Here is a 144,179-nt window from a genome sequence, read left to right as displayed (position 1 = left end):
TACAGGGGTCTCCATGGATCTGTTGGCCATTCGTGTACCTCATAGAGGAGGTCTAGACAAATTGTTTCACTGGCTTTAAATTGGTTAAGCTTTTGTTGGTGTTTGTTCCTTTGTATGTCTTGGATGTGAGTTCTTCTTCAGGCACATGAACGTGCTAGTATTTTCTTCTTCTAACCATCTTGCCTTGCTCTGCTTGATGGTGTCTCTGAAGCATGCTGGCTCATGGTGATAGAGCTGTGAGTCTTTATTATCCTAACAAAATGTTTTGCCTGATTCAGTCCCAACAACCTGGGTCCTGGCTATATGTCTGCACTTGGCCTCATCAAACTCAGCAGGCATGCTCTTAACCACCAAGACATCTCTCCTGCCTCTTCCTTCTGCTTCCAGTAGAGGGCACCAATCCTCATTTTGAAGCAATTATGTGATGTCCAGGAATCGAACTTCTGATCTTTGGAAGAGCAGGCAATGCTCTTAACCACTGAGCCATCTCTCCGACCCGTTTTTCAACTTCTTTAACTAAACCAGGTTTACTCAATGTGGTGTGTGGATCACATCTGCCTTCCCCTAACATTTGGAGTACAGGGGTCTCCATGGACCTATTGGCTGTTCATGTACCTGATAGAGGAGGTCAAGATAAATTGTTTCTCTGGCTTTAAATTGGTTAACATTTTGCTGGTGTTTGTAGTCCTTTGATTGTCTTGGATGTGAGTTCTCTTTAAGGCACATGAACATGCCAGTGTTTTCTTCTTCTAGCCATCTTGCCTTACTTTCCTTAGTGTTGGCTCTGAAGCACGATGTCTCATGGTGATACAGCTGTGAGTCTTTAACATCCTAAAAAAACGTTTGCCTAATTCAGTCACAATAACGTGGGCCCTGGCCTTTGCCCTGACTCTATGTCTGCACTTGGCCTCATCAAACTCTGCAGCCAATGCTCTTAAGCACTGAGCCATCTCTCCTGCCTCTTCCTTCTGTTGCCAGTAGATGGCACCAAATCTCATTTTGAGAGCAAAACTGTGGTTGCCAGGAATCGAACTTCTGACCTTTAGAAGGGCAGCGAGGTTTCTTAACCACTGAGCTATATCGCGACCGCTTCTTTCTGCATGCAAAAGAGGGCACAAAATCTCAGTGCAGATGGTTGTGAGCCATTATGTCGTTGCTTGAAATTGGATACAGGAGGAAGAAAGAGCACAAATGCTCTTAAACACTGAGCCATCTCTCCAACCCGTTTTTCTACTTCTTTACCTAAACCAGATGTACTCAATGATGTGTGGATCACATCTGCATTTTCCTAACATTTGAACTACAGGGGTCTCCATGGATCTGTTGGCCATTCGTGTACCTCATAGAGGAGGTCTAGACAAATTGTTTCACTGGCTTTAAATTGGTTAAGCTTTTGTTGGTGTTTGTTCCTTTGTATGTCTTGGATGTGAGTTCTTCTTCAGGCACATGAACGTGCTAGTATTTTCTTCTTCTAACCATCCTGCCTTACCCTGCTTGGTGGTGTCTCTGAAGCATGCTGGCTCATGGTGATAGAGCTGTGAGTCTTTATTATTTTAACAAAATGTTTTGCCTGATTCAGTCCCAACAACCTGGGTCCTGGCTGTATGTCTGCACTTGGCCTCATCAAACTCAGCAGGCATGCTCTTAACCACCAAGACATCTCTCCTGCCTCTTCCTTCTGCTTCCAGTAGAGGTCACCAAACCTCATTTTGAAGCAATTATGTGATGTCCAGGAATCGAACTTCTGATCTTTGGAAGGGCAGGCAATGCTCTTAACCACTGAGCCATCTCTCCGACCCGTTTTTCAACTTCTTTAACTAAACCAGGTTTACTCAATGTGGTGTGTGGATCACATCTGCATTCCCCTAACATTTGGAGTACAGGGGTCTCCATGGACCTATTGGCTGTTCATGTACCTGATAGAGGAGGTCAGGATAAATTGTTTCTCTGGCTTCAAATTGGTTAACATTTTGCTGGTGTTTGTAGTCCTTTGATTGTCTTGGATGTGAGTTCTCTTTAAGGCACATGAACATGCCAGTGTTTTCTTCTTCTAGACATCTTGCCTTACTCTCCTTAGTGTTGTCTCTGAAGCACGATGTCTCATGGTGATAGAGCTGTGAGTCTTTAACATCCTAAAAAAACGTTTGCCCAATTCAGTCACAATAACGTGGGCCCTGTCCTCTGGCCTGACTCTATGTCTGCACTTGGCCTCATCAAACTCAGCAGGCAATGCTCTTAAGCACTGAGCCATCTCTCCTGCCTCTTCCTTCTGTTGCCAGAGGATGGCACCAAATCTCATTTTGAGAGCAAAACTGTGGTTGCCAGGAATCGAACTTCTGACCTTTAGAAGGGCAGCGAGGATTCTTAACCACTGAGCTATCTCTCGAGCGCTTCTTTCTGCATGCAAAAGAGGGCACAAGACCTCAGTGCAGATGGTTGTGAGCCATTATGTGGTTGCTTGAAATTGGATACAGGAGGAAGAAAGAGCACGAAATGCTCTTAAACACTGAGCCATCTCTCCAACCCGTTTTTCTACTTCTTTACCTAAACCAGATGTACTCAATGATGTGTGGATCACATCTGCATTTTCCTAACATTTGAACTACAGGGGTCTCCATGGATCTGTTGGCCATTCATGTACCTCATAGAGGAGGTGTAGACAAATTGTTTCACTGGCTTTAAATTGGTTAAGCTTTTGTTGGTGTTTGTTCCTTTGTATGTCTTGGATGTGAGTTCTTCTTCAGGCACATGAACGTGCTAGTATTTTCTTCTTCTAACCATCTTGCCTTGCTCTGCTTGGTGGTGTCTCTGAAGCATGCTGGCTCATGGTGATAGAGCTGTGAGTCTTTATTATCCTAACAAAATGTTTTGCCTGATTCAGTCCCAACAACCTGGGTCCTGCCTGTATGTCTGCACTTGGCCTCATCAAACTCAGCAGGCATGCTCTTAACCACCAAGACATCTCTCCTGCCTCTTCCTTCTGCTTCCAGTAGAGGGCACCAAACCTCATTTTGAAGCAATTATGTGATGTCCAGGAATCGGACTTCTGATCTTTGGAAGAGCAGGCAATGCTCTTAACCACTGAGCCATCTCTCCGACCCGTTTTTCAACTTCTTTAACTAAACCAGGTTTACTCAATGTGGTGTGTGGATCACATCTGCATTCCCCTAACATGTGGAGTACAGGTTTGTCCATGGACCTATTGGCTGTTCATGTACCTGATAGAGGAGGTCAGGATAAATTGTTTCTCTGGCTTCAAATTGGTTAACATTTTGCTGGTGTTTGTAGTCCTTTGATTGTCTTGGATGTGAGTTCTCTTTAAGGCACATGAACATGCCAGTGTTTTCTTCTTCTAGCCATCTTGCCTTACTCTCCTTAGTGTTGTCTCTGAAGCACGATGTCTCATGGTGATAGAGCTGTGAGTCTTTAACATCCTAAAAAAACGTTTGCCCAATTCAGTCACAATAACGTGGGCCCTGTCCTCTGGCCTGACTCTATGTCTGCACTTGGTCTCATCAAACTCAGCAGGCAATGCTCTTAAGCACTGAGCCATCTCTCCTGCCTCTTCCTTCTGTTGCCAGAGGATGGCACCAAATCTCATTTTGAGAGCAAAACTGTGGTTGCCAGGAATCGAACTTCTGACCTTTAGAAGGGCAGCGAGGATTCTTAACCACTGAGCTATCTCTCGAGCGCTTCTTTCTGCATGCAAAAGAGGGCACAAGACCTCAGTGCAGATGGTTGTGAGCCATTATGTGGTTGCTTGAAATTGGATACAGGAGGAAGAAAGAGCACGAAATGCTCTTAAACACTGAGCCATCTCTCCAACCCGTTTTTCTACTTCTTTACCTAAACCAGATGTACTCAATGATGTGTGGATCACATCTGCATTTTCCTAACATTTGAACTACAGGGGTCTCCATGGATCTGTTGGACATTCGTGTACCTCATAGAGGAGGTGTAGACAAATTGTTTCACTGGCTTTAAATTGGTTAAGCTTTTGTTGGTGTTTGTTCCTTTGTATGTCTTGGATGTGAGTTCTTCTTCAGGCACATGAACGTGCTAGTATTTTCTTCTTCTAACCATCTTGCCTTGCTCTGCTTGGTGGTGTCTCTGAAGCATGCTGGCTCATGGTGATAGAGCTGTGAGTCTTTATTATCCTAACAAAATGTTTTGCCTGATTCAGTCCCAACAACCTGGGTCCTGGCTGTATGTCTGCACTTTGCCTCATCAAACTCAGCAGGCATGCTCTTAACCACCAAGACATCTCTCCTGCCTCTTCCTTCTGCTTCCAGTAGAGGGCACCAAACCTCATTTTGAAGCAATTATGTGATGTCCAGGAATCGGACTTCTGATCTTTGGAAGAGCAGGCAATGCTCTTAACCACTGAGCCATCTCTCCGACCCGTTTTTCAACTTCTTTAACTAAACCAGGTTTACTCAATGTGGTGTGTGGATCACATCTGCATTCCCCTAACATGTGGAGTACAGGTTTGTCCATGGACCTATTGGCTGTTCATGTACCTGATAGAGGAGGTCAGGATAAATTGTTTCTCTGGCTTTAAATTGGTTAACAATTTGCTGGTGTTTGTAGTCCTTTGATTGTCTTGTATGTGAGTTCTCTTTAAGGCACATGAACATGCCAGTGTTTTCTTCTTCTAGCCATCTTGCCTTACTCTCCTTAGTGTTGTCTCTGAAGCACGATGTCTCATGTTGATAGAGCTGTGAGTCTTTAACATCCTAAAAAAACGTTTGTCCACTTAGGTCACAATAACGTGGGCCCTGTCCTCTGGCCTGACTCTATGTCTGCACTTGGCCTCATCAAACTCAGCAGCCAATGCTCTTAAGCACTGAGCGATCTCTCCTGCCTCTTCCTTCTGTTGCCAGTAGATGGCACCAAATCTCATTTTGAGAGCAAAACTGTGGTTGCCAGGAATCGAACTTCTGACCTTTAGAAGGACAGCGAGGATTCTTAACCACTGAGCTATCTCTCGAGCGCTTCTTTCTGCATGCAAAAGAGGGCACAAGACCTCAGTGCAGATGGTTGTGAGCCATTATGTGGTTGCTTGAAATTGGATACAGGAGGAAGAAAGAGCACGACATGCTCTTAAACACTGAGCCATCTCTCCAACCCGTTTTTCTACTTCTTTACCTAAACCAGATGTACTCAATGATGTGTGGATCACATCTGCATTTTCCTAACATTTGAAGTACAGGGGTCTCCATGGATCTGTTGGCCATTCGTGTACCTCATAGAGGAGGTGTAGACAAATTGTTTCACTGGCTTTAAATTGGTTAAGCTTTTGTTGGTGTTTGTTCCTTTGTATGTCTTGGATGTGAGTTCTTCTTCAGGCACATGAACGTGCTAGTATTTTCTTCTTCTAACCATCTTGCCTTGCTCTGCTTGATGGTGTCTCTGAAGCATGCTGGCTCATGGTGATAGAGCTGTGAGTCTTTATTATCCTAACAAAATGTTTTGCCTGATTCAGTCCCAACAACCTGGGTCCTGGCTATATGTCTGCACTTGGCCTCATCAAACTCAGCAGGCATGCTCTTAACCACCAAGACATCTCTCCTGCCTCTTCCTTCTGCTTCCAGTAGAGGGCACCAAACCTCATTTTGAAGCAATTATGTGATGTCCAGGAATCGAACTTCTGATCTTTGGAAGAGCAGGCAATGCTCTTAACCACTGAGCCAACTCTCCGACCCGTTTTTCAACTTCTTTAACTAAACCAGGTTTACTCAATGTGGTGTGTGGATCACATCTGCATTCCCCTCACATGTGGAGTACAGGTTTGTCCATGGACCTATTGGCTGTTCATGTACCTGATAGAGGAGGTCAGGATAAATTGTTTCTCTGGCTTTAAATTGGTTAACAATTTGCTGGTGTTTGTAGTCCTTTGATTGTCTTGTATGTGAGTTCTCTTTAAGGCACATGAACATGCCAGTGTTTTCTTCTTCTAGCCATCTTGCCTTACTCTCCTTAGTGTTGTTTCTGAAGCACGATGTCTCATGTTGATAGAGCTGTGAGTCTTTAACATCCTAAAAAAACGTTTGTCCAATTAGGTCACAATATCGTGGGCCCTGTCCTCTGGCCTGACTCTATGTCTGCACTTGGCCTCATCAAACTCAGCAGCCAATGCTCTTAAGCACTGAGCGATCTCTCCTGCCTCTTCCTTCTGTTGCCAGTAGATGGCACCAAATCTCATTTTGAGAGCAAAACTGTGGTTGCCAGGAATCGAACTTCTGACCTTAGAAGGGCAGCGAGGATTCTTAACCACTGAGCTATCTCTCGAGCGCTTCTTTCTGCATGCAAAAGAGGGCACAAGACCTCAGTGCAGATGGTTGTGAGCCATTATGTGGTTGCTTGAAATTGGATACAGGAGGAAGAAAGAGCACGACATGCTCTTAAACACTGAGCCATCTCTCCAACCCGTTTTTCTACTTCTTTACCTAAACCAGATGTACTCAATGATGTGTGGATCACATCTGCATTTTCCTAACATTTGAAGTACAGGGGTCTCCATGGATCTGTTGGCCATTCGTGTACCTCATAGAGGAGGTCTAGACAAATTGTTTCACTGGCTTTAAATTGGTTAAGCTTTTGTTGGTGTTTGTTCCTTTGTATGTCTTGGATGTGAGTTCTTCTTCAGGCACATGAACGTGCTAGTATTTTCTTCTTCTAACCATCTTGCCTTGCTCTGCTTGATGGTGTCTCTGAAGCATGCTGGCTCATGGTGATAGAGCTGTGAGTCTTTATTATCCTAACAAAATGTTTTGCCTGATTCAGTCCCAACAACCTGGGTCCTGGCTATATGTCTGCACTTGGCCTCATCAAACTCAGCAGGCATGCTCTTAACCACCAAGACATCTCTCCTGCCTCTTCCTTCTGCTTCCAGTAGAGGGCACCAAACCTCATTTTGAAGCAATTATGTGATGTCCAGGAATCGAACTTCTGATCTTTGGAAGAGCAGGCAATGCTCTTAACCACTGAGCCAACTCTCCGACCCGTTTTTAAACTTCTTTAACTAAACCAGGTTTACTCAATGTGGTGTGTGGATCACATCTGCATTCCCCTCACATGTGGAGTACAGGTTTGTCCATGGACCTATTGGCTGTTCATGTACCTGATAGAGGAGGTCAGGATAAATTGTTTCTCTGGCTTTAAATTGGTTAACAATTTGCTGGTGTTTGTAGTCCTTTGATTGTCTTGTATGTGAGTTATCTTTAAGGCACATGAACATGCCAGTGTTTTCTTCTTCTAGCCATCTTGCCTTACTCTCCTTAGTGTTGTCTCTGAAGCACGATGTCTCATGTTGATAGAGCTGTGAGTCTTTAACATCCTAAAAAAACGTTTGTCCAATTAGGTCACAATAACGTGGGCCCTGTCCTCTGGCCTGACTCTATGTCTGCACTTGGCCTCATCAAACTCAGCAGCCAATGCTCTTAAGCACTGAGCCATCTCTCCTGCCTCTTCCTTCTGTTGCCAGTAGATGGCACCAAATCTCATTTTGAGAGCAAAACTGTGGTTGCCAGGAATCGAACTTCTGACCTTTAGAAGGACAGCGAGGATTCTTAACCACTGAGCTATCTCTCGAGCGCTTCTTTCTGCATGCAAAAGAGGGCACAAGACCTCAGTGCAGATGGTTGTGAGCCATTATGTGGTTGCTTGAAATTGGATACAGGAGGAAGAAAGAGCACGACATGCTCTTAAACACTGAGCCATCTCTCCAACCCGTTTTTCTACTTCTTTACCTAAACCAGATGTACTCAATGATGTGTGGATCACATCTGCATTTTCCTAACATTTGAAGTACAGGGGTCTCCATGGATCTGTTGGCCATTCGTGTACCTCATAGAGGAGGTCTAGACAAATTGTTTCACTGGCTTTAAATTGGTTAAGCTTTTGTTGGTGTTTGTTCCTTTGTATGTCTTGGATGTGAGTTCTTCTTCAGGCACATGAACGTGCTAGTATTTTCTTCTTCTAATCATCTTGCCTTGCTCTGCTTGATGGTGTCTCTGAAGCATGCTGGCTCATGGTGATAGAGCTGTGAGTCTTTATTATCCTAACAAAATGTTTTGCCTGATTCAGTCCCAACAACCTGGGTCCTGGCTATATGTCTGCACTTGGCCTCATCAAACTCAGCAGGCATGCTCTTAACCACCAAGACATCTCTCCTGCCTCTTCCTTCTGCTTCCAGTAGAGGGCACCAAACCTCATTTTGAAGCAATTATGTGATGTCCAGGAATCGAACTTCTGATCTTTAGAAGAGCAGGCAATGCTCTTAACCACTGAGCCAACTCTCCGACCCGTTTTTCAACTTCTTTAACTAAACCAGGTTTACTCAATGTGGTGTGTGGATCACATCTGCATTCCCCTCACATGTGGAGTACAGGTTTGTCCATGGACCTATTGGCTGTTCATGTACCTGATAGAGGAGGTCAGGATAAATTGTTTCTCTGGCTTTAAATTGGTTAACAATTTGCTGGTGTTTGTAGTCCTTTGATTGTCTTGTATGTGAGTTCTCTTTAAGGCACATGAACATGCCAGTGTTTTCTTCTTCTAGCCATCTTGCCTTACTCTCCTTAGTGTTGTTTCTGAAGCATGATGTCTCATGTTGATAGAGCTGTGAGTCTTTAACATCCTAAAAAAACGTTTGTCCAATTAGGTCACAATAACGTGGGCCCTGTCCTCTGGCCTGACTCTATGTCTGCACTTGGCCTCATCAAACTCAGCAGCCAATGCTCTTAAGCACTGAGCGATCTCTCCTGCCTCTTCCTTCTGTTGCCAGTAGATGGCACCAAATCTCATTTTGAGAGCAAAACTGTGGTTGCCAGGAATCGAACTTCTGACCTTTAGAAGGGCAGCGAGGATTCTTAACCACTGAGCTATCTCTCGAGCGCTTCTTTCTGCATGCAAAAGAGGGCACAAGACCTCAGTGCAGATGGTTGTGAGCCATTATGTGGTTGCTTGAAATTGGATACAGGAGGAAGAAAGAGCACGAAATGCTCTTAAACACTGAGCCATCTCTCCAACCCGTTTTTCTACTTCTTTACCTAAACCAGATGTACTCAATGATGTGTGGATCACATCTGCATTTTCCTAACATTTGAAGTACAGGGGTCTCCATGGATCTGTTGGCCATTCGTGTACCTCATAGAGGAGGTGTAGACAAATTGTTTCACTGGCTTTAAATTGGTTAAGCTTTTGTTGGTGTTTGTTCCTTTGCATGTCTTGGATGTGAGTTCTTCTTCAGGCACATGAACGTGCTAGTATTTTCTTCTTCTAACCATCTTGCCTTGCTCTGCTTGGTGGTGTCTCTGAAGCATGCTGGCTCATGGTGATAGAGCTGTGAGTCTTTATTATCCTAACAAAATGTTTTGCCTGATTCAGTCCCAACAACCTGGGTCCTGGCTGTATGTCTGCACTTTGCCTCATCAAACTCAGCAGGCATGCTCTTAACCAACAAGACATCTCTCCTGCCTCTTCCTTCTGCTTCCAGTAGAGGGCACCAAACCTCATTTTGAAGCAATTATGTGATGTCCAGGAATCGGACTTCTGATCTTTGGAAGAGCAGGCAATGCTCTTAACCACTGAGCCATCTCTCCGACCCGTTTTTCAACTTCTTTAACTAAACCAGGTTTACTCAATGTGGTGTGTGGATCACATCTGCATTCCCCTAACATGTGGAGTACAGGTTTGTCCATGGACCTATTGGCTGTTCATGTACCTGATAGAGGAGGTCAGGATAAATTGTTTCTCTGGCTTTAAATTGGTTAACAATTTGCTGGTGTTTGTAGTCCTTTGATTGTCTTGTATGTGAGTTCTCTTTAAGGCACATGAACATGCCAGTGTTTTCTTCTTCTAGCCATCTTGCCTTACTCTCCTTAGTGTTGTCTCTGAAGCACGATGTCTCATGTTGATAGAGCTGTGAGTCTTTAACATCCTAAAAAAACATTTGTCCAATTAGGTCACAATAACGTGGGCCCTGTCCTCTGGCCTGACTCTATGTCTGCACTTGGCCTCATCAAACTCAGCAGCCAATGCTCTTAAGCACTGAGCGATCTCTCCTGCCTCTTCCTTCTGTTGCCAGTAGATGGCACCAAATCTCATTTTGAGAGCAAAACTGTGGTTGCCAGGAATCGAACTTCTGACCTTTAGAAGGACAGCGAGGATTCTTAACCACTGAGCTATCTCTCGAGCGCTTCTTTCTGCATGCAAAAGAGGGCACAAGACCTCAGTGCAGATGGTTGTGAGCCATTATGTGGTTGCTTGAAATTGGATACAGGAGGAAGAAAGAGCACGACATGCTCTTAAACACTGAGCCATCTCTCCAACCCGTTTTTCTACTTCTTTACCTAAACCAGATGTACTCAATGATGTGTGGATCACATCTGCATTTTCCTAACATTTGAAGTACAGGGGTCTCCATGGATCTGTTGGCCATTCGTGTACCTCATAGAGGAGGTCTAGACAAATTGTTTCACTGGCTTTAAATTGGTTAAGCTTTTGTTGGTGTTTGTTCCTTTGTATGTCTTGGATGTGAGTTCTTCTTCAGGCACATGAACGTGCTAGTATTTTCTTCTTCTAACCATCTTGCCTTGCTCTGCTTGGTGGTGTCTCTGAAGCATGCTGGCTCATGGTGATAGAGCTGTGAGTCTTTATTATCCTAACAAAATGTTTTGCCTGATTCAGTCCCAACAACCTGGGTCCTGGCTGTATGTCTGCACTTGCCCTCATCAAACTCAGCAGGCATGCTCTTAACCACGAAGACATCTCTCCTGCCTCTTCCTTCTGCTTCCAGTAGAGGGCACCAAACCTCATTTGAAGCAATTATATGATGTCCAGGAATCGAAATTCTGATCTTTGGAAGAGCAGGCAATGCTCTTAACCACTGAGCCATCTCTCCGACCCGTTTTTCAACTTCTTTAACTGAACCAGGTTTACTCAATGTGGTGTGTGGATCACATCTGCATTCCCCTAACATGTGGAGTACAGGTTTGTCCATGGACCTATTGGCTGTTCATGTACCTGATAGAGGAGGTCAGGATAAATTGTTTCTCTGGCTTTAAATTGGTTAACATTTTGCTGGTGTTCGTAGTCCTTTTATTGTCTTGGATGTGAGTTCTCCTTAAGGCACATGAACATGCCAGTGTTTTCTTCTTCTAGCCATCTTGCCTTACTCTCCTTAGTGTTGTCTCTGAAGCACGATGTCTCATGTTGATAGAGCTGTGAGTCTTTAACATCCTAAAAAAACTTTTGTCCAAATCAGTCACAATAACGTGGGCCCTGTCCTCTGGCCTGACTCTATGTCTGCACTTGGCCTCATCAAACTCAGCAGGCAATGCTCTTAAGCACTGAGCCATCTCTCCTGCCTCTTGCTTCTGTTGCCAGTAGATGGCACGAAATCTCATTTTGAGAGCAAAACTGTGGTTGCCAGCAATCGAACTTCTGACCTTTAGAAGGGCAGCCTGGATTCTTAACCACTGAGCTATCTCTCGAGCACTTCTTTCTGCATGCAAAAGAGGGCACAAGACCTCAGTGCAGATGGTTGTGAGCCATTATGTCGTTGCTTGAAATTGGATACAGGAGGAAGAAAGAGCACGAAATGCTCTTAAACACTGAGCCATCTCTCCAACCCGTTTTTCTACTTCTTTACCTAAACCAGACGTACTCAATAATGTGTGGATCACATCTGCATTTTCCTAATATTTGAAGTACAGGGGTCTCCATGAATCTGTTGGCCATTCGTGTACCTCATAGAGGAGGTCTAGACAAATTGTTTCACTGGCTTTAAATTGGTTAAGCTTTTGTTGGTGTTTGTTCCTTTGTATGTCTTGGATGTGAGTTCTTCTTCAGGCACATGAACGTGCTAGTATTTTCTTCTTCTAACCATCCTGCCTTACTCTGCTTGGTGGTGTCTCTGAAGCATGCTGGCTCATGGTGATAGAGCTGTGAGTCTTTATTATTTTAACAAAATGTTTTGCCTGATTCAGTCCCAACAACATGGGCCCTGGCTGTATGTCTGTAATTGGCCTCATCAAAGTCAGCAGGCATGCTCTTAACCACCAAGACATCTCTCCTGCCTCTTCCTTCTGCTTCCAGTAGAGGGCACCAATCCTCATTTTGAAGCAATTATGTGATGTCCAGGAATCGAACTTCTGATCTTTGGAAGAGCAGGCAATGCTCTTAACCACTGAGCCATCTCTCCGACCCGTTTTTCAACTTCTTTAACTAAACCAGGTTTACTCAATGTGGTGTGTGGATCACATCTGCATTCCCCTAACATTTGGAGTACAGGGGTCTCCATGGACCTATTGGCTGTTCATGTACCTGATAGAGGAGGTCAGGATAAATTGTTTCTCTGGCTTTAAATTGGTTAACATTTTGCTGGTGTTTGTAGTCCTTTGATTGTCTTGTATGTGAGTTCTCTTTAAGGCACATGAACATGCCAGTGTTTTCTTCTTCTAGCCATCTTGCCTTACTCTCCTTAGTGTTGTCTCTGAAGCACGATTTCTCATGGTGATAGAGCTGTGAGTCTTTAACATCCTAAAAAAACGTTTGTCAAATTCAGTCACAATAACGTGGGCCCGGTCCTCTGGCCTGACTCTATGTCTGCACTTGGCCTCATCAAACTCAGCAGGCAATGCTCTTAAGCACTGAGCCATCTCTCCTGCCTCTTCCTTCTGTTGCCAGTAGATGGCACCAAATCTCATTTTGAGAGCAAAACTGTGGTTGCCATGAATCGAACAACTGACCTTTAGAAGGGCAGCGAGGTTTCTTAACCACTGAGCTATCTCTCGAGCGCTTCTTTCTGCATGCAAAAGAGGGCACAAGACCTCAGTGCAGATGGTTGTGAGACATTATGTGGTTGCTTGAAATTGGATACAGGAGGAAGAAAGAGCACGAAATGCTCTTAAACACTGAGCCATCTCTCCAACCCGTTTTTCTACTTCTTTACCTAAACCAGAGGTACTCAATGATGTGTGGATCACATCTGCATTTTCCTAATATTTGAAGTACAGGAGTCTCCATGAATCTGTTGGCCATTCGTGTACCTCATAGAGGAGGTGTAGACAAATTGTTTCACTGGCTTTAAATTGGTTAAGCTTTTGTTGGTGTTTGTTCCTTTGTATGTCTTGGATGTGAGTTCTTCTTCAGGCACATGAACGTGCTAGTATTTTCTTCTTCTAACCATCCTGCCTTACTCTGCTTGGTTTTGTCTCTGAAGCATCCTGGCTCATGGTGATAGAGCTGTGAGTCTTTATTATTTTAACAAAATATTTTGCCTGATTCAGTCCCAACAACCTGGGCCCTGGCTGTATGTCTGTAATTGGCCTCATCAAACTCAGCAGGCATGCTCTTAACCACCAAGACATCTCTCCTGCCTCTTCCTTCTGCTTCCAGTAGAGGGCACCAAACCTCATTTTGAAGCAATTATGTGATGTCCAGGAATCGAACTTCTGATCTTTCGAAGAGTAGGCAATGCTCTTAACCACTGAGCCATCTCTCCGACCCGTTTTTCAACTTCTTTAACTAAACCAGGTTTACTCAATGTGGTGTGTGGATCACATCTGCATTCCCCTAACATGTGGAGTAAAGGTTTGTCCATGAACCTATTGGCTGTTCATGTACCTGATAGAGGAGGTCAGGATAAATTGTTTCTCTGGCTTTAAATTGGTTAACATTTTGCTGGTGTTTGTAGTCCTTTGATTGTCTTGTATGTGAGTTCTCTTTAAGGCACATGAACATGCCAGTGTTTTCTTCTTCTAGCCATCTTGCCTTACTCTGCTTAGTGTTGTCTCTGAAGCACGATGTCTCTTGGTGATAGAGCTGTGAGTCTTTAACATCCTAAAAAAACGTTTGCCCAATTCAGTCACAATAACGTGGGCCCTGGCCTTTGCCCTGACTCTATGTCTGCACTTGGCCTCATCAAACTCAGCAGCCAATGCTCTTAAGCACTGAGCCATCTCTCCTGCCTCTTCCTTCTGTTGCCAGTAGATGGCACCAAATCTCATTTTGAGAGCAAAACTGTGGTTGCCAGGAATCGAACTTCTGACCTTTAGAAGGGCAGCCAGGATTCTTAACCACTGAGCTATCTCTCGAGCGCTTCTTTCTGCATGCAAAAGAGGGCACAAGACCTCAGTGCAGATGGTTGTGAGCCATTATGTGGTTGCTTGAAATTGGATACAGGAGGAAGAAAGAGCACGACATGCTCTTAAACACTGAGCCATCTCTCCAACCCGTTTTTCTACTTCTTTACCTAAACCAGATGTACTCAATGATGTGTGGATCACATCTGCATTTTCCTAACATTTGAAGTACAGGGGTCTCCATGGATCTGTTGGCCATTCGTGTACCTCATAGAGGAGGTCTAGACAAATTGTTTCACTGGCTTTAAATTGGTTAAGCTTTTGTTGGTGTTTGTTCCTTTGTATGTCTTGGATGTGAGTTCTTCTTCAGGCACATGAACGTGCTAGTATTTTCTTCTTCTAACCATCTTGCCTTGCTCTGCTTGGTGGTGTCTCTGAAGCATGCTGGCTCATGGTGATAGAGCTGTGAGTTTTTATTATCCTAACAAAATGTTTTGCCTGATTCAGTCCCAACAACCTGGGCCTGGCTGTATGTCTGCACTTGGCCTCATCAAACTCAGCAGGCATGCTCTTAACCACCAAGACATCTCTCCTGCCTCTTCCTTCTGCTTCCAGTAGAGGGCACCAAACCTCATTTTGAAGCAATTATGTGATGTCCAGGAATCGAACTTCTGATCTTTGGAAGAGCAAGAATTGCTCTTAACCACTGAGCCATCTCTCCGACCCGTTTTTCAACTTCTTTAACTAAACCAGGTTTACTCAATGTGGTGTGTGGATCACATCTGCCTTCCCCTAACATTTGGAGTACAGGGTTCTCCATGGACCTATTGGCTGTTCATGTACCTGATATAGGAGGTCAGGATAAATTGTTTCTCTGGCTTTATATTGGTTAACATTTTGCTGGTGTTTGTAGTCCTTTGATTGTCTTGGATGTGAGTTCTCTTTAAGGCACATGAACATGCCAGTGTTTTCTTCTTCTAGCCATCTTGCGTTACTCTGCTTAGTGTTGTCTCTGAAGCACGATGTCTCATGGTGATAGAGCTGTGAGTCTTTAACATCCTAAAAAAACGTTTGCCCAATTCAGTCACAATAACGTGGGCCCTGGCCTTTGGCCTGACTCTATGTCTGCACTTGGCCTCATCAAACTCAGCAGCCAATGCTCTTAAGCACTGAGCCATCTCTCCTGCCTCTTCCTTCTGTTGCCAGTAGATGGAACCAAATCTCATTTTGAGAGCAAAACTGTGGTTGCCAGGAATCGAACTTCTGACCTTTAGGAGGGCAGCCAGGATTCTTAACCACTGAGCTATCTCTCGAGCGCTTCTTTCTGCATGCAAAAGAGGGCACAAGACCTCAGTGCAGATGGTTGTGAGCCATTATGTGGTTGCTTGAAATTGGATACAGGAGGAAGAAAGAGCACGAAATGCTCTTAAACACTGAGCCATCTCTCCAACCCGTTTTTCTACTTCTTTGCCTAAACCAGATGTACTCAATGATGTGTGGATCACATCTGCATTTTCCTAACATTTGAACTACAGGGGTCTCCATGGATCTGTCGGTCATTCGTGTACCTCATAGAGGAGGTCTAGACAAATTGTTTCACTGGCTTTAAATTGGTTAAGCTTTTGTTGGTGTTTGTTCCTTTGTATGTCTTGGATGTGAGTTCTTCTTCAGGCACATGAACGTGCTAGTATTTTCTTCTTCTAACCATCCTGCCTTACCCTGCTTGGTGGTGTCTCTGAAGCATGCTGGCTCATGGTGATAGAGCTGTGAGTCTTTATTATTTTAACAAAATGTTTTGCCTGATTCAGTCCCAACAACCTGGGTCCTGGCTGTATGTCTGCACTTGGCCTCATCAAACTCAGCAGGCATGCTCTTAACCACCAAGACATCTCTCCTGCCTCTTCCTTCTGCTTCCAGTAGAGGGCACCAAACCTCATTTTGAAGCAATTATGTGATGTCCAGGAATCGAACTTCTGATCTTTGGAAGAGCAGGCAATGCTCTTAACCACTGAGTCATCTCTCCGACCCGTTTTTCAACTTCTTTAACTAAACCAGGTTTACTCCATGTGGTGTGTGGATCACATCTGCATTCCCCTAACATTTGGAGTACAGGGATCTCCATGGACCTATTGGCTGTTCATGTACCTGATAGAGGAGGTCAGGATAAATTGTTTCTCTGGCTTCAAATTGGTTAACATTTTGCTGGTGTTTGTAGTCCTTTGATTGTCTTGGATGTGAGTTCTCTTTAAGGCACATGAACATGCCAGTGTTTTCTTCTTCTAGACATCTTGCCTTACTCTCCTTAGTGTTGTCTCTGAAGGACGATGCCTCATGGTGATAGAGCTGTGAGTCTATAACATCCTAAAAAAACGTTTGCCCAATTCAGTCACAATAACGTGGGCCCTGGCCTTTGCCCTGACTCTATGTCTGCACTTGGCCTCATCAAACTCAGCAGCCAATGCTCTTAAGCACTGAGGCACCTCTCCTGCCTCTTCCTTCTGTTGCCAGTAGATGGCACCAAATCTCATTTTGAGAGCAAAACTGTGGTTGCCAGGAATCGAACTTCTGACCTTTAGAAGGGCAGCCAGGATTCTTAACCACTGAGCTATCTCTCGAGCGCTTCTTTCTGCATGCAAAAGAGGGCACAAGACCTCAGTGCAGATGGTTGTGAGCCATTATGTGGTTGCTTGAAATTGGATACAGGAGGAAGAAAGAGCACGAAATGCTCTTAAACACTGAGCCATCTCTCCAACCCGTTTTTCTACTTCTTTACCTAAACCAGATGTACTCAATGATGTGTGGATCACATCTGCATTTTCCTAACATTTGAACTACAGGGGTCTCCATGGATCTGTTGGCCATTCGTGTACCTCATAGAGGAGGTGTAGACAAATTGTTTCACTGGCTTTAAATTGGTTAAGCTTTTGTTGGTGTTTGTTCCTTTGTATGTCTTGGATGTGAGTTCTTCTTCAGGCACATGAACGTGCTAGTATTTTCTTCTTCTAACCATCTTGCCTTGCTCTGCTTGGTGGTGTCTCTGAAGCATGCTGGCTCATGGTGATAGAGCTGTGAGTCTTTATTATCCTAACAAAATGTTTTGCCTGATTCAGTCCCAACAACCTGGGTCCTGGCTGTATTTCTGCACTTGGCCTCATCAAAGTCAGCAGGCATGCTCTTAACCACCAAGACATCTCTCCTGCCTCTTCCTTCTGCTTCCAGTAGAGGGCACCAAACCTCATTTTGAAGCAATTATGTGATGTCCAGGAATTGGACTTCTGATCTTTGGAAGAGCAGGCAATGCTCTTAACCACTGAGCCATCTCTCCGACCCGTTTTTCAACTTCTTTAACTAAACCAGGTTTACTCAATGTGGTGTGTGGATCACATCTGCATTCCCCTAACATTTGGAGTACAGGGGTCTCCATGGACCTATTGGCTGTTCATGTACCTGATAGAGGAGGTCAGGATAAATTGTTTCTCTGGCTTTAAATTGGTTAACATTTTGCTGGTGTTTGTAGTCCTTTGATTGTCTTGGATGTGAGTTCCCTTTAAGGCACATGAACATGCCAGTGTTTTCTTCTTCTAGCCATCTTGCCTTACTCTCCCTAGTGTTGTCTCTGAAGCACGATGTCTCATGGTGATAGAGCTGTGAGTCTTTAACATCCTAAAAAAACGTTTGCCCAATTCCGTCACAATAACGTGGGCCCTGGCCTTTGCCCTGACTCTATGTCTGCACTTGGCCTCATCAAACTCAGCAGCCAATGCTCTTAAGCACTGAGCCATCTCTCCTGCCTCTTCCTTCTGTTGCCAGTAGATGGCACCAAATCTCATTTTGAGAGCAAAACTGTGGTTGCCAGGAATCGAACTTCTGACCTTTAGGAGGGCAGCCAGGATTCTTAACCACTGAGCTATCTCTCGAGCGCTTCTTTCTGCATGCAAAAGAGGGCACAAGACCTCAGTGCAGATGGTTGTGAGCCATTATGTGGTTGCTTGAAATTGGATACAGGAGGAAGAAAGAGCACGAAATGCTCTTAAACACTGAGCCATCTCTCCAACCCGTTTTTCTACTTCTTTACCTAAACCAGATGTACTCAATTATGTGTGGATCACATCTGCATTTTCCTAACATTTGAACTACAGGGGTCTCCATGGATCTGTTGGCCATTCGTGTACCTCATAGAGGAGGTGTAGACAAATTGTTTCACTGGCTTTAAATTGGTTAAGCTTTTGTTGGTGTTTATTCCTTTGTATGTCTTGGATGTGAGTTCTTCTTCAGGCACATGAACGTGCTAGTATTTTTTTCTTCTAACCATCTTGCCTTGCTCTGCTTGGTGGTGTCTCTGAAGCATGCTGGCTCATGGTGATAGAGCTGTGAGTCTTTATTATCCTAACAAAATGTTTTGCCTGATTCAGTCCCAACAACCTGGGTCCTGGCTGTATGCCTGCACTTGGCCTCATCAAACTCAGCAGGCATGCTCTTAACCACCAAGACATCTCTCCTGCCTCTTCCTTCTGCTTTCAGTAGAGGGAACCAAACCTCATTTTGAAGCAATTATGTGATGTCCAGGAATCGACCTTCTGATCTTTGGAAGAGCAGGCAATGCTCTTAACCACTGAGCCATCTCTCCGACCCGTTTTTCAACTTCTTTAACTAAACCAGGTTTACTCAATGTGGTGTGTGGATCACATCTGCATTCCCCTAACATGTGGAGTACAGGTTTGTCCATGGACCTATTGGCTGTTCATGTACCTGATAGAGGAGGTCAGGATAAATTGTTTCTCTGGCTTTAAATTGGTTAACAATTTGCTGGTGTTTGTAGTCCTTTGATTGTCTTGGATGTGAGTTCTCTTTAAGGCACATGAACATGCCAGTGTTTTCTTCTTCTAGCCATCTTTCCTTACTCTCCTTAGTGTTGTCTCTGAAGCACGATGTCTCATGTTGATAGAGCTGTGAGTCTTTAACATCCTAAAAAAACGTTTGTCCAATTAGGTCACAATAACGTGGGCCCTGTCCTCTGGCCTGACTCTATGTCTGCACTTGGCCTCATCAAACTCAGCAGCCAATGCTCTTAAGCACTGAGCGATCTCTCCTGCCTCTTCTTTCTGTTGCCAGTAGATGGCACCAAATCTCATTTTGAGAGCAAAACTGTGGTTGCCAGCAATCGAACTTCTGACCTTTAGAAGGGCAGCCAGGATTCTTAACCACTGAGCTATCTCTCGAGCGCTTCTTTCTGCATGCAAAAGAGGGCACAAGACCTCAGTGCAGATGGTTGTGAGCCATTATGTGGTTGCTTGAAATTGGATACAGGAGGAAGAAAGAGCACGAAATGCTCTTAAACACTGAGCCATCTCTCCAACCCGTTTTTCTACTTCTTTACCTAAACCAGATGTACTCAATGATGTGTGGATCACATCTGCATTTTCCTAACATTTGAACCACAGGGGTCTCCATGGATCTGTTGGCCATTCGTGTACCTCATAGAGGAGGTGTAGACAAATTGTTTCACTGGCTTTAAATTGGTTAAGCTTTTGTTGGTGTTTGTTCCTTTGTATATCTTGGATGTGAGTTCTTCTTCAGGCACATGGACGTGCTAGTATTTTCTTCTTCTAACCATCTTGCCTTGCTCTGCTTGGTGGTGTCTCTGAAGCATGCTGGCTCATGGTGATAGAGCTGTGAGTCTTTATTATCCTAACAAAATGTTTTGCCTGATTCAGTCCCAACAACCTGGGTCCTGGCTGTATGTCTGCACTTGGCCTCATCAAACTCAGCAGGCATGCTCTTAACCACCAAGACATCTCTCCTGCCTCTTCCTTCTGCTTCCAGTAGAGGGCACCAAACCTCATTTTGAAGCAATTATGTGATGTCCAGGAATCGACCTTCTGATCTTTGGAAGAGCAGGCAATGCTCTTAACCACTGAGCCATCTCTCCGACCCGTTTTTCAACTTCTTTAACTAAACCAGGTTTACTCAATGTGGTGTGTGGATCACATCTGCATTCCCCTAACATGTGGAGTACAGGTTTGTCCATGGACCTATTGGCTGTTCATGTACCTGATAGAAGAGGTCAGGATAAATTGTTTCTCTGGCTTTAAATTGGTTAACAATTTGCTGGTGTTTGTAGTCCTTTGATTGTCTTGTATGTGAGTTCTCTTTAAGGCACATGAACATGCCAGTGTTTTCTTCTTCTAGCCATCTTGCCTTACTCTCCTTAGTGTTGTCTCTGAAGCACGATGTCTCATGTTGATAGAGCTGTGAGTCTTTAACATCCTAAAAAAACGTTTGTCCAATTAGGTCACAATAACGTGGGCCCTGTCCTCTGGCCTGACTCTATGTCTGCACTTGGCCTCATCAAACTCAGCAGCCAATGCTCTTAAGCACTGAGCGATCTCTCCTGCCTGTTCCTTCTGTTGCCAGTAGATGGCACCAAATCTCATTTTGAGAGCAAAACTGTGGTTGCCAGGAATCGAACTTCTGACCTTTAGTAGGGCAGCGAGGATTCTTAACCACTGAGCTATCTCTCGAGCGCTTCTTTCTGCATGCAAAAGAGGGCACAAGACCTCAGTGCAGATGGTTGTGAGCCATTATGTGGTTGCTTGAAATTGGATACAGGAGGAAGAAAGAGCACGAAATGCTCTTAAACACTGAGCCATCTCTCCAACCCGTTTTTCTACTTCTTTACCTAAACCAGATGTACTCAATGATGTGTGGATCACATCTGCATTTTCCTAACATTTGAAGTACAGGGGTCTCCATGGATCTGTTGGCCATTCGTGTACCTCATATAGGAGGTGTAGCCAAATTGTTTCACTGGCTTTAAATTGGTTAAGCTTTTGTTGGTGTTTGTTCCTTTGTATATCTTGGATGTGAGTTCTTCTTCAGGCACATGGACGTGCTAGTATTTTCTTCTTCTAACCATCTTGCCTTGCTCTGCTTGGTGGTGTCTCTGAAGCATGCTGGCTCATGGTGATAGAGCTGTGAGTCTTTATTATCCTAACAAAATGTTTTGCCTGATTCAGTCCCAACAACCTGGGTCCTGGCTGTATGTCTGCACTTGGCCTCATCAAACTCAGCAGGCATGCTCTTAACCACCAAGACATCTCTCCTGCCTCTTCCTTCTGCTTCCAGTAGAGGGCACCAAACCTCATTTTGAAGCAATTATGTGATGTCCAGGAATCGACCTTCTGATCTTTGGAAGAGCAGGCAATGCTCTTAACCACTGAGCCATCTCTCCGACCCGTTTTTCAACTTCTTTAACTAAACCAGGTTTACTCAATGTGGTGTGTGGATCACATCTGCATTCCCCTAACATGTGGAGTACAGGTTTGTCCATGGACCTATTGGCTGTTCATGTACCTGATAGAGGAGGTCAGGATAAATTGTTTCTCTGGCTTTAAATTGGTTAACAATTTGCTGGTGTTTGTAGTCCTTTGATTGTCTTCTATGTGAGTTCTCTTTAAGGCACATTAACATGCCAGTGTTTTCTTCTTCTAGCCATCTTGCCTTACTCTCCTTAGTGTTGTCTCTGAAGCACGATGTCTCATGTTGATAGAGCTGTGAGTCTTTAACATCCTAAAAAAACGTTTGTCCAATTAGGTCACAATAACGTGGGCCCTGTCCTCTGGCCTGACTCTATGTCTGCACTTGGCCTCATCAAACTCAGCAGCCAATGCTCTTAAGCACTGAGCGATCTCTCCTGCCTCTTCCTTCTGTTGCCAGTAGATGGCACCAAATCTCATTTTGAGAGCAAAACTGTGGTTGCCAGCAATCGAACTTCTGACCTTTAGAAGGGCAGCCAGGATTCTTAACCACTGAGCTATCTCTCGAGCGCTTTTTTCCGCATGCAAAAGAGGGCACAAGACCTCAGTGCAGATGGTTGTGAGCCATTATGTGGTTGCTTGAAATTGGATACAGGAGGAAGAAAGAGCACGAAATGCTCTTAAACACTGAGCCATCTCTCCAACCCGTTTTTCTACTTCTTTACCTAAACCAGATGTACTCAATGATGTGTGGATCACATCTGCATTTTCCTAACATTTGAAGTACAGGGGTCTCCATGAATCTGTTGGCCATTCGTGTACCTCATAGAGGATGTCTAGACAAATTGTTTCAAATGGCTTTAAATTGGTTAAGCTTTTGTTGGTGTTTGTTCCTTTGTATGTCTTGGATGTGAGTTCTTCTTCAGGCACATGAACGTGCTAGTATTTTCTTCTTCTAACCATCCTGCCCTACTCTGCTTGGTGGTGTCTCTGAAGCATGCTGGCTCATGGTGATAGAGCTGTGAGTCTTTATTATTTTAACAAAATGTTTTGCCTGATTCAGTCCCAACAACCTGGGCCCTGGCTGTATGTCTGTAATTGGCCTCATCAAACTCAGCAGGCATGCTCTTAACCACCAAGACATCTCTCCTGCCTCTTCCTTCTGCTTCCAGTAGAGGGCACCAAACCTCATTTTGAAGCAATTATGTGATGTCCAGGAATCGAACTTCTGATCTTTGGAAGAGCAGGCAATGCTCTTAACCACTGAGCCATCTCTCCGACCCGTTTTTCAACTTCTTTAACTAAACCAGGTTTACTCAATGTGGTGTGTGGATCACATCTGCATTCCCCTAACATTTGGAGTACAGGGGTCTCCATGGACCTATTGGCTGTTCATGTACCTGATAGAGGAGGTCAGGATAAATTGTTTCTCTGGCTTTAAATTGGTTAACATTTTGCTGGTGTTTGTAGTCCTTTGATTGTCTTGTATGTGAGTTCTCTTTAAGGCACATGAACATGCCAGTGTTTTCTTCTTCTAGCCATCTTGCCTTACTCTCCTTGGTGTTGTCTCTGAAGCACGATTTCTCATGGTGATAGAGCTGTGAGTCTTTAACATCCTAAAAATACGTTTGTCAAATTCAGTCACAATAACGTGGGCCCTGTCCTCTGGCCTGACTCTATGTCTGCACTTGGCCTCATCAAACTCAGCAGGCAATGCTCTTAAGCACTGAGCCATCTCTCCTGCCTCTTCCTTCTGTTGCCAGTAGATGGCACCAAATCTCATTTTGAGAGCAAAACTGTGGTTGCCAGGAATCGAACTTCTGACCTTTAGAAGGGCAGCCAGGATTCTTAACCACTGAGCTATCTCTCGAGCGCTTCTTTCTGCATGCAAAAGAGGGCACAAGACCTCAGTGCAGATGGTTGTGAGCCATTATGTGGTTGCTTGAAATTGGATACAGGAGGAAGAAAGAGCACGAAATGCTCTTAAACACTGAGCCATCTCTCCAACCCGTTTTTCTACTTCTTTACCTAAACCAGAGGTACTCAATGATGTGTGGATCACATCTGCATTTTCCTAATATTTGAAGTACAGGAGTCTCCATGAATCTGTTGGCCATTCGTGTACCTCATAGAGGAGGTGTAGACAAATTGTTTCACTGGCTTTAAATTGGTTAAGCTTTTGTTGGTGTTTGTTCCTTTGTATGTCTTGGATGTGAGTTCTTCTTCAGGCACATGAACGTGCTAGTATTTTCTTCTTCTAACCATCCTGCCTTACTCTGCTTGGTGGTGTCTCTGAAGCATCCTGGCTCATGGTGATAGAGCTGTGAGTCTTTATTATTTTAACAAAATGTTTTGCCTGATTCAGTCCCAACAACCTGGGCCCTGGCTGTATGTCTGTAATTGGCCTCATCAAACTCAGCAGGCATGCTCTTAACCACCAAGACATCTCTCCTGCCTCTTCCTTCTGCTTCCAGTAGAGGGCACCAAACCTCATTTTGAAGCAATTATGTTATGTCCAGGAATCGAACTTCTGATCTTTCGAAGAGTAGGCAATGCTCTTAACCACTGAGCCATCTCTCCGACCCGTTTTTCAACTTCTTTAACTAAACCAGGTTTACTCAATGTGGTGTGTGGATCACATCTGCATTCCCCTAACATGTGGAGTAAAGGTTTGTCCATGAACCTATTGGCTGTTCATGTACCTGATAGAGGAGGTCAGGATAAATTGTTTCTCTGGCTTTAAATTGGTTAACAATTTGCTGGTGTTTGTAGTCCTTTGATTGTCTTGTATGTGAGTTCTCTTTAAGGCACATGAACATGCCAGTGTTTTCTTCTTCTAGCCATCTTGCCTTACTCTCCTTAGTGTTGTCTCTGAAGCACGATGTCTCATGTTGATAGAGCTGTGAGTCTTTAACATCCTAAAAAAACGTTTGTCCAATTAGGTCACAATAACGTGGGCCCTGTCCTCTGGCCTGACTCTATGTCTGCACTTGGCCTCATCAAACTCAGCAGGCAATGCTCTTAAGCACTGAGCCATCTCTCCTGCCTCTTCCTTCTGTTGCCAGTAGATGGCACCAAATCTCATTTTGAGAGCAAAACTGTGGTTGCCAGGAATCGAACTTCTGACCTTTAGAAGGGCAGCGAGGATTCTTAACCACTGAGCTATCTCTCGAGCGCTTCTTTCTGCATGCAAAAGAGGGCACAAGACCTCAGTGCAGATGGTTGTGAGCCATTATGTGGTTGCTTGAAATTGGATACAGGAGGAAGAAAGAGCACGAAATGCTCTTAAACACTGAGCCATCTCTCCAACCCGTTTTTCTACTTCTTTACCTAAACCAGATGTACTCAATGATGTGTGGATCACATCTGCATTTTCCTAACATTTGAAGTACAGGGGTCTCCATGGATCTGTTGGCCATTCGTGTACCTCATAGAGGAGGTCTAGACAAATTGTTTCACTGGCTTTAAATTGGTTAAGCTTTTGTTGGTGTTTGTTCCTTTGTATGTCTTGGATGTGAGTTCTTCTTCAGGCACATGAACGTGCTAGTATTTTCTTCTTCTAACCATCTTGCCTTGCTCTGCTTGGTGGTGTCTCTGAAGCATGCTGGCTCATGGTGATAGAGCTGTGAGTCTTTATTATCCTAACAAAATGTTTTGCCTGATTCAGTCCCAACAACCTGGGTCCTGGCTGTATGTCTGCACTTGGCCTCATCAAACTCAGCAGGCATGCTCTTAACCACCAAGACATCTCTCCTGCCTCTTCCTTCTGCTTCCAGTAGAGGGCACCAAACCTCATTTTGAAGCAATTATGTGATGTCCAGGAATCGACCTTCTGATCTTTGGAAGAGCAGGCAATGCTCTTAACCACTGAGCCATCTCTCCGACCCGTTTTTCAACTTCTTTAACTAAACCAGGTTTACTCAATGTGGTGTGTGGATCACATCTGCATTCCCCTAACATGTGGAGTACAGGTTTGTCCATGGACCTATTGGCTGTTCATGTACCTGATAGAGGAGGTCACGATAAATTGTTTCTCTGGCTTTAAATTGGTTAACATTTTGCTGGTGTTTGTAGTCCTTTGATTGTCTTGGATGTGAGTTCTCTTTAAGGCACATGAACATGCCAGTGTTTTCTTCTTCTAGCCATCTTGCCTTACTCTCCTTAGTGTTGTCTCTGAAGCACGATTTCTCATGGTGATAGAGCTGTGAGTCTTTAACATCCTAAAAAAACGTTTGTCAAATTCAGTCACAATAACGTGGGCCCTGTCCTCTGGCCTGAATCTATGTCTGCACTTGGCCTCATCAAACTCAGCAGGCAATGCTCTTAAGCACTGAGCCATCTCTCCTGCCTCTTCCTTCTGTTGCCAGTAGATGGCACCAAATCTCATTTTGAGAGCAAAACTGTGGTTGCCAGGAATCGAACTTCTGACCTTTAGAAGGGCAGCCAGGATTCTTAACCACTGAGCTATCTCTCGAGCGCTTCTTTCTGCATGCAAAAGAGGGCACAAGACCGCAGTGCAGATGGTTGTGAGCCATTATGTGGTTGCTTGAAATTGGATACAGGAGGAAGAAAGAGCACGAAATGCTCTTAAACACTGAGCCATCTCTCCAACCCGTTTTTCTACTTCTTTACCTAAACCAGAGGTACTCAATGATGTGTGGATCACATCTGCATTTTGCTAATATTTGAAGTACAGGAGTCTCCATGAATCTGTTGGCCATTCGTGTACCTCATAGAGGAGGTGTAGACAAATTGTTTCACTGGCTTTAAATTGGTTAAGCTTTTGTTGGTGTTTGTTCCTTTGTATGTCTTGGATGTGAGTTCTTCTTCAGGCACATGAACGTGCTAGTATTTTCTTCTTCTAACCATCCTGCCTTCCTCTGCTTGGTGGTGTCTCTGAAGCATCCTGGCTCATGGTGATAGAGCTGTGAGTCTTTATTATTTTAACAAAATGTTTTGCCTGAATCAGTCCCAACAACCTGGGCCCTGGCTGTATGTCTGTAATTGGCCTCATCAAACTCAGCAGGCATGCTCTTAACCACCAAGACATCTCTCCTGCCTCTTCCTTCTGCTTCCAGTAGAGGGCACCAAACCTCATTTTGAAGCAATTATGTGATGTCCAGGAATCGAACTTCTGATCTTTCGAAGAGTAGGCAATGCTCTTAACCACTGAGCCATCTCTCCGACCCGTTTTTCAACTTCTTTAACTAAACCAGGTTTACTCAATGTGGTGTGTGGATCACATCTGCATTCCCCTAACATGTGGAGTAAAGGTTTGTCCATGAACCTATTGGCTGTTTATGTACCTGATAGAGGAGGTCAGGATAAATTGTTTCTCTGGCTTTAAATTGGTTAACATTTTGCTGGTGTTTGTAGTCCTTTGATTGTCTTGTATGTGAGTTCTCTTTAAGGCACATGAACATGCCAGTGTTTTCTTCTTCTAGCCATCTTGCCTTACTCTGCTTAGTGTTGTCTCTGAAGCACGATGTCTCTTGGTGATAGAGCTGTGAGTCTTTAACATCCTAAAAAAACGTTTGCCCAATTCAGTCACAGTAACGTGGGCCCTGGCCTTTGCCCTGACTCTATGTCTGCACTTGGCCTCATCAAACTCAGCAGCCAATGCTCTTAAGCACTGAGCCATCTCTCCTGCCTCTTCCTTCTGTTGCCAGTAGATGGCACCAAATCTAATTTTGAGAGCAAAACTGTGGTTGCCAGGAATCGAACTTCTGACATTTAGAAGGGCAGCCAGGATTCTTAACCACTGAGCTATCTCTCGAGCGCTTCTTTCTGCATGCAAAAGAGGGCACAAGACCTCAGTGCAGATGGTTGTGAGCCATTATGTGGTTGCTTGAAATTGGATACAGAAGGAAGAAAGAGCACGAAATGCTCTTAAACACTGAGCCATCTCTCCAACCCGTTTTTCTACTTCTTTACCTAAACCAGATGTACTCAATGATGTGTGGATCACATCTGAATTTTAATAACATTTGAAGTACAGGGGTCTCCATGGATCTGTTGGCCATTCGTGTACCTCATAGAGGAGGTCTAGACAAATTGTTTCACTGGCTTTAAATTGGTTAAGCTTTTGTTGGTGTTTGTTCCTTTGTATGTCTTGGATGTGAGTTCTTCTTCAGGCACATGAACGTGCTAGTATTTTCTTCTTCTAACCATCTTGCCTTGCTCTGCTTGGTGGTGTCTCTGAAGCATGCTGGCTCATGGTGATAGAGCTGTGAGTCTTTATTATCCTAACAAAATATTTTGCCTGATTCAGTCCCAACAACCTGAGCCTGGCTGTATGTCTGCACTTGGCCTCATCAAACTCAGCAGGCATGCTCTTAACCACCAAGACATCTCTCCTGCCTCTTCCTTCTGCTTCCAGTAGAGGGCACCAAACCTCATTTTGAAGCAATTATGTGATGTCCAGGAATCGAACTTCTGATCTTTGGAAGAGCAGGCAATGCTCTTAACCACTGAGCCATCTCTCCGACCCGTTTTTCAACTTCTTTAACTAAACCAGGTTTACTCAATGTGGTGTGTGGATCACATCTGCATTCCCCTAACATGTGGAGTACAGGTTTGTCCAGGGAACTATTGGCTGTTCATGTACCTGATAGAGGAGGTCAGGATAAATTGTTTCTCTGGCTTTAAATTGGTTAACAATTTGCTGGTGTTTGTAGTCCTTTGATTGTCTTGTATGTGAGTTCTCTTTAAGGCACATGAACATGCCAGTGTTTTCTTCTTCTAGCCATCTTGCCTTACTCTCCTTAGTGTTGTCTCTGAAGCACGATGTCTCATGTTGATAGAGCTGTGAGTCTTTAACATCCTAAAAAAACGTTTGTCCAATTAGGTCACAATAACGTGGGCCCTGTCCTCTGGCCTGACTCTATGTCTGCACTTGGCCTCATCAAACTCAGCAGCCAATGCTCTTAAGCACTGAGCGATCTCTCCTGCCTCTTCCTTCTGTTGCCAGTAGATGGCACCAAATCTAATTTTGAGAGCAAAACTGTGGTTGCCAGGAATCGAACTTCTGACCTTTAGAAGGGCAGCGAGGATTCTTAACCACTGAGCTATCTCTCGAGCGCTTCTTTCTGCATGCAAAAGAGGGCACAAGACCTCAGTGCAGATGGTTGTGAGCCATTATGTGGTTGCTTGAAATTGGATACAGGAGGAAGAAAGAGCACGAAATGCTCTTAAACACTGAGCCATCTCTCCAACCCGTTTTTCTACTTCTTTACCTAAACCAGATGTACTCAATGATGTGTGGATCACATCGGCATTTTCCTAACATTTGAAGTACAGGGGTCTCCATGGATCTGTTGGCCATTCGTGTACCTCATAGAGGAGGTCTAGACAAATTGTTTCACTGGCTTTAAATTGGTTAAGCTTTTGTTGGTGTTTGTTCCTTTGTATGTCTTGGATGTGAGTTCTTCTTCAGGCACATGAACGTGCTAGTATTTTCTTCTTCTAACCATCTTGCCTTGCTCTGCTTGGTGGTGTCTCTGAAGCATGCTGGCTCATGGTGATAGAGCTGTGAGTCTTTATTATCCTAACAAAATGTTTTGCCTGATTCAGTCCCAACAACCTGGGTCCTGGCTGTATGTCTGCACTTGGCCTCATCAAACTCAGCAGGCATGCTCTTAACCACCAAGACATCTCTCCTGCCTCTTCCTTCTGCTTCCAGTAGAGGGCACCAAACCTCATTTTGAAGCAATTATGTGATGTCCAGGAATCGACCTTCTGATCTTTGGAAGAGCAGGCAATGCTCTTAACCACTGAGCCATCTCTCCGACCCGTTTTTCAACTTCTTTAACTAAACCAGGTTTACTCAATGTGGTGTGTGGATCACATCTGCATTCCCCTAACATGTGGAGTACAGGTTTGTCCATGGACCTATTGGCTGTTCATGTACCTGATAGAGGAGGTCACGATAAATTGTTTCTCTGGCTTTAAATTGGTTAACATTTTGCTGGTGTTTGTAGTCCTTTGATTGTCTTGGATGTGAGTTCTCTTTAAGGCACATGAACATGCCAGTGTTTTCTTCTTCTAGCCATCTTGCCTTACTCTCCTTAGTGTTGTCTCTGAAGCACGATTTCTCATGGTGATAGAGCTGTGAGTCTTTAACATCCTAAAAAAACGTTTGTCAAATTCAGTCACAATAACGTGGGCCCTGTCCTCTGGCCTGAATCTATGTCTGCACTTGGCCTCATCAAACTCAGCAGCCAATGCTCTTAAGCACTGAGCCATCTCTCCTGCCTCTTCCTTCTGTTGCCAGTAGATGGCACCAAATCTAATTTTGAGAGCAAAACTGTGGTTGCCAGGAATCGAACTTCTGACATTTAGAAGGGCAGCCAGGATTCTTAACCACTGAGCTATCTCTCGAGCGCTTCTTTCTGCATGCAAAAGAGGGCACAAGACCTCAGTGCAGATGGTTGTGAGCCATTATGTGGTTGCTTGAAATTGGATACAGGAGGAAGAAAGAGCACGAAATGCTCTTAAACACTGAGCCATCTCTCCAACCCGTTTTTCTACTTCTTTACCTAAACCAGAGGTACTCAATGATGTGTGGATCACATCTGCATTTTGCTAATATTTGAAGTACAGGAGTCTCCATGAATCTGTTGGCCATTCGTGTACCTCATAGAGGAGGTGTAGACAAATTGTTTCACTGGCTTTAAATTGGTTAAGCTTTTGTTGGTGTTTGTTCCTTTGTATGTCTTGGATGTGAGTTCTTCTTCAGGCACATGAACGTGCTAGTATTTTCTTCTTCTAACCATCCTGCCTTCCTCTGCTTGGTGGTGTCTCTGAAGCATCCTGGCTCATGGTGATAGAGCTGTGAGTCTTTATTATTTTAACAAAATGTTTTGCCTGAATCAGTCCCAACAACCTGGGCCCTGGCTGTATGTCTGTAATTGGCCTCATCAAACTCAGCAGGCATGCTCTTAACCACCAAGACATCTCTCCTGCCTCTTCCTTCTGCTTCCAGTAGAGGGCACCAAACCTCATTTTGAAGCAATTATGTGATGTCCAGGAATCGAACTTCTGATCTTTCGAAGAGTAGGCAATGCTCTTAACCACTGAGCCATCTCTCCGACCCGTTTTTCAACTTCTTTAACTAAACCAGGTTTACTCAATGTGGTGTGTGGATCACATCTGCATTCCCCTAACATGTGGAGTAAAGGTTTGTCCATGAACCTATTGGCTGTTTATGTACCTGATAGAGGAGGTCAGGATAAATTGTTTCTCTGGCTTTAAATTGGTTAACATTTTGCTGGTGTTTGTAGTCCTTTGATTGTCTTGTATGTGAGTTCTCTTTAAGGCACATGAACATGCCAGTGTTTTCTTCTTCTAGCCATCTTGCCTTACTCTGCTTAGTGTTGTCTCTGAAGCACGATGTCTCTTGGTGATAGAGCTGTGAGTCTTTAACATCCTAAAAAAACGTTTGCCCAATTCAGTCACAGTAACGTGGGCCCTGGCCTTTGCCCTGACTCTATGTCTGCACTTGGCCTCATCAAACTCAGCAGCCAATGCTCTTAAGCACTGAGCCATCTCTCCTGCCTCTTCCTTCTGTTGCCAGTAGATGGCACCAAATCTAATTTTGAGAGCAAAACTGTGGTTGCCAGGAATCGAACTTCTGACATTTAGAAGGGCAGCCAGGATTCTTAACCACTGAGCTATCTCTCGAGCGCTTCTTTCTGCATGCAAAAGAGGGCACAAGACCTCAGTGCAGATGGTTGTGAGCCATTATGTGGTTGCTTGAAATTGGATACAGAAGGAAGAAAGAGCACGAAATGCTCTTAAACACTGAGCCATCTCTCCAACCCGTTTTTCTACTTCTTTACCTAAACCAGATGTACTCAATGATGTGTGGATCACATCTGAATTTTAATAACATTTGAAGTACAGGGGTCTCCATGGATCTGTTGGCCATTCGTGTACCTCATAGAGGAGGTCTAGACAAATTGTTTCACTGGCTTTAAATTGGTTAAGCTTTTGTTGGTGTTTGTTCCTTTGTATGTCTTGGATGTGAGTTCTTCTTCAGGCACATGAACGTGCTAGTATTTTCTTCTTCTAACCATCTTGCCTTGCTCTGCTTGGTGGTGTCTCTGAAGCATGCTGGCTCATGGTGATAGAGCTGTGAGTCTTTATTATCCTAACAAAATATTTTGCCTGATTCAGTCCCAACAACCTGAGCCTGGCTGTATGTCTGCACTTGGCCTCATCAAACTCAGCAGGCATGCTCTTAACCACCAAGACATCTCTCCTGCCTCTTCCTTCTGCTTCCAGTAGAGGGCACCAAACCTCATTTTGAAGCAATTATGTGATGTCCAGGAATCGAACTTCTGATCTTTGGAAGAGCAGGCAATGCTCTTAACCACTGAGCCATCTCTCCGACCCGTTTTTCAACTTCTTTAACTAAACCAGGTTTACTCAATGTGGTGTGTGGATCACATCTGCATTCCCCTAACATGTGGAGTACAGGTTTGTCCAGGGAACTATTGGCTGTTCATGTACCTGATAGAGGAGGTCAGGATAAATTGTTTCTCTGGCTTTAAATTGGTTAACAATTTGCTGGTGTTTGTAGTCCTTTGATTGTCTTGTATGTGAGTTCTCTTTAAGGCACATGAACATGCCAGTGTTTTCTTCTTCTAGCCATCTTGCCTTACTCTCCTTAGTGTTGTCTCTGAAGCACGATGTCTCATGTTGATAGAGCTGTGAGTCTTTAACATCCTAAAAAAACGTTTGTCCAATTAGGTCACAATAACGTGGGCCCTGTCCTCTGGCCTGACTCTATGTCTGCACTTGGCCTCATCAAACTCAGCAGCCAATGCTCTTAAGCACTGAGCGATCTCTCCTGCCTCTTCCTTCTGTTGCCAGTAGATGGCACCAAATCTAATTTTGAGAGCAAAACTGTGGTTGCCAGGAATCGAACTTCTGACCTTTAGAAGGGCAGCGAGGATTCTTAACCACTGAGCTATCTCTCGAGCGCTTCTTTCTGCATGCAAAAGAGGGCACAAGACCTCAGTGCAGATGGTTGTGAGCCATTATGTGGTTGCTTGAAATTGGATACAGGAGGAAGAAAGAGCACGAAATGCTCTTAAACACTGAGCCATCTCTCCAACCCGTTTTTCTACTTCTTTACCTAAACCAGATGTACTCAATGATGTGTGGATCACATCGGCATTTTCCTAACATTTGAAGTACAGGGGTCTCCATGGATCTGTTGGCCATTCGTGTACCTCATAGAGGAGGTCTAGACAAATTGTTTCACTGGCTTTAAATTGGTTAAGCTTTTGTTGGTGTTTGTTCCTTTGTATGTCTTGGATGTGAGTTCTTCTTCAGGCACATGAACGTGCTAGTATTTTCTTCTTCTAACCATCTTGCCTTGCTCTGCTTGGTGGTGTCTCTGAAGCATGCTGGCTCATGGTGATAGAGCTGTGAGTCTTTATTATCCTAACAAAATGTTTTGCCTGATTCAGTCCCAACAACCTGGGTCCTGGCTGTATGTCTGCACTTGGCCTCATCAAACTCAGCAGGCATGCTCTTAACCACCAAGACATCTCTCCTGCCTCTTCCTTCTGCTTCCAGTAGAGGGCACCAAACCTCATTTTGAAGCAATTATGTGATGTCCAGGAATCGACCTTCTGATCTTTGGAAGAGCAGGCAATGCTCTTAACCACTGAGCCATCTCTCCGACCCGTTTTTCAACTTCTTTAACTAAACCAGGTTTACTCAATGTGGTGTGTGGATCACATCTGCATTCCCCTAACATGTGGAGTACAGGTTTGTCCATGGACCTATTGGCTGTTCATGTACCTGATAGAGGAGGTCACGATAAATTGTTTCTCTGGCTTTAAATTGGTTAACATTTTGCTGGTGTTTGTAGTCCTTTGATTGTCTTGGATGTGAGTTCTCTTTAAGGCACATGAACATGCCAGTGTTTTCTTCTTCTAGCCATCTTGCCTTACTCTCCTTAGTGTTGTCTCTGAAGCACGATTTCTCATGGTGATAGAGCTGTGAGTCTTTAACATCCTAAAAAAACGTTTGTCAAATTCAGTCACAATAACGTGGGCCCTGTCCTCTGGCCTGAATCTATGTCTGCACTTGGCCTCATCAAACTCAGCAGGCAATGCTCTTAAGCACTGAGCCATCTCTCCTGCCTCTTCCTTCTGTTGCCAGTAGATGGCACCAAATCTCATTTTGAGAGCAAAACTGTGGTTGCCAGGAATCGAACTTCTGACCTTTAGAAGGGCAGCCAGGATTCTTAACCACTGAGCTATCTCTCGAGCGCTTCTTTCTGCATGCAAAAGAGGGCACAAGACCGCAGTGCAGATGGTTGTGAGCCATTATGTGGTTGCTTGAAATTGGATACAGGAGGAAGAAAGAGCACGAAATGCTCTTAAACACTGAGCCATCTCTCCAACCCGTTTTTCTACTTCTTTACCTAAACCAGAGGTACTCAATGATGTGTGGATCACATCTGCATTTTCCTAACATTTGAAGTACAGGGGTCTCCATGGATCTGTTGGCCATTCGTGTACCTCATAGAGGAGGTCTAGACAAATTGTTTCACTGGCTTTAAATTGGTTAAGCTTTTGTTGGTGTTTGTTGCTTTGTATGTCTTGGATGTGAGTTCTTCAGGCACATGAACGTGCTAGTATTTTCTTCTTCTAACCATCCTGCCTTACTCTGCTTGGTGGTGTCTCTGAAGCATGCTGGCTCATGGTGATAGAGCTGTGAGTCTTTATTATTTTAACAAAATGTTTTGCCTGATTCAGTCCCAACAACCTGGGCCCTGGCTGTATGTCTGTAATTGGCCTCATCAAACTCAGCAGGCATGCTCTTAACCACCAAGACATCTCTCCTGCCTCTTCATTCTGCTTCCAGTAGAGGGCACCAAACCTCATTTTGAAGCAATTATGTGATGTCCAGGAATCGAACTTCTGATCTTTGGAAGAGCAGGCAATGCTCTTAACCACTGAGCCATCTCTCCGACCCGTTTTTCAACTTCTTTAACTAAACCAGGTTTACTCAATGTGGTGTGTGGATCACATCTGCATTCCCCTAACATTTGGAGTACAGCGGTCTCCATGGACCTATTGGCTGTTCATGTACCTGATAGAGGAGGTCAGGATAAATTGTTTCTCTGGCTTTAAATTGGTTAACATTTTGCTGGTGTTTGTAGTCCTTTGATTGTCTTGGATGTGAGTTCTCTTTAAGGCACATGAACATGCCAGTGTTTTCTTCTTCTAGCCATCTTGCCTTACTCTCCTTAGTGTTGTCTCTGAAGCACGATTTCTCATGGTGATAGAGCTGTGAGTCTTTAACATCCTAAAAAAACGTTTGTCAAATTCAGTCACAATAACGTGGGCCCTGTCCTCTGGCCTGAATCTATGTCTGCACTTGGCCTCATCAAACTCAGCAGGCAATGCTCTTAAGCACTGAGCCATCTCTCCTGCCTCTTCCTTCTGTTGCCAGTAGATGGCACCAAATCTCATTTTGAGAGCAAAACTGTGGTTGCCAGGAATCGAACTTCTGACCTTTAGAAGGGCAGCCAGGATTCTTAACCACTGAGCTATCTCTCGAGCGCTTCTTTCTGCATGCAAAAGAGGGCACAAGACCGCAGTGCAGATGGTTGTGAGCCATTATGTGGTTGCTTGAAATTGGATACAGGAGGAAGAAAGAGCATGAAATGCTCTTAAACACTGAGCCATCTCTCCAACCCGTTTTTCTACTTCTTTACCTAAACCAGAGGTACTCAATGATGTGTGGATCACATCTGCATTTTCCTAATATTTGAAGTACAGGAGTCTCCATGAATCTGTTGGCCATTCGTGTACCTCATAGAGGAGGTGTAGACAAATTATTTCACTGGCTTTAAATTGGTTAAGCTTTTGTTGGTGTTTGTTCCTTTGTATGTCTTGGATGTGAGTTCTTCTTCAGGCACATGAACGTGCTTGTATTTTCTTCTTCTAACCATCCTGCCTTACTCTGCTTGGTGGTGTCTCTGAAGCATCCTGGCTCATGGTGATAGAGCTGTGAGTCTTTATTACTTTAACAAAATGTTTTGCCTGAATCAGTCCCAACAACCTGGGCCCTGGCTGTATGTCTGTAATTGGCCTCATCAAACTCAGCAGGCATGCTCTTAACCACCAAGACATCTCTCCTGCCTCTTCCTTCTGCTTCCAGTAGAGGGCACCAAACCTCATTTTGAAGCAATTATGTGATGTCCAGGAATCGAACTTCTGATCTTTGGAAGAGCAGGCAATGCTCTTAACCACTGAGCCATCTCTCCCACCCGTTTTTCAACTTCTTTAACTAAACCAGGTTTACTCAATGTGGTGTGTGGATCACATCTGCATTCCCCTAACATGTGGAGTACAGGTTTGTCCATGGACCTATTGGCTGTTCATGTACCTGATAGAGGAGGTCAGGATAAATTGTTTCTCTGGCTTTAAATTGGTTAACAATTTGCTGGTGTTTGTAGTCCTTTGATTGTCTTGTATGTGAGTTCTCTTTAAGGCACATGAACATGCCAGTGTTTTCTTCTTCTAGCCATCTTGCCTTACTCTCCTTAGTGTTGTCTCTGAAGCACGATGTCTCATGTTGATAGAGCTGTGAGTCTTTAACATCCTAAAAAAACGTTTGTCCAATTAGGTCACAATAACGTGGGCCCTGTCCTCTGGCCTGACTCTATGTCTGCACTTGGCCTCATCAAACTCAGCAGCCAATGCTCTTAAGCACTGAGCGATCTCTCCTGCCTCTTCCTTCTGTTGCCAGTAGATGGCACCAAATCTAATTTTGAGAGCAAAACTGTGGTTGCCAGGAATCGAACTTCTGACCTTTAGAAGGGCAGCGAGGATTCTTAACCACTGAGCTATCTCTCGAGCGCTTCTTTCTGCATGCAAAAGAGGGCACAAGACCTCAGTGCAGATGGTTGTGAGCCATTATGTGGTTGCTTGAAATTGGATACAGGAGGAAGAAAGAGCACGAAATGCTCTTAAACACTGAGCCATCTCTCCAACCCGTTTTTCTACTTCTTTACCTAAACCAGATGTACTCAATGATGTGTGGATCACATCGGCATTTTCCTAACATTTGAAGTACAGGGGTCTCCATGGATCTGTTGGCCATTCGTGTACCTCATAGAGGAGGTCTAGACAAATTGTTTCACTGGCTTTAAATTGGTTAAGCTTTTGTTGGTGTTTGTTCCTTTGTATGTCTTGGATGTGAGTTCTTCTTCAGGCACATGAACGTGCTAGTATTTTCTTCTTCTAACCATCTTGCCTTGCTCTGCTTGGTGGTGTCTCTGAAGCATGCTGGCTCATGGTGATAGAGCTGTGAGTCTTTATTATCCTAACAAAATGTTTTGCCTGATTCAGTCCCAACAACCTGGGTCCTGGCTGTATGTCTGCACTTGGCCTCATCAAACTCAGCAGGCATGCTCTTAACCACCAAGACATCTCTCCTGCCTCTTCCTTCTGCTTCCAGTAGAGGGCACCAAACCTCATTTTGAAGCAATTATGTGATGTCCAGGAATCGACCTTCTGATCTTTGGAAGAGCAGGCAATGCTCTTAACCACTGAGCCATCTCTCCGACCCGTTTTTCAACTTCTTTAACTAAACCAGGTTTACTCAATGTGGTGTGTGGATCACATCTGCATTCCCCTAACATGTGGAGTACAGGTTTGTCCATGGACCTATTGGCTGTTCATGTACCTGATAGAGGAGGTCACGATAAATTGTTTCTCTGGCTTTAAATTGGTTAACATTTTGCTGGTGTTTGTAGTCCTTTGATTGTCTTGGATGTGAGTTCTCTTTAAGGCACATGAACATGCCAGTGTTTTCTTCTTCTAGCCATCTTGCCTTACTCTCCTTAGTGTTGTCTCTGAAGCACGATTTCTCATGGTGATAGAGCTGTGAGTCTTTAACATCCTAAAAAAACGTTTGTCAAATTCAGTCACAATAACGTGGGCCCTGTCCTCTGGCCTGAATCTATGTCTGCACTTGGCCTCATCAAACTCAGCAGGCAATGCTCTTAAGCACTGAGCCATCTCTCCTGCCTCTTCCTTCTGTTGCCAGTAGATGGCACCAAATCTCATTTTGAGAGCAAAACTGTGGTTGCCAGGAATCGAACTTCTGACCTTTAGAAGGGCAGCCAGGATTCTTAACCACTGAGCTATCTCTCGAGCGCTTCTTTCTGCATGCAAAAGAGGGCACAAGACCGCAGTGCAGATGGTTGTGAGCCATTATGTGGTTGCTTGAAATTGGATACAGGAGGAAGAAAGAGCACGAAATGCTCTTAAACACTGAGCCATCTCTCCAACCCGTTTTTCTACTTCTTTACCTAAACCAGAGGTACTCAATGATGTGTGGATCACATCTGCATTTTCCTAACATTTGAAGTACAGGGGTCTCCATGGATCTGTTGGCCATTCGTGTACCTCATAGAGGAGGTCTAGACAAATTGTTTCACTGGCTTTAAATTGGTTAAGCTTTTGTTGGTGTTTGTTGCTTTGTATGTCTTGGATGTGAGTTCTTCAGGCACATGAACGTGCTAGTATTTTCTTCTTCTAACCATCCTGCCTTACTCTGCTTGGTGGTGTCTCTGAAGCATGCTGGCTCATGGTGATAGAGCTGTGAGTCTTTATTATTTTAACAAAATGTTTTGCCTGATTCAGTCCCAACAACCTGGGCCCTGGCTGTATGTCTGTAATTGGCCTCATCAAACTCAGCAGGCATGCTCTTAACCACCAAGACATCTCTCCTGCCTCTTCATTCTGCTTCCAGTAGAGGGCACCAAACCTCATTTTGAAGCAATTATGTGATGTCCAGGAATCGAACTTCTGATCTTTGGAAGAGCAGGCAATGCTCTTAACCACTGAGCCATCTCTCCGACCCGTTTTTCAACTTCTTTAACTAAACCAGGTTTACTCAATGTGGTGTGTGGATCACATCTGCATTCCCCTAACATTTGGAGTACAGCGGTCTCCATGGACCTATTGGCTGTTCATGTACCTGATAGAGGAGGTCAGGATAAATTGTTTCTCTGGCTTTAAATTGGTTAACATTTTGCTGGTGTTTGTAGTCCTTTGATTGTCTTGGATGTGAGTTCTCTTTAAGGCACATGAACATGCCAGTGTTTTCTTCTTCTAGCCATCTTGCCTTACTCTCCTTAGTGTTGTCTCTGAAGCACGATTTCTCATGGTGATAGAGCTGTGAGTCTTTAACATCCTAAAAAAACGTTTGTCAAATTCAGTCACAATAACGTGGGCCCTGTCCTCTGGCCTGAATCTATGTCTGCACTTGGCCTCATCAAACTCAGCAGGCAATGCTCTTAAGCACTGAGCCATCTCTCCTGCCTCTTCCTTCTGTTGCCAGTAGATGGCACCAAATCTCATTTTGAGAGCAAAACTGTGGTTGCCAGGAATCGAACTTCTGACCTTTAGAAGGGCAGCCAGGATTCTTAACCACTGAGCTATCTCTCGAGCGCTTCTTTCTGCATGCAAAAGAGGGCACAAGACCGCAGTGCAGATGGTTGTGAGCCATTATGTGGTTGCTTGAAATTGGATACAGGAGGAAGAAAGAGCATGAAATGCTCTTAAACACTGAGCCATCTCTCCAACCCGTTTTTCTACTTCTTTACCTAAACCAGAGGTACTCAATGATGTGTGGATCACATCTGCATTTTCCTAATATTTGAAGTACAGGAGTCTCCATGAATCTGTTGGCCATTCGTGTACCTCATAGAGGAGGTGTAGACAAATTGTTTCACTGGCTTTAAATTGGTTAAGCTTTTGTTGGTGTTTGTTCCTTTGTATGTCTTGGATGTGAGTTCTTCTTCAGGCACATGAACGTGCTTGTATTTTCTTCTTCTAACCATCCTGCCTTACTCTGCTTGGTGGTGTCTCTGAAGCATCCTGGCTCATGGTGATAGAGCTGTGAGTCTTTATTATTTTAACAAAATGTTTTGCCTGAATCAGTCCCAACAACCTGGGCCCTGGCTGTATGTCTGTAATTGGCCTCATCAAACTCAGCAGGCATGCTCTTAACCACCAAGACATCTCTCCTGCCTCTTCCTTCTGCTTCCAGTAGAGGGCACCAAACCTCATTTTGAAGCAATTATGTGATGTCCAGGAATCGAACTTCTGATCTTTGGAAGAGCAGGCAATGCTCTTAACCACTGAGCCATCTCTCCCACCCGTTTTTCAACTTCTTTAACTAAACCAGGTTTACTCAATGTGGTGTGTGGATCACATCTGCATTCCCCTAACATGTGGAGTACAGGTTTGACCATGGACCTATTGGCTGTTCATGTACCTGATAGAGGAGGTCAGGATAAATTGTTTCTCTGGCTTTAAATTGGTTAACAATTTGCTGGTGTTTGTAGTCCTTTGATTGTCTTGTATGTGAGTTCTCTTTAAGGCACATGAACATGCCAGTGTTTTCTTCTTCTAGCCATCTTGCCTTACTCTCCTTAGTGTTGTCTCTGAAGCACGATGTCTCATGTTGATAGAGCTGTGAGTCTTTAACATCCTAAAAAAACGTTTGTCCAATTAGGTCACAATAACGTGGGCCCTGTCCTCTGGCCTGACTCTATGTCTGCACTTGGCCTCATCAAACTCAGCAGCCAATGCTCTTAAGCACTGAGCGATCTCTCCTGCCTCTTCCTTCTGTTGCCAGTAGATGGCACCAAATCTAATTTTGAGAGCAAAACTGTGGTTGCCAGGAATCGAACTTCTGACCTTTAGAAGGGCAGCGAGGATTCTTAACCACTGAGCTATCTCTCGAGCGCTTCTTTCTGCATGCAAAAGAGGGCACAAGACCTCAGTGCAGATGGTTGTGAGCCATTATGTGGTTGCTTGAAATTGGATACAGGAGGAAGAAAGAGCACGAAATGCTCTTAAACACTGAGCCATCTCTCCAACCCGTTATTCTACTTCTTTACCTAAACCAGATGTACTCAATGATGTGTGGATCACATCGGCATTTTCCTAACATTTGAAGTACAGGGGTCTCCATGGATCTGTTGGCCATTCGTGTACCTCATAGAGGAGGTGTAGACAAATTGTTTCACTGGCTTTAAATTGGTTAAGCTTTTGTTGGTGTTTGTTCCTTTGTATGTCTTGGATGTGAGTTCTTCTTCAGGCACATGAACGTGCTAGTATTTTCTTCTTCTAACCATCCTGCCTTACTCTGCTTGGTGGTGTCTCTGAAGCATCCTGGCTCATGGTGATAGAGCTGTGAGTCTTTATTATTTTAACAAAATGTTTTGCCTGAATCAGTCCCAACAACCTGGGCCCTGGCTGTATGTCTGTAATTGGCCTCATCAAACTCAGCAGGCATGCTCTTAACCACCAAGACATCTCTCCTGCCTCTTCCTTCTGCTTCCAGTAGAGGGCACCAAACCTCATTTTGAAGCAATTATGTGATGTCCAGGAATCGAACTTCTGATCTTTGGAAGAGCAGGCAATGCTCTTAACCACTGAGCCATCTCTCCGACCCGTTTTTCAACTTCTTTAACTAAACCAGGTTTACTCAATGTGGTGTGTGGATCACATCTGCATTCCCCTAACATGTGGAGTACAGGTTTGTCCATGGACCTATTGGCTGTTCATGTACCTGATAGAGGAGGTCAGGATAAATTGTTTCTCTGGCTTTAAATTGGTTAACAATTTGCTGGTGTTTGTAGTCCTTTGATTGTCTTGTATGTGAGTTCTCTTTAAGGCACATGAACATGCCAGTGTTTTCTTCTTCTAGCCATCTTGCCTTACTCTCCTTAGTGTTGTCTCTGAAGCACGATGTCTCATGTTGATAGAGCTGTGAGTCTTTAACATCCTAAAAAAACGTTTGTCCAATTAGGTCACAATAACGTGGGCCCTGTCCTCTGGCCTGACTCTATGTCTGCACTTGGCCTCATCAAACTCAGCAGCCAATGCTCTTAAGCACTGAGCGATCTCTCCTGCCTCTTCCTTCTGTTGCCAGTAGATGGCACCAAATCTCATTTTGAGAGCAAAACTGTGGTTGCCAGGAATCGAACTTCTGACCTTTAGAAGGGAAGCGAGGATTCTTAACCACTGAGCTATCTCTCGAGCGCTTCTTTCTGCATGCAAAAGAGGGCAGAAGACCTCAGTGCAGATGGTTGTGAGCCATTATGTGGTTGCTTGAAATTGGATACAGGAGGAAGAAAGAGCACGAAATGCTCTTAAACACTGAGCCATCTCTCCAATCCGTTTTTCTACTTCTTTACCTAAACCAGAGGTACTCAATGATGTGTGGATCACATCTGCATTTTCCTAACATTTGAAGTACAGGGGTCTCCATGGATCTGTTGGCCATTCGTGTACCTCATAGAGGAGGTCTAGACAAATTGTTTCACTGGCTTTAAATTGGTTAAGCTTTTGTTGGTGTTTGTTGCTTTGTATGTCTTGGATGTGAGTTCTTCAGGCACATGAACGTGCTAGTATTTTCTTCTTCTAACCATCCTGCCTTACTCTGCTTGGTGGTGTCTCTGAAGCATGCTGGCTCATGGTGATAGAGCTGTGAGTCTTTATTATTTTAACAAAATGTTTTGCCTGATTCAGTCCCAACAACCTGGGCCCTGGCTGTATGTCTGTAATTGGCCTCATCAAACTCAGCAGGCATGCTCTTAACCACCAAGACATCTCTCCTGCCTCTTCCTTCTGCTTCCAGTAGAGGGCACCAAACCTCATTTTGAAGCAATTATGTGATGTCCAGGAATCGAACTTCTGATCTTTGGAAGAGCAGGCAATGCTCTTAACCACTGAGCCATCTCTCCGACCCGTTTTTCAACTTCTTTAACTAAACCAGGTTTACTCAATGTGGTGTGTGGATCACATCTGCATTCCCCTAACATTTGGAGTACAGCGGTCTCCATGGACCTATTGGCTGTTCATGTACCTGATAGAGGAGGTCACGATAAATTGTTTCTCTGGCTTTAAATTGGTTAACATTTTGCTGGTGTTTGTAGTCCTTTGATTGTCTTGGATGTGAGTTCTCTTTAAGGCACATGAACATGCCAGTGTTTTCTTCTTCTAGCCATCTTGCCTTACTCTCCTTAGTGTTGTCTCTGAAGCACGATTTCTCATGGTGATAGAGCTGTGAGTCTTTAACATCCTAAAAAAACGTTTGTCAAATTCAGTCACAATAACGTGGGCCCTGTCCTCTGGCCTGAATCTATGTCTGCACTTGGCCTCATCAAACTCAGCAGGCAATGCTCTTAAGCACTGAGCCATCTCTCCTGCCTCTTCCTTCTGTTGCCAGTAGATGGCACCAAATCTCATTTTGAGAGCAAAACTGTGGTTGCCAGGAATCGAACTTCTGACCTTTAGAAGGGCAGCCAGGATTCTTAACCACTGAGCTATCTCTCGAGCGCTTCTTTCTGCATGCAAAAGAGGGCACAAGACCGCAGTGCAGATGGTTGTGAGCCATTATGTGGTTGCTTGAAATTGGATACAGGAGGAAGAAAGAGCACGAAATGCTCTTAAACACTGAGCCATCTCTCCAACCCGTTTTTCTACTTCTTTACCTAAACCAGAGGTACTCAATGATGTGTGGATCACATCTGCATTTTCCTAATATTTGAAGTACAGGAGTCTCCATGAATCTGTTGGCCATTCGTGTACCTCATAGAGGAGGTGTAGACAAATTGTTTCACTGGCTTTAAATTGGTTAAGCTTTTGTTGGTGTTTGTTCCTTTGTATGTCTTGGATGTGAGTTCTTCTTCAGGCACATGAACGTGCTAGTATTTTCTTCTTCTAACCATCCTGCCTTCCTCTGCTTGGTGGTGTCTCTGAAGCATCCTGGCTCATGGTGATAGAGCTGTGAGTCTTTATTATTTTAACAAAATGTTTTGCCTGAATCAGTCCCAACAACCTGGGCCCTGGCTGTATGTCTGTAATTGGCCTCATCAAACTCAGCAGGCATGCTCTTAACCACCAAGACATCTCTCCTGCCTCTTCCTTCTGCTTCCAGTAGAGGGCACCAAACCTCATTTTGAAGCAATTATGTGATGTCCAGGAATCGAACTTCTGATCTTTCGAAGAGTAGGCAATGCTCTTAACCAATGAGCCATCTCTCCGACCCGTTTTTCAACTTCTTTAACTAAACCAGGTTTACTCAATGTGGTGTGTGGATCACATCTGCATTCCCCTAACATGTGGAGTAAAGGTTTGTCCATGAACCTATTGGCTGTTTATGTACCTGATAGAGGAGGTCAGGATAAATTGTTTCTCTGGCTTTAAATTGGTTAACATTTTGCTGGTGTTTGTAGTCCTTTGATTGTCTTGTATGTGAGTTCTCTTTAAGGCACATGAACATGCCAGTGTTTTCTTCTTCTAGCCATCTTGCCTTACTCTGCTTAGTGTTGTCTCTGAAGCACGATGTCTCTTGGTGATAGAGCTGTGAGTCTTTAACATCCTAAAAAAACGTTTGCCCAATTCAGTCACAGTAACGTGGGCCCTGGCCTTTGCCCTGACTCTATGTCTGCACTTGGCCTCATCAAACTCAGCAGGCATGCTCTTAACCACCAAGACATCTCTCCTGCCTCTTCCTTCTGCTTCCAGTAGAGGGCACCAAACCTCATTTTGAAGCAATTATGTGATGTCCAGGAATCGAACTTCTGATCTTTGGAAGAGCAGGCAATGCTCTTAACCACTGAGCCATCTCTCCGACCCGTTTTTCAACTTCTTTAACTAAACCAGGTGTACTCAATGTGGTGTGTGGATCACATCTGCATTCCCCTAACATGTGGAGTACAGGTTTGTCCAGGGAACTATTGGCTGTTCATGTACCTGATAGAGGAGGTCAGGATAAATTGTTTCTCTGGCTTTAAATTGGTTAACAATTTGCTGGTGTTTGTAGTCCTTTGATTGTCTTGTATGTGAGTTCTCTTTAAGGCACATGAACATGCCAGTGTTTTCTTCTTCTAGCCATCTTGCCTTACTCTCCTTAGTGTTGTCTCTGAAGCACGATGTCTCATGTTGATAGAGCTGTGAGTCTTTAACATCCTAAAAAAACGTTTGTCCAATTAGGTCACAATAACGTGGGCCCTGTCCTCTGGCCTGACTCTATGTCTGCACTTGGCCTCATCAAACTCAGCAGCCAATGCTCTTAAGCACTGAGCGATCTCTCCTGCCTCTTCCTTCTGTTGCCAGTAGATGGCACCAAATCTAATTTTGAGAGCAAAACTGTGGTTGCCAGGAATCGAACTTCTGACCTTTAGAAGGGCAGCGAGGATTCTTAACCACTGAGCTATCTCTCGAGCGCTTCTTTCTGCATGCAAACGAGGGCACAAGACCTCAGTGCAGATGGTTGTGAGCCATTATGTGGTTGCTTGAAATTGGATACAGGAGGAAGAAAGAGCACGAAATGCTCTTAAACACTGAGCCATCTCTCCAACCCGTTTTTCTACTTCTTTACCTAAACCAGATGTACTCAATGATGTGTGGATCACATCGGCATTTTCCTAACATTTGAAGTACAGGGGTCTCCATGGATCTGTTGGCCATTCGTGTACCTCATAGAGGAGGTCTAGACAAATTGTTTCACTGGCTTTAAATTGGTTAAGCTTTTGTTGGTGTTTGTTCCTTTGTATGTCTTGGATGTGAGTTCTTCTTCAGGCACATGAACGTGCTAGTATTTTCTTCTTCTAACCATCTTGCCTTGCTCTGCTTGGTGGTGTCTCTGAAGCATGCTGGCTCATGGTGATAGAGCTGTGAGTCTTTATTATCCTAACAAAATGTTTTGCCTGATTCAGTCCCAACAACCTGGGTCCTGGCTGTATGTCTGCACTTGCCCTCATCAAACTCAGCAGGCATGCTCTTAACCACGAAGACATCTCTCCTGCCTCTTCCTTCTGCTTCCAGTAGAGGGCATCAAACCTCATTTGAGGCAATTATATGATGTCCAGGAATCGAAATTCTGATCTTTGGAAGAGCAGGCAATGCTCTTAACCACTGAGCCATCTCTCCGACCCGTTTTTCAACTTCTTTAACTGAACCAGGTTTACTCATTGTGGTGTGTGGATCACATCTGCATTCCCCTAACATGTGGAGTACAGGTTTGTCCATGGACCTATTGGCTGTTCATGTACCTGATAGAGGAGGTCAGGATAAATTGTTTCTCTGGCTTTAAATTGGTTAACATTTTGCTGGTGTTTGTAGTCCTTTTATTGTCTTGTATGTGAGTTCTCCTTAAGGCACATGAACATGCCAGTGTTTTCTTCTTCTAGCCATCTTGCCTTACTCTTCTTAGTGTTGTCTCTGAAGCACGATGTCTCATGTTGATAGAGCTGTGAGTCTTTAACATCCTAAAAAAACTTTTGTCCAATTCAGTCACAATAACGTGGGCCCTGTCCTCTGGCCTGACTCTATGTCTGCACTTGGCCTCATCAAACTCAGCAGGCAATACTCTTAAGCACTGAGCCATCTCTCCTGCCTCTTGCTTCTGTTGCCAGTAGATGGCACGAAATCTCATTTTGAGAGCAAAACTGTGGTTGCCAGGAATCGAACTTCTGACCTTTAGAAGGGCAGCCAGGATTCTTAACCACTGAGCTATCTCTCGAGCACTTCTTTCTGCATGCAAAAGAGGGAACAAGACCTCAGTGCAGATGGTTGTGAGCCATTATGTCGTTGCTTGAAATTGGATACAGGAGGAAGAAAGAGCACGAAATGCTCTTAAACACTGAGCCATCTCTCCAACCCGTTTTTCTACTTCTTTACCTAAACCAGAGGTACTCAATAATGTGTGGATCACATCTGCATTTTCCTAATATTTGAAGTACAGGGGTCTCCATGAATCTGTTGGCCATTCGTGTACCTCATAGAGGAGGTCTAGACAAATTGTTTCACTGGCTTTAAATTGGTTAAGCTTTTGTTGGTGTTTGTTCCTTTGTATGTTTGGATGTGAGTTCTTCTTCAGGCACATGAACGTGCTAGTATTTTCTTCTTCTAACCATCCTGCCTTACTCTGCTTGGTGGTGTCTCTGAAGCATGCTGGCTCATGGTGATAGAGCTGTGAGTCTTTATTATTTTAACAAAATGTTTTGCCTGATTCAGTCCCAACAACCTGGGCCCTGGCTGTATGTCTGTAATTGGCCTCATCAAACTCAGCAGGCATGCTCTTAACCACCAAGACATCTCTCCTGCCTCTTCCTTCTGCTTCCATAGAGGGCACCAAACCTCATTTTGAAGCAATTATATGATGTCCAGGAATCGAAATTCTGATCTTTGGAAGAGCAGGCAATGCTCTTAACCACTGAGCCATCTCTCCGACCCGTTTTTCAACTTCTTTAACTGAACCAGGTTTACTCAATGTGGTGTGTGGATCACATCTGCATTCCCCTAATATTTGGAGTACAGGGGTCTCCATGGACCTATTGGCTGTTCATGTACCTGATTGAGGAGGTCAGGATAAATTGTTTCTCTGGCTTTAAATTGGTTAACATTTTGCTGGTGTTTGTAGTCCTTTGATTGTCTTGGATGTGAGTTCTCTTTAAGGCACATGAACATGCCAGTGTTTTCTTCTTCTAGCCATCTTGCCTTACTCTCCTTAGTGTTGTCTCTGAAGCACGATGTCTCATGGTGATAGTGCTGTGAGTCTTTAACATCCTAAAAAAACGTTTGCCTAATTCAGTCACAATAACGTGGGCCCTGGCCTTTGCCCTAACTCTATGTCTGCACTTGGCCTCATCAAACTCAGCAGCCAATGCTCTTAAGCACTGAGCCATCTCTCCTGCCTCTTCCTTCTGTTGCCAGTAGATGGCACCAAATCTCATTTTGAGAGCAAAACTGTGGTTGCCAGGAATCGAACTTCTGACCTTTAGAAGGGCAGCCAGGATTCTTAACCACTGAGCTATCTCTCGAGCGCTTCTTTCTGCATGCAAAAGAGGGCACAAGACCTCAGTGCAGATGGTTGTGAGCCATTATGTGGTTGCTTGAAATTGGATACAGGAGGAAGAAAGAGCACGAAATGCTCTTAAACACTGAGCCATCTCTCCAACCCGTTTTTCTACTTCTTTACCTAAACCAGATGTACTCAATGATGTGTGGATCACATCTGAATTTTAATAACATTTGAAGTACAGGGGTCTCCATGGATCTGTTGGCCATTCGTGTACGTCATAGAGGAGGTCTAGACAAATTGTTTCACTGGCTTTAAATTGGTTAAGCTTTTGTTGGTGTTTGTTCCTTTGTATGTCTTGGATGTGAGTTCTTCTTCAGGCACATGAATATGCTAGTATTTTCTTCTTCTAACCATCTTGCCTTGCTCTGCTTGGTGGTGTCTCTGAAGCATGCTGGCTCATGGTGATAGAGCTGTGAGTCTTTATTATCCTAACAAAATGTTTTGCCTGATTCAGTCCCAACAACCTGGGCCCTGGCTGTATGTCTGCACTTGGCCTCATCAAACTCAGCAGGCATGCTCTTAACCACCAAGACATCTCTCCTGCCTCTTCCTTCTGCTTCCAGTAGAGGGCACCAAACCTCATTTTGAAGCAATTATGTGATGTCCAGGAATCGAACTTCTGATCTTTGGAAGAGCAGGCAATGCTCTTAACCACTGAGCCAACTCTCCGACCCGTTTTTCAACTTCTTTAACTAAACCAGGTTTTCTCAATGTGGTGTGTGGATCACATCTGCATTCCCCTAACATTTAGAGTACAGGGGTCTCCATGGACCTATTGGCTGTTCATGTACCTGATAGAGGAGGTCACGATAAATTGTTTCTCTGGCTTTAAATTGGTTAACATTTTGCTGGTGTTTGTAGTCCTTTGATTGTCTTGGATGTGAGTTCTCTTTAAGACACATGAACATGCCAGTGTTTTCTTCTTCTAGCCATCTTGCCTTACTCTCCTTAGTGTTGTCTCTGAAGCACGATGTCTCATGGTGATAGAGCTGTGAGTCTTTAACCTCCTAAAAAAACGTTTGCCCAATTCAGTCATAATAACGTGGGCCCTGGCCTTTGCCCTGACTCTATGTCTGCACTTGGCCTCATCAAACTCAGCAGCCAATGCTCTTAAGCACTGTGCCATCTCTCCTGCCTCTTCCTTCTGTTGCCAGTAGATGGCACCAAATCTCATTTTGAGAGCAAAACTCTGGTTGCCAGGAATCGAACTTCTGACCTTTAGAAGGGCAGCGAGGATTCTTAACCACTGAGCTATCTCTCGAGCGCTTCTTTCTGCATGCAAAAGAGGGCACAAGACCTCAGTGCAGATGGTTGTGAGCCATTATGTGGTTGCTTGAAATTGGATACAGGAGGAAGAAAGAGCACGAAATGCTCTTAAACACTGAGCCATCTCTCCAACCCGTTTTTCTACTTCTTTACCAAAACCAGATGTACTCAATGATGTGTGGATCACATCTGAATTTTAATAACATTTGAAGTACAGGGGTCTCCATGGATCTGTTGGCCATTCGTGTACCTCATAGAGGAGGTCTAGACAAATTGTTTCACTGGCTTTAAATTGGTTAAGCTTTTGTTGGTGTTTGTTCCTTTGTATGTCTTGGATGTGAGTTCTTCTTCAGGCACATGAATAAGCTAGTATTTTCTTCTTCTAAACATCTTGCCTTGCTCTGCTTGGTGGTGTCTCTGAAGCATGCTGGCTCATGGTGATAGAGCTGTGAGTCTTTATTATCCTAACAAAATGTTTTGCCTGATTCAGTCCCAACAACCTGGGTCCTGGCTGTATGTCTGAACTTGGCCTCATCAAACTCAGCAGGCATGCTCTTAACCACCAAGACAACTCTCCTGCCTCTTCCTTCTGCTTCCAGTAGAGGGCACCAAACCTCATTTTGAAGCAATTATGTGATGTCCAGGAATCAAACTTCTGATCTTTGGAAGAGCAGGCAATGCTCTTAACCACTGAGCCATCTCTCCGACCCGTTTTTCAACTTCTTTAACTAAACCAGGTTTACTCAATGTGGTGTGTGGATCACATCTGCATTCCCCTAACATGTGGAGTACAGGTTTGTCCATGGACCTATTGGCTGTTCATGTACCTGATAGAGGAGGTCAGGATAAATTGATTCTCTGGCTTTAAATTGGTTAACATTTTGCTGGTGTTTGTAGTCCTTTGATTGTCTTGTATGTGAGTTCTCTTTAAGGCACATGAACGTGCCAGTGTTTTCTTCTTCTAGCCATCTTGCCTTACTCTCCTTAGTGTTGTCTCTGAAGCACGATGTCTCATGGTGATAGAGCTGTGAGTCTTTAACATCCTAAAAAAACGTTTGCCCAATTCAGTCACAATAACGTGGGCCCTGGCCTTTGCCCTGACTCTATGTCTGCACTTGGCCTCATCCAACTCTGCAGGCAATGCTCTTAAGCACTGAGCCATCTCTCCTGCCTCTTCCTTCTGTTGCCAGTAGATGGCACAAAATCTCATTTTGAGAGGAAAACTGTGGTTGCCAGGAATCGAACTTCTGACCTTTAGAAGGGCAGCCAGGATTCTTAACCACTGAGCTATCTCTCGAGCGCTTCTTTCTGCATGCAAAAGAGGGCACAATACCTCAGTGCAGATGGTTGTGAGCCATTATGTGGTTGCTTGAAATTGGATACAGGAGGAAGAAAGAGCACGAAATGCTCTTAAACACTGAGCCATCTCTCCAACCCGTTTTTCTACTTCTTTACCTAAACCAGATGTACTCAATGATGTGTGGATCACATCTGCATTTTCCTAACATTTGAAGTACATGGGTCTCCATGGATCTGTTGGCCATTCGTGTACGTCATAGAGGAGGTCTAGACAAATTGTTTCACTGGCTTTAAATTGGTTAAGCTTTTGTTGGTGTTTGTTCCTTTGTATGTCTTGGATGTGAGTTCTTCTTCAGGCACATGAATATGCTAGTATTTTCTTCTTCTAACCATCTTGCCTTGCTCTGCTTGGTGGTGTCTCTGAAGCATGCTGGCTCATGGTGATAGAGCTGTGAGTCTTTATTATCCTAACAAAATGTTTTGCCTGATTCAGTCCCAACAACCTGGGTCCTGGCTGTATGTCTGCACTTGGCCTCATCAAACTCAGCAGGCATGCTCTTAACCACCAAGACATCTCTCCTGCCTCTTCCTTCTGCTTCCAGTAGAGTGCACCAAACCTCATTTTGAAGCAATTATGTGATGTCCAGGAATCGAACTTCTGATCTTGGAACAGCAGGCAATGCTCTTAACCACTGAGCCAACTCTCCGACCCGTTTTTCAACTTCTTTAACTAAACCAGGTTTACTCAATGTGGTGTGTGGATCACATCTGCATTCCCCTAACATTTGGAGTACAGAGGTCTCCATGGACCTATTGGCTGTTCATGTACCTGATAGAGGAGGTCAGGATAAATTGTTTCTCTGGCTTTAAATTGGTTAACATTTTGCTGGTGTTTGTAGTCCTTTGATTGTCTTGGATGTGAGTTCTCTTTAAGGCACATGAACATGCCAGTGTTTTCTTCTTCTAGCCATCTTGCCTTACTCTCCTTAGTGTTGTCTCTGAAGCACGATGTCTCATGGTGATAGAGCTGTGAGTCTTTAACCTCCTAAAAAAACGTTTGCCCAATTCAGTCACAATAACGTGGGCCCTGGCCTTTGCCCTGACTCTATGTCTGCACTTGGCCTCATCAAACTCAGCAGCCAATGCTCTTAAGCACTGAGCCATCTCTCCTGCCTCTTCCTTCTGTTGCCAGTAGATGGCACCAAATCTCATTTTGAGAGCAAAACTGTGGTTGCCAGGAATCGAACTTCTGACCTTTAGAAGGGCAGCGAGGATTCTTAACCACTGAGCTATCTCTCGAGCGCTTCTTTCTGCATGCAAAAGAGGGCACAAGACCTCAGTGCAGATGGTTGTGAGCCATTATGTGGTTGCTTGAAATTGGATACAGGAGGAAGAAAGAGCACGAAATGCTCTTAAACACTGAGCCATCTCTCCAACCCGTTTTTCTACTTCTTTACCTAAACCAGATGTACTCAATGATGTGTGGATCACATCTGAATTTTAATAACATTTGAAGTACAGGGGTCTCCATGGATCTGTTGGCCAATTCGTGTACGTCATAGAGGAGGTCTAGACAAATTGTTTCACTGGCTTTAAATTGGTTAAGCTTTTGTTGGTGTTTGTTCCTTTGTATGTCTTGGATGTGAGTTCTTCTTCAGGCACATGAATAAGCTAGTATTTTCTTCTTCTAACCATCTTGCCTTGCTCTGCTTGGTGGTGTCTCTGAAGCATGCTGGCTCATGGTGATAGAGCTGTGAGTCTTTATTATCCTAACAAAATGTTTTGCCTGATTCAGTCCCAACAACCTGGGTCCTGGCTGTATGTCTGCACTTGGCCTTATCAAACTCAGCAGTCATGCTCTTAACCACCAAGACATCTCTCCTGCCTCTTCCTTCTGCTTCCAGTAGAGGGCACCAAACCTCATTTTGAAGCAATTATGTGATGTCCAGGAATCGACCTTCTGATCTTTGGAAGAGCAGGCAATGCTCTTAACCACTGAGCCATCTCTCCGAGCCGTTTTTCAACTTCTTTAACTAAACCAGGTTTACTCAATGTGGTGTGTGGATCACATCTGCATTCCCCTAACATGTGGAGTACAGGTTTGTCCATGGACCTATTGGCTGTTCATGTACCTGATAGAGGAGGTCAGGATAAATTGTTTCTCTGGCTTTAAATTGGTTAACATTTTGCTGGTGTTTGTAGTCCTTTTATTGTTTGTATGTGAGTTCTCTTTAAGGCACATGAACATGCCAGTGTTTTCTTCTTCTAGCCATCTTGCCTTACTCTCCTTAGTGTTGTCTCTGAAGCACGATGTCTCATGGTGATAGAGCTGTGAGTCTTTAACATCCTAAAAAAACGTTTGCCTAATTCAGTCACAATAACGTGGGAGCTGGCCTTTGCCCTGACTCTATGTCTGCACTTGGCCTCATCAAACTCAGCAGCCAATGCTCTTAAGCACTGAGCCATCTCTCCTGCCTCTTCCTTCTGTTGCCAGTAGATGGCACCAAATCTCATTTTGAGGGCAAAACTGTGGTTGCCAGGAATCGAACTTCTGACCTTTAGAAGGGCAGCCAGGATTGCTTAACCACTGAGCTATCTCTCGAGCACTTCTTTCTGCATGCAAAAGAGGGCACAAGACCTCAGTGCAGATGGTTGTGAGCCATTATGTGGTTGCTTGAAATTGGATACAGGAGGAAGAAAGAGCATGAAATGCTCTTAAACACTGAGCCATCTCTCCAACCCGGTTTTCTACTTCTTTACCTAAACCAGATGTACTCAATGATGTGTGGATCACATCTGCATTTTCCTAACATTTGAAGGATAGGGGTCTCCATGGATCTGTTGGCCATTCGTGTACCTCAGAGAGGAGGTCTAGACAAATTGTTTCACTGGCTTTAAATTGGTTAAGCTTTTGTTGGTGTTTGTTCCTTTGTATGTCTTGGATGTGAGTTCTTCTTCAGGCACAGGAACGTGCTAATATTTTCTTCTTCTAACCATCTTGCCTTACTCTGCTTGGTGGTGTCTCTGAAGCATGCTGATCATGGTGATAGAGCTGTGAGTCTTTATTATCCTAACAAAATATTTTGCCTGATTCAGTCCGTAAAACCTGGGCCCTGGCTGTATGTCTGCACTTGGCCTCATCAAACTCGGAAGGCATGCTCTTAACCACGAAGACATCTCTCCTGCCCCCTCCTTCTGCTTCCAGTAGAGGGCACCAAACCTCATTTTGAAGCAATTATGTGATGTCCAGGAATCGGACTTCTGATCTTTGGAAGAGCAGGCAATGCTCTTAACCGCTATGCCAACTCTCCGACCAGTTTTTCAACTTCATTAACTAAACCAGGTTTACAAAATGTGGTGTGTGGATCACATCTGCATTCCCCTAACATGTGGAGTACAGGGTTCTCCCTGGATTATTGGCTGTTCATGGACCTCATAGAGGATGTCAGGATAAATTGTTTCTCTGGCTTTAAATTGGTTAACATTTTGATGGTGTTTGTAGTCATTTGATTGTCTTGGATGTGAGTTCTCTTTAAGGCACATGAACATGCCAGTGTTTTCTTTTTCTAGCCATCTTGCCTGACTCTCCTTAGTGTTGTCTATGAAGCACGATGTCTCATGGTGATTGAGTTCTGAGTCTTTAACATCCTGCAAAAACCTTTGCATAATTCAGTCACAATAACGTGGGCCCTGGCCTTTGCCCTGACTCTATGTCTGCACTTGGCCTCATCAAACACAACAGACAATGCTCTTAAGCACTGAGCCATCTCTCCTACGTCTTCCTTCTGTTGCCAGTAGATGGCACCAAATTTCATTTTGAAGCAATTATGTGGTGTTCAGGAATCGGACTTCTGATCTTTGGAAGAGCAGGCAATGCTATTAACCACTGTGCCATCTCTCCGACCCGTTTTTCAACTTCTTTAACTAAACCAGGTTTACTCAATGTGGTGTGTGGATCACATCTGCATTCCCCTAACATGTGGAGTACAGAGGTCTCCATGGACCTATTGGCTGTTCATGTACCTCATAGAGGAAGTCAGGATAAATTGTTTCTCTGGCTTTAAATTGGTTAACATTTTGCTGGTGTTTGTAGTCCTTTGATTGTCTTGGATGTGAGTTCTCTTTAAGGCACATGAACATGCCAGTGTTTTCTTCTTTTAGCCATCTTGCCTTACTCTCCTTAGTGTTGTCTCTGAAGCACGATATCTCATGGTGATAGAGCTGTGAGTCTTTAACATCCTAAAAAAACGTTTGCCTAATTCAGTCACAATAACGTGGGCCCTGGCCTTTGCCCTGACTCTATGTCTGCACTTGGCCTCATCAAACTCAGCAGCCAATGCTCTTAAGCACTGAGCCATCTCTCCTGCCTCTTCCTTCTGTTGCCAGTAGATGGCACCAAATCTCATTTTGAGAGCAAAACTGTGGTTGCCAGGAATCGAACTTCTGACCTTTAGAAGGGCAGCCAGGATTCTTAACCACTGAGCTATCTCTCGAGCGCATCTTTCTGCATGCGAAAGAGGGCACAAGACCTCAGTGCAGATGGTTGTGAGCCATTATGTGGTTGCTTGAAATTGGATACAGGAGGAAGAAAGAGCACGAAATGCTCTTAAACACTGAGCCATCTCTCCAACCCGTTTTTCTACTTCTTTACCTAAACCAGATGTACTCAATGATGTGTGGATCACATCTGCATTTTCCTAACATTTGCACTACAGGGGTCTCCATGGATGTGTTGGCCATTCGTGTACGTCATAGAGGAGGTCTAGACAAATTGTTTCACTGGCTTTAAATTGGTTAAGCTTTTGTTGGTGTTTGTTCCTTTGTATGTCTTGGATGTGAGTTCTTCTTCAGGCACAGGAACGTGCTAGTATTTTCTTCTTCTAACCATCTTGCCTTGCTCTGCTTGGTGGTGTCTCTGAATCATGCTGGCTCATGGTGATAGAGCTGTGAGTCTTTATTATCCTAACAAAATGTTTTGCCTGATTCAGTCCCAACAACCTGGGTCCTGGCTGTATGTCTGCACTTGGCCTCATCAAACTCAGCAGGCATGCTCTTAACCACCAAGACATCTCTCCTGCCTCTTCCTTCTGCTTCCAGTGAGGGCACCAAACCTCATTTTGAAGCAATTATGTGATGTCCAGGAATCGAACTTCTGATCTTTGGAAGAGCAGGCAATGCTCATAACCACTGAGCCATCTCTCCGACCCGTTTTTCAACTTCTTTAACTAAACCAGGTTTACTCAATGTGGTGTGTGGATCACATCTGCATTCCCCTAACATGTGGAGTACAGGTTTGTCCATGGACCTATTGGGTGTTCATGTACCTGATTGAGGAGGTCAGGATAAATTGTTTCTCTGGCTTTAAATTGGTTAACATTGTGCTGGTGTTTGTAGTCCTTTGATTGTCTTGGATGTGAGTTCTCTTTAAGGCACATGAACATGCCAGTGTTTTCTTCTTCTAGCCATCTTGCCTTACTCTCCTTAGTGTTGTCTCTGAAGCACGATGTCTCATGGTGATAGAGCTGTGAGTCTTTAACATCCTAAAAAAACGTTTGCCTAATTCTGTCACAATAACGTGGGAGCTGGCCTTTGCCCTGACTCTATGTCTGCACTTGGCCTCATCAAACTCAGCAGCCAATGCTCTTAAGCACTGATCCATCTCTCCTGCCTCTTCCTTCTGTTGCCAGTAGATGGCACCAAATCTCATTTTGAGAGCAAAACTGTGGTTGCCAGGAATCGAACTTCTGACCTTTAGAAGGGCAGCCAGGATTCTTACCCACTGAGCTATCTCTCGAGCGCTTCTTTCTGCATGCAAAAGAGGGCACAAGACCTCAGTGCAGATGGTTGTGAGCCATTATGTGGTTGCTTGAAATTGGATACAGGAGGAAGAAAGAGCACGAAATGCTCTTAAACACTGAGCCATCTCTCCAACCCGTTTTTCTACTTCTTTACCTAAACCAGATGTACTCAATGATGTGTGGATCACATCTGCATTTTCCTAACATTTGAAGGTTAGGGGTCTCCATGGATCTGTGGGCCATTCGTGTACCTCAGAGAGGAGGTCTAGACAAATTGTTTCACTGGCTTTAAATTGGTTAAGCTTTTGTTGGTGTTTGTTCCTTTGTATGTCTTGGATGTGAGTTTTTCTTGAGGCACAGGAACGTGCTAATATTTTCTTCTTCTAACCATCTTGCCTTACTCTGCTTGGTGGTTTCTCTGAAGCATGCTGGCTCATGGTGATAGATCTGTGAGTCTTTATTATCCTAACAAAATGTTTTGCCTGATTCACTCCGAAAAACCTGGGCCCTGGCTGTATCTGCACTTGGCCTCATCAAACTCAGAAGGAATGCTCTTAACCACCAAGACATCTCTCCTGCCCCCTCCTTCTGCTTCCAGTAGAGGGCACCAAACCTCATTTTGAAGCAATTATGTGATGTCCAGGAATCGGACTTCTGATCTTTGGAAGAGCAGGCAATGCTCTTAACCGCTATGCCAACTCTCCGACCAGTTTTTCAACTTCATTAACTAAACCAGGTTTACAAAATGTGGTGTGTGGATCACATCTGCATTCCCCTAACATGTGGAGTACAGGGTTCTCCCTGGATTATTGGCTGTTCATGGACCTCATAGAGGATGTCAGGATAAATTGTTTCTCTGGCTTTAAATTGGTTAACATTTTGATGGTGTTTGTAGTCATTTGATTGTCTTGGATGTGAGTTCTCTTTAAGGCACATGAACATGCCAGTGTTTTCTTTTTCTAGCCATCTTGCCTGACTCTCCTTAGTGTTGTCTCTGAAGCACGATGTCTCATGGTGATTGAGTTCTGAGTCTTTAACATCCTACAAAAACCTTTGCATAATTCAGTCACAATAACGTGGGCCCTGGCCTTTGCCCTGACTCTATGTCTGGACTTGGCCTCATCAAACACAGCAGACAATGCTCTTAAGCACTGAGCCATCTCTCCTACGTCTTCCTTCTGTTGCCAGTAGATGGCACCAAATTTCATTTTGAAGCAATTATGTGGTGTTCAGGAATCGGACTTCTGATCTTTGGAAGAGCAGGCAATGCTCTTAACCACTGTGCCATCTCTCCGACCCGTTTTTCAACTTCTTTAACTAAACCAGGTTTACTCAATGTGGTGTGTGGATCACATCTGCATTCCCCTAACATGTGGAGTACAGAGGTCTCCATGGACCTATTGGCTGTTCATGTACCTCATAGAGGAAGTCAGGATAAATTGTTTCTCTGGCTTTAAATTGGTTAACATTTTGCTGGTGTTTGTAGTCCTTTGATTGTCTTGGATGTGAGTTCTCTTTAAGGCACATGAACATGCCAGTGTTTTCTTCTTCTAGCCATCTTGCCTTACTCTCCTTAGTGTTGTCTCTGAAGCACGATATCTCATGGTGATAGAGCTGTGAGTCTTTAACATCCTAAAAAAACGTTTGCCTAATTCAGTCACAATAACGTGGGCCCTGGCCTTTGCCCTGACTCTATGTCTGCACTTGGCCTCATCAAACTCAGCAGCCAATGCTCTTAAGCACTGAGCCATCTCTCCTGCCTCTTCCTTCTGTTGCCAGTAGATGGCACCAAATCTCATTTTGAGAGCAAAACTGTGGTTGCCAGGAATCGAACTTCTGACCTTTAGAAGGGCAGCCAGGATTCTTAACCACTGAGCTATCTCTCGAGCGCATCTTTCTGCATGCAAAAGAGGGCACAAGACCTCAGTGCAGATGGTTGTGAGCCATTATGTGGTTGCTTGAAATTGGATAAAGGAGGAAGAAAGAGCACGAAATGCTCTTAAACACTGAGCCATCTCTCCAACCCGTTTTTCTACTTCTTTACCTAAACCAGATGTACTCAATGATGTGTGGATCACATCTGCATTTTCCTAACATTTGAAGTACAGGGGTCTCCATGGATGTGTTGGCCATTCGTGTACGTCATAGAGGAGGTCTAGACAAATTGTTTCACTGGCTTTAAATTGGTTAAGCTTTTGTTGGTGTTTGTTCCTTTGTATGTCTTGGATGTGAGTTCTTCTTCAGGCACAGGAACGTGCTAATATTTTCTTCTTCTAACCATCTTGCCTTACTCTGCTTGGTGGTGTCTCTGAAGCATGCTGGCTCATGGTGATAGAGCTGTGAGTCTTTATTATCCTAACAAAATGTTTTGCCTGATTCAGTCCGAAAAACCTGGGCCCTGGCTGTATGTCTGCACTTGGCCTCATCAAACTCAGAAGGCATGCTCTTAACCACCAAGACAACTCTCCTGCCCCCTCCTTCTGTTTCCAGTAGAGGGCACCAAACCTCATTGTGAAGCAATTATGTGATGTCCAGAAATCGGACTTCTGATCTTTGGAAGAGCAGGCAATGCTCTTAACCGCTATGCCAACTCTCCGACCAGTTTTTCAACTTCATTAACTAAACCAGGTTTACAAAATGTGGTGTGTGGATCACATCTGCATTCCCCTAACATGTGGAGTACAGGGTTCTCCCTGGATTATTGGCTGTTCATGTACCTCATAGAGGATGTCAGGATAAATTGTTTCTCTGGCTTTAAATTGGTTAACATTTTGATGGTGTTTGTAGTCATTTGATTGTCTTGGATGTGAGTTCTCTTTAAGGCACATGAACATGCCAGTGTTTTCTTTTTCTAGCCATCTTGCCTGACTCTCCTTAGTGTTGTCTCTGAAGCACGATGTCTCATGGTGATTGAGTTCTGAGTCTTTAACATCCTACAAAAACCTTTGCATAATTCAGTCACAATAACGTGGGCTCTGGCCTTTGCCCTGACTCTATGTCTGCACTTGGCCTCATCAAACACAGCAGACAATGCTCTTAAGCACTGAGCCATCTCTCCTACGTCTTCCTTCTGTTGCCAGTAGATGGCACCAAATTTCATTTTGAAGCAATTATGTGGTGTTCAGGAATCGGACTTCTGATCTTTGGAAGAGCAGGCAATGCTCTTAACCACTGTGCCATCTCTCCGACCCGTTTTTCAACTTCTTTAACTAAACCAGGTTTACTCAATGTGGTGTGTGGATCACATCTGCATTCCCCTAACATGTGGAGTACAGAGGTCTCCATGGACCTATTGGCTGTTCATGTACCTCATAGAGGAAGTCATGATAAATTGTTTCTCTGGCTTTAAATTGGTTAACATTTTGCTGGTGTTTGTAGTCCTTTGATTGTCTTTGATGTAAGTTCTCTTTAAGGCACATGAACATGCCAGTGTTTTCTTCTTCTAGCCATCTTGCCTTACTCTCCTTAGTGTTGTCTCTGAAGCACGATGTCTCATGGTGATAGAGCTGTGAGTCTTTAACATCCTAAAAAAACGTTTGCCCAATTCAGTCACAATAACGTGGGCCCTGGCCTTTGCCCTGACTCTATGTCTGCACTTGGCCTCATCAAACTCAGCAGCCAATGCTCTTAAGCACTGAGCCATCTCTCCTGCCTCTTCCTTCTGTTGCCAGTAGATGGCACCAAATCTCATTTTGAGAGCAAAACTGTGGTTGCCAGGAATCGAACTTCTGACCTTTAGAAGGGCAGCCAGGATTCTTAACCACTGAGCTATCTCTCGAGCGCATCTTTCTGCATGCAAAAGAGGGCACAAGACCTCAGTGCAGATGGTTGTGAGCCATTATGTGGTTGCTTGAAATTGGATACAGGAGGAAGAAAGAGCACGAAATGCTCTTAAACACTGAGCCATCTCTCCAACCCGTTTTTCTACTTCTTTACCTAAACCAGATGTACTCAATGATGTGTGGATCACATCTGCATTTTCCTAACATTTGAACTACAGGGGTCTCCATGGATGTGTTGGCCATTCGTGTACGTCATAGAGGAGGTCTAGACAAATTGTTTCACTGGCTTTAAATTGGTTAAGCTTTTGTTGGTGTTTGTTCCTTTGTATGTCTTGGATGTGAGTTCTTCTTCAGGCACATGAACGTGCTAGTATTTTCTTCTTCTAACCATCTTGCCTTGCTCTGCTTGGTGGTGTCTCTGAAGCATGCTGGCTCATGGTGATAGAGCTGTGAGTCTTTATTATCCTAACAAAATGTTTTGCCTGATTCAGTCCCAACAACCTGGGTCCTGGCTGTATGTCTGCACTTGGCCTCATCAAACTCAGCAGGCATGCTCTTAACCACCAAGACATCTCTCCTGCCTCTTCCTTCTGCTTCCAGTGAGGGCACCAAACCTCATTTTGAAGCAATTATGTGATGTCCAGGAATAGAACTTCTGATCTTTGGAAGAGCAGGCAATGCTCTTAACTACTGAGCCATCTCTCTGACCAGTTTTTCAACTTCTTTAACTATACCAGGTTTACTCAATGTGGTGTGTGGATCACATCTGCATTCCCCTAACATGTGGAGTACAGGGGTCTCCATGGACCCATTGGCTGTTCATGTACCTGATAGAGGAGGTCAGGATAAATTGTTTCTCTGGCTTTAAATTGGTTAACATTTTGCTGGTGTTTGTAGTCCTTTGATTGTCTTGGATGTGAGTTCTCTTTAAGACACATGAACATGCCAGTGTTTTCTTCTTCTAGCCATCTTGCCTTACTCTCCTTAGTGTTGTCTCTGAAGCACGATGTCTCATGGTGATAGAGCTGTGAGTCTTTAACATCCTAAAAAAACGTTTGCCCAATTCAGTCACAATAACGTGGGCCCTGGCCTTTGCCCTGACTCTATGTCTGCACTTGGCCTCATCAAACTCAGCAGCCAATGCTCTTAAGCACTGAGCCATCTCTCCTGCCTCTTCCTTCTGTTGCCAGTTGATGGCACCAAATCTCATTTTGAGAGCAAAACTGTGGTTGCCAGGAATCGAACTTCTGACCTTTAGAAGGGCAGCCAGGATTCTTAACCACTGAGCTATCTCTCGAGCCCTTCTTTCTGCATGCAAAAGAGGGCACAAGACCTCAGTGCAGATGGTTGTGAGCCATTATGTGGTTGTTTGAAATTGGATACAGGAGGAAGAAAGAGCACGAAATGCTCTTAAACACTGAGCCATCTCTCCAACCCGTTTTTCTACTTCTTTACCTAAACCAGATGTACTCAATGATGTGTGGATCACATCTGCATTTTCCTAACATTTGAACTACAGGGGTATCCATGGATCTGTTGGCCATTCGTGTACCTCATATAGGAGGTGTAGACAAATTGTTTCACTGGCTTTAAATTGGTTAAGCTTTTGTTGGTGTTTGTTCCTTTGTATGTCTTGGATGTGAGTTCTTCTTCAGGCACATGAACGTGCTAGTATTTTCTTCTTCTAACCATCCTGCCTTACTCTGCTTGGTGTTGTCTCTGAAGCATGCTGGCTCATGGTGATAGACCTGTGAGTCTTTATTATCCTAACAAAATGTTTTGCCTGATTCAGTCCCAACAACCTGGGTCCTGGCTGTATGTCTGCACTTGGCCTCATCAAACTCAGCAGGCATGCTCTTAACCACCAAGACATCTCTCCTGCCTCTTCCTTCTGCTTCCAGTAGAGGGTACCAAACCTCATTTTGAAGCAATTATGTGATGTCCAGGAATCGAACTTCTGATCTTTGGAAGAGCAGGCAATGCTCTTAACCACGGAGGCATCTCTCCGACCCGTTTTTCAACTTCTTTAACTAAACCAGGTTTACTCAATGTGGTGTGTGGATCACATCTGCATTCCCCTAACATGTGGAGTACATGTTTTCCATGGACCTATTGGCTGTTCATGTACCTGATAGAGGAGGTCAGGATAAATTGTTTCTCCGGCTTTAAATTGGTTAACATTTTGCTGGTGTTTGTAGTCCTTTGATTGTCTTGGATGTGAGTTCTCTTTAAGGCACATGAACATGCCAGTGTTTTCTTCTTCTAGCCATCTTGCCTTACTCTCCTTAGTGTTGTCTCTGAAGCACGATGTCTCATGGTGATAGAGCTGTGAGTCTTTAACATCCTTAAAAATGGTTTGCCCAATTCAGTCACAATAACGTGGGCCCTGGCCTTTGCCCTGACTCTATGTCTGCACTTGGCCTCATCAAACTCAGCAGCCAATGCTCTTAAGCACTGAGCCATCTCTCCTGCCTCTTCCTTCTGTTGCCAGTAGATGGCACCAAATCTCATTTTGAGAGCAAAACTGTGGTTGCCAGGAATCGAACTTCTGACCTTTAGAAGGGCAGCCAGGATTCTTAACCACTGAGCTATCTCTCGAGCCCTTCTTTCTGCATGCAAAAGAGGGCACAAGACCTCAGTGCAGATGGTTGTGAGCCATTATGTGGTTGTTTGAAATTGGATACAGGAGGAAGAAAGAGCACGAAATGCTCTTAAACACTGAGCCATCTCTCCAACCCGTTTTTCTACTTCTTTACCTAAACCAGATGTACTCAATGATGTGTGGATCACATCTGCATTTTCCTAACATTTGAACTACAGGGGTATCCATGGATCTGTTGGCCGTTCGTGTACCTCATATAGGAGGTGTAGACAAATTGTTTCACTGGCTTTAAATTGGTTAAGCTTTTGTTGGTGTTTGTTCCTTTGTATGTCTTGGATGTGAGTTCTTCTTCAGGCACATGAACGTGCTAGTATTTTCTTCTTCTAACCATCCTGCCTTACTCTGCTTGGTGGTGTCTCTGAAGCATGCTGGCTCATGGTGATAGACCTGTGAGTCTTTATTATCCTAACAAAATGTTTTGCCTGATTCAGTCCCAACAACCTGGGTCCTGGCTGTATGTCTGCACTTGGCCTCATCAAACTCAGCAGGCATGCTCTTAACCACCAAGACATCTCTCCTGCCTCTTCCTTCTGCTTCCAGTAGAGGGTACCAAACCTCATTTTGAAGCAATTATGTGATGTCCAGGAATCGAACTTCTGATCTTTGGAAGAGCAGGCAATGCTCTTAACCACGGAGGCATCTCTCCGACCCGTTTTTCAACTTCTTTAACTAAACCAGGTTTACTCAATGTGGTGTGTGGATCACATCTGCATTCCCCTAACATGTGGAGTACATGTTTTCCATGGACCTATTGGCTGTTCATGTACCTGATAGAGGAGGTCAGGATAAATTGTTTCTCCGGCTTTAAATTGGTTAACATTTTGCTGGTGTTTGTAGTCCTTTGATTGTCTTGGATGTGAGTTCTCTTTAAGGCACATGAACATGCCAGTGTTTTCTTCTTCTAGCCATCTTGCCTTACTCTCCTTAGTGTTGTCTCTGAAGCACGATGTCTCATGGTGATAGAGTTGTGAGTCTTTAACATCCTAAAAAAACGTTTGCCTAATTCAGTCAAAATAACGTGGGCCCTTGCCTTTGCCCTGACTCTCTGTCTGCACTTGGCATCATCAAACTCAGCAGGCAATGCTCTTCAGCACTGAGCCATCTCTCCTGCCTCTTCCTTCTGTTGCCAGTAGATGGCACCAAATCTCATTTTGAGAGCAAAACTGTGGTTGCCAGGAATCGAACTTCTGACCTTTAGAAGGGCAGCCAGAATTCTTAACCACTGAGCTATCTCTCGAGCGCTTTTTTCTGCATCCAAAAGAGGGTACAAGAAGTCAGTGCAGAATGTTGTGAGCCATTATGTGGTTGCTTTCAATTGGATACCGGAGGATGAGAGACCACGAAATGCTCTTAAACACTGAGCCATCTCTCCAACCCGTTCTTCTACTTCTTTACCTAAGCCAGATTTACTCAATGATGTGTGGATCACATCTGCATTTTCCTAACATTTGAAGTGCAGGGGTCTCCATGGATCTGTTTGGCCATTCGTGTACCTCATAGAGGAGGTCAAAACAAATTGTTTACTGGCTTTAAATTGCTTAAGATTTTGTTGGTGTTTGTTCCTTTGTATGTCTTGGATGTGAGTTCTTCTTCAGGCACATGAACATGCTAGTATATCCTTCTTCTAACCATCTTGCCTTGCTCTGCTTGGTGGTGTCTCTGAAGCATGCTGGCTCATGGTGATAGAGCTGTGAGTCTTTATTATCCTAAGAAAATGTTTTGCCTGATTCAGTCCCAACAACTTGGGCCCTGGCTGTATGTCTGCAATTGGCCTCATCAAACTCAGCAGGCATGCTCTTAACCACCAAGACATCTCACCTGCCTCTTCCTTCTGATTCCAGTAGAGGGCACCAAACCTCATTTTGAAGCAATTATGTGATGTCTAGGAATCGAACTTCTGATCTTTGGAAGAGCAGGCAATGCTCTTAACCACGGAACCATCTCTCCAATCTGTTTTTCAACTTCATTAACTAAACCAGGTTTACTCAATGTGGTGTGTGGATCACATCTGCATTCCGCTAACATGTGGAGTACAGGGGTCTCCATGGTCCTATTGGCTGTTGTTGTACCTCATAGAGGATGTCAGGATAAATTGTTTCTCTGGCTTTAAATTGTTTAACATTTTGATTGTGTTTGTAGTGCTTGATTGTCTTGGATGTGAGTTCTTTTAAAGGCAGATGAACATGCCAGTGTTTTCTTCTTCTTGCCATCTTGCCTTACTCTCCTTAGTGTTGTCTCTGAAGCACGTTGTCTCATGGTGATAGAGCTGTGAGTCTTTAACATCCTAAAAAAACGTTTGCCTAATTCAGTCACAATAACGTGGGCCCTGGCCTTTGCCCTGACTCTATGTCTGCACTTGGCCTCATCAAACTCAGCAGCCAATGCTCTTAAGTCCTGAGCCATCTTTCCTGTCTCTTCCTTTTGTTGGCAGTAGATGGCACCAAATCTCATTTTGAGAGCAAAACTGTGGTTGCCAGGAATCGAACTTCTGACCTTTAGAAGGGCAGCCAGGATTCTTAACCACTGAGCTATCTCTCGAGCGCTTCTATCTGCATGCAAAAGAGGGCAAAAGACCTCAGTGCAGATGGTTGTGAGCCATTATGTGGTTGCTTGAAATTGGATACAGGAGGAAGAAAGAGCACGAAATGCTCTAAAACACTGAGCCATCTCTCGAACCCGTTTTTCTACTTCTTTACCTAAACCAGATGTACTCAATGATGTGTGGATCACATCTGCATTTTCCTAACATTTGAAGTACAGGGGTCTCCATGGATCTGTTGGCCATTCGTGTACGTCATAGAGGAGGTCTAGACAAATTGTTTCACTGGCTTTAAATTGGTTAAGCTTTTGTTGGTGTTTGTTCCTTTGTATGTCTTGTATGTGAGTTCTTCTTCAGGCACATGAACTTGCGAGTATTTTCTTCTTGTAACCATCCTGCCTTACTCTGCTTGGTGGTGTCTCTGAAGCATGCTGGCTCATGGTGATAGAGCTGTGAGTCTTTATTATCCTAACAAAATATTTTGCCTGATTCAGTCCCAACAACCTGGGCCCTGGCCTCATCAAACTCAGCAGGCATGCTCTTAACCACCAAGACATCTCTCCTGCCTCTTCCTTCTGCTTCCAGTAGAGGGCACCAAACCTCATTTTGCAGCAATTATGTGATGTCCAGGAATCGAACTTCTGATCTTTGGAAGAGCAGGCAATGCTCTTAACCACTGAGCCATCTCTCCGACCCGTTTTTCAACTTCTTTAACTAAACCAGGTATACTCAATGTGGTGTGTGGATCACATCTGCATTCCCCTAACATGTGGAGTACAGGGGTCTCCATGGACCTATTGGCTGTTCATGTACCTGATAGAGGAGGTCAGGATAAATTGTTTCTCTGGCTTTATATTGGTTAACATTTTGCTGGTGTTTGTAGTCCTTTGATTGTCTTGGATGTGAGTTCTCTTTAAGGCACATGAACATGCCAGTGTTTTCTTCTTCTAGCCATCTTGCCTTACTCTCCTTAGTGTTGTCTCTGAAGCACGATGTCTCATGGTGATAGAGCTGTGAGTCTTTAACATCCTAAAAAAACGTTTGCCCAATTCAGTCACAATAACGTGGGCCCTGGCCTTTGCCCTGACTCTATGTCTGCACTTGGCCTCATCAAACTCAGCAGCCAATGCTCTTAAGCACTGATCCATCTCTCCTGCCTCTTCCTTCTGTTGCCAGTAGATGGCACCAAATCTCATTTTGAGAGCAAAACTGTGGTTGCCAGGAATCGAACTTCTGACCTTTAGAAGGGCAGCCAGGATTCTTAACCACTGAGCTATCTCTCGAGCGCTTCTTTCTGCATGCAAAAGAGGGCACAAGACCTCAGTGCAGATGGTTGTGAGCCATTATGTGGTTGCTTGAAATTGGATAAAGGAGGATGAAAGAGCACGAAATGCTCTTAAACACGGACACATCACCCAACCCGTTTTTCTACTTCTTTACCTAAACCAGATTTACTCAATGATGTGTGGATCACATCTGCAAATTCCTAACATTTGAAGTACAGGGGTATCCATGGATCTGTTGGCCATTCGTGTACCTCATAGAGGAGGTGTAGACAAATTGTTTCACTGGCTTTAAATTGGTTAAGCTTTTGTTGGTGTTTGTTCCTTTGTATGTCTTGGATGTGAGTTCTTCTTCAGGCACATGAACATGCGAGTATTTTCTTCTTGTAACCATCCTGCCTTACTCTGCTTGGTGGTGTCTCTGAAGCATGCTGGCTCATGGTGATAGAGCTGTGAGTCTTTATTATCCTAACAAAATGTTTTGCCTGATTCAGTCCCAACAACCTGGGCCCTGGCTTTATGTCTGCACTTGGCCTCATCAAACTCAGCAGGCATGCTCTTAACCACCAAGACATCTCTCCTGCCTCTTCCTTCTGCTTCCAGTAGAGGTCACCAAACCTCATTTTCAAGCAATTATGTGATGTCCAGGAATCGAACTTCTGATCTTTGGAAGAGCAGGCAATGCTCTTAACCACTGAGCCATCTCTCCGACCCGTTTTTCAACTTCTTTTACATAACCACGTATACTCAATGTGGTGTGTGGATCACATCTGCATTCCCCTATCATGTGGAGTACAGGGGTCTCCATGGACCTATTGGCTGTTCATGTACCTGATAGAGGAGGTCAGGATAAACTGTTTCTCTGGCTTTAAATTGGTTAACATTTTGCTGGTGTTTGTAGTCCTTTGATTGTCTTGGATGTGAGTTCTCTTTAAGGCACATGAACATGCCAGTGTTTTCTTCTTCTAGCCATCTTGCCTTACTCTCCTTAGTGTTGTCTCTGAAGCACGATGTCTCATGGTGATAGAGTTGTGAGTCTTTAACATCCTAAAAACACGTTTGCCTAATTCAGTCAAAATAACGTGGGCCCTGGCCTTTGCCCTGACTCTCTGTCTGCACTTGGCATCATCAAACTCAGCAGGCAATGCTCTTAAGCACTGAGCCATCTCTCCTGCCTATTCCTTCTCTTGCCAGTAGATGGCACCAAATCTCATTTTGAGAGCAAAACTGTGGTTGCCAGGAATCGAACTTCTGACCTTTAGAAGGGCAGCCAGAATTCTTAACCACTGAGCTATCTCTCGAGCGCTTTTTTCTGCATCCAAAAGAGGTCACAAGAAGTCAGTACAGAATGTTGTGAGCCATTATGTGGTTGCTTGCAATTGGATACCGGAGGATGAAAGAACACGAAATGCTCTTAAACACTGAGCCATCTCTCCAACCCGTTTTTCTACTTCTTTACCTAAGCCAGATGTACTCAATGATGTGTGGATCACATCTGCATTTTCCTAACATTTGAAGTACAGGGGTCTCCATGGATCTGTTGGCCATTCGTGTACCTCATAGAGGAGGTCAAAACAAATTGTTTCACTGGCTTTAAATTGGTTAAGCTTTTGTTGGTGTTTGTTCCTTTGTATGTCTTGGATGTGAGTTCTTCTTCAGGCACATGAACGTGCCAGTATTTCTTCTTCTAACCATCCTGCCTTACTCTGCTTGGTGGTGTCTCTGAAGCATGCTGGCTCATGGTGATAGAGCTGTGAGTCTTTATTATCCTAAGAAAATGTTTTGCCTGATTCAGTCCCAACAACCTGGGCCCTGGCTGTATGTCTGCACTTGGCCTCATCAAACTCAGCAGGCATGCTCTTAACCACCAAGACATCTCACCTGCCTCTTCTTTCTGCTTCCAGTAGAGGGCACCAAACCTCATTTTGAAGCAATTATGTGATGTCTAGGAATCGAACTTCTGATCTTTGGAAGAGCAGGCAATGCTCTTAACCATGGAACCATCTCTCCAATCTGTTTTTCAACTTCTTTAACTAAACCAGGTTTACTCAATGTGGTGTGTGGATCACATCTGCATTCCCCTAACATGTGGAGTACAGGGGTCTCCATGGACCTATTGGCTGTTCATGTACCTCATAGAGGATGTCAGGATAAATTGTTTCTCTGGCTTTAAATTGTTTAACATTTCGATTGTGTTTGTAGTGCTTGATTGTCTTGGATGTGAGTTCTTTTTAAGGCACATGAACATGCCAGTGTTTTCTTCTTCTAGCCATCTTGCCTTACTCTCCTTAGTGTTGTCTCTGAAGCACGATGTCTCATGGTGATAGAGCTGTGAGTCATTAACATCCTAAAAAAACGTTTGCCTAATTCAGTCACAATAACGTGGGCCCTGGCCTTTGCCCTGACTCTATGTCTGCACTTGGCCTCATCAAACTCAGCAGGCAATGCTCTTAAGTCCTGAGCCATCTCTCCTGCCTCTTCCTTTTGTTGGCAGTAGATGGCACCAAATCTCATTTTGAGAGCAAAACTGTGGTTGCCAGGAATCGAACTTCTGACCTTTTGAAGGGCAGCCAGGATTCTTAACCACTGAGCTATCTCTCGAGCGCTTCTTTCTGCATGCAAAAGAGGGCACAAGACCTCAGTGCAGATGGTTGTGAGCCATTATGTGGTTGCTTGAAATTGGATACAGGAGGAAGGTAGACTACGAAATGCTCTAAAACACTGAGCCATCTCTCCAACCCGTTTTTCTACTTCTTTACCTAAACCAGATGTACTCAATGATGTGTGGATCACATCTGCATTTTCCTAACATTTGAAGTACAGGGGTCTCCATGGATCTGTTGGCCATTCGTGTACCTCATAGAGGATGTCTATACAAATTGTTTCACTGGCTTTAAATTGGTTAATATTTTGTTGGTGTTTGTTCCTTTGTATGTCTTGGATGTGAGTTCTTCTTCAGGCACATGAACATGCTAGTATTTTCTTTTCTAACCATCATGCCTTACTCTGCTTTGTGGTGTCTCTGAAACATGCTGGCTCATGGTGATAGAGCTGTGAGTCTTTATTACTCTAACAAAATGTTTTGCCTGATTCAGTCCCAACAACCTGGACCCTGGCTGTATGTCTGCAATTGGCCTCATCAAATGTTGAAATAAGTGCGGTGGGGCTGCATCCCCGCCACCCGGCTGCCCACATGGCTAGCTTATGCCCCTAAATAATTACATGGAAACTGTATTCTTTTAAGCACTGCCTGGCCCATTAGTTCCGGCTTCTTATTGGCTAGCTCTTACATATTGATCTAACCCATTCCTAATATTCTGTGTAGTACCACGAGCTGGCTTACCAGGAAAGATCTTAACCTGCGTCTGCCTGGAGTGGGAGAATCCTGGCGACTCCTTTACTCGGCTTCTTTCTCCCAGGATTCTATCTGTTTACTCCACCCACCTAATTTTCTGTCCTATTAAAGGGGCCAAGGCAGTTTCTTCATTACTTAACCAATGAAACAACAGATAGAAAGATGACCCACCTCCATCATTTCCCCTTTTTCTGTTTAAACAAAAAGAACGGCTTTCACATTAAGATAGTAAGATTACATATAACAAAACAGTTATCAAGCAAGAATTATAGTTACAATATTTATATCTATTTTATCTTTTATCATAACTAAGGAAAACTATAACTATAACTAACCATTCTTCAACTCCATCAAAGACTCCAGAAGGATATAATATTACCTAAGTAAACAAGAAATAAGAAACTTCAAACTTTAGAAATGACAGAGACATCTCGCTGCCTGGACAGTCACCCAAAGTTCTTTTGTCCCGTTGGGGCATCCATCTTCGGCCTACAGGCCCATAGTATCCATCTTCGGCCTACAGGCCCATAGTATCCAGCAGACACATTTTCATGAAGCAGGAAATTCCAAAGACAGTTCAGTCATTTTCTGTTGTGTCCTGCAGAATGTCTCGCAGACACTTTCATGAGTCAGGAACCCCGAAAGATCATCTCACCTTTAGGCAAGTTCAGCAGTCCTCTTTCTGCGGGTTCTCTGTGTCCAGTTTATGCAACAGTCCAGGCAAGAGCAGTTTCTTGCCCAAATGGCTATCAAACTCCATAAGGAGCCTCTTCGGTGCCCATCTTCCCCTTGAAGTAGATTGATGCTGCCAGGAGCAGATGTGTCTCATTATCATGAAAAGCCCTAAGTTATTAAAATATTAAATGCCATATTCTGCAGTCTTTGAAAGATATGAAGAATGCCTATCTAGCTGAAATATATCTATGCACATCTAGAAAATCTAACTAACATGACTAAAAGCTTGACAATTATCGATGATTATCCATTAACAACCTATATACATTACATTTTTAAATGAACTATACAGTCACAATACCTTAATCAAGATTAGAAATATGCATATACATATAACAAAATTGACCTTCAAATCCACACCAAAGCAAATTATTCATATCTATATCATATCCCCCTTTAAATGTAAAAGAACATTTATAAACAATTTTGGGAACATGGGCGCAGTTTTTTCTCTCCAAACTGCTTCCTGCTGAATGGGGGCGCTGTTATTCAGATCTTTCATGGTGTAACCTGTGTGTCAGGGTCATCTCGGTTGGCAGTTGAGTGAAGTAATTTTCTGAAGGTGTTCACAGCAACCTTTCAGGAGGGCGTGGTCTATCATACCATATTGGGATAGACGCAATCCACAGAGTCTCATCCTCTGTGAAAACAAAAGAAGACCTTCTCCAAAGCATCATATCCTTAGACCCATATTCTGAAATCATAATACCCTTATGTCCATTCTGGTTTAGCTTGGCAGCCCATATAATGAAATGTCTCTCTGTACTTAGCTCCTTTACAGTCAAAATTTTAAAGAAAACACAATAATACAAAGTATCCAGACTCTCTGTGAATTTTCCATTTTTACGTGGCTTATTTTTCTTTATTTCTTTTAATCTATAACTATCTGTACTCTGTCTCTTTAAAGACTTTACCCTTTTTTTAAGACATTAACTTTATTCTTTATATATATATTTTTCTCTCTCTCAAGCCTACGTACATTCATCCAACAGTGTCTGAATCAGTTCTATTGTGAATCTGTAATTTTTTTACTATCCAGGAGCATTTTTTAAAATGTTAAGCGCTTCTTAAAAACGTAAGTTGCAACATTTAGAGGTATTATGGTACTGCCTGTGTCCTGCCCAGTCTAAACCTTAACTGCGCTGTTATTATGGTAATTATGGTAGTTCCTGCCTGAGACCAGCAGAGTTCCTCATGGCAGAGCTGAGCTGCTCCTGCATCAGAACCATTTGGTGCCCCTGAGTCACACACAGTTCCAGGCACACAGCAGTCCACATTGCCATCAAGCAAGCCGTAGCACTTTACTCCAAATGCTCCATTCAAAAGCTCTGTCTCCTGCAGGAGCCAGACAGAGATCATAATGGCGGCACAGCCCAGAAAGCCGGAATTTTAAAACAGCCAGTTTTTTCCTGTTGCTGAGTCAGGACAATTTCTTTGCCGGACGCAACCGACAAACAGCAAAAAGCTGTCTTAAATTCTCTCTGTGTCCTTTTTATGCCCTCTCAGGTTTTACGTGGAGTTCATTAGCGCGTTGGGTGCCACTCTGTTGAAATAAGAGCGGCTGGGCTGCATACCCGCCACCCGGCTGCCCACATGGCTAGCTTATGCCCCAAAATAATTACATGGAAACTGTATTCTTTTAAACAATGCCTGGCCCATTAGTTCCGGCCTCTTATTGGCTAGCTCTTACATATTGATCTAACCCATTCCTAATATTCTGTGTAGTACCACGAGCTGGCTTACCAGGAAAGATCTTAACCTGTGTCTGTCTGGAGTGGGAGAATCATGGTGACTCCTTTACTCGGATTCTTTCTCCCAGAATTCTGTCTGTTTACACGACCCACCTAATTTGCTGTCCTATAAAAGGGGCCAAGGCAGTTTCTTTATTACTTAACCAATGAAACAAGAGATAGAAAGATGACCCACCTCCATCAATCAAACTCAGCAGGTATGCTCTTAACCACCAAGACATCTCTCCTGCCTCTTCCTTCTGCTTCCAGTAGAGGGCACCAATCCTCATTTTGAAGCAATTATGTGATGTCCAGGAATCGAACTTCTGATCTTTGGAAGAGCAGGCAATGCTCTTAACCACTGAGCCATCTCTCCGACCCGTTTTTCAAATTTTTAACTAAACCAGGTGTACTCAATGTGGTGTGTGGATCACATCTGCATTCCCCTAACATGTGGAGTACAGGGGTCTCCATGGACCTATTGGCTGTTCATGTACCTGATAGAGGAGGTCAGGATAAATTGTTTCTCTGGCTTTAAATTGGTTAACATTTTGCTGGTGTTTGTAGTCCTTTGATTGTCTTGGATGTGAGTTCACTTTAAGGCATATGAACATGCCAGTGTTTTCTTCTTCTAGCCATCTTGCCTTACTCTCCTTAGTGTTGTCTCTGAAACACGATGTCTCATGGTGATAGAGCTGTGAGTCTTTAACATCCTAAAAAAACGTTTGCCCAATTCAGTCACAATAACGTGGGCCCTGGCCTTTGCCCTGACTCTATGTCTGCACTTGGCCTCATCAAACTCAGCAGCCAATGCTCTTAAACAATGAGCCATCTCTCCTGCCTCTTCCTTCTGTTGCCAGTACATGGCAACAAATCTCACTTTGAGAGCAAAACTGTGGTTGCCAGGAATCGAACTTCTGACCTTTAGAAGGGCAGCCAGGATTCTTAACCACTGAGCTATCTCTCGAGCGCTTCTTTCTGCATGCAAAAGAGGGCACAAGACCTCAGTGCAGATGGTTGTGAGCCATTATGTGGTTGCTCGAAATTGGATACAGGAGGAAGAAAGAGCACGAAATGCTCTTAAACACTGAGCCATCTCTCCAACCCGTTTTTCTACTTCTTTACCTAAACCAGATGTACTCAATGATGTGTGGATCACATCTGCATTTTCCTAACATTTGAAGTACAGGGGTCTCCATGGATCTGATGGCCATTCGTGTACCTCTTAGAGGAGGTCAAGACAAATTGTTTCACTGGCTTTAAATTGGTTAAGCTTTTGTTGGTGTTTGTTCCTTTGTATGTCTTGGATGTGAGTTCTTCTTCAGGCACATGAACATGCTAGTATTTTCTCTTCTAACCATCCTGCCTTACTCTGATTGGTGATGTCTCTGAAGCATGCTGGCTCATGGTGATAGAGCTGTGAGTCTTTATATCCTAACAAAATGTTTTGCCTGATTCAGTCCCAAAAACCTGTGCCCTGGCTGTATGTCTGCACTTGGCCTCATCAAACTCAGCAGGCATGCTCTTAACCACCAAGACATCTCTCCTGACTCTTCCTTCTGCTTCCAGTAGAGGGCACCAAACCTCATTTTGAAGCAATTATGTGATGTCCAGGAATAGAACTTCTGATCTTTGGAAGAGCAGGCAATGCTCTTAAGCACTGAGCCATCTCTCCGACCCGTTTTTCAACTTCTTTAACTAAACCAGGTTTACTCAATGTGGTGTGTGGATCACATCTGCATTCCCCTAACATGTGGAGTACAGGGATCTCCATGGACCTATTGGCTGTTCATGTACCTGATTGAGGAGGTCAGGATAAATTGTTTATCTGGCTTTAAATTGGTTAACATTTTGCTGGTGTTTGTAGTCCTTTGATTGTCTTGGATGTGAGTTCTCTTTAAGGCACATGAGCATGCCAGTGTTTTCTTCTTCTAGCCATCTTGCCTTACTCTCCTTAGTGTTGTCTCTGAAGCACGATGTCTCATGGTGATAGAGCTGTGAGTCTTTAACATTTTAAAAAAACATTTGCCTAATTCAGTCACAATAAGGTGGGCCCTGGCCTTTGCCCTGACTCTATGTCTGCACTTGGCCTCATCAAACTCAGCAGGCAATGCTCTTAAGCACTAGCCATCTCTCCTGCCTCTTCCTTCTGTTGCCAGTAGATGGCACCAAATCTCATTTTGAGAGCAAAACTGTGGTTGCCAGGAATCGAACTTCTGACCTTTAGAAGGGCAGCCAGGATTCTTAACCACTGAGCTATCTCTCGAGCGCTTCTTTCTGCATGCAAAAGAGGGCACAAGACGAGAGTGCAGATGGTTGTGAGCCATTATGTGGTTGCTTGAAATTGGATACAGGAGGAAGAAAGAGCACGAAATGCTCTTAAACACTGAGCCATCTCTGCCACCCGTTTTTCTACTTCTTTACCTAAACCAGATGTACTAAATGATGTGTGGATCACATCTGCATTTTCCTAACATTTGAAGTACAGGGGTCTCCATGGATCTGTTGGCCATTCGTGTACCTCATAGAGGACGTCTACACAAATTGTTTCACTAGCTTTAAATTTGTTAAGCTTTTGTTGGTGTTTGTTCCTTTGTATGTCTTGGATGTGAGTTCTTCTTCAGGCACATGAACATGCTAGTATTTTCTTCTTCTAACCATCCTGCATTACTCTGCTTGGTGGTGTCTCTGAAGCATGCTGGCTCATGGTGACAGAGCTGTGAGTCTTTATTATCCTAACAAAATGTTTTGCCTGATTCAGTCCCAACAACCTGGGCCCTGGCCTCATCAAACTCAGCAGGCATGCTCTTAACCACCAAGACATCTCTCCTGCCTCTTCCTTCTGCTTCCAGTAGAGGGCACCAAACCTCATTTTGGAGCAATATGTGATGTCCAGGAATCGAACTTCTGATCTTTGGAAGAGCAGGCAATGCTCTTAACCACTGAGACATCTCTCCGACCCGTTTTTCAACTTCTTTAACTAAACCAGGTTTACTCAATGTGGTGTGTGGATCACATCTGCATTCCCCTAACATGTGGAGTACAGGGGTCTCCATGGACCTATTGGCTGTTCATGTACCTGATAGAGGAGGTCAGGATAAGTTGTTTCTCTGGCTTTAAATTGGTTAACATTTTGCTGGTGTTTGTAGTCCTTTGATTGTCTTGGATGTGAGTTCTCTTTAAGGCACATGAACATGCCAGTGTTTTCTTCTTCTAGCCATCTTGCCTGACTCCCTTAGTGTTGTCTCTGAAGCACGATGTCTCATGGTGATAGAGCTGTGAGTCTTTAACATCCTAAAAAAACGTTTGCCCAATTCAGTCACAATAACGTGGGCCCTGGCCTTTGCCCTGACTCTATGTCTGCACTTGGCATCATCAAACACAGCAGGCAATGCTCTTAAGCACTGATCCATCTCTCTTGCCTCTTCCTTCTGTTGCCAGTAGATGGCACCAAATCTCATTTTGAGAGCAAAACTGTGGTTGCCAGGAATCGAACTTCTGACCTTTAGAAGGGCAGCCAGGATTCTTAACCACTGAGCTATCTCTCGAGCGCTTCTTTCTGCATGCAAAAGAGGGCACAAGACCTCAGTGCAGATGGTTGTGAGCCATTATGTGGTTGCTTGAAATTGGATACAGGAGGATGAAAGAGCACGAAATGCTCTTAAACACCGACACATCACTCCAACCCGTTATTCTACTTCTTTACCTAAACCAGATATACACAAATATGTGTGGATCACATCTGCATTTTCCTAACATTTGAAGTTCAGGGGTATCCATGGATCTGTTGGCCATTCTTGTACCTCATAGAGGAGGTCTAGACAAATTGTTTCACTGGCTTTAAATTGGTTAAGCTTTTGTTGGTGTTTGTTCCTTTCTATGACTTGGATGTGAGTTCTTCTTCAGGCACATGAACATGCTAGTATTTTTTTCTTCTAACCATCTTGCCTTGCTCTGCTTTGTGGTCTCTCTGAAGCATGCTGGCTCATGGTGATAGAGCTGTGAGTCTTTATTATCCTAAGAAAATATTTTGCCTGATTCAGGCCCAACAACCTGGGTCCTGGCTGTATATCTGCACTTGGCCTCATCAAACTCAGCAGGCATGCTCTTAACCACCAAGACATCTCTCCTGCCTCTTCCTTCTGCTTCCAGTAGAGGGCACCAAACCTCATTTTGGAGCAATTATGTGATGTCCAGGAATCGAACTTCTGATCTTTGGAAGAGCAGGCAATGCTCTTAACCACTGAGCCATCTCTCCGACCCGTTTTTCAACTTCTTTAACTAAACCAGGTTTACTCAATGTGGTGTGTGGATCACATCTGCATTCCCCTAACATGTGGAGTACAGGGGTCTCCATGGACCTATTGGCTGTTCATGTACCTGATAGAGGAGGTCAGGATAAGTTGTTTCTCTGGCTTTAAATTGGTTAACATTTTGCTGGTGTTTGTAGTCCTTTGATTGTCTTGGATGTGAGTTCTCTTTAAGGCCCATGAACATGCCAGTGTTTTCTTCTTCTAGCCATCTTGCCTGACTCTCCTTAGTGTTGTCTCTGAAGCACGATGTCTCATGGTGATAGAGCTGTGAGTCTTTAACATCCTAAAAAAACGTTTGCCCAATTCAGTCACAATAACGTGGGCCCTGGACTTTGCCCTGACTCTATGTCTGCACTTGGCCTCATCAAACACAGCAGGCAATGCTCTTAAGCACTGATCCATCTCTCCTGCCTCTTCCTTCTGTTGCCAGTAGATGGCACCAAATCTCATTTTGAGAGCAAAACTGTGGTTGCCAGGAATCGAACTTCTGACCTTTAGAAGGGCAGCCAGGATTCTTAACCACTGAGCTATCTCTCGAGCGCTTCTTTCTGCATCCAAAAGAGGGCACAAGACCTCAGTGCAGATGGTTGTGAGCCATTATGTGGTTGCTTGAAATTGGATACAGGAGGATGAAAGAGCACGAAATGCTCTTAAACACCGACACATCACTCCAACCCGTTATTCTACTTCTTTACCTAAACCAGATATACACAAATATGTGTGGATCACATCTGCATTTTCCTAACATTTGAAGTTCAGGGGTATCCATGGATCTGTTGGCCATTCGTGTACCTCATAGAGGAGGTCTAGACAAATTGTTTCACTGGCTTTAAATTGGTTAAGCTTTTGTTGGTGTTTGTTCCTTTCTATGACTTGGATGTGAGTTCTTCTTCAGGCACATGAACATGCTAGTATTTTTTTCTTCTAACCATCTTGCCTTGCTCTGCTTTGTGGTCTCTCTGAAGCATGCTGGCTCATGGTGATAGAGCTGTGAGTCTTTATTACTCTAACAAAATGTTTTGCCTGATTCAGTCCCAACAACCTGGACCCTGGCTGTATGTCTGCAATTGGCCTCATCAAATGTTGAAATAAGAGCGGTGGGGCTGCATCCCCGCCACCCGGCTGCCCACATGGCTAGCTTATGCCCCTAAATAATTACATGGAAACTGTATTCTTTTAAGCACTGCCTGGCCCATTAGTTCCGGCTTCTTATTGGCTAGCTCTTACATATTGATCTAACCCATTCCTAATATTCTGTGTAGTACCACGAGCTGGCTTACCAGGAAAGATCTTAACCTGCGTCTGCCTGGAGTGGGAGAATCCTGGCGACTCCTTTACTCGGCTTCTTTCTCCCAGGATTCTATCTGTTTACTCCACCCACCTAATTTTCTGTCCTATTAAAGGGGCCAAGGCAGTTTCTTCATTACTTAACCAATGAAACAACAGATAGAAAGATGACCCACCTCCATCATTTCCCCTTTTTCTGTTTAAACAAAAAGAACGGCTTTCACATTAAGATAGTAAGATTACATATAACAAAACAGTTATCAAGCAAGAATTATAGTTACAATATTTATATCTATTTTATCTTTTATCATAACTAAGGAAAACTATAACTATAACTAACCATTCTTCAACTCCATCAAAGACTCCAGAAGGATATAATATTACCTAAGTAAACAAGAAATAAGAAACTTCAAACTTTAGAAATGACAGAGACATCTCGCTGCCTGGACAGTCACCCAAAGTTCTTTTGTCCCGTTGGGGCATCCATCTTCGGCCTACAGGCCCATAGTATCCATCTTCGGCCTACAGGCCCATAGTATCCAGCAGACACATTTTCATGAAGCAGGAAATTCCAAAGACAGTTCAGTCATTTTCTGTTGTGTCCTGCAGAATGTCTCGCAGACACTTTCATGAGTCAGGAACCCCGAAAGATCATCTCACCTTTAGGCAAGTTCAGCAGTCCTCTTTCTGCGGGTTCTCTGTGTCCAGTTTATGCAACAGTCCAGGCAAGAGCAGTTTCTTGCCCAAATGGCTATCAAACTCCATAAGGAGCCTCTTCGGTGCCCATCTTCCCCTTGAAGTAGATTGATGCTGCCAGGAGCAGATGTGTCTCATTATCATGAAAAGCCCTAAGTTATTAAAATATTAAATGCCATATTCTGCAGTCTTTGAAAGATATGAAGAATGCCTATCTAGCTGAAATATATCTATGCACATCTAGAAAATCTAACTAACATGACTAAAAGCTTGACAATTATCGATGATTATCCATTAACAACCTATATACATTACATTTTTAAATGAACTATACAGTCACAATACCTTAATCAAGATTAGAAATATGCATATACATATAACAAAATTGACCTTCAAATCCACACCAAAGCAAATTATTCATATCTATATCATATCCCCCTTTAAATGTAAAAGAACATTTATAAACAATTTTGGGAACATGGGCGCAGTTTTTTCTCTCCAAACTGCTTCCTGCTGAATGGGGGCGCTGTTATTCAGATCTTTCATGGTGTAACCTGTGTGTCAGGGTCATCTCGGTTGGCAGTTGAGTGAAGTAATTTTCTGAAGGTGTTCACAGCAACCTTTCAGGAGGGCGTGGTCTATCATACCATATTGGGATAGACGCAATCCACAGAGTCTCATCCTCTGTGAAAACAAAAGAAGACCTTCTCCAAAGCATCATATCCTTAGACCCATATTCTGAAATCATAATACCCTTATGTCCATTCTGGTTTAGCTTGGCAGCCCATATAATGAAATGTCTCTCTGTACTTAGCTCCTTTACAGTCAAAATTTTAAAGAAAACACAATAATACAAAGTATCCAGACTCTCTGTGAATTTTCCATTTTTACGTGGCTTATTTTTCTTTATTTCTTTTAATCTATAACTATCTGTACTCTGTCTCTTTAAAGACTTTACCCTTTTTTTAAGACATTAACTTTATTCTTTATATATATATTTTTCTCTCTCTCAAGCCTACGTACATTCATCCAACAGTGTCTGAATCAGTTCTATTGTGAATCTGTAATTTTTTTACTATCCAGGAGCATTTTTTAAAATGTTAAGCGCTTCTTAAAAACGTAAGTTGCAACATTTAGAGGTATTATGGTACTGCCTGTGTCCTGCCCAGTCTAAACCTTAACTGCGCTGTTATTATGGTAATTATGGTAGTTCCTGCCTGAGACCAGCAGAGTTCCTCATGGCAGAGCTGAGCTGCTCCTGCATCAGAACCATTTGGTGCCCCTGAGTCACACACAGTTCCAGGCACACAGCAGTCCACATTGCCATCAAGCAAGCCGTAGCACTTTACTCCAAATGCTCCATTCAAAAGCTCTGTCTCCTGCAGGAGCCAGACAGAGATCATAATGGCGGCACAGCCCAGAAAGCCGGAATTTTAAAACAGCCAGTTTTTTCCTGTTGCTGAGTCAGGACAATTTCTTTGCCGGACGCAACCGACAAACAGCAAAAAGCTGTCTTAAATTCTCTCTGTGTCCTTTTTATGCCCTCTCAGGTTTTACGTGGAGTTCATTAGCACGTTGGGTGCCACTCTGTTGAAATAAGAGCGACTGGGCTGCATACCCGCCACCCGACTGCCCACATGGCTAGCTTATGCCCCTAAATAATTCCATGGAAACTGTATTCTTTTAAACAATGCCTGGCCCATTAGTTCCGGCCTCTTATTGGCTAGCTCTTACATATTGATCTAACCCATTCCTAATATTCTGTGTAGTACCACGAGCTGGCTTACCAGGAAAGATCTTAACCTGTGTCTGTCTGGAGTGGGAGAATCATGGTGACTCCTTTACTCGGATTCTTTCTCCCAGAATTCTGTCTGTTTACACGACCCACCTAATTTGCTGTCCTATAAAAGGGGCCAAGGCAGTTTCTTTATTACTTAACCAATGAAACAAGAGATAGAAAGATGACCCACCTCCATCAATCAAACTCAGCAGGTATGCTCTTAACCACCAAGACATCTCTCCTGCCTCTTCCTTCTGCTTCCAGTAGAGGGCACCAATCCTCATTTTGAAGCAATTATGTGATGTCCAGGAATCGAACTTCTGATCTTTGGAAGAGCAGGCAATGCTCTTAACCACTGAGCCATCTCTCCGACCCGTTTTTCAAATTTTTAACTAAACCAGGTGTACTCAATGTGGTGTGTGGATCACATCTGCATTCCCCTAACATGTGGAGTACAGGGGTCTCCATGGACCTATTGGCTGTTCATGTACCTGATAGAGGAGGTCAGGATAAATTGTTTCTCTGGCTTTAAATTGGTTAACATTTTGCTGGTGTTTGTAGTCCTTTGATTGTCTTGGATGTGAGTTCACTTTAAGGCATATGAACATGCCAGTGTTTTCTTCTTCTAGCCATCTTGCCTTACTCTCCTTAGTGTTGTCTCTGAAACACGATGTCTCATGGTGATAGAGCTGTGAGTCTTTAACATCCTAAAAAAACGTTTGCCCAATTCAGTCACAATAACGTGGGCCCTGGCCTTTGCCCTGACTCTATGTCTGCACTTGGCCTCATCAAACTCAGCAGCCAATGCTCTTAAACAATGAGCCATCTCTCCTGCCTCTTCCTTCTGTTGCCAGTACATGGCACCAAATCTCACTTTGAGAGCAAAACTGTGGTTGCCAGGAATCGAACTTCTGACCTTTAGAAGGGCAGCCAGGATTCTTAACCACTGAGCTATCTCTCGAGCGCTTCTTTCTGCATGCAAAAGAGGGCACAAGACCTCAGTGCAGATGGTTGTGAGCCATTATGTGGTTGCTCGAAATTGGATACAGGAGGAAGAAAGAGCACGAAATGCTCTTAAACACTGAGCCATCTCTCCAACCCGTTTTTCTACTTCTTTACCTAAACCAGATGTACTCAATGATGTGTGGATCACATCTGCATTTTCCTAACATTTGAAGTACAGGGGTCTCCATGGATCTGATGGCCATTCGTGTACCTCTTAGAGGAGGTCAAGACAAATTGTTTCACTGGCTTTAAATTGGTTAAGCTTTTGTTGGTGTTTGTTCCTTTGTATGTCTTGGATATGAGTTCTTCTTCAGGCACATGAACATGCTAGTATTTTCTCTTCTAACCATCCTGCCTTACTCTGATTGGTGATGTCTCTGAAGCATGCTGGCTCATGGTGATAGAGCTGTGAGTCTTTATATCCTAACAAAATGTTTTGCCTGATTCAGTCCCAAAAACCTGTGCCCTGGCTGTATGTCTGCACTTGGCCTCATCAAACTCAGCAGGCATGCTCTTAACCACCAAGACATCTCTCCTGACTCTTCCTTCTGCTTCCAGTAGAGGGCACCAAACCTCATTTTGAAGCAATTATGTGATGTCCAGGAATCGAACTTCTGATCTTTGGAAGAGCAGGCAATGCTCTTAAGCACTGAGCCATCTCTCCGACCCGTTTTTCAACTTCTTTAACTAAACCAGGTTTACTCAATGTGGTGTGTGGATCACATCTGCATTCCCCTAACATGTGGAGTACAGGGGTCTCCATGGACCTATTGGCTGTTCATGTACCTGATTGAGGAGGTCAGGATAAATTGTTTCTCTGGCTTTAAATTGGTTAACATTTTGCTGGTGTTTGTAGTCCTTTGATTGTCTTGGATGTGAGTTCTCTTTAAGGCACATGAGCATGCCAGTGTTTTCTTCTTCTAGCCATCTTGCCTTACTCTCCTTAGTGTTGTCTCTGAAGCACGATGTCTCATGGTGATAGAGCTGTGAGTCTTTAACATTTTAAAAAAACATTTGCCTAATTCAGTCACAATAAGGTGGGCCCTGGCCTTTGCCCTGACTCTATGTCTGCACTTGGCCTCATCAAACTCAGCAAGCAATGCTCTTAAGCACTAGCCATCTCTCCTGCCTCTTCCTTCTGTTGCCAGTAGATGGCACCAAATCTCATTTTGAGAGCAAAACTGTGGTTGCCAGGAATCGAACTTCTGACCTTTAGAAGGGCAGCCAGGATTCTTAACCACTGAGCTATCTCTCGAGCGCTTCTTTCTGCATGCAAAAGAGGGCACAAGACGAGAGTGCAGATGGTTGTGAGCCATTATGTGGTTGCTTGAAATTGGATACAGGAGGAAGAAAGAGCACGAAATGCTCTTAAACACTGAGCCATCTCTGCCACCCGTTTTTCTACTTCTTTACCTAAACCAGATGTACTAAATGATGTGTGGATCACATCTGCATTTTCCTAACATTTGAAGTACAGGGGTCTCCATGGATCTGTTGGCCATTCGTGTACCTCATAGAGGACGTCTACACAAATAGTTTCACTAGCTTTAAATTGGTTAAGCTTTTGTTGGTGTTTGTTCCTTTGTATGTCTTGGATGTGAGTTCTTCTTCAGGCACATGAACATGCTAGTATTTTCTTCTTCTAACCATCCTGCATTACTCTGCTTGGTGGTGTCTCTGAAGCATGCTGGCTCATGGTGACAGAGCTGTGAGTCTTTATTATCCTAACAAAATGTTTTGCCTGATTCAGTCCCAACAACCTGGGCCCTGGCCTCATCAAACTCAGCAGGCATGCTCTTAACCACCAAGACATCTCTCCTGCCTCTTCCTTCTGCTTCCAGTAGAGGGCACCAAACCTCATTTTGGAGCAATATGTGATGTCCAGGAATCGAACTTCTGATCTTTGGAAGAGCAGGCAATGCTCTTAACCACTGAGACATCTCTCCGACCCGTTTTTCAACTTCTTTAACTAAACCAGGTTTACTCAATGTGGTGTGTGGATCACATCTGCATTCCCCTAACATGTGGAGTACAGGGGTCTCCATGGACCTATTGGCTGTTCATGTACCTGATAGAGGAAGTCAGGATAAGTTGTTTCTCTGGCTTTAAATTGGTTAACATTTTGCTGGTGTTTGTAGTCCTTTGATTGTCTTGGATGTGAGTTCTCTTTAAGGCACATGAACATGCCAGTGTTTTCTTCTTCTAGCCATCTTGCCTGACTCCCTTAGTGTTGTCTCTGAAGCACGATGTCTCATGGTGATAGAGCTGTGAGTCTTTAACATCCTAAAAAAACGTTTGCCCAATTCAGTCACAATAACGTGGGCCTTGGCCTTTGCCCTGACTCTATGTCTGCACTTGGCCTCATCAAACACAGCAGGCAATGCTCTTAAGCACTGATCCATCTCTCTTGCCTCTTCCTTCTGTTGCCAGTAGATGGCACCAAATCTCATTTTGAGAGCAAAACTGTGGTTGCCAGGAATCGAACTTCTGACCTTTAGAAGGGCAGCCAGGATTCTTAACCACTGAGCTATCTCTCGAGCGCTTCTTTCTGCATCCAAAAGAGGGCACAAGACGAGAGTGCAGATGGTTGTGAGCCATTATGTGGTTGCTTGAAATTGGATACAGGAGGATGAAAGAGCACGAAATGCTCTTAAACACCGACACATCACTCCAACCCGTTATTCTACTTCTTTACCTAAACCAGATATACACAAATATGTGTGGATCACATCTGCATTTTCCTAACATTTGAAGTTCAGGGGTATCCATGGATCTGTTGGCCATTCTTGTACCTCATAGAGGAGGTCTAGACAAATTGTTTCACTGGCTTTAAATTGGTTAAGCTTTTGTTGGTGTTTGTTCCTTTCTATGACTTGGATGTGAGTTCTTCTTCAGGCACATGAACATGCTAGTATTTTTTTCTTCTAACCATCTTGCCTTGCTCTGCTTTGTGGTCTCTCTGAAGCATGCTGGCTCATGGTGATAGAGCTGTGAGTCTTTATTACTCTAACAAAATGTTTTGCCTGATTCAGTCCCAACAACCTGGACCCTGGCTGTATGTCTGCAATTGGCCTCATCAAATGTTGAAATAAGAGCGGTGGGGCTGCATCCCCGCCACCCGGCTGCCCACATGGCTAGCTTATGCCCCTAAATAATTACATGGAAACTGTATTCTTTTAAGCACTGCTTGGCCCATTAGTTCCGGCTTCTTATTGGCTAGCTCTTACATATTGATCTAACCCATTCCTAATATTCTGTGTAGTACCACGAGCTGGCTTACCAGGAAAGATCTTAACCTGCGTCTGCCTGGAGTGGGAGAATCCTGGCGACTCCTTTACTCGGCTTCTTTCTCCCAGGATTCTATCTGTTTACTCCACCCACCTAATTTTCTGTCCTATTAAAGGGGCCAAGGCAGTTTCTTCATTACTTAACCAATGAAACAACAGATAGAAAGATGACCCACCTCCATCATTTCCCCTTTTTCTGTTTAAACAAAAAGAACGGCTTTCACATTAAGATAGTAAGATTACATATAACAAAACAGTTATCAAGCAAGAATTATAGTTACAATATTTATATCTATTTTATCTTTTATCATAACTAAGGAAAACTATAACTATAACTAACCATTCTTCAACTCCATCAAAGACTCCAGAAGGATATAATATTACCTAAGTAAACAAGAAATAAGAAACTTCAAACTTTAGAAATGACAGAGACATCTCGCTGCCTGGACAGTCACCCAAAGTTCTTTTGTCCCGTTGGGGCATCCATCTTCGGCCTACAGGCCCATAGTATCCATCTTCGGCCTACAGGCCCATAGTATCCAGCAGACACATTTTCATGAAGCAGGAAATTCCAAAGACAGTTCAGTCATTTTCTGTTGTGTCCTGCAGAATGTCTCGCAGACACTTTCATGAGTCAGGAACCCCGAAAGATCATCTCACCTTTAGGCAAGTTCAGCAGTCCTCTTTCTGCGGGTTCTCTGTGTCCAGTTTATGCAACAGTCCAGGCAAGAGCAGTTTCTTGCCCAAATGGCTATCAAACTCCATAAGGAGCCTCTTCGGTGCCCATCTTCCCCTTGAAGTAGATTGATGCTGCCAGGAGCAGATGTGTCTCATTATCATGAAAAGCCCTAAGTTATTAAAATATTAAATGCCATATTCTGCAGTCTTTGAAAGATATGAAGAATGCCTATCTAGCTGAAATATATCTATGCACATCTAGAAAATCTAACTAACATGACTAAAAGCTTGACAATTATCGATGATTATCCATTAACAACCTATATACATTACATTTTTAAATGAACTATACAGTCACAATACCTTAATCAAGATTAGAAATATGCATATACATATAACAAAATTGACCTTCAAATCCACACCAAAGCAAATTATTCATATCTATATCATATCCCCCTTTAAATGTAAAAGAACATTTATAAACAATTTTGGGAACATGGGCGCAGTTTTTTCTCTCCAAACTGCTTCCTGCTGAATGGGGGCGCTGTTATTCAGATCTTTCATGGTGTAACCTGTGTGTCAGGGTCATCTCGGTTGGCAGTTGAGTGAAGTAATTTTCTGAAGGTGTTCACAGCAACCTTTCAGGAGGGCGTGGTCTATCATACCATATTGGGATAGACGCAATCCACAGAGTCTCATCCTCTGTGAAAACAAAAGAAGACCTTCTCCAAAGCATCATATCCTTAGACCCATATTCTGAAATCATAATACCCTTATGTCCATTCTGGTTTAGCTTGGCAGCCCATATAATGAAATGTCTCTCTGTACTTAGCTCCTTTACAGTCAAAATTTTAAAGAAAACACAATAATACAAAGTATCCAGACTCTCTGTGAATTTTCCATTTTTACGTGGCTTATTTTTCTTTATTTCTTTTAATCTATAACTATCTGTACTCTGTCTCTTTAAAGACTTTACCCTTTTTTTAAGACATTAACTTTATTCTTTATATATATATTTTTCTCTCTCTCAAGCCTACGTACATTCATCCAACAGTGTCTGAATCAGTTCTATTGTGAATCTGTAATTTTTTTACTATCCAGGAGCATTTTTTAAAATGTTAAGCGCTTCTTAAAAACGTAAGTTGCAACATTTAGAGGTATTATGGTACTGCCTGTGTCCTGCCCAGTCTAAACCTTAACTGCGCTGTTATTATGGTAATTATGGTAGTTCCTGCCTGAGACCAGCAGAGTTCCTCATGGCAGAGCTGAGCTGCTCCTGCATCAGAACCATTTGGTGCCCCTGAGTCACACACAGTTCCAGGCACACAGCAGTCCACATTGCCATCAAGCAAGCCGTAGCACTTTACTCCAAATGCTCCATTCAAAAGCTCTGTCTCCTGCAGGAGCCAGACAGAGATCATAATGGCGGCACAGCCCAGAAAGCCGGAATTTTAAAACAGCCAGTTTTTTCCTGTTGCTGAGTCAGGACAATTTCTTTGCCGGACGCAACCGACAAACAGCAAAAAGCTGTCTTAAATTCTCTCTGTGTCCTTTTTATGCCCTCTCAGGTTTTACGTGGAGTTCATTAGCACGTTGGGTGCCACTCTGTTGAAATAAGAGCGGCTGGGCTGCATACCCGCCACCCGACTGCCCACATGGCTAGCTTATGCCCCTAAATAATTCCATGGAAACTGTATTCTTTTAAACAATGCCTGGCCCATTAGTTCCGGCCTCTTATTGGCTAGCTCTTACATATTGATCTAACCCATTCCTAATATTCTGTGTAGTACCACGAGCTGGCTTACCAGGAAAGATCTTAACCTGTGTCTGTCTGGAGTGGGAGAATCATGGTGACTCCTTTACTCGGATTCTTTCTCCCAGAATTCTGTCTGTTTACACGACCCACCTAATTTGCTGTCCTATAAAAGGGGCCAAGGCAGTTTCTTTATTACTTAACCAATGAAACAAGAGATAGAAAGATGACCCACCTCCATCAATCAAACTCAGCAGGTATGCTCTTAACCACCAAGACATCTCTCCTGCCTCTTCCTTCTGCTTCCAGTAGAGGGCACCAATCCTCATTTTGAAGCAATTATGTGATGTCCAGGAATCGAACTTCTGATCTTTGGAAGAGCAGGCAATGCTCTTAACCACTGAGCCATCTCTCCGACCCGTTTTTCAAATTTTTAACTAAACCAGGTGTACTCAATGTGGTGTGTGGATCACATCTGCATTCCCCTAACATGTGGAGTACAGGGGTCTCCATGGACCTATTGGCTGTTCATGTACCTGATAGAGGAGGTCAGGATAAATTGTTTCTCTGGCTTTAAATTGGTTAACATTTTGCTGGTGTTTGTAGTCCTTTGATTGTCTTGGATGTGAGTTCACTTTAAGGCATATGAACATGCCAGTGTTTTCTTCTTCTAGCCATCTTGCCTTACTCTCCTTAGTGTTGTCTCTGAAACACGATGTCTCATGGTGATAGAGCTGTGAGTCTTTAACATCCTAAAAAAACGTTTGCCCAATTCAGTCACAATAACGTGGGCCCTGGCCTTTGCCCTGACTCTATGTCTGCACTTGGCCTCATCAAACTCAGCAGCCAATGCTCTTAAACAATGAGCCATCTCTCCTGCCTCTTCCTTCTGTTGCCAGTACATGGCACCAAATCTCACTTTGAGAGCAAAACTGTGGTTGCCAGGAATCGAACTTCTGACCTTTAGAAGGGCAGCCAGGATTCTTAACCACTGAGCTATCTCTCGAGCGCTTCTTTCTGCATGCAAAAGAGGGCACAAGACCTCAGTGCAGATGGTTGTGAGCCATTATGTGGTTGCTCGAAATTGGATACAGGAGGAAGAAAGAGCACGAAATGCTCTTAAACACTGAGCCATCTCTGCCACCCGTTTTTCTACTTCTTTACCTAAACCAGATGTACTCAATGATGTGTGGATCACATCTGCATTTTCCTAACATTTGAAGTACAGGGGTCTCCATGGATCTGATGGCCATTCGTGTACCTCTTAGAGGAGGTCAAGACAAATTGTTTCACTGGCTTTAAATTGGTTAAGCTTTTGTTGGTGTTTGTTCCTTTGTATGTCTTGGATGTGAGTTCTTCTTCAGGCACATGAACATGCTAGTATTTTCTCTTCTAACCATCCTGCCTTACTCTGATTGGTGATGTCTCTGAAGCATGCTGGCTCATGGTGATAGAGCTGTGAGTCTTTATATCCTAAGAAAATGTTTTGCCTGATTCAGTCCCAAAAACCTGTGCCCTGGCTGTATGTCTGCACTTGGCCTCATCAAACTCAGCAGGCATGCTATTAACCACCAAGACATCTCTCCTGACTCTTCCTTCTGCTTCCAGTAGAGGGCACCAAACCTCATTTTGAAGCAATTATGTGATGTCCAGGAATCGAACTTCTGATCTTTGGAAGAGCAGGCAATGCTCTTAAGCACTGAGCCATCTCTCCGACCCGTTTTTCAACTTCTTTAACGAAACCAGGTTTACTCAATGTGGTGTGTGGATCACATCTGCATTCCCCTAACATGTGGAGTACAGGGGTCTCCATGGACCTATTGGCTGTTCATGTACCTGATTGAGGAGGTCAGGATAAATTGTTTCTCTGGCTTTAAATTGGTTAACATTTTGCTGGTGTTTGTAGTCCTTTGATTGTCTTGGATGTGAGTTCTCTTTAAGGCACATGAGCATGCCAGTGTTTTCTTCTTCTAGCCATCTTGCCTTACTCTCCTTAGTGTTGTCTCTGAAGCACGATGTCTCATGGTGATAGAGCTGTGAGTCTTTAACATTTTAAAAAAACATTTGCCTAATTCAGTCACAATAAGGTGGGCCCTGGCCTTTGCCCTGACTCTATGTCTGCACTTGGCCTCATCAAACTCAGCAGGCAATGCTCTTAAGCACTAGCCATCTCTCCTGCCTCTTCCTTCTGTTGCCAGTAGATGGCACCAAATCTCATTTTGAGAGCAAAACTGTGGTTGCCAGGAATCGAACTTCTGACCTTTAGAAGGGCAGCCAGGATTCTTAACCACTGAGCTATCTCTCGAGCGCTTCTTTCTGCATGCAAAAGAGGGCACAAGACGAGAGTGCAGATGGTTGTGAGCCATTATGTGGTTGCTTGAAATTGGATACAGGAGGAAGAAAGAGCACGAAATGCTCTTAAACACTGAGCCATCTCTGCCACCCGTTTTTCTACTTCTTTACCTAAACCAGATGTACTCAATGATGTGTGGATCACATCTGCATTTTCCTAACATTTGAAGTACAGGGGTCTCCATGGATCTGTTGGCCATTCGTGTACCTCATAGAGGACGTCTACACAAATAGTTTCACTAGCTTTAAATTGGTTAAGCTTTTGTTGGTGTTTGTTCCTTTGTATGTCTTGGATGTGAGTTCTTCTTCAGGCACATGAACATGCTAGTATTTTCTTCTTCTAACCATCCTGCATTACTCTGCTTGGTGGTGTCTCTGAAGCATGCTGGCTCATGGTGACAGAGCTGTGAGTCTTTATTATCCTAACAAAATGTTTTGCCTGATTCAGTCCCAACAACCTGGGCCCTGGCCTCATCAAACTCAGCAGGCATGCTCTTAACCACCAAGACATCTCTCCTGCCTCTTCCTTCTGCTTCCAGTAGAGGGCACCAAACCTCATTTTGGAGCAATATGTGATGTCCAGGAATCGAACTTCTGATCTTTGGAAGAGCAGGCAATGCTCTTAACCACTGAGACATCTCTCCGACCCGTTTTTCAACTTCTTTAACTAAACCAGGTTTACTCAATGTGGTGTGTGGATCACATCTGCATTCCCCTAACATGTGGAGTACAGGGGTCTCCATGGACCTATTGGCTGTTCATGTACCTGATAGAGGAGGTCAGGATAAGTTGTTTCTCTGGCTTTAAATTGGTTAACATTTTGCTGGTGTTTGTAGTCCTTTGATTGTCTTGGATGTGAGTTCTCTTTAAGGCACATGAACATGCCAGTGTTTTCTTCTTCTAGCCATCTTGCCTGACTCCCTTAGTGTTGTCTCTGAAGCACGATGTCTCATGGTGATAGAGCTGTGAGTCTTTAACATCCTAAAAAAACGTTTGCCCAATTCAGTCACAATAACGTGGGCCTTGGCCTTTGCCCTGACTCTATGTCTGCACTTGGCCTCATCAAACACAGCAGGCAATGCTCTTAAGCACTGATCCATCTCTCTTGCCTCTTCCTTCTGTTGCCAGTAGATGGCACCAAATCTCATTTTGAGAGCAAAACTGTGGTTGCCAGGAATCGAACTTCTGACCTTTAGAAGGGCAGCCAGGATTCTTAACCACTGAGCTATCTCTCGAGCGCTTCTTTCTGCATCCAAAAGAGGGCACAAGACGAGAGTGCAGATGGTTGTGAGCCATTATGTGGTTGCTTGAAATTGGATACAGGAGGATGAAAGAGCACGAAATGCTCTTAAACACCGACACATCACTCCAACCCGTTATTCTACTTCTTTACCTAAACCAGATATACACAAATATGTGTGGATCACATCTGCATTTTCCTAACATTTGAAGTTCAGGGGTATCCATGGATCTGTTGGCCATTCTTGTACCACATAGAGGAGGTCTAGACAAATTGTTTCACTGGCTTTAAATTGGTTAAGCTTTTGTTGGTGTTTGTTCCTTTCTATGACTTGGATGTGAGTTCTTCTTCAGGCACATGAACATGCTAGTATTTTTTTCTTCTAACCATCTTGCCTTGCTCTGCTTTGTGGTCTCTCTGAAGCATGCTGGCTCATGGTGATAGAGCTGTGAGTCTTTATTATCCTAAGAAAATATTTTGCCTGATTCAGTCCCAACAACCTGGGTCCTGGCTGTATATCTGCACTTGGCCTCATCAAACTCAGCAGGCATGCTCTTAACCACCAAGACATCTCTCCTGCCTCTTCCTTATGCTTCCAGTAGAGGGCACCAAACCTCATTTTGAAGCAATTATGTGATGTCCAGGAATCGAACTTCTGATCTTTGGAAGAGCAGGCAATGCTCTTAAACCACTGAGCCATCTCTCCGACCCGTTTTTTCACTTCTTTAACTAAACCAGGTTTACTCAATGTGGTGTGTGGATCACATCTGCATTCCCCTAACATGTGGAGTACAGGGGTCTCCATGGACCTATTGGCTGTTCATGTACCTGATAGAGGAGGTCAGGATAAATTGTTTCTCTGGCTTTAAATTGGTTAACATTTTGCTGGTGTTTGTAGTCCTTTGATTGTCTTGGATGTGAGTTCTCTTTAAGGCACTTGAACATGCCAGTGTTTTCTTCTTCTAGCCATCTTGCCTGACTCTCCTTAGTGTTGTCTCTGAAGCCTGATGTCTCATGGTGATAGAGCTGTGAGTCTTTAACATCCTAAAAAAACGTTTGCCCAATTCAGTCACCATAACGTGGGCCCTGGCCTTTGCCCTGACTCTATGTCTGCACTTGGCCTCATCAAACACAGCAGGCAATGCTCTTAAGCACTGATCCATCTCTCCTGCCTCTTCCTTCTGTTGCCAGTAGATGGCACCAAATCTCATTTTGAGAGCAAAACTGTGGTTGCCAGGAATCGAACTTCTGACCTTTAGAAGGGCAGCCAGGATTCTTAACCACTGAGCTATCTCTCGAGCGCTTCTTTCTGCATGCAAAAGAGGGCACAAGACAACAGTTCAGATGGTTGTGAGCCATTATGTGGTTGCTTGAAATTGAATACAGGTGGAAGAAAGAGCACGAAATGCTTTAAACACTGAGCCATCTCTGCCACCCGTTTTTCTACTTCTTTACCTAAACCAGATGTACTAAATAATGTGTGGATCACATCTGCATTTTCCTAACATTTGAAGTACAGGGGTCTCCATGGATCTGTTGGCCATTCGTGTACCTCATAGAGGAGGTCTAGACAAATTGTTTCACTGGATTTAAATTGGTTAAGCTTTTGTTAGTGTTTGTTCCTTTGTATGTCTTGGATGTGAGTTCTTCTTCAGGCCCATGAACATGCTAGTATTTTCTACTTCTAACCATCCTGCCTTACTCTGCTTGGTGGTGTCTCTGAAGCATACTGGCTCATGGTGACAGAGCTGTGAGGCTTTATTATCCTAACAAAATGTTTTGCCTGATTCAGTCCCAACAACCTGGTCCCTGGCCTCATTAAACTCAGCAGGCATGCTCTTAACCACCAAGACATCTCTCCTGCCTCTTCCTTCTGCTTCCAGGAGAGGGCACCAAACATCATTTTGAAGCAATTATGTGATGTCCAGGAATCGAACTTCTGATCTTGGGAAGAGCAGGCAATGCTCTTAACCACTGAGCCATCTCTCCGACCCGTTTTTCAACTTCTTTAACTAAACCAGGTTTACTCAATGTTGTGTGTGGATCACATCTGCATTCCCCTAACATGTGGTGTACAGGGGTCTCCATGGACCTATTGGCTGTTCATGAACCTGATAGAGGAAGTCAGGATAAATTGTTTCTCTGGCTTTAAATTGGTTAACATTTTGCTGGGGTTTGTAGTCCTTTGATTGTCTTGGATGTGAGTTCTCTTTAAGGCACATGAACATGCCAGTGTTTTCTTCTTCTAGCCATCTTGCCTGACTCTCCTTAGTGTTGTCTCTGAAGCACGATGTCTCATGGTGATAGAGCTGTGAGTTTAACATTTTAAAAAAAACATTTGCCTAATTCAGTCACAATAACGTGGGCCCTGGCCTTTGCCCTGACTCTATGTCTGCACTTGGCCTCATCAAACTCAGCAGCCAATGCTCTTAAGCACTAGCCATCTCTCCTGCCTCTTCCTTCTGTTGCCAGTAGATGGCACCAAATCTCATTTTGAAAGCAAAACTGTGGTTGCCAGGAATCGAACTTCTGACCTTTAGAAGAGCAGCCAGGATTCTTTACCTCTGAGCTATCTCTTGAGCGCTTCTTTCTGCATGCAAAAGAGGGAACAAGACCTCAGTGCAGATGGTTGTGAGCCATTATGTGGTTGCTTGAAATTGGATACAGGAGGAAGAAAGAGCACGAAATGCTCTTAAACACTGAGCCATCTCTCCAACCCGTTTTTCTACTTCTTTACCTAAACCAGATGTACTAAATGATGTGTGGATCACATCTGCATTTTCCTAACATTTGAAGTACAGGGGTCTCCATGGATCTGTTGGCCATTCGTGTACCTCATAGAGGAGGTCTAGACAAATTGTTTCACTGGCTTTAAATTGGTTAAGCTTTTGTTGGTGTTTGTTCCTTTGTATGTCTTGGATGTGAGTTCTTCTTCAGGCACATGATCATGCTAGTATTTTCTTCTTCTAACCATCCAGCCTTACTCTGCTTGGTGGTGTCTCTGAAGCATGCTGGCTCATGGTGACAGAGCTGTGAGTCTTTGTTATCGTAACAAAATGTTTTGCCTGATTCAGTCCCAACAACCTGAACCCTGGCCTCATCAAACTCAGCAGGCATGCTCTTAACCACGAAGACATCTCTCCTGACTCTTCCTTCTGCTTCCAGTAGAGGGCACCAAACCTCATTTTGAAGCAATTATGTGATGTCCAGGAATCGAACTTCTGATCTTTGGAAGAGCAGGCAATGCTCTTAACCACTGAGCCATCTCTCCGACCCGTTTTTCAACTTCTTTAACTAAACCAGGTTTACTCAATGTGGTGTGTGGATCACATCTGCATTCCCCTAACATGTGGAGTACAGGTGTCTCCATGGACCTATTGGCTGTTCATGTACCTGATAGAGGAAGTCAGGATAAATTGTTTCTCTGGCTTTAAATTGGTTAACATTTTGCTGGTGTTTGTAGTCCTTTGATTGTCTTGGATGTGAGTTCTCTTTAAGGAACTTGAACATGCCAGTGTTTTCTTCTTCTAGCCATCTTGCCTTACTCTCCTTAGTGTTGTCTCTGAAGCCTGATGTCTCATAGTGATAGAGCTGTGAGTCTTTAACATCCTAAAAAAACGTTTGCCCAATTCAGTCAAAATAACGTGGGTCCTGTGCTTTGCCTTAACTCTATGTTTTCACTTGGCCTCATCAAACTCAGCAGCCAATGCTCTTAAGCACCGAGCTATCTCTCCTGCCTCTTCCTTCTGTTGCCAGTAGATGGCACCAAATCTCATTTTGAGAGCAAAACTGTGGTTGCCAGGAATCGAACTTCTGACCTTTAGAAGGGCAGCCAGGATTCTTAACCACTGAGCTATCTCTCGAGCGCTTCTTTCTGAATGCAAAAGAGGGCACAAGACAACAGTTCAGATGGTTGTGAGCCATTATGTGGTTGCTTGAAATTGGATACAGGAGGAAGAAAGAGCACGAAATGCTTTAAACACTGAGCCATCTCTGCCACCCGTTTTTCTACTTCTTTACCTAAACCAGATGTACTAAATAATGTGTGGATCACATCTGCATTTTCCTAACATTTGAAGTACAGGGGTCTCCATGGATCTGTTGGCCATTCGTGTACCTCATAGAGGAGGTCTAGACAAATTGTTTCACTGGATTTAAATTGGTTAAGCTTTTGTTGGTGTTTGTTCCTTTGTATGTCTTGGATGTGAGTTCTTCTTCAGGCCCATGAACATGCTAGTATTTTCTTCTTCTAACCATCCTGCCTTACTCTGCTTGGTGGTGACTCTGAAGCATACTGGCTCATGGTGACAGAGCTGTGAGGCTTTATTATCCTAACAAAATGTTTTGCCTGATTCAGTCCCAAAACCTGGGCCCTGGCCTCATCAAAATCAGCAGGCATGCTCTTAACCACCAAGACATCTCTCCTGCCTCTTCCTTCTGCTTCCAGTAGAGGGCACCAAACATCATTTTGAAGCAATTATGTGATGTCCAGGAATCGAACTTCTGATCTTGGGAAGAGCAGGCAATGCTCTTAACCACTGAGCCATCTCTCCGACCCATTTTTCAACTTCTTTAACTAAACCAGGTTTAGTCAATGTGGTGTGTGGATCACATCTGCATTCCCCTAACATGTGGAGTACAGGGGTCTCCATGGACCTATTGGCTTTTCATGAACCTGATAGAGGAAGTCAGGATAAATTGTTTCTCTGGCTTTAAATTGGTTAACATTTTGCTGGGGTTTGTAGTCCTTTGATTGTCTTGGATGGGAGTTCTCTTTAAGGCACATGAACATGCCAGTGTTTTCTTCTTCTAGCCATCTTGCCTGACTCTCCTTAATGTTGTCTCTGAAGCACGATGTCTCATGGTGATAGAGCTGTGAGTCTTTAACATTTTAAAAAAACATTTGCCTAATTCAGTCACAATTACGTGGGCCCTGGCCTTTGCCCTGACTCTATGTCTGCACTTGGCCTCATCAAACACAGCAGGCAATGCTCTTAAGCACTAGCCATCTCTCCTGCCTCTTCCTTCTGTTGCCAGTAGATGGCACCAAATCTCATTTTCAAAGCAAAACTGTGGTGGCCAGGAATCGAACTTCTGACCTTTAGAAGGGCAGCCAGGATTCTTTACCACTGAGCTATCTCTTGAGCGCTTCTTTCTGCATGCAAAAGAGGGCACAAGACCTCAGTGCAGATGGTTGTGAGCCATTATGTGGTTGCTTGAAATTGGATACAGGAGGAAGAAAGAGCACGAAATGCTCTTAAACACTGAGACATCTCTGCCACCCGTTTTTCTACTTCTTTACCTAAACCAGATGTACTAAACGATGTGTGGATCACATCTGCATTTTCCTAACATTTGAAGTACAGGGGTCTCCATGGATCTGTTGGCCATTCGTGTACCTCATAGAGGAGGTGTAGACAAATTGTTTCACTGGCTTTAAATTGGTTAAGCTTTTGTTGGTGTTTCTTCCTTTGTATGTCTTGGATGTGAGTTCTTCTTCAGGCACATGAACATGCTAGTATTTTCTTCTTCTAACCATCCCGCCTTACTCTGCTTGGTGGGGTCTCTGAAGCATGCTGGCTCATGGTGACAGAGCTGTGAGTCTTTGTTATCCTAACAAAATGTATTGCCTGATTCAGTCCCAACAACCTCGGTCCTGGCTGTATGTCTGCACTTCTCCTCATCAAACTCAGCAGGCATGCTCTTAACCACCAAGACATCTCTCCTGACTCTTCCTTCTGCTTCCAGTAGAGGGCACCAAACCTCATTTTGAAGCAATTATATGATGTCCAGGAATCGAACTTCTGATCTTTGGAAGAGCAGGCAATGCTCTTAACCACTGAGACATCTCTCCGACCCGTTTTTCAACTTCTTTAACTAAACCAGGTTTACTCAATGTGGTGTGTGGATCACATCTGCATTCCCCTAACATTTGGAGTACAGGGGTCTCCATGGACCTATTGGCTGTTCATGTACCTGATAGAGGAAGTCAGGATAAATTGTTTCTCTGGCTTTAAATTGGTTAACATTTTGCTGGTTTTTGTAGTCCTTTGATTGTCTTGGATGTGAGTTCTCTTTAAGGCACATGAACATGCCAGTGTTTTGTTCTTCTAGCCATCTTGCCTGACTCTCCTTAGTGTTGTCTCTGAAGCACGATGTCTCATGGTGATAGAGCTGTGAGTTTAACATTTTAAAAAAAACATTTGCCTAATTCAGTCACAATAACGTGGGCCCTGGCCTTTGCCCTGACTCTATGTCTGCACTTGGCCTCATCAAACTCAGCAGGCAATGCTCTTAAGCACTAGCCATCTCTCCTGCCTCTTCTTTCTGTTGCCAGTAGATGGCACCAAATCTCATTTTGAGAGCAAAACTGTGGTTGCCAGGAATCGAACTTCTGACCTTTAGAAGGGCAGCCAGGATTCTTAACCACTGAGCTATCTCTCGAGCGCTTCTTTCTGCATGCAAAAGAGGGCACAAGACCTCATTGCAGATGGTTGTGAGCCATTATGTGGTTGCTTGAAATTGGATACAGGAGGAAGAAAGAGCACGAAATGCTTTAAACACTGAGCCATCTCTGCCACCCGTTTTTCTACTTCTTTACCTAAACCAGATGTACTAAATGATGTGTGGATCACATCTGCATTTTCCTAACATTTGAAGTACAGGGGTCTCCATGGATCTGTTGGCCATTCGTGTACCTCATAGAGGAGGTCTAGACAAATTGTTTCACTGGCTTTAAATTGGTTAAGCTTTTGTTGGTGTTTGTTCCTTTGTATGTCTTGGATGTGAGTTCTTCTTCAGGCACATGAACATGCTAGTATTTTCTTCTTCTAACCATCCCGCCTTACTCTGCTTGGTGGTGTCTCTGAAGCATGCTGGCTCATGGTGACAGAGCTGTGAGTCTTTGTTATCCTAACAAAATGTATTGCCTGATTCAGTCCCAACAACCTCGGTCCTGGCTCTATGTCTGCACTTGTCCTCATCAAACTCAGCAGGCATGCTCTTAACCACCAAGACATCTCTCCTGCCTCTTCCTTCTGCTTCCAGTAGAGGGCACCAAACCTCATTTTGCAGCAATTATGTGATGTCCAGGAATCGAACTTCTGATCTTTGGAAGAGCAGGCAATGCTCTTAACCACTGAGCCATCTCTCCGACCCGTTTTTCAACTTCTGTAACTAAACCAGGTATACTCAATGTGGTGTGTGGATCACATCTGCATTCCCCTAACATGTGGAGTACAGGTGTCTCCATGGACCTATTGGCTGTTCATGTACCTGATAGAGGAAGTCAGGATAAATTGTTTCTCTGGCTTTAAATTGGTTAACATTTTGCTGGTGTTTGTAGTCCTTTGATTGTCTTGGATGTGAGTTCTCTTTAAGGCACATGAACATGCCAGTGTTTTCTTCTTCTAGCCATCTTGCCTTACTCTCCTTAGTGTTGTCTCTGAAGCACGATGTCTCATGGTGATAGAGCTGTGAGTCTTTAACATCCTAAAAAAACGTTTGCCCAATTCAGTCAAAATAACGTGGGCCCTGTGCTTTGCCTTAACTCTTGTCTGCACTTGGCCTCATCAAACTCAGCAGCCAATGCTCTTAAGCACCGAGCCATCTCTCCTGCCTCTTCCTTCTGTTGCCAGTAGATGGCACCAAATCTCACTTTGAGAGCAAAACTGTGGTTGCCAGGAATCGAACTTCTGACCTTTAGAAGGGCAGCCAGGATTCTTAACCACTGAGCTATCTCTCGAGCGCTTCTTTCTGCATGCAAAGGAGGGCACAAGACCTCAGTGCAGATGGTTGTGAGCCATTATGTGGTTGCTTGAAATTGGATACAGGAGGAAGAAAGAGCACGAAATGCTCTTAAACACTGAGCCATCTCTCCAACCCGTTTTTCTACTTCTTTACCTAAACCAGATGTACTCAATGATGTGTGGATCACATCTGCATGTTCCTAACATTTGAAGTACAGGGGTCTCCATGGATCTGTTGGCCATTCGTGTACCTCTTAGAGGAGGTCAAGAAAAATTGTTTCACTGGCTTTAAATTGGTTAAACTTTTGTTGGTGTTTGTTCCTTGGTATGTCTTGGATGTGAGTATTTCTTCAGGCACATGAACATGCTAGTATTTTCTTCTTCTAACCATCTTGCCTTACTCTCATTGGTGCTGTCTCTGAAGCATGCTGGCTCATGGTGATAGAGCTGTGAGTCTTTATTATCCTAACAAAATGTTTTGCCTGATTCAGTCCCAACAACCTGTGCCCTGGCTGTATGTCTGCACTTGGCCTCATCAAACTCAGCAGGCATGCTCTTAACCACCAAGACATCTCTCCTGACTCTTCCTTCTGCTTCCAGTAGAGGGCACCAAACCTCATTTTGAAGCAATTATGTGATGTCCAGGAATCGAACTTCTGATCTTTGGAAGAGCAGGCAATGCTCTTAACCACTGAGCCATCTCTCCGACCCGATTTTCAACTTCTTTAACTAAACCAGGTTTACTCAATGTGGTGTGTGGATCACATCTGCATTCCCCTAACATGTGGAGTACAGGGGTCTTCATGGACCTATTGGCTGTTCATGTACCTGATAGAGGAAGTCAGGATAAATTGTTTCTCTTGCTTTAAATTGGTTAACATTTTGCTGGTGTTTGTAGTCCTTTGATTGTCTTGGATGTGAGTTCTCTTTAAGGCACATGAGCATGCCAGTGTTTTCTTCTTCTAGCCATCTTGCCTTACTCTGCTTAGTGTTGTCTCTGAAGCACGATGTCTCATGGTGATAGAGCTGTGAGTCTTTAACATTTTAAAAAAACATTTGCCTAATTCAGTCACAATAACGTGGGCCCTGGCCTTTGCCCTGACTCTATGTCTGCACTTGGCCTCATCAAACACAGCAGGCAATGCTCTTAAGCACTGAGCCATCTCTCCTGCCTCTTCCTTCTGTTGCCAGTAGATGGCACCAAATCTCATTTTGAGAGCAAAACTGTGGTTGCCAGGAATCGAACTTCTGACCTTTAGAAGGGCAGCCAGGATTCTTAACCACTGAGCTATCTCTCGAGCGCTTCTTTCTGCATGCAAAAGAGGGCACAAGACCTCAGTGCAGATGGTTGTGAGCCATTATGTGGTTGCTTGAAATTGGATACAGGAGGAAGAAAGAGCACGAAATGCTCTTAAACACTGAGCCATCTCTGCCACCCGTTTTTCTACTTCTTTACCTAAACCAGATATATTCAGTGATGTGTGGATCACATCTGCATTTTCCTAACATTTGAAGTACAGGGGTCTCCATGGATCTGTTGGCCATTCGTGTACCTCATAGAGGAGGTCTACACAAATTGTTTCACTAGCTTTAAATTGGTTAAGCTTTTGTTGGTGCTTGTTCCTTTGTATGTCTTGGATGTGAGTTCTTCTTCAGGCACATGAACATGCTAGTATTTTCTTCTTCTAACCATCCTGCCTTACTCTGCTTGGTGGTGTCTCTGAAGCATGCTGGCTCATGGTGACAGAGCTGTGAGTCTTTATTATCCTAACAAAATGTTTTGCCTGATTCAGTCCCAACAACCTGGGCCCTGGCCTCATCAAACTCAGCAGGCATGCTCTTAACCACCTAGACATCTCTCCTGCCTCTTCCTTCTGCTTCCAGTAGAGGGCACCAAACCTCATTTTGAAGCAATTATGTGATGTCCAGGAATCGAACTTCTGATCTTTTGAAGAGCAGGCAATGCTCTTAACCACTGAGCCATCTCTCCGACCCGTTTTTCAACTTCTTTAACTAAACCAGGTTTACTCAATGTGGTGTGTGGATCACATCTGCATTCCCCTAACATGTGGAGTACAGGGGTCTCCATGGACCTATTGGCTGTTCATGTACCTGATAGAGGAGGTCAGGATAAGTTGTTTCTCTGGCTTTAAATTGGTTAACATTTTGCTGGTGTTTGTAGTCCTTTGATTGTCTTGGATGTGAGTTCACTTTAAGGCACATGAACATGCCAGTGTTTTCTTCTTCTAGCCATCTTGCCTGACTCTCCTTAGTGTTGTCTCTGAAGCACGATGTCTCATGGTGATAGAGCTGTGAGTCTTTAACATCCTAAAAAAACGTTTGCCCAATTCAGTCACAATAACGTGGGCCCTGGCCTTTGCCCTGACTCTATGTCTGCACTTGGCCTCATCAAACACAGCAGTCAATGCTCTTAAGCACTGAGCCATCTCTCCTACCTCTTCCTTCTGTTGCCAGTAGATGGCACCAAATCTCATTTTGAGAGCAAAACTGTGGTTGCCAGGAATCGAACTTCTGACCTTTAGAAGGGCAGCCAGGATTCTTAACCACTGAGCTATCTCTCAAGCACTTCTTTCTGCATCCAAAAGAGGGCACAAGACCTCAGTGCAGATGGTTGTGAGCCATTATGTGGTTGCTTGAAATTGGAAACAGGAGGATGAAAGAGCACGAAATGCTCTTAAACACCGACACATCACTCCAACCCCTTTTTCTACTTCTTTACCTAAACCAGATATACTCAATGATGTGTGGATCACATCTGCATTTTCCTAACATTTGAAATTCAGGGGTATCCATGGATCTGTTGGCCATTCGTGTACCTCATAGAGGAGGTCTAGACAAATTGTTTCACTGGCTTTAAATTGGTTAAGCTTTTGTTGGTGTTTGTTCCTTTGTATGACTTGGATGTGAGTTCTTCTTCAGGCACATGAACATGCTAGTATTTTCTTCTTCTAACCATCTTGCCTTGCTCTGTTTTGTGGTCTCTCTGAAGCATGCTGGCTCATGGTGATAGAGCTGTGAGTCTTTATTATCCTAAGAAAATATTTTGCCTGATTCAGTCCCAACAACCTGGGTCCTGGCTGTATATCTGCACTTGGCCTCATCAAACTCAGCAGGCATGCTCTTAATCACCAAGACATCTCTCCTGCCTCTTCCTTATGCTTCCAGTAGAGGGCACCAAACCTCATTTTGAAGCAATTATGTGATGTCCAGGAATCGAACTTCTGATCTTTGGAAGAGCAGGCAATGCTCTTAAATGACTGAGCCATCTCTCTGACCCGTCTTTTAACTTCTTTAACTAAACCAGGTTTACTCAATGTGGTGTGTGGATCACATCTGCATTCCCCTAACATGTGGAGTACAGGGGTCTCCATGGACCTATTGGCTGTTCATGTACCTGATAGAGGAGGTCAGGATAAATTGTTTCTCTGGCTTTAAATTGGTTAACATTTTGCTGGTGTTTGTAGTCTTTTGATTGTCTTGGATGTGAGTTCTCTAAGGCACTTGAACATGCCAGTGTTTTCTTCTTCTAGACATCTTGCCTTACTCTCCTTAGTGTTGTCTCTGAAGCACGATGGCTCATGGTGATAGAGCTGTGAGTCTTTAAAATCCTAAAAATTTTGCCTAATTCAGTCACAATAACGTTGGCCCTGGCCTTTGCCCTGATTCTCTGTCTGCACTTGGCATCATCAAACTCAGCAGGCAATGCTATTAAGCACTGAGCCATCTCTCCTGCCTCTTCCTTCTGTTGCCAGTAGATGGCACCAAATGTCATTTTGAGAGCAAAACTGTGGTTGCCAGGAATCGAACTTCTGAACTTTAGAAGGGCAGCCAGTATTCTTAACCACTTAGCTATCTCTCGAGCGCTTCTTTCTGCATCCAAAAGAGGGCACAAGACCGCAGTGCAGATGGTTGTGAGCCTTTATGTGGTTGCTTGAAATTGAATACAGGAGGATGAATTAGCAAGAAATGCTCTTAAACACTGAGCCATCTCTCCAACCTGTTTTTCTACTTCTTTACCTAAACCAGATGTATTCAATGATGTGTGGATCACATCTGCATTTCCTCACATTTGAAGTACAGGGGTCTCAATTGATATGTTGGCTATTCGTGTACCTCATAGAGGAGGTCTAGACAAATTGTTTCACTGGCTTTAAATTGGTTAAGCTTTTGTTGGTGTTTGTTCCTTTGTATGTCTTGGATGTGAGTTCTTCTTCAGGCACATGAATATGCTAGTATTTTCTTCTTCTAACCATCTTGCCTTACTCTGCTTGGTGGTGACTCTGAAGCATGCTGGCTCATGGTGATAGTACTGTGACTCTTTATTATCCTAACTAAAAGTGTTGCCTTATTCAGTCCAACATACTGGGCCCTGGCCTCATCAAACTCAGCAGGCATGATCTTAACCACCAAGACATCTCTCCTGCCTCTTCCTTCTGCTTCCAGTAGAGGGCACCAAACCTCATTTTGAAGCAATTATGTGATGTCCAGGAATCGAACTTCTGATCTTTGGAAGAGCAGACAATGCTCTTAACCACTGAGACATCTCTCCGACCCGTTTTTCAACTTCTTTAACTAAACCAGGTTTACTCAATGTGGTGTGTGGATCACATCTGCATTCCCCTAACATGTGGAGTACAGGGGTCTCCATGGACCTATTGGCTGTTCATGTACCTGATAGAGGAGGTCAGGATAAATTGTTTCTCTGGCTTTAAATTGGTTAACATATTGCTGGTGTTTGTAGTCTTTTGATTGTCTTGGATGTGAGTTCTCTAAGGCACATGAACATGCCAGTGTTTTCTTCTTCTAGACATCTTGCCTTACTCTCCTTAGTGTTGTCTCTGAAGCACGATGGCTCATGGTGATAGAGCTGTGAGTCTTTAAAATCCTAAAAATTTTGCCTAATTCAGTCACAATAACTTTGGCCCTGGCCTTTGCCCTGACTCTCTGTCTGCACTTCTCCTCATCAAACTCAGCAGGCAATGCTATTAAGCACTGAGCCATCTCTCCTGCCTCTTCCTTCTGTTGCCAGTAGATGGCACCAAATGTCATTTTGAGAGCAAAACTGTGATTGCCAGGAATCGAACTTCTGACCTATAGAAGGGCAGCCAGTATTCTTAACCACTTAGCTATCTCTCGAGCGCTTCTTTCTGCATCCAAAAGAGGGCACAAGACCGCAGTTCAGATGGTTGTGAGCCTTTATGTGGTTGCTTGAAATTGGATACAGGAGGATGAAAGAGCACGAAATGCTCTTAAACACTGAGCCATCTCTCCAACCCGTTTTTCTACTTCTTTACCTAAACCAGATGTACTCAATGATGTGTGGATCACATCTGCATTTTCCTAACATTTGAAGTTCAGGGGTATCCATGGATCTGTTGACCATTCGTGTCCCTCATAGAGGAGGTCTAGACAAATTGTTTCACTGGCTTTAAATTGGTTAAGCTTTTGTTGGTGTTTGTTCCTTTGTATGACTTGGATGTGAGTTCTTCTTCAGGCACATGAACATGCTAGTATTTTCTTCTTCTAACCATCTTGCCTTGCTCTGCTTTGTGGTCTCTCTGAAGCATGCTGGCTCATGGTGATAGAGCTGTGAGTCTTTATTATCCTAAGAAAATATTTTGCCTGATTCAGTCCCAACAACCTGGGTCTTGGCTGTATATCTGCACTTGGCCTCATCAAACTCAGCAGGCATGCTCTTAACCACCAAGACATCTCTCCTGCCTCTTCCTTATGCTTCCAGTAGAGGGCACCAAACCTCATTTTGAAGCAATTATGTGATGTCCAGGAATCGAACTTCTGATCTTTGGAAGAGCAGGCAATGCTCTTAACCACTGAGACATCTCTCCGACCCGTTTTTCAACTTCTTTAACTAAACCAGGTTTACTCAATGTGGTTTGTGGATCACATCTGCATTCCCCTAACATGTGGAGTACAGGGGTCTCCATGGACCTATTGGCTGTTCATGTACCTGATAGAGGAGGTCAGGATAAATTGTTTCTCTGGCTTTAAATTGGTTAACATATTGCTGGTGTTTGTAGTCTTTTGATTGTCTTGGATGTGAGTTCTCTAAGGCACATGAACATGCCAGTGTTTTCTTCTTCTAGACATCTTGCCTTACTCTCCTTAGTGTTGTCTCTGAAGCACGATGGCTCATGGTGATAGAGCTGTGAGTCTTTAAAATCCTAAAAATTTTGCCTAATTCAGTCACAATAACTTTGGCCCTGGCCTTTGCCCTGACTCTCTGTCTGCACTTGGCCTCATCAAACTCAGCAGGCAATGCTATTAAGCACTGAGCCATCTCTCCTGCCTCTTCATTCTGTTGCCAGTAGATGGCACCAAATGTCATTTTGAGAGCAAAACTGTGATTGCCAGGAATCGAACTTCTGACCTATAGAAGGGCAGCCAGTATTCTTAACCACTTAGCTATTTCTCGAGCGCTTCTTTCTGCATCCAAAAGAGGGCACAAGACCGCAGTGCAGATGGTTGTGAGCCTTTCTGTGGTTGCTTGAAATTGAATACAGGAGGATGAAATAGCAAGAAATGCTCTTAAACACTGAGCCATCTCTCCAACCTGTTTTTCTACTTCTTTACCTAAACCAGATGTATTCAATGATGTGTGGATCCCATCTGCATTTCCTCACATTTGAAGTACAGGGGTCTCAATTGATATGTTGGCTATTCGTGTACCTCATAGAGGAGGTCTAGACAAATTGTTTCACTGGCTTTAAATTGGTTAAGCTTTTGTTGGTGTTTGTTCCTTTGTATGTCTTGGATGTGAGTTCTTCTTCAGGCACATGAATATGCTAGTATTTTCTTCTTCTAACCATCTTGCCTTACTCTGCTTGGTGGTGTCTCTGAAGCATGCTGGCTCATGGTGATAGTACTGTGACTCTTTATTATCCTAACTAAATGTGTTGCCTTATTCAGTCCAACAACCTGGGCCCTGGCATCATCAAACTCAGCAGGCACGCTCTTAACCACCAAGACATCTCTCCTGCCTCTTCCTTCTGCTTCCAGTATAGGGCACCAAACCTCATTTTGAAGCAATTATGTGATGTCCAGGAATCGAACTTCTGATCTTTGGAAGAGCAGGCAATGCTCTTAACCACTGAGACATCTCTCCGACCCGTTTTTCAACTTCTTTAACTAAACCAGGTTTACTCAATGTGGTGTGTGGATCACATCTGCATTCCCCTAACATGTGTAGTACAGGGGTCTCCATGGACCTATTGGCTGTTCATGTACCTGACAGAGGAGGTCAGGATAAATTGTTTCTCTGGCTTTAAATTGGTTAACATTTTTCTGGTGTTTGTAGTCCTTTGATTGTCTTGGATGTGAGTTCTCTTTAAGGCACATGAACATGCCAGTGTTTTCTTCTTCTAGCCATCTTGCCTTACTCTCCTTAGAGTTGTCTCTGAAGCACGAAGACTCATGGTGATAGAGCTGTGAGTCTTTAACATCCTATAAAAACGTTTGCCCAATTCAGTCACAATAACGTGGGCCCTGGCCTTTGCCCTGACTCTATGTCTGCACTTGGCCTCATCAACCTCAGCAGGCAATGCTCCTAACCACTGAGCCATCTCTCCTGCCTCTTCCTTCTGTTGCCAGTAGAGGGCACAAAACCTCATTTTGAGAGCAATTATGATTTCCAGGAATCGAACTTCTGAACTTTGGAAGAGCAGGCAATGCTCTTAACCACTGAGCCATCTCTCCTGCCTCTCCCCTCTGTTGCCAGTAGAGGGCACCAAACCTCATTTTGAGAGCAACTATATGATTCTCAGGAATCGAACTTCTGAACTTCGGAAGAGCAGGCAATGCTCTTAACCACTGAGCCATCTCTCCAACCCGTTTTTCAACTTCTTTTACTAAACCAGGTTTACTCAAAGTGGTGTGTGGATCACATCTCCATTTCCCTAACATGTGGAGTACAGGGGTCTCCGTGGACCTATTGGCCGTTCGTGTACCTCATAGAGGAGGTCTAGATAAATTGTTTCTCTGGCTTAAAATTGGTACACCTTTTGCTGGTGTTTGTCGTCCTTTGGATGTCTTGGATGTGAGTTCTTCTTCAGGAACATGAACATGCCTGTATTTTCTTCTTCTAGTCATCTTGCCTTACTCTCCTTGGTGTTGTCTCTGAAGCACGCTGGCTCGTGGTGATAGAGCTGTGAGCCTTTAACATCCTAACAAAAGCTTTTGCCTCATTCAGTCACAACAACGTGGGCCCTGGCCCTTGGCCCTGACTCTATGTCTGTATGTGGTCTCATCAAACTCAGCAGGCAATGCTCTTTACCACAGAGCCATCTCTCTTGCCTCTTCCTTGTGGTGCCACTAGAGGGCGCCAAACCTCCTTTTGAGAGCAATTATTTGGTAGCCAGGAATCGAACTTCTGACCTTCGGAAGGGCAGCCAATGTTCTTAACCACTGACCTATCTCTCCAGCTTTTCTTACTGTAGCCAAAAGAGGGCACAAGACCTCATGGCAGATGGTTGTGAATCATTATGTGGTTGCCTACAATTGATTTCAGGAGGTTCTAAGAGCAGGCAATGCTCTTAAGCACTGAACCATCTCTCATGCCTCTTCTTTTTTGCCAGTAAAGGGCACCAAATCTACCTTTTGAGAGCAATTATGGGATTGCCAGGAATGGAACTTCTGACCTTTGGAAGGGCAGCCAAAGCTCTTATCCACTGAGCTAACACCCCAGCTCTTATTTTTGTATCCAAAAGAGGGCACAAGACCTCATTGCAGATGGTTGTGAGCCATTATGTGGTTGCCTGGAATTGAATTCAGGAGGTTGGAAGAGGAGGCAATGATCTTAACCACGGAGCCATCTCTCATGCCTCTTCCTTATGTTGCCAGTAGAGGGCACCAAACCTCCTTTTGAGAGCAATTATGTGATTTCCAGGAATCGAACTTCTGACCTTTGGAAGAGCAGGCAATGCTCTTAACCACTGAGCCATCTCTCCAACCCGTTTTGCAACTTCTTTTACTAAACCAGCTTTAGTCAATGTGGTGTGTGGATCACATCTCCATTTCCCTGACGTGTGGAGTACAGGGGTCTGCATGGACCTATTGGCCGTCCATGTACCTCATAGAGGAGGTCTAGATAAATTGTTTCTCTGGCTTATATAGGTTAACATTTTGCTGGTGTTTGTAGTCCTTTGATTGTCTTGGATATGAGTTCTTCTTCAGGCACATGAACATGCCAATATTTTCTTCTTCTAGCCATCTTGCCTTACTCTCCTTGGTGTTGTCTCTGAAGCACGCTGGCTCATGGTGATAGAGCTGTGAGTCTTTAACATCCTAACAAGAGCTTTTGCCTCATTCAGTCACAACAACGTGGGCCCTGGCCCTGTGCCCCGACTCTATGTCTGTTCTTGGCCTCATCAAACTCCGCAGGCAAAGCTCTTTACTACAGAGCCATCTTTCCTGCCTCTTCCTTGTGGTGCCACTAGAGGGCGCCAAACCTCCTTTTGAGAGCAATTACGTGGTTCCCAGGAATCGAACTTCTGACCTTTGGAAGGGCAACCAATGCTCTTAACCACTGAGCTGTCTCTCCAGCTCTTCTTACTGTAGCCAAAAGAGGGCACAAGACCTCATGGCAGATGGTTGTGACCCATTATGTGGTCGCCTGGAATTGAATTCAGGAGGTTGGAAGAGCAGGCAATTCTCTTAACCATTGAGCCATCTCTCTTGCATCTTCCTTCTGTTGCCAGTAGAGGGCACCAAACCTCCTTTTGAGAGCAATTATGTGGTTGCCAGGAATCGAACTTCTGACCTTTGGAAGGGCAGGCAAAGCTCTTAACCACTGAGCTATCTCCCCAGCTCTTCTTTCTGTATCCACAAGAGGGCACAAGACCTCATTGCAGATGGTTGTGAGCCATTATGTGGTTGCCTGGAATTCAGTTCAGGAGGTTGGAAGAGCAGGCAATGTTCTTAACCACTGAGCCATCTCTCCAACCCGTTTTTCAACTTCTTGAACTAAACCAGGTTTACTCAATGTGGTGTGTGGATCATATCTGCATTCCACTAACATGTGGAGTACAGGGGTCTCCATGGACATATTGGCCGTTCGCGTACCTCATTGATGAAGTCTAGATAAATTGTTTGTCTGGCTTTAAATTGGTAAACCTTTTGCTGGTGTTTGTCGTCCTTTGGATGTCTTGGATGTGAGTTGTTCTTAAGGAACATGAACATGCCTGTATTTTCTTCTTATAACCATCTTTCCTCATTCTGCTTGGTGGTGTCCCTGAAGCATGCAGGCTCATGCTGATAGAGCTGTGAGTCTTTATTATCCTAACAAAATGTGTTGCCTGATTCTGAGACAACAACGTGGGCCCTGGCTGTATGTGTCCACTTGGACTCATCAACCTCAGCAGGCAATGCTCTTAACCACTGAGCCATCTCTCCTGCCTCTCCCCTCTGTTGCCAGTAGAGGGCACCAAACCTCATTTTGAGAGCAACTATGTGATTCCTAGGAATCGAACTTCTGAACTTCGGAAGAGCAGGCAATGCTCTTAACCACTGAGCCATCTCTCCAACCCGTTTTTCAACTTCTTTTACTAAGCCAGGTTTACTCAATGTGGTGTGTGGATCACATCTCCATTTCCCTAACATGTGGAGTACAGGGTTCTCCGTGGACCTATTGGCCGTTCGTGTACCTCATAGAGGAGGTCTAGATAAATTGTTTCTCTGGCTTTAAATAGGTTAACATTTTGCTGGTGTTTGTAGTCCTTTTATTGTCTTGGATATGAGTTCTTCTTCAGGCACATGAACATGCCAATATTTTCTTCTTCTAGCCATCTTGCCTTACTCTCCTTGGTGTTGTCTCTGAAGCACGCTGGCTCATGGTGATAGAGCTGTGAGTCTTTAACATCCTAACAAGAGCTTTTGCCTCATTCAGTCACAACAACGTGGGCCCTGGCCCTGTGCCCCGACTCTATGTCTGTTCTTGGCCTCATCAAACTCCGCAGGCAAAGCTCTTTACTACAGAGCCATCTTTCCTGCCTCTTCCTTGTGGTGCCACTGGAGGGCGCCAAACCTCCTTTTGAGAGCAATTACGTGGTTCCCAGGAATCGAACTTCTGACCTTTGGAAGGGCAACCAATGCTCTTAACCACTGAGCTGTCTCTCCAGCTCTTCTTACTGTAGCCAAAAGAGGGCACAAGACCTCATGGCAGATGGTTGTGACCCATTATGTGGTCGCCTGGAATTGAATTCAGGAGGTTGGAAGAGCAGGCAATTCTCTTAACCATTGAGCCATCTCTCTTGCATCTTCCTTCTGTTGCCAGTAGAGGGCACCAAACCTCCTTTTGAGAGCAATTATGTGGTTGCCAGGAATCGAACTTCTGACCTTTGGAAGGGCAGGCAAAGCTCTTAACCACTGAGCTATCTCCCCAGCTCTTCTTTCTGTATCCACAAGAGGGCACAAGACCTCATTGCAGATGGTTGTGAGCCATTATGTGGTTGCCTGGAATTCAGTTCAGGAGGTTGGAAGAGCAGGCAATGTTCTTAACCACTGAGCCATCTCTCCAACGCGTTTTTCAACTTCTTGAACTAAACCAGGTTTACTCAATGTGGTGTGTGGATCATATCTGCATTCCACTAACATGTGGAGTACAGGGGTCTCCATGGACATATTGGCCGTTCGCGTACCTCATAGATGAAGTCTAGATAAATTGTTTGTCTGGCTTTAAATTGGTAAAACTTTTGCTGGTGTTTGTGGTCCTTTGGATGTCTTGGATGTGAGTTGTTCTTAAGGAACATGAACATGCCTGTATTTTCTTCTTCTAACCATCTTTCCTCATTCTGCTTGGTGGTGTCCCTGAAGCATGCAGGCTCATGCTGATAGAGCTGTGAGTCTTTATTATCCTAACAAAATGTGTTGCCTGATTCTGAGACAACAACGTGGGCCCTGGCTGTATGTGTCCACTTGGACTCATCAACCTCAGCAGGCAATGCTCTTAACCACTGAGCCATCTCTCCTGCCTCTCCCCTCTGTTGCCAGTAGAGGGCACCAAACCTCATTTTGAGAGCAACTATGTGATTCCTAGGAATCGAACTTCTGAACTTTGGAAGAGCAGGCAATGCTCTTAACCACTGAGCCATCTCTCCAACCCGTTTTTCAACTTCTTTTACGAAACCAGGTTTACTCAATGTGGTGTGTGGATCACATCTCCATTTCCCTAACATGTGAAGTACAGGGGTCTCTGTGGACCTATTGGCCGTTCGGGTACCTCATAGAGGAGGTCTAGATAAATTGTTTCTCTGGCTTAAAATTGGTACACCTTTTGCTGGTGTTTGTCGTCCTTTGGATGTCTTGGATGTGAGTTCTTCTTCAGGAACATGAACATGCCTGTATTTTCTTCTTCTAGTCATCTTGCCTTACTCTCCTTGGTGTTGTCTCTGAAGCACGCTGGCTCGTGGTGATAGAGCTGTGAGCCTTTAACATCCTAACAAAAGCTTTTGCCTCATTCAGTCACAACAACGCGGGCCCTGGCCCTTGGCCCTGACTCTATGTCTGTATGTCTTCTCATCAAACTCAGCAGGCAATGCTCTTTACCACAGAGCCATCTCTCTTGCCTCTTCCTTGTGGTGCCACTAGAGGGCGCCAAACCTCCTTTTGAGAGCAATTATTTGGTAGCCAGGAATCGAACTTCTGACCTTCGGAAGGGCAGCCAATGTTCTTAACCACTGACCTATCTCTCCAGCTTTTCTTACTGTAGCCAAAAGAGGGCACAAGACCTCATGGCAGATGGTTGTGAATCATTATGTGGTTGCCTGCAATTGATTTCAGGAGGTTCTAAGAGCAGGCAATGCTCTTAAGCACTGAACCATCTCTCATGCCTCTCATGCCTCTTCTTTTTTGCCAGCAAAGGGCACCAAATCTACGTTTTGAGAGCAATTATGGGATTGCCAGGAATGGAACTTCTGACCTTTGGAAGGGCAGCCAAAGCTCTTATCCACTGAGCTAACAACCCAGCTCTTATTTAGGTATCCAACAGAGGGCACAAGACCTCATTGCAGATGGTTGTGAGCCATTATGTGGTTGCCTGGAATTGAATTCAGGAGGTTGGAAGAGGAGGCAATGATCTTAACCACGGAGCCATCTCTCATGCCTCTTCCTTATGTTGCCATTAGAGGGCACCAAACCTCCTTTTGAGAGCAATTATGTGATTTCCAGGAATCGAACTTCTGACCTTTGGAAGAGCAGGCAATGCTCTTAACCACTGAGCCATCTCTCCAACCCGTTTTTCAACTTCTTTTACTAAACCAGGTTTACTCAATGTGGTGTGTGGATCACATCTCCATTTCCCTAACATGTGGAGTACAGGGGTCTCCGTGGACCTATTGGCCGTTCGTGTACCTCATAGAGGAGGTCTAGATAAATTGTTTCTCTGGCTTAAAATTGGTACACCTTTTGCTGGTGTTTGTCGTCCTTTGGATGTCTTGGATGTGAGTTCTTCTTCAGGAACATGAACATGCCTGTATTTTCTTCTTCTAGTCATCTTGCCTTACTCTCCTTGGTGTTGTCTCTGAAGCACGCTGGCTCGTGGTGATAGAGCTGTGAGCCTTTAACATCCTAACAAAAGCTTTTGCCTCATTCAGTCACAACAACGCGGGCCCTGGCCCTTGGCCCTGACTCTATGTCTGTATGTCTTCTCATCAAACTCAGCAGGCAATGCTCTTTACCACAGAGCCATCTCTCTTGCCTCTTCCTTGTGGTGCCACTAGAGGGCGCCAAACCTCCTTTTGAGAGCAATTATTTGGTAGCCAGGAATCGAACTTCTGACCTTCGGAAGGGCAGCCAATGTTCTTAACCACTGACCTATCTCTCCAGCTTTTCTTACTGTAGCCAAAAGAGGGCACAAGACCTCATGGCAGATGGTTGTGAATCATTATGTGGTTGCCTGCAATTGATTTCAGGAGGTTCTAAGAGCAGGCAATGCTCTTAAGCACTGAACCATCTCTCATGCCTCTTCTTTTTTGCCAGTAAAGGGCACCAAATCTACGTTTTGAGAGCAATTATGGGATTGCCAGGAATGGAACTTCTGACCTTTGGAAGGGCAGCCAAAGCTCTTATCCACTGAGTTAACACCCCAGCTCTTATTTTTGTATCCAAAAGAGGGCACAAGACCTCATTGCAGATGGTTGTGAGCCATTATGTGGTTGCCTGGAATTGAATTCAGGAGGTTGGAAGAGGAGGCAATGATCTTAACCACGGAGCCATCTCTCATGCCTCTTCCTTATGTTGCCAGTAGAGGGCACCAAACCTCCTTTTGAGAGCAATTATGTGATTTCCAGGAATCGAACTTCTGACCTTTGGAAGAGCAGGCAATGCTCTTAACCACTGAGCCATCTCTCCAACCCGTTTTGCAACTTCTTTTACTAAACCAGCTTTAGTCAATGTGGTGTGTGGATCACATCTCCATTTCCCTGACGTGTGGAGTACAGGGGTCTGCATGGACCTATTGGCCATTCATGTACCTCATAGAGGAGGTCTAGATAAATTGTTTCTCTGGCTTTAAATAGGTTAACATTTTGCTGGTGTTTGTAGTCCTTTGGATGTCTTGGATGTGAGTTCTTCTTCAGGAACATGAACATGCCTGTATTTTCTTCTTCTAGTCATCTTGCCTTACTCTCCTTGGTGTTGTCTCTGAAGCACGCTGGCTCATGGTGATAGAGCTGTGCGCCTTTAACATCCTAACAAAAGCTTTTGCCTCATTCAGTCACAACAACGCGGGCCCTGGCCCTTGGCCCTGACTCTATGTCTGTATGTGGTCTCATCAAACTCAGCAGGCAATGCTCTTTACCACAGAGCCATCTCTCTTGCCTCTTCCTTGTGGTGCCACTAGAGGGCGCCAAACCTCCTTTTGAGAGCAATTATTTGGTAGCCAGGAAACGAACTCCTGACCTTCGGAAGGGCAGCCAATGTTCTTAACCACTGACCTATCTCTCCAGCTTTCCTTACTGTACCCAAAAGAGGGCACAAGACCTAAAGGCAGATGGTTGTGAATCATTATGTGGTTGCCTGCAATTGATTTCAGGAGGTTCTAAGAGCAGGCAATGCTCTTAAGCACTGAACCATCTCTCATGCCTCTTCTTTTTTGCCAGTAAAGGGCACCAAATCTACCTTTTGAGAGCAATTATGGGATTGCCAGGAATGGAACTTCTGACCTTTGGAAGGGCAGCCAAAGCTCTTATCCACTGAGCTAACACCCCAGCTCTTATTTTTGTATCCAAAAGAGGGCACAAGACCTCATTGCAGATGGTTGTGAGCCATTATGTGGTTGCCTGGAATTGAATTCAGGAGGTTGGAAGAGGAGGCAATGATCTTAACCACGGAGCCATCTCTCATGCCTCTTCCTTATGTTGCCAGTAGAGGGCACCAAACCTCCTTTTGAGAGCAATTATGTGATTTCCAGGAATCGAACTTCTGACCTTTGGAAGAGCAGGCAATGCTCTTAACCACTGAGCCATCTCTCCAACCCGTTTTGCAACTTCTTTTACTAAACCAGCTTTAGTCAATGTGGTGTGTGGATCACATCTCCATTTCCCTGACGTGTGGAGTACAGGGGTCTGCATGGACCTATTGGCCGTCCATGTACCTCATAGAGGAGGTCTAGATAAATTGTTTCTCTGGCTTATATAGGTTAACATTTTGCTGGTGTTTGTAGTCCTTTGATTGTCTTGGATATGAGTTCTTCTTCAGGCACATGAACATGCCAATATTTTCTTCTTCTAGCCATCTTGCCTTACTCTCCTTGGTGTTGTCTCTGAAGCACGCTGGCTCATGGTGATAGAGCTGTGAGTCTTTAACATCCTAACAAGAGCTTTTGCCTCATTCAGTCACAACAACGTGGGCCCTGGCCCTGTGCCCCGACTCTATGTCTGTTCTTGGCCTCATCAAACTCCGCAGGCAAAGCTCTTTACTACAGAGCCATCTTTCCTGCCTCTTCCTTGTGGTGCCACTAGAGGGCGCCAAACCTCCTTTTGAGAGCAATTACGTGGTTCCCAGGAATCGAACTTCTGACCTTTGGAAGGGCAACCAATGCTCTTAACCACTGAGCTGTCTCTCCAGCTCTTCTTACTGTAGCCAAAAGAGGGCACAAGACCTCATGGCAGATGGTTGTGACCCATTATGTGGTCGCCTGGAATTGAATTCAGGAGGTTGGAAGAGCAGGCAATTCTCTTAACCATTGAGCCATCTCTCTTGCATCTTCCTTCTGTTGCCAGTAGAGGGCACCAAACCTCCTTTTGAGAGCAATTATGTGGTTGCCAGGAATCGAACTTCTGACCTTTGGAAGGGCAGGCAAAGCTCTTAACCACTGAGCTATCTCCCCAGCTCTTCTTTCTGTATCCACAAGAGGGCACAAGACCTCATTGCAGATGGTTGTGAGCCATTATGTGGTTGCCTGGAATTCAGTTCAGGAGGTTGGAAGAGCAGGCAATGTTCTTAACCACTGAGCCATCTCTCCAACCCGTTTTTCAACTTCTTGAACTAAACCAGGTTTACTCAATGTGGTGTGTGGATCATATCTGCATTCCACTAACATGTGGAGTACAGGGGTCTCCATGGACATATTGGCCGTTCGCGTACCTCATTGATGAAGTCTAGATAAATTGTTTGTCTGGCTTTAAATTGGTAAACCTTTTGCTGGTGTTTGTCGTCCTTTGGATGTCTTGGATGTGAGTTGTTCTTAAGGAACATGAACATGCCTGTATTTTCTTCTTATAACCATCTTTCCTCATTCTGCTTGGTGGTGTCCCTGAAGCATGCAGGCTCATGCTGATAGAGCTGTGAGTCTTTATTATCCTAACAAAATGTGTTGCCTGATTCTGAGACAACAACGTGGGCCCTGGCTGTATGTGTCCACTTGGACTCATCAACCTCAGCAGGCAATGCTCTTAACCACTGAGCCATCTCTCCTGCCTCTCCCCTCTGTTGCCAGTAGAGGGCACCAAACCTCATTTTGAGAGCAACTATGTGATTCCTAGGAATCGAACTTCTGAACTTCGGAAGAGCAGGCAATGCTCTTAACCACTGAGCCATCTCTCCAACCCGTTTTTCAACTTCTTTTACTAAGCCAGGTTTACTCAATGTGGTGTGTGGATCACATCTCCATTTCCCTAACATGTGGAGTACAGGGTTCTCCGTGGACCTATTGGCCGTTCGTGTACCTCATAGAGGAGGTCTAGATAAATTGTTTCTCTGGCTTTAAATAGGTTAACATTTTGCTGGTGTTTGTAGTCCTTTTATTGTCTTGGATATGAGTTCTTCTTCAGGCACATGAACATGCCAATATTTTCTTCTTCTAGCCATCTTGCCTTACTCTCCTTGGTGTTGTCTCTGAAGCACGCTGGCTCATGGTGATAGAGCTGTGAGTCTTTAACATCCTAACAAGAGCTTTTGCCTCATTCAGTCACAACAACGTGGGCCCTGGCCCTGTGCCCCGACTCTATGTCTGTTCTTGGCCTCATCAAACTCCGCAGGCAAAGCTCTTTACTACAGAGCCATCTTTCCTGCCTCTTCCTTGTGGTGCCACTGGAGGGCGCCAAACCTCCTTTTGAGAGCAATTACGTGGTTCCCAGGAATCGAACTTCTGACCTTTGGAAGGGCAACCAATGCTCTTAACCACTGAGCTGTCTCTCCAGCTCTTCTTACTGTAGCCAAAAGAGGGCACAAGACCTCATGGCAGATGGTTGTGACCCATTATGTGGTCGCCTGGAATTGAATTCAGGAGGTTGGAAGAGCAGGCAATTCTCTTAACCATTGAGCCATCTCTCTTGCATCTTCCTTCTGTTGCCAGTAGAGGGCACCAAACCTCCTTTTGAGAGCAATTATGTGGTTGCCAGGAATCGAACTTCTGACCTTTGGAAGGGCAGGCAAAGCTCTTAACCACTGAGCTATCTCCCCAGCTCTTCTTTCTGTATCCACAAGAGGGCACAAGACCTCATTGCAGATGGTTGTGAGCCATTATGTGGTTGCCTGGAATTCAGTTCAGGAGGTTGGAAGAGCAGGCAATGTTCTTAACCACTGAGCCATCTCTCCAACGCGTTTTTCAACTTCTTGAACTAAACCAGGTTTACTCAATGTGGTGTGTGGATCATATCTGCATTCCACTAACATGTGGAGTACAGGGGTCTCCATGGACATATTGGCCGTTCGCGTACCTCATAGATGAAGTCTAGATAAATTGTTTGTCTGGCTTTAAATTGGTAAAACTTTTGCTGGTGTTTGTGGTCCTTTGGATGTCTTGGATGTGAGTTGTTCTTAAGGAACATGAACATGCCTGTATTTTCTTCTTCTAACCATCTTTCCTCATTCTGCTTGGTGGTGTCCCTGAAGCATGCAGGCTCATGCTGATAGAGCTGTGAGTCTTTATTATCCTAACAAAATGTGTTGCCTGATTCTGAGACAACAACGTGGGCCCTGGCTGTATGTGTCCACTTGGACTCATCAACCTCAGCAGGCAATGCTCTTAACCACTGAGCCATCTCTCCTGCCTCTCCCCTCTGTTGCCAGTAGAGGGCACCAAACCTCATTTTGAGAGCAACTATGTGATTCCTAGGAATCGAACTTCTGAACTTTGGAAGAGCAGGCAATGCTCTTAACCACTGAGCCATCTCTCCAACCCGTTTTTCAACTTCTTTTACGAAACCAGGTTTACTCAATGTGGTGTGTGGATCACATCTCCATTTCCCTAACATGTGAAGTACAGGGGTCTCTGTGGACCTATTGGCCGTTCGGGTACCTCATAGAGGAGGTCTAGATAAATTGTTTCTCTGGCTTAAAATTGGTACACCTTTTGCTGGTGTTTGTCGTCCTTTGGATGTCTTGGATGTGAGTTCTTCTTCAGGAACATGAACATGCCTGTATTTTCTTCTTCTAGTCATCTTGCCTTACTCTCCTTGGTGTTGTCTCTGAAGCACGCTGGCTCGTGGTGATAGAGCTGTGAGCCTTTAACATCCTAACAAAAGCTTTTGCCTCATTCAGTCACAACAACGCGGGCCCTGGCCCTTGGCCCTGACTCTATGTCTGTATGTCTTCTCATCAAACTCAGCAGGCAATGCTCTTTACCACAGAGCCATCTCTCTTGCCTCTTCCTTGTGGTGCCACTAGAGGGCGCCAAACCTCCTTTTGAGAGCAATTATTTGGTAGCCAGGAATCGAACTTCTGACCTTCGGAAGGGCAGCCAATGTTCTTAACCACTGACCTATCTCTCCAGCTTTTCTTACTGTAGCCAAAAGAGGGCACAAGACCTCATGGCAGATGGTTGTGAATCATTATGTGGTTGCCTGCAATTGATTTCAGGAGGTTCTAAGAGCAGGCAATGCTCTTAAGCACTGAACCATCTCTCATGCCTCTCATGCCTCTTCTTTTTTGCCAGCAAAGGGCACCAAATCTACGTTTTGAGAGCAATTATGGGATTGCCAGGAATGGAACTTCTGACCTTTGGAAGGGCAGCCAAAGCTCTTATCCACTGAGCTAACAACCCAGCTCTTATTTAGGTATCCAACAGAGGGCACAAGACCTCATTGCAGATGGTTGTGAGCCATTATGTGGTTGCCTGGAATTGAATTCAGGAGGTTGGAAGAGGAGGCAATGATCTTAACCACGGAGCCATCTCTCATGCCTCTTCCTTATGTTGCCATTAGAGGGCACCAAACCTCCTTTTGAGAGCAATTATGTGATTTCCAGGAATCGAACTTCTGACCTTTGGAAGAGCAGGCAATGCTCTTAACCACTGAGCCATCTCTCCAACCCGTTTTTCAACTTCTTTTACTAAACCAGGTTTACTCAATGTGGTGTGTGGATCACATCTCCATTTCCCTAACATGTGGAGTACAGGGGTCTCCGTGGACCTATTGGCCGTTCGTGTACCTCATAGAGGAGGTCTAGATAAATTGTTTCTCTGGCTTAAAATTGGTACACCTTTTGCTGGTGTTTGTCGTCCTTTGGATGTCTTGGATGTGAGTTCTTCTTCAGGAACATGAACATGCCTGTATTTTCTTCTTCTAGTCATCTTGCCTTACTCTCCTTGGTGTTGTCTCTGAAGCACGCTGGCTCGTGGTGATAGAGCTGTGAGCCTTTAACATCCTAACAAAAGCTTTTGCCTCATTCAGTCACAACAACGCGGGCCCTGGCCCTTGGCCCTGACTCTATGTCTGTATGTCTTCTCATCAAACTCAGCAGGCAATGCTCTTTACCACAGAGCCATCTCTCTTGCCTCTTCCTTGTGGTGCCACTAGAGGGCGCCAAACCTCCTTTTGAGAGCAATTATTTGGTAGCCAGGAATCGAACTTCTGACCTTCGGAAGGGCAGCCAATGTTCTTAACCACTGACCTATCTCTCCAGCTTTTCTTACTGTAGCCAAAAGAGGGCACAAGACCTCATGGCAGATGGTTGTGAATCATTATGTGGTTGCCTGCAATTGATTTCAGGAGGTTCTAAGAGCAGGCAATGCTCTTAAGCACTGAACCATCTCTCATGCCTCTTCTTTTTTGCCAGTAAAGGGCACCAAATCTACGTTTTGAGAGCAATTATGGGATTGCCAGGAATGGAACTTCTGACCTTTGGAAGGGCAGCCAAAGCTCTTATCCACTGAGTTAACACCCCAGCTCTTATTTTTGTATCCAAAAGAGGGCACAAGACCTCATTGCAGATGGTTGTGAGCCATTATGTGGTTGCCTGGAATTGAATTCAGGAGGTTGGAAGAGGAGGCAATGATCTTAACCACGGAGCCATCTCTCATGCCTCTTCCTTATGTTGCCAGTAGAGGGCACCAAACCTCCTTTTGAGAGCAATTATGTGATTTCCAGGAATCGAACTTCTGACCTTTGGAAGAGCAGGCAATGCTCTTAACCACTGAGCCATCTCTCCAACCCGTTTTGCAACTTCTTTTACTAAACCAGCTTTAGTCAATGTGGTGTGTGGATCACATCTCCATTTCCCTGACGTGTGGAGTACAGGGGTCTGCATGGACCTATTGGCCATTCATGTACCTCATAGAGGAGGTCTAGATAAATTGTTTCTCTGGCTTTAAATAGGTTAACATTTTGCTGGTGTTTGTAGTCCTTTGGATGTCTTGGATGTGAGTTCTTCTTCAGGAACATGAACATGCCTGTATTTTCTTCTTCTAGTCATCTTGCCTTACTCTCCTTGGTGTTGTCTCTGAAGCACGCTGGCTCATGGTGATAGAGCTGTGCGCCTTTAACATCCTAACAAAAGCTTTTGCCTCATTCAGTCACAACAACGCGGGCCCTGGCCCTTGGCCCTGACTCTATGTCTGTATGTGGTCTCATCAAACTCAGCAGGCAATGCTCTTTACCACAGAGCCATCTCTCTTGCCTCTTCCTTGTGGTGCCACTAGAGGGCGCCAAACCTCCTTTTGAGAGCAATTATTTGGTAGCCAGGAAACGAACTCCTGACCTTCGGAAGGGCAGCCAATGTTCTTAACCACTGACCTATCTCTCCAGCTTTCCTTACTGTACCCAAAAGAGGGCACAAGACCTAAAGGCAGATGGTTGTGAATCATTATGTGGTTGCCTGCAATTGATTTCAGGAGGTTCTAAGAGCAGGCAATGCTCTTAAGCACTGAACCATCTCTCATGCCTCTTCTTTTTTGCCAGTAAAGGGCACCAAATCTACCTTTTGAGAGCAATTATGGGATTGCCAGGAATGGAACTTCTGACCTTTGGAAGGGCAGCCAAAGCTCTTATCCACTGAGCTAACACCCCAGCTCTTATTTTTGTATCCAAAAGAGGTCACAAGACCTCATTGCAGATGGTTGTGAGCCATTATGTGGTTGCCTGGAATTGAATTCAGGAGGTTGGAAGAGGAGGCAATGATCTTAACCACGGAGCCATCTCTCATGCCTCTTCCTTATGTTGCCAGTAGAGGGCACCAAACCTCCTTTTGAGAGCAATTATGTGATTTCCAGGAATCGAACTTCTGACCTTTGGAAGAGCAGGCAATGCTCTTAACCACTGAGCCATCTCTCCAACCCGTTTTGCAACTTCTTTTACTAAACCAGCTTTAGTCAATGTGGTGTGTGGATCACATCTCCATTTCCCTGACGTGTGGAGTACAGGGGTCTGCATGGACCTATTGGCCATTCATGTACCTCATAGAGGAGGTCTAGATAAATTGTTTCTCTGGCTTTAAATAGGTTAACATTTTGCTGGTGTTTGTAGTCCTTTGATTGTCTTGGATATGAGTTCTTCTTCAGGCACATGAACATGCCAATATTTTCTTCTCCTAGCCATCTTGCCTTACTCTCCTTGGTGTTGTCTCTGAAGCACGCTGGCTCATGGTGATAGAGCTGTGAGTCTTTAACATCCTAACAAGAGCTTTTGCCTCATTCAGTCACAACAACGTGGGCCCTGGCCCTGTGCCCCGACTCTATGTCTGTTCTTGGCCTCATCAAACTCAGCAGGCAAAGCTCTTTACCACAGAGACATCTTTCCTGCCTCTTCCTTGTGGTGCCACTAGAGGGCGCCAAACCTCCTTTTGAGAGCAATTACGTGGTTCCCAGGAATCGAACTTCTGACCTTTGGAAGGGCAGGCAAAGCTCTTAACCACTGAGCTATCTCCCCAGCTCTTCTTTCTGTATCCACAAGAGGGCACAAGACCTCATTGCAGATGGTTGTGAGCCATTATGTGGTTGCCTGGAATTCAGTTCAGGAGGTTGGAAGAGCAGGCAATGTTCTTAACCACTGAGCCATCTCTCCAACCCGTTTTTCAACTTCTTGAACTAAACCAGGTTTACTCAATGTGGTGTGTGGATCATATCTGCATTCCACTAACATGTGGAGTTCAGGGGTCTCCGTGGACCTATTGGCCGTTCGCGTACCTCATAGATGAAGTTTAGATAAATTGTTTGTCTGGCTTTAAATTGGTAAACCTTTTGCTGGTGTTTGTCGTCCTTTGGATGTCTTGGATGTGAGTTCTTCTTAAGGAACATGAACATGCCTGTATTATCTTCTTCTAACCATCTTTCCTCATTCTGCAGGTGGTGTCCCTGAAGCATGCAGGCTCATGCTGATAGAGCTGTGAGTCTTTATTATGCTAACAAAATGTGTTGCCTTATTCTGAGACAACAACGGGGGCCCTGGCTGTATGTGTCCACTTGGCCTCATCAACCTCAGCAGGCAATGCTCTTAACCACTGAACCATCTCTCCTGCCTCTTCCTTCTGTTGCCAGTAGAGGGCACCAAACCTCATTTTGAGAGCAATTATGTGATTTCCAGGAATCGAACTTCTGAACTTTGGAAGAGCAGGCAATGCTCTTAACCACTGAGCCATCTCTCCTGCCTCTCCCCTCTGTTGCCAGTAGAGGGCACCAAACCTCATTTTGAGAGCAACTATGTGATTCCCAGGAATCGACCTTCTGAACTTTGGAAGAGCAGGCAATGCTCTTAACCACTGAGCCATCTCTCCGACCCGTTTTTCAACTTCTTTAACTAAACCAGGTTTACTCAATGTGGTGTGTGGATCACATCTGCATTCCCCTAACATGTGGAGTACAGGTTTGTCCATGGACCTATTGGCTGTTCATGTACCTGATAGAGGAGGTCAGGATAAATTGTTTCTCTGGCTTTAAATTGGTTAACATTGTGCTGGTGTTTGTAGTCCTTTGATTGTCTTGGATGTAAGTTCTCTTTAAGGCACATGAACATGCCAGTGTTTTCTTCTTCTAGCCATCTTGCCCTACTCTCCTTAGTGTTGTCTCTGAAGCACGATGTCTCATGGTGATAGAGCTGTGAGTCTTTAACATCCTAAAAAAACGTTTGCCTAATTCAGTCACAATAACGTGGGCCCTGGCCTTTGCCCTGACTCTATGTCTGCACTTGGCCTCATCAAACTCAGCAGCCAATGCTCTTAAGCACTGAGCCATCTCTCCTGCCTCTTCCTTCTGTTGCCAGTAGATTGCACCAAATCTCATTTTGAGAGCAAAACTGTGGTTGCCAGGAATCGAACTTCTGACCTTTAGAAGGGCAGCCAGGATTCTTAACCACTGAGCTATCTCTCGAGTGCATCTTTCTGCATGCAAAAGAGGGCACAAGACCTCAGTGCAGATGGTTGTGAGCCATTATGTGGTTGCTTGAAATTGGATACAGGAGGAAGAAAGAGCACGAAATGCTCTTAAACACTGAGCCATCTCTCCAACCCGTTTTTCTACTTCTTTACCTAAACCAGATGTACTCAATGATGTGTGGATCACATCTGCATTTTCCTAACATTTGAACTACAGGGGTCTCCATGGATGTGTTGGCCATTCGTGTACGTCATAGAGGAGGTCTAGACAAATTGTTTCACTGACTTTAAATTGGTTAAGCTTTTGTTGGTGTTTGTTCCTTTGTATGTCTTGGATGTGAGTTCTTCTTCAGGCACATGAACGTGCTAGTATTTTCTTCTTCTAACCATCTTGCCTTGCTCTGCTTGGTGGTGTCTCTGAAGCATGCTGGCTCATGGTGATAGAGCTGTGAGTCTTTATTATCCTAACAAAATGTTTTGCCTGATTCAGTCCCAACAACCTGGGTCCTGGCTGTATGTGTGCACTTGGCCTCATCAAACTCAGCAGGCATGCTCTTAACCACCAAGACATCTCTCCTGCCTCTTCCTTCTGTTTCCAGTGAGGGCACCAAACCTCATTTTGAAGCAATTATGTGATGTCCAGGAATAGAACTTCTGATCTTTGGAAGAGCAGGCAATGCTCTTAACCACTGAGCCATCTCTCCGACCCGTTTTTCAACTTCTTTAACTAAACCAGGTTTACTCAATGTGGTGTGTGGATCACATCTGCATTCCCCTAACATGTGGAGTACAGGTTTGTTCATGGACCTATTGGCTGTTCATGTACCTGATAGAGGAGGTCAGGATAAATTGTTTCTCTGGCTTTAAATTGGTTAACATTGTGCTGGTGTTTGTAGTCCTTTGATTGTCTTGGATGTGAGTTCTCTTTAAGGCACATGAACATGCCAGTGTTTTCTTCTTCTAGCCATCTTGCCTTACTCTCCTTAGTGTTGTCTCTGAAGCACGATGTCTCATGGTGATAGAGCTGTGAGTCTTTAACATCCTAAAAAAACGTTTGCCCAATTCAGTCAAAATAACGTGGGCCCTGTCCTTTGCCCTGACTCTATGTCTGCACTTGGCCTCATCAAACTCAGCAGCCAATGCTCTTAAGCACTGAGCCATCTCTCCTGCCTCTTCCTTCTGTTGCCAGTAGATGGCACCAAATCTCATTATGAGAGCAAAACTGTGGTTGCCAGGAATCGAACTTCTGACCTTTAGAAGGGCAGCCAGGATTCTTAACCACTGAGCTATCTCTCGAGCGCTTCTTTCGGCATGAAAAAGAGGGCACAAGACCTCAGTGCAGATGGTTGTGAGCCATTATGTGGTTGCTTGAAATTGGATACAGGAGGAAGAAAGAGCACGAAATGCTCTTAAACACTGAGCCATCTCTCCAACCCGTTTTTCTACTTCTTTACCTAAACCAGATGTACTCAATGATGTGTGGATCACATCTGCATTTTCCTAACATTTGAAGTACAGGGGTCTCCATGGATCTGTTGGCCATTCGTGTACCTCATAGAGGAGGTCTAGACAAATTGTTTCCCTGGCTTTAAATTGGTTAAGCTTTTGTTGCTGTTTGTTCCTTTGTATGTCTTGGATGTGAGTTCTTCTTCAGGCACATGAACGTGCTAGTATTTTCTTCTTCTAACCATCCTGCCTTACTCTGCTTGGTGGTGTCTCTGAAGCATGCTGGCTCATGGTGATAGAGCTGTGAGTCTTTATTATCCTAACAAAATGTTTTGCCTGATTCAGTCCCAACAACCTGGGTCCTGGCTGTATGTCTGCACTTGGCCTCATCAAACTCAGCAGGCATGCTCTTAAACACCAAGACATCTCTCCTGCCTCTTCCTTCTGCTTCCAGTAGAGGGTACCAAACCTCATTTTGAAGCAATTATGTGATGTCCAGGAATCGAACTTCTGATCTTTGGAAGAGCAGGCAATGCTCTTAACCACGGAGCCATCTCTCCGACCCGTTTTTCAAATTCTTTAACTAAACCAGGTTTACTCAATGTGGTGTGTGGATCACATCTGCATTCCCCTAACATGTGGAGTACATGTTTTCCATGGACCTATTGGCTGTTCATGTACCTGATAGAGGAGGTCAGGATAAATTGTTTCTCTGGCTTTAAATTGGTTAACATTTTGCTGGTGTTTGTAGTCCTTTGATTGTCTTGGATGTGAGTTCTCTTTAAGGCACATGAACATGCCAGTGTTTTCTTCTTCTAGCCATCTTGCCTTACTCTCCTTAGTGTTGTCTCTGAAGCACGATGTCTCATGGTGATAGAGTTGTGAGTCTTTAACATCCTAAAAAAACGTTTGCCTAATTCAGTCAAAATAACGTGGGCCCTTGCCTTTGCCCTGACTCTCTGTCTGCACTTGGCATCATCAAACTCAGCAGGCAATGCTCTTAAGCACTGAGCCATCTCTCCTGCCTCTTCCTTCTGTTGCCAGTAGATGGCACCAAATCTCATTTTGAGAGCAAAACTGTGGTTGCCAGGAATCGAACTTCTGACCTTTAGAAGGGCAGCCAAAATTCTTAACCACTGAGCTATCTCTCGAGCGCTTTTTTCTGCATCCAAAAGAGGGCACAAGAAGTCAGTGCAGAATGTTGTGAGCCATTATGTGGTTGCTTTCAATTGGATACCGGAGGATGAAAGAACACGAAATGCTCTTAAACACTGAGCCATCTCTCCAACCCGTTCTTCTACTTCTTTACCTAAGCCAGATTTACTCAATGATGTGTGGATCACATCTGCATTTTCCTAACATTTGAAGTGCAGGGGTCTCCATGGATCTGTTGGCCATTCGTGTACCTCATAGAGGAGGTCAAAACAAATTGTTTACTGGCTTTAAATTGCTTAAGATTTTGTTGGTGTTTGTTCCTTTGTATGTCTTGCATGTGAGTTCTTCTTCAGGCACATGAACATGCTAGTATATTCTTCTTCTAACCATCTGGCATTACTCTGCTTGGTGGTGTCTCTGAAGCATGCTGGCTCATGGTGATAGAGCTGTGAGTCTTTATTATCCTAAGAAAATGTTTTGCCTGATTCAGTCCCAACAACTTGGGCCCTGGCTGTATGTCTGCAATTGGCCTCATCAAACTCAGCAGGCATGCTCTTAACCACCAAGACATCTCTCCTGCCTCTTCCTTCTGCTTCCAGTAGAGGGCAACAAACCTCATTTTGCAGCAATTATGTGATGTCCAGGAATCGAACTTCTGATCTTTGGAAGAGCAGGCAATGCTCTTAACCACTGAGCCATCTCTCCGACCCGTTTTTCAACTTCTTTAACTAAACCAGGTATACTCAATGTGGTGTGTGGATCACATCTGCATTCCCCTATCATGTGGAGTACAGGGGTCTCCATGGACCTATTGGCTGTTCATGTACCTGATAGAGGAGGTCAGGATAAATTGTTTCTCTGGCTTTATATTGGTTAACATTTTGCTGGTGTTTGTAGTCCTTTGATTGTCTTGGATGTGAGTTCTCTTTAAGGCACATGAACATGCCAGTGTTTTCTTCTTCTAGCCATCTTGCCTTACTCTCCTTAGTGTTGTCTCTGAAGCACGATGTCTCATGGTGATAGAGCTGTGAGTCTTTAACATCCTAAAAAAACGTTTGCCCAATTCAGTCACAATAACGTGGGCCCTGGCCTTTGCCCTGACTCTATGTCTGCACTTGGCCTCATCAAACTCAGCAGCCAATGCTCTTAAGCACTGATCCATCTCTCCTGCCTCTTCCTTCTGTTGCCAGTAGATGGCACCAAATCTCATTTTGAGAGCAAAACTGTGGTTGCCAGGAATCGAACTTCTGACCTTTAGAAGGGCAGCCAGGATTCTTAACCACTGAGCTATCTCTCGAGCACTTCTTTCTGCATGCAAAAGAGGGCACAAGACCTCAGTGCAGATGGTTGTGAGCCATTATGTGGTTGCTTGAAATTGGATAAAGGAGGATGAAAGAGCACGAAATGCTCTTAAACACGGACACATCACCCAACCCGTTTTTCTACTTCTTTACCTAAACCAGATTTACACAATGATGTGTGGATCACATCTGCATTTTCCTAACATTTGAAGTACAGGGGTATCCATGGATCTGTTGGCCATTCGTGTACCTCATAGAGGAGGTCAAAACAAATTGTTTCACTGGCTTTAAATTGGTTAAGCTTTTGTTGGTGTTTGTTCCTTTGTATGTCTTGGATGTGAGTTCTTCTTCAGGCACATGAACATGCGAGTATTTTCTTCTTGTAACCATCCTGCCTTACTCTGCTTGGTGGTGTCTCTGAAGCATGCTGGCTCATGGTGATAGAGCTGTGAGTCTTTATTATCCTAACAAAATATTTTGCCTGATTCAGTCCCAACAACCTGGGCCCTGGCTGTATGTCTGCACTTGGCCTCATCAAACTCAGCAGGCATGCTCTTAACCACCAAGACATCTCTCCTGCCTCTTCCTTCTGCTTCCAGTAGAGGTCACCAAACCTCATTTTGAAGCAATTATGTGATGTCCAGGAATCGAACTTCTGATCTTTGGAAGAGCAGGCAATGCTCTTAACCACTGAGCCATCTCTCCGACCCGTTTTTCAACTTCTTTTACATAACCACGTATACTCAATGTGGTGTGTGGATCACATCTGCATTCCCCTATCATGTGGAGTACAGGGGTCTCCATGGACCTATTGGCTGTTCATGTACCTGATAGAGGAGGTCAGGATAAACTGTTTCTCTGGCTTTAAATTGGTTAACATTTTGCTGGTGTTTGTAGTCCTTTGATTGTCTTGGATGTGAGTTCTCTTTAAGGCACATGAACATGCCAGTGTTTTCTTCTTCTAGCCATCTTGCCTTACTCTCCTTAGTGTTGTCTCTGAAGCACGATGTCTCATGGTGATAGAGTTGTGAGTCTTTAACATCCTAAAAACACGTTTGCCTAATTCAGTCAAAATAAAGTGGGCCCTGGCCTTTGCCCTGACTCTCTGTCTGCACTTGGCATCATCAAACTCAGCAGGCAATGCTCTTAAGCACTGAGCCATCTCTCCTGCCTATTCCTTCTCTTGCCAGTAGATGGCACCAAATCTCATTTTGAGAGCAAAACTGTGGTTGCCAGGAATCGAACTTCTGACCTTTAGAAGGGCAGCCAGAATTCTTAACCACTGAGCTATCTCTCGAGCGCTTTTTTCTGCATCCAAAAGAGGTCACAAGAAGTCAGTGCAGAATGTTGTGAGCCATTATGTGGTTGCTTGCAATTGGATACCGGAGGATGAAAGAACACGAAATGCTCTTAAACACTGAGCCATCTCTCCAACCCGTTTTTCTACTTCTTTACCTAAGCCAGATGTACTCAATGATGTGTGGATCACATCTCCATTTTCCTAACATTTGAAGTACAGGGGTCTCCATGGATCTGTTGGCCATTCGTGTACCTCATAGAGGAGGTCAAAACAAATTGTTTCACTGGCTTTAAATTGGTTAAGCTTTTGTTGGTGTTTGTTCCTTTGTATGTCTTGGATGTGAGTTCTTCTTCAGGCACATGAACGTGCCAGTATTTCTTCTTCTAACCATCCTGCCTTACTCTGCTTGGTGGTGTCTCTGAAGCATGCTGGCTCATGGTGATAGAGCTGTGAGTCTTTATTATCCTAAGAAAATGTTTTGCCTGATTCAGTCCCAACAACCTGGGCCCTGGCTGTATGTCTGCACTTGGCCTCATCAAACTCAGCAGGCATGCTCTTAACCACCAAGACATCTCACCTGCCTCTTCTTTCTGCTTCCAGTAGAGGGCACCAAACCTCATTTTGAAGCAATTATGTGATGTCTAGGAATCGAACTTCTGATCTTTGGAAGAGCAGGCAATGCTCTTAACCACGGAACCATCTCTCCAATCTGTTTTTCAACTTCTTTAACTAAACCAGGTTTACTCAATGTGGTGTGTGGATCACATCTGCATTCCCCTAACATGTGGAGTACAGGGGTCTCCATGGACCTATTGGCTGTTCATGTACCTCATAGAGGATGTCAGGATAAATTGTTTCTCTGGCTTTAAATTGTTTAACATTTCGATTGTGTTTGTAGTGCTTGATTGTCTTGGATGTGAGTTCTTTTTAAGGCACATGAACATGCCAGTGTTTTCTTCTTCTAGCCATCTTGCCTTACTCTCCTTAGTGTTGTCTCTGAAGCACGATGTCTCATGGTGATAGAGCTGTGAGTCATTGACATCCTAAAAAAACGTTTGCCTAATTCAGTCACAATAACGTGGGCCCTGGCCTTTGCCCTGACTCTATGTAAGCACTTGGCCTCATCAAACTCAGCAGGCAATGCTCTGAAGTCCTGAGCCATCTCTCCTGCCTCTTCCTTTTGTTGCCAGTAGATGGCACCAAATCTCATTTTGAGAGCAAAACTGTGGTTGCCAGGAATCGAACTTCTGACCTTTTGAAGGGCAGCCAGGATTCTTAACCACTGAGCTATCTCTCGAGCGCTTCTTTCTGCATGCAAAAGAGGGCACAAGACCTCAGTGCAGATGGTTGTGAGCCATTATGTGGTTGCTTGAAATTGGATACAGGAGGAAGGTAGACTACGAAATGCTCTAAAACACTGAGCCATCTCTCCAACCCGTTTTTCTACTTCTTTACCTAAACCAGATGTACTCAATGATGTGTGGATCACATCTGCATTTTCCTAACCTTTGAAGTACAGGGGTCTCCATGGATCTGTTGGCCATTCGTGTACCTCATAGAGGATGTCTATACAAATTGTTTCACTGGCTTTAAATTGGTTAAGATTTTGTTGGTGTTTGTTCCTTTGTATGTCTTGGATGTGAGTTCTTCTTCAGGCACATGAACATGCTAGTATTTTCTTTTCTAACCATCATGCCTTACTCTGCTTTGTGGTGTGTCTGAAACATGCTGGCTCATGGTGATAGAGCTGTGAGCCTTTATTACTCTAACAAAATGTTTTGCCTGATTCAGTCCCAACAACCTGGACCCTGGCTGTATGTCTGCAATTGGCCTCATCAAATGTTGAAATAAAAGCGGTGGGGCTGCATCCCCGCCACCCGGCTGCCCACATGGCTAGCTTATGCCCCTAAATAATTACATGGAAACTGTATTCTTTTAAGCACTGCCTGGCCCATTAGTTCCGGCTTCTTATTGGCTAGCTCTTACATATTGATCTAACCCATTCCTAATATTCTGTGTAGTACCACGAGCTGGCTTACCAGGAAAGATCTTAACCTGCGTCTGCCTGGAGTGGGAGAATCCTGGCGACTCCTTTACTCGGCTTCTTTCTCCCAGCATTCTATCTGTTTACTCCACCCACCTAATTTTCTGTCCTATTAAAGGGGCCAAGGCAGTTTCTTCATTACTTAACCAATGAAACAACAGATAGAAAGATGACCCACCTCCATCATTTCCCCTTTTTCTGTTTAAACAAAAAGAACGGCTTTCACATTAAGATAGTAAGATTACATATAACAAAATAGTTATCAAGCAAGAATTATAGTTACAATATTTATATCTATTTTATCTTTTATCATAACTAAGGAAAACTATAACTATAACTAACCATTCTTCAACTCCATCAAAGACTCCAGAAGGATATAATATTACCTAAGTAAACAAGAAATAAGAAACTTCAAACTTTAGAAATGACAGAGACATCTCGCTGCCTGGACAGTCACCCAAAGTTCTTTTGTCCCGTTGGGGCATCCATCTTCGGCCTACAGGCCCATAGTATCCATCTTCGGCCTACAGGCCCATAGTATCCAGCAGACACATTTTCATGAAGCAGGAAATTCCAAAGACAGTTCAGTCATTTTCTGTTGTGTCCTGCAGAATGTCTCGCAGACACTTTCATGAGTCAGGAACCCCGAAAGATCATCTCACCTTTAGGCAAGTTCAGCAGTCCTCTTTCTGCGGGTTCTCTGTGTCCAGTTTATGCAACAGTCCAGGCAAGAGCAGTTTCTTGCCCAAATGGCTATCAAACTCCATAAGGAGCCTCTTCGGTGCCCATCTTCCCCTTGAAGTAGATTGATGCTGCCAGGAGCAGATGTGTCTCATTATCATGAAAAGCCCTAAGTTATTAAAATATTAAATGCCATATTCTGCAGTCTTTGAAAGATATGAAGAATGCCTATCTAGCTGAAATATATCTATGCACATCTAGAAAATCTAACTAACATGACTAAAAGCTTGACAATTATCGATGATTATCCATTAACAACCTATATACATTACATTTTTAAATGAACTATACAGTCACAATACCTTAATCAAGATTAGAAATATGCATATACATATAACAAAATTGACCTTCAAATCCACACCAAAGCAAATTATTCATATCTATATCATATCCCCCTTTAAATGTAAAAGAACATTTATAAACAATTTTGGGAACATGGGCGCAGTTTTTTCTCTCCAAACTGCTTCCTGCTGAATGGGGGCGCTGTTATTCAGATCTTTCATGGTGTAACCTGTGTGTCAGGGTCATCTCGGTTGGCAGTTGAGTGAAGTAATTTTCTGAAGGTGTTCACAGCAACCTTTCAGGAGGGCGTGGTCTATCATACCATATTGGGATAGACGCAATCCACAGAGTCTCATCCTCTGTGAAAACAAAAGAAGACCTTCTCCAAAGCATCATATCCTTAGACCCATATTCTGAAATCATAATACCCTTATGTCCATTCTGGTTTAGCTTGGCAGCCCATATAATGAAATGTCTCTCTGTACTTAGCTCCTTTACAGTCAAAATTTTAAAGAAAACACAATAATACAAAGTATCCAGACTCTCTGTGAATTTTCCATTTTTACGTGGCTTATTTTTCTTTATTTCTTTTAATCTATAACTATCTGTACTCTGTCTCTTTAAAGACTTTACCCTTTTTTTAAGACATTAACTTTATTCTTTATATATATATTTTTCTCTCTCTCAAGCCTACGTACATTCATCCAACAGTGTCTGAATCAGTTCTATTGTGAATCTGTAATTTTTTTACTATCCAGGAGCATTTTTTAAAATGTTAAGCGCTTCTTAAAAACGTAAGTTGCAACATTTAGAGGTATTATGGTACTGCCTGTGTCCTGCCCAGTCTAAACCTTAACTGCGCTGTTATTATGGTAATTATGGTAGTTCCTGCCTGAGACCAGCAGAGTTCCTCATGGCAGAGCTGAGCTGCTCCTGCATCAGAACCATTTGGTGCCCCTGAGTCACACACAGTTCCAGGCACACAGCAGTCCACATTGCCATCAAGCAAGCCGTAGCACTTTACTCCAAATGCTCCATTCAAAAGCTCTGTCTCCTGCAGGAGCCAGACAGAGATCATAATGGCGGCACAGCCCAGAAAGCCGGAATTTTAAAACAGCCAGTTTTTTCCTGTTGCTGAGTCAGGACAATTTCTTTGCCGGACGCAACCGACAAACAGCAAAAAGCTGTCTTAAATTCTCTCTGTGTCCTTTTTATGCCCTCTCAGGTTTTACGTGGAGTTCATTAGCACGTTGGGTGCCACTCTGTTGAAATAAGAGCGGCTGGGCTGCATACCCGCCACCCGACTGCCCACATGGCTAGCTTATGCCCCTAAATAATTCCATGGAAACTGTATTCTTTTAAACAATGCCTGGCCCATTAGTTCCGGCCTCTTATTGGCTAGCTCTTACATATTGATCTAACCCATTCCTAATATTCTGTGTAGTACCACGAGCTGGCTTACCAGGAAAGATCTTAACCTGTGTCTGTCTGGAGTGGGAGAATCATGGTGACTCCTTTACTCGGATTCTTTCTCCCAGAATTCTGTCTGTTTACACGACCCACCTAATTTGCTGTCCTATAAAAGGGGCCAAGGCAGTTTCTTTATTACTTAACCAATGAAACAAGAGATAGAAAGATGACCCACCTCCATCAATCAAACTCAGCAGGTATGCTCTTAACCACCAAGACATCTCTCCTGCCTCTTCCTTCTGCTTCCAGTAGAGGGCACCAATCCTCATTTTGAAGCAATTATGTGATGTCCAGGAATCGAACTTCTGATCTTTGGAAGAGCAGGCAATGCTCTTAACCACTGAGCCATCTCTCCGACCCGTTTTTCAAATTTTTAACTAAACCAGGTGTACTCAATGTGGTGTGTGGATCACATCTGCATTCCCCTAACATGTGGAGTACAGGGGTCTCCATGGACCTATTGGCTGTTCATGTACCTGATAGAGGAGGTCAGGATAAATTGTTTCTCTGGCTTTAAATTGGTTAACATTTTGCTGGTGTTTGTAGTCCTTTGATTGTCTTGGATGTGAGTTCACTTTAAGGCATATGAACATGCCAGTGTTTTCTTCTTCTAGCCATCTTGCCTTACTCTCCTTAGTGTTGTCTCTGAAACACGATGTCTCATGGTGATAGAGCTGTGAGTCTTTAACATCCTAAAAAAACGTTTGCCCAATTCAGTCACAATAACGTGGGCCCTGGCCTTTGCCCTGACTCTATGTCTGCACTTGGCCTCATCAAACTCAGCAGCCAATGCTCTTAAACAATGAGCCATCTCTCCTGCCTCTTCCTTCTGTTGCCAGTACATGGCACCAAATCTCACTTTGAGAGCAAAACTGTGGTTGCCAGGAATCGAACTTCTGACCTTTAGAAGGGCAGCCAGGATTCTTAACCACTGAGCTATCTCTCGAGCGCTTCTTTCTGCATGCAAAAGAGGGCACAAGACCTCAGTGCAGATGGTTGTGAGCCATTATGTGGTTGCTCGAAATTGGATACAGGAGGAAGAAAGAGCACGAAATGCTCTTAAACACTGAGCCATCTCTCCAACCCGTTTTTCTACTTCTTTACCTAAACCAGATGTACTCAATGATGTGTGGATCACATCTGCATTTTCCTAACATTTGAAGTACAGGGGTCTCCATGGATCTGATAGCCATTCGTGTACCTCTTAGAGGAGGTCAAGACAAATTGTTTCACTGGCTTTAAATTGGTTAAGCTTTTGTTGGTGTTTGTTCCTTTGTATGTCTTGGATGTGAGTTCTTCTTCAGGCACATGAACATGCTAGTATTTTCTCTTCTAACCATCCTGCCTTACTCTGATTGGTGATGTCTCTGAAGCATGCTGGCTCATGGTGATAGAGCTGTGAGTCTTTATATCCTAACAAAATGTTTTGCCTGATTCAGTCCCAAAAACCTGTGCCCTGGCTGTATGTCTGCACTTGGCCTCATCAAACTCAGCAGGCATGCTCTTAACCACCAAGACATCTCTCCTGACTCTTCCTTCTGCTTCCAGTAGAGGGCACCAAACCTCATTTTGAAGCAATTATGTGATGTCCAGGAATCGAACTTCTGATCTTTGGAAGAGCAGGCAATGCTCTTAAGCACTGAGCCATCTCTCCGACCCGTTTTTCAACTTCTTTAACTAAACCAGGTTTACTCAATGTGGTGTGTGGATCACATCTGCATTCCCCTAACATGTGGAGTACAGGGGTCTCCATGGACCTATTGGCTGTTCATGTACCTGATTGAGGAGGTCAGGATAAATTGTTTCTCTGGCTTTAAATTGGTTAACATTTTGCTGGTGTTTGTAGTCCTTTGATTGTCTTGGATGTGAGTTCTCTTTAAGGCACATGAGCATGCCAGTGTTTTCTTCTTCTAGCCATCTTGCCTTACTCTCCTTAGTGTTGTCTCTGAAGCACGATGTCTCATGGTGATAGAGCTGTGAGTCTTTAACATCCTAAAAAAACGTTTGCCCAATTCAGTCACAATAAGGTGGGCCCTGGCCTTTGCCCTGACTCTATGTCTGCACTTGGCCTCATCAAACTCAGCAGGCAATGCTCTTAAGCACTAGCCATCTCTCCTGCCTCTTCCTTCTGTTGCCAGTAGATGGCACCAAATCTCATTTTGAGAGCAAAACTGTGGTTGCCAGGAATCGAACTTCTGACCTTTAGAAGGGCAGCCAGGATTCTTAACCACTGAGCTATCTCTCGAGCGCTTCTTTCTGCATGCAAAAGAGGGCACAAGACCTCAGTGCAGATGGTTGTGAGCCATTATGTGGTTGCTTGAAATTGGATACAGGAGGAAGAAAGAGCACGAAATGCTCTTAAACACTGAGCCATCTCTGCCACCCGTTTTTCTACTTCTTTACCTAAACCAGATGTACTAAATGATTTGTGGATCACATCTGCATTTTCCTAACATTTGAAGTACAGGGGTCTCCATGGATCTGTTGGCCATTCGTGTACCTCATAGAGGACGTCTACACAAATAGTTTCACTAGCTTTAAATTGGTTAAGCTTTTGTTGGTGTTTGTTCCTTTGTATGTCTTGGATGTGAGTTCTTCTTCAGGCCCATGAACATGCTAGTATTTTCTTCTTCTAACCATCCTGCCTTACTCTGCTTGGTGGTGTCTCTGAAGCATGCTGGCTCATGGTGACAGAGCTGTGAGTCTTTATTATCCTAACAAAATGTTTTGCCTGATTCAGTCCCAACAACCTGGGCCCTGGCCTCATCAAACTCAGCAGGCATGCTCTTAACCACCAAGACATCTCTCCTGCCTCTTCCTTCTGCTTCCAGTAGAGGGCACCATACCTCATTTTGGAGCAATATGTGATGTCCAGGAATCGAACTTCTGATCTTTGGAAGAGCAGGCAATGCTCTTAACCACTGAGACATCTCTCCGACCCGTTTTTCAACTTCTTTAACTAAACCAGGTTTACTCAATGTGGTGTGTGGATCACATCTGCATTCCCCTAACATGTGGAGTACAGGGGTCACCATGGACCTATTGGCTGTTCATGTACCTGATAGAGGAGGTCAGGATAAGTTGTTTCTCTGGCTTTAAATTGGTTAACATTTTGCTGGTGTTTGTAGTCCTTTGATTGTCTTGGATGTGAGTTCTCTTTAAGGCACATGAACATGCCAGTGTTTTCTTCTTCTAGCCATCTTGCCTGACTCCCTTAGTGTTGTCTCTGAAGCACGATGTCTCATGGTGATAGAGCTGTGAGTCTTTAACATCCTAAAAAAACGTTTGCCCAATTCAGTCACAATAACGTGGGCCTTGGCCTTTGCCCTGATCTATGTCTGCACTTGGCCTCATCAAACACAGCAGGCAATGCTCTTAAGCACTGATCCATCTCTCTTGCCTCTTCCTTCTGTTGCCAGTAGATGGCACCAAATCTCATTTTGAGAGCAAAACTGTGGTTGCCAGGAATCGAACTTCTGACCTTTAGAAGGGCAGCCAGGATTCTTAACCACTGAGCTATCTCTCGAGCGCTTCTTTCTGCATCCAAAAGAGGGCACAAGACGAGAGTGCAGATGGTTGTGAGCCATTATGTGGTTGCTTGAAATTGGATACAGGAGGATGAAAGAGCACGAAATGCTCTTAAACACCGACACATCACTCCAACCCGTTATTCTACTTCTTTACCTAAACCAGATATACACAAATATGTGTGGATCACATCTGCATTTTCCTAACATTTGAAGTTCAGGGGTATCCATGGATCTGTTGGCCATTCTTGTACCTCATAGAGGAGGTCTAGACAAATTGTTTCACTGGCTTTAAATTGGTTAAGCTTTTGTTGGTGTTTGTTCCTTTCTATGACTTGGATGTGAGTTCTTCTTCAGGCACATGAACATGCTAGTATTTTTTTCTTCTAACCATCTTGCCTTGCTCTGCTTTGTGGTCTCTCTGAAGCATGCTGGCTCATGGTGATAGAGCTGTGAGTCTTTATTATCCTAAGAAAATATTTTGCCTGATTCAGTCCCAACAACCTGGGTCCTGGCTGTATATCTGCACTTGGCCTCATCAAACTCAGCAGGCATGCTCTTAACCACCAAGACATCTCTCCTGCCTCTTCCTTATGCTTCCAGTAGAGGGCACCAAACCTCATTTTGAAGCAATTATGTGATGTCCAGGAATCGAACTTCTGATCTTTGGAAGAGCAGGCAATGCTCTTAAACCACTGAGCCATCTCTCCGACCCGTTTTTTAACTTCTTTAACTAAACAAGGTTTACTCAATGTGGTGTGTGGATCACATCTGCATTCCCCTAACATGTGGAGTACAGGGGTCTCCATGGACCTATTGGCTGTTCATGTACCTGATAGAGGAGGTCAGGATAAATTGTTTCTCTGGCTTTAAATTGGTTAACATTTTGCTGGTGTTTGTAGTCCTTTGATTGTCTTGGATGTGAGTTCTCTTTAAGGCACTTGAACATGCCAGTGTTTTCTTCTTCTAGCCATCTTGCCTGCCTCTCCTTAGTGTTGTCTCTGAAGCCTGATGTCTCATGGTGATAGAGCTGTGAGTCTTTAACATCCTAAAAAAACGTTTGCCCAATTCAGTCACAATAACGTGGGCCCTGGCCTTTGCCCTGACTCTATGTCTGCACTTGGCCTCATCAAACACAGCAGGCAATGCTCTTTAGTACTGATCCATCTCTCCTGCCTCTTCCTTCTGTTGCCAGTAGATGGCACCAAATCTCATTTTGAGAGCAAAACTGTGGTTGCCAGGAATCGAACTTCTGACCTTTAGAAGGGCAGCCATGATTCTTAACCACTGAGCTATCTCTCGAGCGCTTCTTTCTGCATGCAAAAGAGGGCACAAGACAACAGTTCAGATGGTTGTGAGCCATTATGTGGTTGCTTGAAATTGAATACAGGTGGAAGAAAGAGCACGAAATGCTTTAAACACTGAGCCATCTCTGCCACCCGTTTTTCTACTTCTTTACCTAAACCAGATGTACTAAATAATGTGTGGATCACATCTGCATTTCCCTAACATTTGAAGTACAGGGGTCTCCATGGATCTGTTGGCCATTCGTGTACCTCATAGAGGAGGTCTAGACAAATTGTTTCACTGGATTTAAATTGGTTAAGCTTTTGTTGGTGTTTGTTCCTTTGTATGTCTTGGATGTGAGTTCTTCTTCAGGCCCATGAACATGCTAGTATTTTCTTCTTCTAACCATCCTGCCTTACTCTGCTTGGTGGTGTCTCTGAAGCATACTGGCTCATGGTGACAGAGCTGTGAGGCTTTATTATCCTAACAAAATGTTTTGCCTGATTCAGTCCCAACAACCTGGTCCCTGGCCTCATCAAACTCAGCAGGCATGCTCTTAACCACCAAGACATCTCTCCTGCCTCTTCCTTCTGCTTCCAGGAGAGGGCACCAAACATCATTTTGAAGCAATTATGTGATGTCCAGGAATCGAACTTCTGATCTTGGGAAGAGCAGGCAATGCTCTTAACCACTGAGCCATCTCTCCGACCCGTTTTTCAACTTCTTTAACTAAACCAGGTTTACTCAATGTTGTGTGTGGATCACATCTGCATTCCCCTAACATGTGGTGTACAGGGGTCTCCATGGACCTATTGGCTGTTCATGAACCTGATAGAGGAAGTCAGGATAAATTGTTTCTCTGGCTTTAAATTGGTTAACATTTTGCTGGGGTTTGTAGTCCTTTGATTGTCTTGGATGTGAGTTCTCTTTAATGCACATGAACATGCCAGTGTTTTCTTCTTCTAGCCATCTTGCCTGACTCTCCTTAGTGTTGTCTCTGAAGCACGATGTCTCATGGTGATAGAGCTGTGAGTTTAACATTTTAAAAAAAACATTTGCCTAATTCAGTCACAATAACGTGGGCCCTGGCCTTTGCCCTGACTCTATGTCTGCACTTGGCCTCATCAAACTCAGCAGCCAATGCTCTTAAGCACTAGCCATCTCTCCTGCCTCTTCCTTCTGTTGCCAGTAGATGGCACCAAATCTCATTTTGAAAGCAAAACTGTGGTTGCCAGGAATCGAACTTCTGACCTTTAGAAGGGCAGCCAGGATTCTTTACCACTGAGCTATCTCTTGAGCGCTTCTTTCTGCATGCAAAAGAGGGAACAAGACCTCAGTGCAGATGGTTGTGAGCCATTATGTGGTTGCTTGAAATTGGATACAGGAGGAAGAAAGAGCACGAAATGCTCTTAAACACTGAGCCATCTCTCCAACCCGTTTTTCTACTTCTTTACCTAAACCAGATGTACTAAATGATGTGTGGATCACATCTGCATTTTCCTAACATTTGAAGTACAGGGGTCTCCATGGATCTGTTGGCCATTCGTGTACCTCATAGAGGAGGTCTAGACAAATTGTTTCACTGGCTTTAAATTGGTTAAGCTTTTGTTGGTGTTTGTTCCTTTGTATGTCTTGGATGTGAGTTCTTCTTCAGGCACATGAACATGCTAGTATTTTCTTCTTCTAACCATCCCGCCTTACTCTGCTTGGTGGTGTCTCTGAAGCATGCTGGCTCATGGTGACAGAGCTGTGAGTCTTTGTTATCGTAACAAAATGTTTTGCCTGATTCAGTCCCAACAACCTGAACCCTGGCCTCATCAAACTCAGCAGGCATGCTCTTAACCACGAAGACATCTCTCCTGACTCTTCCTTCTGCTTCCAGTAGAGGGCACCAAACCTCATTTTGAAGCAATTATGTGATGTCCAGGAATCGAACTTCTGATCTTTGGAAGAGCAGGCAATGCTCTTAACCACTGAGCCATCTCTCCGACCCGTTTTTCAACTTCTTTAACTAAACCAGGTTTACTCAATGTGGTGTGTGGATCACATCTGCATTCCCCTAACATGTGGAGTACAGGTGTCTCCATGGACCTATTGGCTGTTCATGTACCTGATAGAGGAAGTCAGGATAAATTGTTTCTCTGGCTTTAAATTGGTTAACATTTTGCTGGTGTTTGTAGTCCTTTGATTGTCTTGGATGTGAGTTCTCTTTAAGGAACTTGAACATGCCAGTGTTTTCTTCTTCTAGCCATCTTGCCTTACTCTCCTTAGTGTTGTCTCTGAAGCCTGATGTCTCATGGTGATAGAGCTGTGAGTCTTTAACATCCTAAAAAAACGTTTGCCCAATTCAGTCAAAATAACGTGGGCCCTGTGCTTTGCCTTAACTCTATGTCTGCACTTGGCCTCATCAAACTCAGCAGCCAATGCTCTTAAGCACCGAGCCATCTCTCCTGCCTCTTCCTTCTGTTGCCAGTAGATGGCACCAAATCTCAGTTTGAGAGCAAAACTGTGGTTGCCAGGAATCGAACTTCTGACCTTTAGAAGGGCAGCCAGGATTCTTAACCACTGAGCTATCTCTCGAGCGCTTCTTTCTGCATGCAAAAGAGGGCACAAGACAACAGTTCAGATGGTTGTGAGCCATTATGTGGTTGCTTGAAATTGAATACAGGTGGAAGAAAGAGCACGAAATGCTTTAAACACTGAGCCATCTCTGCCACCCGTTTTTCTACTTCTTTACCTAAACCAGATGTACTAAATAATGTGTGGATCACATCTGCATTTTCCTAACATTTGAAGTACAGGGGTCTCCATGGATCTGTTGGCCATTCGTGTACCTCATAGAGGAGGTCTAGACAAATTGTTTCACTGGATTTAAATTGGTTAAGCTTTTGTTGGTGTTTGTTCCTTTGTATGTCTTGGATGTGAGTTCTTCTTCAGGCACATGAACATGCTAGTATTTTCTTCTTCTAACCATCCTGCCTTACTTTGCTTGGTGGTGTCTCTGAAGCATACTGGCTCATGGTGACAGAGCTGTGAGGCTTTATTATCCTAACAAAATGTTTTGCCTGATTCAGTCCAACAACCTGGTCCCTGGCCTCATCAAACTCAGCAGGCATGCTCTTAACCACCAAGACATCTCTCCTGCCTCTTCCTTCTGCTTCCAGTAGAGGGCACCAAACATCATTTTGAAGCAATTATGTGATGTCCAGGAATCGAACTTCTGATCTTGGGAAGAGCAGGCAATGCTCTTAACCACTGAGCCATCTCTCCGACCCGTTTTTCAACTTCTTTAACTAAACCAGGTTTACTCAATGTGGTGTGTGGATCACATCTGCATTCCCCTAACATGTGGTGTACAGGGGTCTCCATGGACCTATTGGCTGTTCATGAACCTGATAGAGGAAGTCAGGATAAATTGTTTCTCTGGCTTTAAATTGGTTAACATTTTGCTGGTGTTTGTAGTCCTTTGATTGTCTTGGATGTGAGTTCTCTTTAAGGCACATGAACATGCCAGTGTTTTCTTCTTCTAGCCATCTTGCCTGACTCTCCTTAGTGTTGTCTCTGAAGCACGATGTCTCATGGTGATAGAGCTGTGAGTCTTTAACATTTTAAAAAAACATTTGCCTAATTCAGTCACAATAACGTGGGCCCTGGCCTTTGCCCTGACTCTATGTCTGCACTTGGCCTCATCAAACTCAGCAGCCAATGCTCTTAAGCACTAGCCATCTCTCCTGCCTCTTCCTTCTGTTGCCAGTAGATGGCACCAAATCTCTTTTTGAAAGCAAAACTGTGGTTGCCAGGAATCGAACTTCTGACCTTTAGAAGGGCAGCCAGGATTCTTAACCACTGAGCTATCTCTCGAGCGCTTCTTTCTGCATGCAAAAGAGGGAACAAGACCTCAGTGCAGATGGTTGTGAGCCATTATGTGGTTGCTTGAAATTGGATACAGGAGGAAGAAAGAGCGCGAAATGCTCTTAAACACTGAGCCATCTCTGCCACCCGTTTTTCTACTTCTTTACCTAAACCAGATGTACTAAATGATGTTTGGATCACATCTGCATTTTCCTAACATTTGAAGTACAGGGGTCTCCATGGATCTGTTGGCCATTCGTGTACCTCATAGAGGACGTCTACACAAATTGTTTCACTAGCTTTAAATTGGTTAAGCTTTTGTTGGTGTTTGTTCCTTTGTATGTCTTGGATGTGAGTTCTTCTTCAGGCACATGAACATGCTAGTATTTTCTTCTTCTAACCATCCTGCATTACTCTGCTTGGTGGTATCTCTGAAGCATGCTGGCTCATGGTAACAGAGCTGTGAGTCTTTATTATCCTAACAAAATGTTTTGCCTGATTCAGTCCCAACAACCTGGGCCCTGGCCTCATCAAACTCAGCAGGCATGCTCTTAACCACCAAGACATCTCTCCTGACTCTTCCTTCTGCTTCCAGTAGAGGGCACCAAACCTCATTTTGGAGCAATTATGTGATGTCCAGGAATCGAACTTCTGATCTTTGGAAGAGCAGGCAATGCTCTTAACCACTGAGACATCTCTCCGACCCGTTTTTCAACTTCTTTAACTAAACCAGGTTTACTCAATGTGGTGTGTGGATCACATCTGCATTCCCTTAACATGTGGAGTACAGGGGTCTCCATGGACCTATTGGCTGTTCATGTACCTGATAGAGGAGGTCAGGATAAGTTGTTTCTCTGGCTTTAAATTGGTTAACATTTTGCTGGGGTTTGTAGTCCTTTGATTGTCTTGGATGTGAGTTCTCTTTAAGGCACATGAACATGCCAGTGTTTTCTTCTTCTAGCCATCTTGCCTGACTCTCCTTAGTGTTGTCTCTGAAGCACGATGTCTCATGGTGATAGAGCTGTGAGTCTTTAACATCCTAAAAAAACGTTTGCCCAATTCAGTCACAATAACGTGGGCCCTGGCCTTTGCCCTGACTCTATGTCTGCACTTGGCCTCATCAAACTCAGCAGCCAATGCTCTTAAGCACTAGCCATCTCTCCTGCCTCTTCCTTCTGTTGCCAGTAGATGGCACCAAATCTCATTTTGAAAGCAAAACTGTGGTTGCCAGGAATCGAATTTCTGACCTTTAGAAGGGCAGCCAGGATTCTTTACCACTGAGCTATCTCTTGAGCGCTTCTTTCTGCATGCAAAAGAGGGCACAAGACGAGAGTGCAGATGGTTGTGAGCCATTATGTGGTTGCTTGAAATTGGATACAGGAGGAAGAAAGAGCACGAAATGCTCTTAAACACTGAGCCATCTCTGCCACCCGTTTTTCTACTTCTTTACCTAAACCAGATGTACTAAATGATGTGTGGATCACATCTGCATTTTCCTAACATTTGAAGTACAGGGGTCTCCATGGATCTGTTGGCCATTCGTGTACCTCATAGAGGAGGTCTACACAAATTGTTTCACTAGCTTTAAATTGGTTAAGCTTTTGTTGGTGTTTGTTCCTTTGTATGTCTTGGATGTGAGTTCTTCTTCAGGCACATGAACATGCTAGTATTTTCTTCTTCTAACCATCCTGCATTACTCTGCTTGGTGGTGTCTCTGAAGCATGCTGGCTCATGGTGACAGAGCTGTGAGTCTTTATTATCCTCACAAAATGTTTTGCCTGATTCAGTCCCAACAACCTGGGCCCTGGCCTCATCAAACTCAGCAGGCATGCTCTTAACCACCAAGACATCTCTCCTGACTCTTCCTTCTGCTTCCAGTAGAGGGCACCAAACCTCATTTTGGAGCAATTATGTGATGTCCAGGAATCGAACTTCTGATCTTTGGAAGAGCAGGCAATGCTCTTAACCACTGAGACATCTCTCCGACCCGTTTTTCAACTTCTTTAACTAAACCAGGTTTACTCAATGTGGTGTGTGGATCACATCTGCATTCCCTTAACATGTGGAGTACAGGGGTCTCCATGGACCTATTGGCTGTTCATGTACCTGATAGAGGAGGTCAGGATAAGTTGTTTCTCTGGCTTTAAATTGGTTAACATTTTGCTGGTGTTGGTAGTCCTTTGATTGTCTTGGATGTGAGTTCTCTTTAAGGCACATGAACATGCCAGTGTTTTCTTCTTCTAGCCATCTTGCCTGACTCTCCTTAGTGTTGTCTCTGAAGCACGATGTCTCATGGTGATAGAGCTGTGAGTCTTTAACATCCTAAAAAAACGTTTGCCCAATTCAGTCACAATAACGTGGGCCCTGGCCTTTGCCCTGACTCTATGTCTGCACTTGGCCTCATCAAACACAGCAGGCAATGCTCTTAAGCACTGATCCATCTCTCCTGCCTCTTCCTTCTGTTGCCAGTAGATGGCACCAAATCTCAGTTTGAGAGCAAAACTGTGGTTGCCAGGAATCGAACTTCTGACCTTTAGAAGGGCAGCCAGGATTCTTAACCACTGAGCTATCTCTCGAGCGCTTCTTTCTGCATCCAAAAGAGGGCACAAGACCTCAGTGCAAATGGTTGTGAGCCATTATGTGGTTGCTTGAAATTGGATACAGGAGGAAGAAAGAGCACGAAATGCTCTTAAACACTGAGCCATCTCTGCCACCCGTTTTTCTACTTCTTTACCTAAACCAGATGTACTAAATGATGTGTGGATCACATCTGCATTTTCCTAACATTTGAAGTACAGGGGTCTCCATGGATCTGTTGGCCATTCGTGTACCTCATAGAGGAGGTGTAGACAAATTGTTTCACTGGCTTTAAATTGGTTAAGCTTTTGTTGGTGTTTGTTCCTTTGTATGTCTTGGATGTGAGTTCTTCTTCAGGCACATGAACATGCTAGTATTTTCTTCTTCTAACCATCCCGCCTTACTCTGCTTGGTGGTGTCTCTGAAGCATACTGGCTCATGGTGACAGAGCTGTGAGTCTTTGTTATCGTAACAAAATGTTTTGCCTGATTCAGTCCCAACAACCTGAACCCTGGCCTCATCAAACTCAGCAGGCATGCTCTTAACCACCAAGACATCTCTCCTGACTCTTCCTTCTGCTTCCAGTAGAGGGCACCAAACCTCATTTTGAAGCAATTATGTGATGTCCAGGAAGCGAACTTCTGATCTTTGGAAGAGCAGGCAATGCTCTTAACCACTGAGCCATCTCTCCGACCCGTTTTTCAACTTCTTTAACTAAACCAGGTTTACTCAATGTGGTGTGTGGATCACATCTGCATTCCCCTAACATGTGGAGTACAGGTGTCTCAATGGACCTATTGGCTGTTCATGTACCTGATAGAGGAAGTCAGGATAAATTGTTTCTCTGGCTTTAAATTGGTTAACATTTTGCTGGTGTTTGTAGTCCTTTGATTGTCTTGGATGTGAGTTCTCTTTAAGGAACTTGAACATGCCAGTGTTTTCTTCTTCTAGCCATCTTGCCTTACTCTCCTTAGTGTTGTCTCTGAAGCCTGATGTCTCATGGTGATAGAGCTGTGAGTCTTTAACATCCTAAAAAAACGTTTGCACAATTCAGTCAAAATAACGTGGGTCCTGTGCTTTGCCTTAACTCTATGTTTGCACTTGGCCTCATCAAACTCAGCAGCCAATGCTCTTAAGCACCGAGCTATCTCTCCTGCCTCTTCCGTTGCCAGTAGATGGCACCAAATCTCATTTTGAGAGCAAAACTGTGGTTGCCAGGAATCGAACTTCTGACCTTTAGAAGGGCAGCCAGGATTCTTAACCACTGAGCTATCTCTCGAGCG

The sequence above is a fragment of the Chionomys nivalis genome, chromosome 1 (genome assembly GCF_950005125.1).
Source record: "Chionomys nivalis chromosome 1, mChiNiv1.1, whole genome shotgun sequence".
NCBI classification, from domain to species: domain Eukaryota; kingdom Metazoa; phylum Chordata; class Mammalia; order Rodentia; family Cricetidae; genus Chionomys; species Chionomys nivalis.
This window is presented reverse-complemented; position numbering follows the sequence as displayed.